Source organism: Gossypium hirsutum, chromosome D11 (genome assembly GCF_007990345.1).
Source record: "Gossypium hirsutum isolate 1008001.06 chromosome D11, Gossypium_hirsutum_v2.1, whole genome shotgun sequence".
NCBI classification, from domain to species: domain Eukaryota; kingdom Viridiplantae; phylum Streptophyta; class Magnoliopsida; order Malvales; family Malvaceae; genus Gossypium; species Gossypium hirsutum.
This window is the reverse complement of record NC_053447.1, coordinates 68,281,304-68,407,308: the sequence shown is the minus strand read 5'-3', so window position 1 is coordinate 68,407,308 and position 126,005 is coordinate 68,281,304. Positions and strand designations below refer to the sequence as shown.

The following is a 126,005-nucleotide window of genomic DNA, read 5'->3' as shown; positions in this document are numbered from 1 at the left end:
TAAAAAACATTGTTTTCAATGGGGCCAGGGTTATTTATGAAAATGTATTAAAAATAATTTAGGGAGAAATTATTGGGGGTTAAAAAAACTGAGCAGTTTCAACTTAAAAGGATTTTTTTCTACGTTAATTTCGAATTTGAAAATGAATAATTAAGGATAACTAATCACGTAATTATGCATGATTTTAATTGGTATGATAATAATGTTTTCATATTAATTTAGCTTTAAGTCTAAAAAAATTAGCCTCAACATTTACGACAGTTCTTGCATGCTAAATCTGTTAAATCATAATCAATTTGACAAAATGTGTAAATTATGAGAGCTAAATTTGTTATTATACCACTCGTATTTATGTAAAATTGATGAAAATTATTAATGTTGTGATTAATTGTCATTATTTGTTCACTTTCAAAATTGACAATAATTAAACTGTTCTGACTTTTTTGAGAGGGACCAATTTGCTCAATATTGAAATCAAGAGGGGCTAGAGAGGTCATTTTACCTATTATCCATAGTTAGTATTTTTCAGATCTGTCTATATTAGATTTTGAATTATTCAAATATCAACTAATCAGAGTGGCGCAGCGGAAGCGTGGTGGGCCCATAACCCACAGGTCCCAGGATCGAAACCTGGCTCTGATAACCAGAGAGGCTTCCTTTGAAATTTTTCATTTCAATTTTTTTCTGGGCCGGGCCGGTTCACAAATGTGGGCCAAGTGTAATGATTAGCTTTCTAATACACTCAACTCATGAAATAGTTCTACTTCTAATTTTAGTTCCTCCACTATAATTAAATTTATAATTTAATTCCTAATTTAATTTTTTTTATTTTTATAATATTATTATTTGGTCTGAATTGAGAACGTTAGTTGTTGTTATGGAAATGGTGTGATTTATAAATAAATAAATAAATAAAAACCCTTCAACATTCTACTAATATGTAATCTATTATTATATAAATATGGTCCATTAAATTACATGGTCTTAGATTATTTGACAAAATAACAAGTTCATGTTATTACTTTAATGGTAGAGAGTAACGGTGCTATGAATTTGGATTTTATAAAAATAGAGAAATTAAATTATTTAAAATATAAGTCTGAAAAAATTTATTCCAAAAAACTAGAAGGGTTAAATCTTAAATTCAATATAGTAGATGGATTAAAATCATAATTAAAGCCAAAAATTTTAAATTGTATAAATCATATGAGAAAAATAAAAATAAATTAACTAAATTAAGTTAATACTCAATGTTGAGACCTAAATACCATGTTAGAAGTTGGCCAGTTTGTACAACTATGTCTACAAGCTAACGTTGGGATTTAAGGCGGAATACGAGGTTGAGGTGATATCAACAGACAACGATTTTATCAAAGATAAATAAATGTTCAGTTGATATCAATTTCGAGTTTAAATGTTATTAAAATTAAAAGAATATGCATTACAATGGATCTAAAATGCATGATATTAAGGGATTGCACTATCTCTAAAGCAGTAATAGAACATAACAATGTCCCACATGAACTGTTCTAAATTAATGTCTTTTTGTAAAGCTTCATAATTACAACATAACAAATTATTGGCATTTCTGTACTTGGCAAAAAGATTGTCTGGAAAATTGAAGCATGATGATTTAAATCAATCCTTGTAATGAAAAATTGGTAGCCTGTTAGAACTAATGTTTTGTAATTTCATTTCCCTTACTACCAAGACATCAGAAAAAGTGATAGATACACAATATATGAATCTACTTATATCATTTTTATTTTGTTCCGATTCTTTTTAAAATATTTGTGTTTGTTATTGTGTCCGATATATATATATATATACTTATATACATATATCTATATGTATATTTGGATATAAATATAAAAGTATGATACTTTAAATATATATGTTTTTTAATAAAAAATGACACGCACAGTCATATATAACACTTCCTCTGAACTCACATAAAATAATATGAGATAAATATGTTTTTAGGAATATACAATAAGTACATTGACTTAATCGACCTTCCAAAAAATAAAAACTATAACATATATACATAATAGCCAAACTAACTTAAGTCGGATCAATTGGATCGATGAACCTACTTAATTGAAAAAAAAAAAACTAGAAATATTATATTATTGGATTTGGGTTTGGGGGAATGTTACAATTAAAAAAAACAATAAAGATTATTATTTTGATTGGATTTGGTTAGGTTTGAGTTTTGAATATTGGATATTGGATATATTTATATGGGCTTGGGAATATAATAATGGATTTGGGTTTTGAAAATAAATTTAAAAAATATATAAATTTAATATATGGATTAATATTTGATACATTAAAAGTATATATTTTTTATTCCACATATAGTTTACCAAATATTTTCCCTCGACCTTACTTGTGAAGTCTAAAAACTCCACAGATAGAGTACCAAACATCTTCTCTTAATATATTCATATAAAAATCGGTTAATTTCATTATAGATACAAAAATTGACAATCAATTGACGCAACATAATTTAATCATTCCTTCAGCTGAATCAAAACTAAAACTGAATCAATCGAATTGGATTAATCAAATTACCCTGATTCAGTGTATTAATGCAATTTTAACCACATTTTGCCGACCTTTACTCCATTTTTGTCAAAAATTCATTCCCCTAAATGCAAAGAGACAATGAAGTTAGGTATATATGTACTTCCTGCCCAAGTTGTAGTAATGGAGAAAAAGAGAAGAGGAAAATGGTAGCAATAAAAACAAATCTCCTGGTGAAACTTTTGGTGCGTTAATAGTAAAAATGTTCCTAGGTTAGATCGGGCCAATTGAGGTTTTGATTTACTCAAAATATCCATTTTATTATTTAAAAAATAATATTTTTATATTTATTTTTTATAAACAGTAAAATGAATTGGACCAAATTTACTCAGGACTAAAAAATATAAACTCAAACTTAACTCGAAATGAATTGAACTGATCGAGACAATCAATCTATGACCCGTGAACACTTTTAATTATAAAGCCTAGGGGAGGTTGTTTAGTGAGGTAGATGTTTCTCTAATTGTGTGCTAAACTTGCTAGACAAATGAGATGCAGCTTCAATTATTGCCATCTTTTGTCAACATTCATTCCCTTAATGCTAACTTACAAACATCATTGAGGAATTTGTAGTTTTGGTTATTATAAAATATCAATCAAACGTGAAATAAGGGGATAAATTATGGGAAAAAGAACCTTTGGTAAATTAGATAGTCAATCAAGTGAAGTGATATTTATAGTTTAAACTTGAAAAAAAAAAACCATAGGTAGCAAGACAATGTAGAACAAAGAAAATTTAGATGTTATATTATAGGAAGCTCTTAAAAAGTTTTCAATAATGGCGATCAGAATTCTAATCCAATTACAAAATTATATATCGGATTATTTGTTTAAGTGTGAAAGCATGTTTGAAATTTAGGAGTGAATGAATAAAAATATTAAACTCATTTAAAATATGGATTAGACTTGACCTTTAATATTTCGAATCCAATTCTTGCCTCGTTTGGCTCATTTTCTAGTTTGTAATATATTTATATATTATATAATTTGTATCGTATGAGAATTATTTATACTATACTTGTTATGATATTTCCCGTTACCGATCTGTGGACCGAGAGGAGGGATCGCGAGGCTAGCTCGCATGTCCCTTGGTGTTCACGGGTAGAGGTTGTGAAGTTAAACGAGTGGATCAATGAACACGTGTTAAGTTGAGGACAACATACGTGTTGGCATGCATGGAGGCTACCTAAAACGTCACTTCGATGAATAGTCTTATAAATACCGATTCTCCTCACCTTGAAGACACACAGTAAAATACTCAACAATACTATAGTGCAAATATTAAATATATATATATGTTAGGTTATTTAAGTTTCTAAACTCAATAAAAGAAAAAAATATATATTCATTTGTCCCAATAACAAAGACACAACTGATAATTTTTAGATTAATCTTTTAATCTTTGATGTCAATTATTTTAAATATTTTAATTAATTATTTTGTATAACATATGGTTAAAAACTTTTTTTTGAAAGTTTTATAATTAAATTTATTTGTTTTATTTTATTAATTTCGATTACTAAAATTCAAAATATGACAATTTTAATTAAAGAGAGCAAGTATAATAGTAGTAAATATATATTAAAATAAAAAAATATTTTTTTAAAAATAAAAAAAATATTTGGAGAGGTCTAAACATACTTAAATTAGCTATTTACAAAATTGATACTTTGTATAATTTAGTCTAACCTATGAGTATCTCTAGAGATCTTTTTTACCATTTTTTAAATGGTGATCATGATGATGTCTGTAATTTTGAGAGTGAATCACATAGGGTAATCTACCTAACATACAATCCCCACCACAAACATTTTTACATTTTCATAATTTAAAAAAATAAATAAATCACTAGTCGAAATTTAATATATGAACTTTAATTTAATGTAATTATATACATAAAATTTTGTTTATAGTTTAAACAAATACAAAAAAAAAATTAATTTCAATTTAACTGTTCACATTTAAAGAAATAAATATAAATTTATTTATCTATTAGATAAACATAAAAGAATTGTATAATGATAATTGTAAAAATTGAATCAAACAAAAATCTCACGTATAAAATTATATAAAATCAAAATTCATAGATTCATATATAATTTTGAAATTTATTTCAAACAAAAACACATGTAATTTAAGATGTAATAAAAAAATAAATATTAAAAAAATGGAACATGTGATGATATAAAATAAAGACTTACTTATAAGATTAAAACACTTGACAGATAATATATATCAAAAGTAACATCTAAAAGAAAACTAGTGTATAAATTTTAATGGGATGTAAGTTGATGTTATGTCACAAGGCATTAGATCTAACATATAGTCAAATAAAGAAGCATATATATATATATCACCTCAATAGGCTTCCCTTTCAATAATTTCAACAATTGCTGCGGTTTGATGTTGTTATTTGGAGACAAAGAAGGGACAAAACTACAACTAAACTTCACAAACATTTGCCCAACCCATCCCATTATCTCTTTGTTCTTTGGCTACTTCTATTTTTTTTTCCTTTCAAGTTGGGTTCTGGGTTAATAAAAAAAAAATTGTTGGTTGCCTTTTCTGCACTTGAATTTGATAAGTTGGTGAGTCAGGAGATTCTGACTAGACAAGCTTTTCACAATTTTTTTAATTCAATTTGGTTTGGTTTGATCAATTTTATTATTTAGTTAATGTAAGTTTTGGATTTTGAATTTGGTATTTGTTTCTATTTTGGTATTTCAGACTCGGATTCTGTCAAGATTTCTAAGTAATGACATGATATAATTTTAGGATATCATGTCTAAGGGAGAGCAATCGGTTTAATTGATTGGGACATAGGGTTAATGGGTTGGTTTTAAGGTTATTGGGTTGGGTTGGGTTAGTTGAGAGTTTTTTTTTTTGGAGGGTTTTACAAATTTATAGATGTAAAATATTTTTGTTTTAAAATATAAAAGCTTTGATTAGGGAGCTTGAGAATTAAATTGATAGAATTTGTAAATGTAAAGGGTTAGATTTATTGAATTATTTAGCATTATGATCAAATCGATAAAATATATAAGTATTGATGACTAAATGTATTATTATATTAGAAAAAGCTTCCTATAATCAATTTAACGACAAAAGACCAAAATAGAAACGAATTCAAACGTTAATACTTAAGTTGAAAATTTTAAAAATTAGATGACCAAAATCAAAATATAAACATAATTAAGTAACCATTTATATAATTAATAACTTGAGCGACAATTGATAGTAAGATGAAGAAAAGATACATGAACCAGGCAAAATAACGAATCAAGTCAAAATCATAAAGGGGAAAAATGATTTTAGTGTTGGCTAATTATAAATTTTCCGACAATATCTTTTTTAATAAAAATAAATCTCACAAAAAAAAGACTATCAAATTTGGGTATTGCATCATATTCATAGCATGATTTAAAAGGGACCACAAATTAAATTGATTTTCTAAATTTTATGATAAGATAACACTGTTCATGTTGTTTGATTTTATTTTTTAGATCGAATTTCATTTTCCGAACAAACCTTGCTCGATATTTATAAGAGTTTGAACAAAAATACTATATATACATGAAAAATGAACTATGAGAAAAAAAATTAGACTTATTTAACATGTGGATTAAACTTGAATTTTGACATTTAAAATTTGAATTTGACTCGACTTGTTATATAGTTATTTAATACATTATACAATTTTACTTTTATAAATTATAAAAGTTATATGATATGATATTTTAATATTAAAAAATATGTTAAGTTGCTTGTAGTTAAATTTTTAATAAAATAAAATATAAATTAAATTATTCAATATTAAATAAAAAATAGTTGTAAATAATAATATGGGTTTTGGTTCATTTAAATATATGGGCGATTCGAGTAAATTTTGGATATTTTAGGTATACTAATGCTATAAATAAGTTCGATTCAACCCCGTCCCAAGCTAGCTCATGAACATTTTTAATTGAACTATCCCTTAAAAATATATACAATTTTCTTTCTTGATAAATACAATATCGAGAGAGAGAAATGAACAATGACAAAATTCGAACTCATATCTTCAGCAACATCTGCAAATAGTAGGAATATATATTTTCAACAAATAACTACCATGATAAGGACTACTCTTTGGATAAAAATTCAATATCTTATTGTTTTAGGTTGATTGGGTGAAATTCTCTAAGAATCTAGAGGATTAAATTGAAAAAATATATATTAATTTGATAAAATAGAGATCGGTTATGTCTATAATTTCGTTATTAAATTTTGTTTGATTGTAGCTTTGGATTACAAATTGATATGCTCAATTTTAGGAATATTTGCTAAGCTTTATTAGGGTTTCTTTTTTTTCTTCTGATTTTATGGACTGCTAAACAAAGAAATAATATAAAAAAAATGATGAAATAACAACCCCACTTTCTCGAGAATGACAATGCTGTCACATTAGTCTTGTTTTCATCAAGGACTAGAACCCACACCATGTGCAAAACTATTACTAATATTATGACCTAAACCAGGATTGACTCAAATTAGGATTAAATGGAAAAACTGTACTTTTAGCCTTCTCAAAAGCTAATAATTTAATTTATGTCCTTTAACTCCTTGGTTAAACAAAAAAAATTACAATTTCAACCCTCCAAAATTAGTAAGTTAATACTTTACCTCCTTAAATGTTTACGATTTTATCTCAACCCTCAATACAATTTCTGGTTTCGTCCCTACAAATAACCTGAAATTATTTGAACTAAAGTGTCAAACAACCTTCAAAATAATCTGAATCCGAAATTAACCCTAACTCAAAATTATTCAAACCTAAAATAAATTAAAAAAAGTTAAAACCCGAAATAACCAACCTAATCAATCTTTTATGATAGCTAAAGTTATAAATGCATGCAACAAATTAAACAAGGGTTGGCCCATCAAGCAATGAAAGTGGAAAAAAACAATGGGTGATGGGGGAAACTATAGTTAGACAAGAGAGTAAAATGGTGGGACACAAAGATAATTGACTTCCCAGAAACTATGCTAACGGCATTCAGCACTAAACTATGATTTAAGTCATTTTCTTTCTCGTTAATTTCTTCCTTTTTATTGCTATTGCTTTTTAAGAAACCCTAAAATTTATAATTTCTTAGAACAAAGTTAGTTTAAGGTTTAGTCAAATTATTATAAAGTTTAGGGTTGAATATACGAAGGTTTGATTGTCATTGGGATAATGTTCGTTATGTTATATATGTAGTTAATATCAATGAAATTAATTTGTTTATGATTTTGATGTAAAAACAAGATAAAAGCAACACTGCTTTTGGCAGAATGTTAAAAAAGAGATAACTTGAGTGGATTGAGTCTTAGCTCGATTGGCATAGGTATTATTGTTAATGCAGAAGGACGTAGGTTCGAGTGTATTAAAATGCATTGTCCTCCTATTTATGAGTTGGGGACCCTTTGGTCTTAATTTTCCAAAATAAAGAGGCAAAACCTATCTTCAAGAGCAATGACACTTGAAACAAATCCAAGATAAAGTTTCAAAGACCCTTGTGACAAAGGTCTCTTCAATCATGTTCTTGCTACATAAAGGAGATCAAATATGTTCTTCAAGATCAAGCATAAAAGACTATTGGAGCAAACTCAGCTATTTAAGATAAGTCTTAAAGGTCATTGGATTAGAAGTCACTCCAATCCTATCCCGTCAATTCAAAGGAGGTCAAACTTGTTCCTCAAGATCAGGTCTCAATAACTCTTTAAGTGACTCTTGTTAATTTAATAGCAAGTCTCAAAGACCTATTGATCAATCCTCAAGCAAAGTCAAGAAAATAACTTTCTACACCTATTTTTAAGACCAAGTCTTGACGACCCTTGAAAGAGATGGTATTCATCTAAGATTGAGTCTAGATGATCTTTAGATTGAAGCTTCATGCAAGAAAAGAATAAAAAAAATTCTTTGTATTCAAGAAACACACATAGGTTGTAACTTTCAAGTTTAACTAAAATTTATTTTGTTTGCCTTTCACTTTTTAGGTTTTAGTTTTTAAGCAAATTTTGTGTATACAAATTTTGGACACACTTGGTGAGGCAATTTCTGCCATTCATCTCTTTTCTTCGAATTTTAAGTTCATCAAATTTTCAATGGCTCCCAAGAAAAGCCTTTCCAAAAATTCAAATTCAAATATCAAGTCTTTCTTAAAGTTTCAAGAAAAAATATCAGCAATAGCACTTCGCTAAAACTCATCATCAAAATTTGAAGTTGTGGCTGTGATGGCAACCAGTATTGTTTTCCTTAAAAAAACTCATCATCAGGGGTTCAAATCCCACTAAGGGCGAGACGCTCACGGTGCCTCTTGGTGGGTGACTGTATGTCCACATACGGTTGAGGCACTCCCCTCCACGAACCGTCTATGACTCTTCGTGGAGTGGGGGACAAAACCCTCCCCCAAGAGAAAATACCTTCTGTTGTTGAGGAACAAAGGTTGAATCCTCAAGGACGACACTTTAAAGACTTCTCCCGAAGGAGTCATTCCCTCATCAACTAATATAAATTTTATATATATGTATTATATTTCCTAAGTCATTTGGTGAAAATATGGTTGAAAATTTTATCAAACATTTTCAAAGACTTGCAATATACTAAAAAATGTGTTTTAAATGTATTTTAATTTATCTAAATGTTTTTGGGTTCATACCAAAGTGTTCTAAGGTTTTTCAAAAGTTTTTAAGGGAATTTGGTATGCAAGTCTAGAGACATTGCCTAATATATCTAGAGACATGTCTCGAGACATAAGCCAGTCTTTCTCTCGAAATAGCCTACCAACAAGTATATAATGGTTATTTTTCAGTCATGTCTTAATATATCTTGCCATGTCTTGAGACATATGTTGCAAGGACCGTTTTTAAGCTCGGAATTAATGCTTCCAACAACAAGAATTCATCCCCAAGGACCATAAACATCCACAAACTTGTTCCATGGTATAAATACACTTTAACAACACTTCAAGACTAAAGATAAATGTATCTAAGCATCAAGATCAAGAGAAAAGTATTCAAATCTTGTAGAGGTTTTATTGTTAGATCTTTTATCACTCTCATTTCATTTCATTGAAAGCTTAATTTTTGTAAACACATCTTGTAGAGGTCTCTTTGTTTACTCTCATTCATATCACCAATTGTAAATTAGGAGGGTTTTAGTTAAGCCATAAAACTAAGAAGGGTTCTAGTTTAGCCATAAAAGCTAAGGGGAAAGGTTCTATCTAAGCCTTAAGAAAAAGATAGTTTTGTAAAAGTTATACCTTCTCCTTGAAATATATTAATTCTAATTGTGAATTGGGAAATCCTTAATGGTGGAAAGCTAAGGTAGTGGAGATAAGCAATTCGGGCCAAACCATTATAGACCAAAATGTCCAAGCTTTTCTTTCATTTTCTTACCATTTAGAAAAGTTTGGAGATAGTTTTGTAAAAGTTATACCTTCTCCTTGAAATGTATTAATTATAATAGTTTGAGAAATCTTTAATGGTGGAAAGCTAAGGTAGAGGAGATAGGCAATTGGAGTCAAACCATTATAAACCGAAGTGTTCAAGCTTTTCTTTCATTTTCTTATCATTTAGAAAAGTTTCTAGAAATTTTTTAAAACACCAATTTACCCCTTATTCATATTTTCGAGCCTTACACATTTAATGCACAATAATTGAAAATGGCCAATCTATTTTCTTTAATGGTCCAAAGATTAGTAAAAACCATCTTCTAGATAATGTTATCGACAACCTAAATGAGGGAGTACAAACTAGAGAGAAGTCACAAAAAAAATAGGATATGGCTAGAGGTATGTGGAATATGACTTGTTTATAGGTGTATAATGGAAAATAAAACATTGTCATTTTACTAAGAATTTTTTTTAATAATTACCTTATATGAAGTTTTTATTTTCCTTTTTGGATGGGTTCATGACTTGGTTGAGTTAAAAAAATTTCGATGATTTTATTATATGCAATGATTACCCAAATATTATGTATTCTTACTCTCTTCATTAATGCAAAATCTAATTTAAAGGCTCATGATTCGTCTTTGTTGTTATCACTACCCTCATACCCTTACAATTAATGATGTTATTAATGAGAATATTGAATGTGAGAATCAAGAAAGACAAGTCTCACATGAAATTCTTGAGGACAATGAAACTGAAACTAAACACATTCCTACTATTGCAACACTTGTTATACCAGCTATTGATGAGAGTAGTATACCTATTATTGGTGATATTATACCGTCTACTAAGACACTTGATCCAAGTATTAATGAACTTAATAATGAAGACATTGTCACTTTAGTTAGCGATAAAGAAAGTTGACTAGAGAATATGTAAGGAAAGAAAAAGATCTATATGTGTCATCCTACTAAGGGGGAGCTTTCACTTTGGCCCCTTTTTTGACAAAAAGAGGGAAGAAGTATAGGAGGTGATGATTGGTGGCAGGGATAAAGCCCTTCTTTTTGGGGGGCATAATTGAATTATAAAAATTTAAAGGGGTTGAAGTATAATTTTATCATTATATTAACTTATTATTTCATAATTTTTAAAGGGATCAAATTGAAATTTTATCAGTTTAGAGGTCAAATTGTAATTTTACCCTTGTATTAACTTATGATTTCAGAATTTTAAAAAGATTAAGAGGAAATTTTACCATTGTGGAAGGGCCAAGCCTCCTACCTGCCTCCTATCAGCATCGTCCTTAATTCATGGTTGGGTTGGACATTTGAATTGTGATGATTAAGGTATGTATAACTACTTCTAGTACTTTGATTCTACTGCTAAACCTATGAATTTGGTTTATTGTTCATGTTGCTTTATTGTATTGGTTTTCTTATGGATGTTGGTTATTTCCCTCTAACGAGAAGTCACCTCTTTGGGCATTTCTAACAAAAAAGAGAAGATGCAAATATAGTCATGTATCAGACCTTTGATGAATTTTTGAGTTTATGATAGTCTACTATGCTACTGCTTTTCTGATATTTTATTACGGAGGTTAAGATTTTAAGTAGTTTTACTTGATGATTTGAAGATGCAACACTTAAGGAGGAGTTAATCTAATTTTGGTTATTTAAACTCATTTGATGAATTGTTATGATTTTCTAGTTTCCATTATTATTTGATGTATGAAGGTATAGAATAATAATTTGCTATACGCTTTGTCACACCCGGTTTCCTTTAAACCCGAAAATTAGGGATGATTTAGGGGTTAAATTGAAAGATATCATAAGCTAGCAGCCTCTTTTGGAAAATTAGGAAAAGTTAGAAACAAAATTGGACAAGGTTGAGAATAGATTATGGTTCAGTTGAATTTGAACCAGCCGGTCCTTTACTGGGGGACAAAATGATTGTCAATGGATGGTTCCTAAATGGTTGATGACTGTGAGAGAGGGGGTATACATATAGTCGAGGAAAAGACTTCGAGAGAGAGAATTCTTCTCATTTTTTTTTTTACCTTTTTCTCTTCTCCATCTTCTTCTTGGCTACTTTGAAGAAGAGATAGTTATGGGAAGCTCTGCGTGGAGCGATGATCATGAGTTTTGAATAGGAAGAGTTTTGATGCATTGTTGATATCATTTCCTTCTTGTGAGAAGTGCTTACAACCTCCGGTGGAAAGGTGTTTGAGAACATGAGGCTTCTTATGTGTGAGTCCACTTAGAAGTGTACAACACTAAGGTTGCTATAATTTTAGAATTAATTGGATTGTACTATTGACTTGCAATTGAATTAATTATTTAGGCAAAGTTCCCTAGACGTAGATTTGTTCATTGAACTCCGTAAACAACTCTTATGTGTTTATTGTTTTATACATTTGTTTGAAAGTGTCTTATGTTGTACTACAACACTCCAAACACCACCATGAACACTTTGGATAATCAGGACTCTAATCATAAAAAATTAAAAAATGAAAAATGTAGCATAGAATCATACTGGTAGCTAATATTGATTCCTTTATGTGCTTCATGGAAAAATGTTTTTTTTTTGCTTAATTGAATGAAAAACCCTCAAACTATTTCACTTTTTTGAGTTAAGTACCTAATTTTTTTTTGTCGAACTAGGTACCTAAAATACAATTATGTAACCATTATAGGCCCCTATCGTTATCTCTGTTTAAAAAAACCCTTTAACCAATCAAGAGTCGACACATGACATTTTTTTAAATTTTTTTCTTTTTCTTTTCTCCTTTCTCTCTTCTTCTTCCCACAATCTTGCATTGGTTTTTCTTTCTTTCTTTTCTTCTTTCCTCTTTTTCCTTTCACATTCTTTTTTCCATTTTTTCTTTTTTCTTTTCTCTTCTCCTATCTTTTTCTTTCCACAGTCCTGTAGATTTTCTTTCTCTTTCTCTTTTTTTTCGACTCTCTTTATTCTTTTTCTTCAACAGTGGCCGATTGATTTGTTAACCCGTAGTTTGGCTGTTGAGCATCCATAATCAGGATTTGAAAAATAGTGGGAAGAAGAAGGGGGGAAAACAAAGGAAAGAGAAATGAAATGAAAAAGAATATGAAAGGAAAAAGAAGTGAAAATATATGAAGAAAAAAAATAAGTAAATAATAAAATATGTCACATGTCATAATTTGATTGGTTTAAAATTTTTTTTAACGAAGGGTAACAGTTGGGGCTTATAATGATTATGGAATTATAATTTAGATACCTAACTAAAAAAAGGGTATAGTTGGAGGGCTTTTCATTGAAATAAGCCCTTCCTTTTTTAGGTTTAGTGGGTGACGTTCTCTAAGGATTAAATTGAAATATAATATCATCTTAGTAAAGATATGAATGTGATGAAATGGAGATCGGTCATTTCTATAATTTCCTTCTTAAGTTTTGTCTGATTGTAGCTTTGGATTACAAATTTCGTTATTAAAGATAACAGTTTAGTTATACTCGATTGCCAAAGTGGGACTTACAAAGAAAAATAAAATATTTAAGTAATGAAATAACAACCCACTTACACGATAATGACTCTGCCACATGAGTTGTGTCTTCATCAAACAATAAAACATACAAATATTTTCCTTTTTATATTAATCTTATAAACATAAATTAACTATACATAATTAAATACATTAAACCCTAAACTCGAATATAAAATATATCATTAAACCAATCATGTTAACTATATTTAAATATAAGTTTAATATATTATTTGATATTTGTGTTATTTTTTGTTCAGCGTGATACATATATTTGGCTAAAGTAATAAATTTTAGTATCTAAAAGTGATGGTGAAGTTTTTAGTATTTAATTTGAGTTTTAAGATTGATTTGATGAAAATTAATTACTAATATTATCAAGTTTGAATGTCTCATGATTTTTTCAATTGTAAATTTGTTTAATTTGTCAAATACTGTCTCATCAATATGATTTACTTTAGTTTCTATAGTTGATAATACAGTCTCATCAATGTTTCATCTAATAATATAATTAGCAATTAACTTTCATAAAAAATCAACTCTGAAACTCGACTTAAACATTGTTATAATAGACATTGATAATGGCGATTGAATGATCGCAAAATAAGGAAAAATAAGAACATACAGATTTTATGTAGAAACCCTTTCGAGGAAAAAAACCACAGGCAGAGAAGAAGAAATTCATTAATGTTGAAAAACGAATGATACACATCTATTTAAAGCTTGAAAAACTCTATTCTAATCAATGTCAAACAGAAAAAGTGCAATTCTATAGAGATTCTACTTGTGGAGCATGGTATATAAACTTTAACAATCTCTAACGCTATTACCTTCAAGTAGGTATCATTGGACAAAAAAGCACAAGTACCATACTAAAAAAAAGTAACAAACTTAAATACCAAATTACATATTAAACCCTAAATATATGCATAATATTTTTATTTCATATCTAAAAGTATCAAATTTGTTTTATTTTATACATGCAACAAAACAAGGGTCCATTCATAAAATAATAAAATAAAATCCTAGAATTGTTATAATTTTCTAGTTCATTATTATTTAAAATTTGTTATCTCGTTCATTAAATATTAAGTTGTAAGAAACCCTAGAATTTATAAGTTCTTAGAACAAAGTTAGTTTAGGTTGAGTCAAATTATAAAACAATGTTAGAAGATACGAAGTTTTGATTGTCATTGGGCTTCGTTTCCTAAGAAAAAGAGGTTGTCAATTAGTAGTTATGTTTTATAGTTAATAACAAACATCAATTAGAACAATTTGAGTTTAATTACATATTATCATGATTTTGATGTTCTTAGACAAGAAAACAACGGGATATTAATGTGGAAACAAGACAAAGAATTGCATTGTTTTTTGCTACATTAATGTAATGATTCTGTTATTGATTAATTTGTTTTTATTGCAAAACATCACTAAGATATTTTTAGGATATTTTGTTTTTCCAACTTTTACTATATAGTTTATTTTTCAAACTTATTTCCATAATTAATTGATTATCTACATAAAAAGTTGAATTTCAAAAAAGAAATTCTAAATCCATGTCAAACCAATTAAATGTGTTTGTATTTGAGTTCATGCACGGTGAATAAATCATATATCATCAATAATTTTAAATTTTAATAAAAATAAAAATAATTGAAAATTCTTTTAACAATTTATAGAATTATACACTATTATTATATCAAATAAAAATCCGCTAAATATGTTTTGGTTTATATCGGACACTCGTTTGACATAAATTTCAATTATGTTACCTTATTTTCACCCCAATCATGACGTAGATAGGGGCAGGCCAACAATAAATATATCTTTTAGTCCCTTTAAAGTTTATGAAATTATAAATTAGTATAATGATAAAATTACACTTAAATACTCCAAAAATTTATAATTTATTTATAATTCTCCTAAAATAATTTTCTGCCTTCACTCCTAACTTAATATTGTATAAAAAAACCTAAAAAAAATTTTCACATATATTTAAATATTCATCCAAATAAACCCTAAATTAGACATGTCTTGTCACCCAAATATTCCATATATTTAAAAGAAACAGGTGAGTCAAATAAAGTTGAAAATTTGTGATGCCTTAATTTTGGTAAGCTCCCCTTTTCAACAAAGACTACTGTTTATGTCCTTTTGTGATGTGTTGTTACACTGTTCCAAGAACAAACATAGACCTAACTCAAATTCTAACTGTCGTTTAATTAATTTTCTTCCTTTGGATTTTTATGAATATAAAAAGCTAACAATTAATCACACTATAGTGTTCTCTTGTTCATTGATGTAAAATGTTCTAACACAATGCAAATCATCCGGCTATTGTCTCCAATTAATGTCTTTTTATACTTGTTTCATTTTCTTCCATAGACAACCTCTAACCATAATCAACAAATGCAAATATAAAACATATTATTACTATATATATAAACACCAAATCTTAATTATGCTAACACGATATTGATTGAGTTTTAGCTAAATTGATACTATTGTAATTGTAGTAACAAGGAAAACGTGGGTTAGTACATGTTTAAGAGCATTTTCCTTTCCATTTAAAGATGGAGGAGCTGTTACGAGTAGAAGTAGACATTGTAAAAAAAGATTTTAATGATACTGGGCCTTTTAAATCTAGAATAATAATGACTATCAACTAAAAATCAACTCATCTGCAAACTTTCTTCATTTGTATTCAATTTGCTTTGAAAAATATATTTTTGTAAAAATTTTAGTTTATTAACCATGAGGTGTGATGTAACGGTTGTTTACCTCATCCCTTAACTACGTGGTCGAGGGTTCGACCTCCACTCATGGGAATGGAGCATATTTCATGACCAGATGTTTACTTTTTTGGAGAGCGCCTAAGACAAGAAGATTAGTCACCGCTACTAGTGTTGGATACCCTGGTTGCAATATAATAAATTGTAGTTTATTTTTATATATTTTTATTCACTTAAAAAAGGATATGTAAAATAAAATCTTTTATCTTTTTTTAAAAAGGGTTGATTTCATCAAAATCCCAAATTATCACCCATATTTTAAATTGGTCCCAAAATTTCATAAAGTTTTAATTGAATCTTAAAAATATCAGTACGTCTCAATTAGGTCATTTCATCAATCTAACCTTTAGTTTAGGCATTAAATATTAGTTCAAATCTAATATGGAGCATTTTTGTCTCTAAATAAATTAAATTGATTAATAAGATATAAACCAAGAAATTTCATCCTTTTAAAACTATTTTATAAAGGTATCATATTAGTATTATTTGATTTTAATTAATTTAAATTAATATGAGAGAAATAAAAAATAAAAGAGTTTAAGAAGTTATATTCTATAAGATCTCTCCTTTACTTGACTAACATACATTATAATAATGATTCACCTCCAAGTCATTCAACACAACTTCACAACTGCAAAAATCCAAATATTCAAAAATCAAAGTCAGAAGAAAGATTCTAAAGGCTAGAATCTTTCTCCAAAATCTTAAGAAATTTATGAAAAATAAGAACTCGAAGAAATCAAGAAGAACATTGCATAAATTCTAAAAGAAAAAATTACTCTCAACCTTGTTCAACCAACAGAAATAAGACTAATTGGTCCATCAATATCAACTCTAGAAGATTTTTGAAGCGTGATCCAAGATCAAGTCTCAAAAACCCAATAAAAAATAATGTATATCTTACCAAACGCCACTCTTTTATTTAATCTGGGACTTAACCATGCACGTTAACCTCACCTTCCGTTGATGGCAATATGACACTATTAAGAACAAGTGGACTAAATTCCTTTAGTCCTTACTCAACTTCCGCTAAAATGTTTATTAGCTCAAACTGTCATTGCACCTTCCAGCGTTAGCGATTGCAATAACACTTCCGTGTTTAGAACATTCAAACCCCCAAGATTAAACAATAAAAACAAGATTTAATAAGATAACATTTAACAAAGCATTCATTATACTTTCATACAGTAGAAAACATAGAGTAATCACCAGCGTTTTCAAAGAAATAATTATATACATATAAATAACATATTATTTAGTAATAGATCATCAGATAGCAGTCTCATTGTCTAATTCAGATCATACAAACCTTACGGTAGGCCTACGTTCAATTCGAACGGCGATTACAACCCTAAGGAAAAATTTTGATTTTCGGCCTACACGCCCTTGTGGATTCACACAGCCTAGGTGGCTGACCCATGTGGTCCACACGGCCAAGCACACGCCCGTCTGGGCATCTTAATATCACACACGGTCTATCACACGGCCATGTGCTTCAAATCATTGAGTTACACGGTCTAGCACACGGCCGCACACACGACCGTGCGACTCAAAACCCAAAATGTCACGTGTGACTCTAATTCCAAAATAGTGAGTTACATGGTTTGAACACACACCCATGTCCTTATCCCGTGTAACCCTAAATCTAAAATATTGAGTTACATGGTTTGTCACACGGTCGTGTGGCGTCAATAGCCAGGTTTTTCTACGTTCACAATTCGTAAAGAATCGGGTTTTCGTTACACACCTAGTACAATTTCTGCGTGGAAGCAACCGGAATGAATCATATACCTAAAAACGACAATCCAAAGGCCAAATTAAGCAATTATTCACAACAAAACGCTAGGATTAGCGTACAAACCCAAAATTGTGTCAAAAAGTTCGACATAGCACCCCGACTCAAAAATCACCCACTTACCTCGTACGTAACACCGGATTACAGAACTAGTACGTTGGAGGAACGTTTCTCACAAGACCTTCACCTAACAAAACCCCAATCACACAATTAACAAAAATTCAAACAGTCAATTGTAATTTCTAACCTCGAAGAAAAATAAAGAAATTTTGCACGAAGAAAAGAGAATAACGACAGAACTTATGCAATAACCTTTCAATCGAAACAATGAACAACGTAGAATTTCCAATTAAACCCGACAATAGTTTACGAAAGTAAGCAGAATGAAAAAAAAAAAGTAAAGTAAAAGAAAGAAAAATGAAAAAAAGAACGGTGAAGGGGAGAAGAAAAGAAGAAGAAAAAACGTTAAACGAGACTTTTAAAAACAACACACAAAAAAAAACTAACAGGCTTTTATCGAGTAACAAAAAAATATTCCTTAATGCATGCGCATAGGCTCGAGCATAAGACTTGAAAGTATATAAAAGCTTAACCACTAAACTAGCAGGCTCATTCTTAACAAAAATTAACACGAAAATAAACTTATGTCAAATGTTCAATAATAAGGGTCAAGTCAAACAAAATAACAAACTTTTCCAAAAGTGAGGTTTGAACTCCTAACCTCTAACACACAAACAAAACACGTAGCCACTAATACAAAGACTTAACTATATCAAAATTTAACAAATAGCACTCAAATTCTTGAACAAACAACACTCAAATTCTTAGGGTGTTACAACACCGCCACAAATTGGTGTGATTGGATGGATGGACTCTTGTAGTCCTATGTGGTGTGATTGGTTGGTCGGAGATGGTGTGTAGCGGATAGGGGTAGGACATGTTATGATATGATATGATATGATATGATATATGATATGATATGATATGATATGATATGATACGTTATGATATGATAAGATATGATCAGAATGAAACCCGATACGATATAAAATAATAAAAGATATGTTATGATTTGAATTCCAATAAGCTATGACATGTTCGTGTTCTGTTGTATATATATTTATACTAAAATTATGGGCCAAGTCACACACTAAGCTTAAAGCTCACACCTTGTCTACTTCATTTCAAGTGATCCCCGGACTTAGAATTGGACGGCAACTCTGGAGCTTGGATTTCACTCTTTCGGTTGAAGTATGAATTAGATTATCTTTTGTTATACGGACTTTTTATGGATTTTTCAGACATTTTTTACTTTTATTCTTGGTTGGGACTTTAACTTTGGTTTTGGTAATTGTTTAGTAATCATACTGTCTAAAATCGGAATGTTAATCAAAACGACATAATTAACAAAACACTATAGTTTATAAGTCAAGGGTTTAAAATGTTTCCACTACAAAGTTTTCAAAATTCAATATGATGTTTTATAACTCTATTGGTTAAGCTAAGAGTTTGTTTCAATTAAATTAATAAACAAGGTTTTTGTAGAAATGCTTTTACGCAGTATTCTAATTACCTACATTCTTAATAAAGTAAATAACTTTATACTCTGGAGATAAATTATGTTTTTACGTAACCCTTTGATGATGTTTTTACATAATGGTGTAACCGTCATAATCCGACTGTAACGTTTAGGCATGGTTTGGGGTGTTACCCTTTCAATCTTGCAAATCTTGTCGAGATAATTCAAAGATGAAAATTTTTGGCATCGAAAGCAAATCAAGTTCAAGACTTGGCCACTTTCTATCCTCAACAAAGATTGTGTACGTGATCAAATCTTAAGTAAACATTTGTAGGAGAAAATGTTGGACCAACCAAAATTCGTTCTATCATTATTATTTATCTTAAATTAAATTAAATTGACTAAAAATAGATCAACAAAAAAATCAAATACTTTAAGAACTTTTTTATAGATACATCATATTATATTAGGATTATATAATCTCTAATTAATTTAAACTAATATTAGATAAATAATACATAAAATAATTTAATCCTTGTAAATCACTCAAATGAAGAAGTTATATTTTACAAAATCTCACTTTTACTCAGTAGCTAACACTATGAAAGGCGATCACCTTTAAAGGGTGGGAGCTTTCTCCAAAATCACAAGAAATTTCTGAAAAATTGAAGAACTCAAGAAAATCATGAAGTACGTCGCAACGGGTTTGAAGAAAACTACTCACCCTTACCCTTACTCGTGCAAATCCATTACAGAAATCCCATAATAATTATTACTACCGTATGCTCTCAGAGTCAGTTTGGCATTGTTATTGTAGTTGAGAAGTGCTTTTAGAAAGCTCGGTTTGAAAAAAGTGCTATGAAAAGGAGTGATTTGTTAATTTGAAGTGTTTAACATTGCTGTCACAAATTATGATGGAAAGTTAAACCTTATGTTAGAAATTAAAAATAAATTAATTTAGATAATATTTAAATAATTTAATATAATTATACATAGAATATACAATTTAAATATTTTTAATAATTAATAAATTATTTATAATTTTAATTATATATGAACTATTTTAAAATTTTAAATATAATAATAAATAATATTTAAATAATTTCATATAATGACTTAAAATAGAACTTAATCCAAATTTTTAAATACATTTTAAATGATTAATACAAAATATTTTAATAATTTGCACTTCAAAACACGAGAGTTAAAAGCCAAAAAATCTAAAATTAACTTTTGTATTTGTGTTTTTAACCCCAAAAATCAAGTGATTGGCATTGCATTTGGTGTTAAAAACCCACTTTTTCACTTCTAAATGCAATGCCAAACCGGGTTTTAATTAGGTGGATCGACCCACCACCAGTTTGCATGTATAATTTTTTTATATACAAATTTAAATTCACACATGTACATGTACATCTGCATACACATATGCATACACATACACTACCACACGGATGTATCTATCAACTGAACTTTAATCTCAATGAATGAACTCATTTTAACCGATAATTTTACGGCTCTAATTTTACTAAAATATCCTTCTTACCTCCTTAAAACACCTATACAACTTCTCACTGTTTCACGATGAAGACCATTTTAGTCATTTCGAAGCACCAAAAAGGGAGTGGGCCCCACACAGTCCACGATCTCGTTAAGGTAAGCACAATGGATGCTCACCGAGAAATCGTTACTACGGTTTTCTTATTTTATTTTCTTTCCTTTTTATAAAAAAACAATCTCCACGTACACTGCACACGTGTTCGGACACGATCTGCCCGCACGTGTAACGGACTTCCACTCCTGTCGTCATTAAAAGGTTCCCTCCCTCGATAAACTCCAAATTTCTAAAACGGTTTTTCCACTAACAGACAAAATCCATGCATGTGCTTAAACCCACTTACACCCTTTTTTAATTTATATTTTATATTCATTACTTAATTCTTTCTTTTTCAAAAATATACATTTTTAATTTAAAATTAAACCCAAGATTAAATCCATCAATAAAATATTTTAATTTAACTATGAACTCATTAAATATTTGATTAAATTATCGATTTTTAATTCGTCGAACTAGAATTTTAATTTTTGAAAAAAAGGGCTTACAAAATAAATAAAAATTATTTTTTTATGGGGAAAAGCAAATAATGGTACGTTACAAATGAAAACTTGTTGGTTGACATGAACAGTAGTAGAACGTGTGCTATGTAACTGTTAAAAAATGGCTGATTTTTCTAATGAGACACTAATGTGTGCACGACCGTAACGTACCACTTTTCAAAGTATGTGCCGAAAATAAAATAATTTTTCTGTCCAAAACTAATTTAAAGTAAATTTAAAAGTATATAAAATATTAATTTTAAAAATAATTACGAATTTAGAATATGTAAAACTACATTTGTCTTAATCCGTTTTACGATTTGAACTTAATTCTGTTATCATCTCTGATCATTATAATTTAAGAAAAATAAAAAAAAATTACATCGTCTGTACATTGAACATATATAGAAATTTGTATAAATAATGGGGTGAATTTGTTATTTACTTTTTAAAGGAAAATAAAGAGTTATGTATTTGGTATTAGCATTTATGTATATTTATGGTGAATTCATTATTTACTTTTAAAAGGAAAATCATATAAATATAATCAAGCAATAGGTATTATTAGTATTTATTTCAATTGCTGACTCCCCGATGAATACATGATTCCCATGGTCAAACAAGCAAAACAAAACAAACCCATAATAATTATTACCACTTTTGAAACCAAAAGGGCAAAAAAAAAAACAAAAACAAAGTCTCCCTAAATACGTTACAACCTAATTTGCAATAGGCAATTTTCTTGTGACACTGCTTTCTCTTCCATGCATGATAAGTGTGACAGTTTCTCCATTTTCACAACAAGCTTTCCTTTTTCATATATACATCACTATTTCTTTTAGTTAGAATCATATAATAAAGATTAAAAATTGGGAGGTTTTATTTGGTAGTTATATTGTATAGTTTGGTTATGAATCATGTAATCATGAATGTAATTACACCTGTTCAAGAATTAGGTCACGACTCGAGCTTGATTCGGGTCGTTCAAATAACCCATTTTGTTATTTTTTTGGATAGATATAAATGTAACTTTTATCTTTGTAGAATTCATCTCTAAATTATATCATATTTACATTGATTAAACTTGTATCGGATATCTAACCTAAATACATACACTATTAATATATAAAAAATATAAATCTATATTTATTTTATCAATAAAAAGGTTTAGCTAGTTGAATATAAGATGGACCGTATGCATGATTCAATGTTGCTTTTGATAATAAGATGAAAGCCAATAGATGGGCAAAAGAAATTAATTAGTAAACATAAAAGATGCAATTTTTTTAAAAAAATGGAAGAAAAAATTGAGAAAACTATGAAAGCATAAAAGTGGGACAATGATTTCAATAGTCAAAAAGATTCAAAAAGGAGAAGAATTTATATAATAACTGATCATCTTTAATAGGTTAGCTAACGGAACATTGCCTTATTAAAAGTATACAAAAAAAAGATAATTAAAGCCACCTAAAAATCATGTCAAAAGCAATGAAAGAAAAGGGAAGTTGAATGACTCACCCCCACCAAATATCAAAGTAGCAAACATTAATTTATCATTATTTCTCATCACTTACACCCTCCTATGTTGCTTGGTTAGTAGGTATTGTATCCATAGATGTATTGTTATTATGTTGATACGTATTGGAATCAGTTTGTTTTTAGTATATTGAGATAATATTTTTTAAGGTATATAAGTGTGTTCTTTTATTATTTAAAATTACAGAGGATTCAAGGTAGAAGTAGGCATTCTTTCTATATTGATCAGTACATCGTATTCCTTAAAGTACACGTTGATACGATCGGTTCTGATGAAATTTTACATCAGAACAGAATCTAAAATTTATTGTTTCGGATTTACAACTGAAATGAAGCATTGATGCAGACAAGGCCACACATTTTGAGCTGTCAAATCTTTGATGATTCAATTGAATATATTTTCATACCACGATAAATTCGAGATTAAATTCTATCATATCAAGAGCATTTAAGTTTGTAAAATCCTTCCAATAAGTTCGCTTCCTAAAATTTTGTCGTGTATAATTAAATTAATCTTTAAATATAAATTAAAATATATCTATTTTTTTTTCATACAATGCTTAGAACTACTCATAGTCTCTCTCCAACCCATAAATAGGAGGATAATGCGCTTCAACACACTCGAATACACATCATCCAGCATTGCTCAATCGACAATCATTTTTTATCTTTTCAAAACATCTAAATCAAATAAGGAAATTTATTCATTAAAGAAAGAAAGAAATTGTGAATAGTGATTGGATTGATAATTAATTTTCTTTTGTTAAAAGAAAAGGTAGATTGATTAAACTATTTGATTCCCCTAATCCAAAAAGAATAGTATTGTTGATTGTGGAAAAACCAGTCAAGCACTTGATTTCATTATCACCAATCACTTTCTTAATCCATTAATTTATTATCTTCAAATCTATTGCATTTGAGAATAATAATTTATTTACAATTTTTTTTGAAAGCTCTAAGTGGTGGGAATCATTAATTTTTTTTCCATGCATGTTAGTAGGGTTTCTTTCTTTTTCTTTTTTGGTTTTTTTTTCTAAACATAATATTGCCACTTACTATTATTTTGTTGCTTACGAGTTCATTGCTTTTTTAAATTTGCATGCAAAAGCTACATCTCGTAAATGAGGAACAAAAGAAATGAAGTTTTGTTTTGTTTTGGTATTGCTTTTGTTGTGCCCAATTAAGATTTAAGATACTTTTACAAAGGTAAATTTAAAAAAATTCATCTACATATATATATATATTAATCCCAAAAGCATGGTACTCTAGTACATTATTTTAGAAAGGAGAGAAAATCTAAAGTTGTAACTTTAGATGACCTCTAATTTGCTTTTGTATTGATTCAAAATGAAATATAATATTGAAGTTGGAATGCTAAAATATTAGTCATGCTAGTAAATAATTTTCAATGCTAGTTGATATAATTAAGTTTAGGGTATAGACAGGGGTGAAGTCAGAAAATCTTTTTAGGGGGTCAAAACTAAATTATAGTTTTTATGATAGTAAAAATGTAATTTCGTCATTTTAAGAGGTTATATCTTTATCATTTTTAAAATATTAAATTAAAATTTTATTATTTTTAGGGGGTTAAAGTGTTATTTTACTTTTACTAATTTAAAATGTTAAAATTTTTATAGGGTCTAAATGAAAATTTTTCCATTTTAGAGGGGCCAAGGGCCTTGCCAGCCCCTAGCTATGCCCCTCGATATAGGTGAAGTCATTCGGTCCCCTTATTAAAGGAGAAAAAATTATTAATCATTTAATTTAAGCTTTTTAGTTATTCGAATAAATGAAAAAAATGGTATTTTTTATTGTTTCTAAAAATTAATTATATAAACTAAACCTTTTTAAAATAAAAAATTAACACCCTTCAAAATTTTGGAAATTTATCTCGTCTCCATGGACAATTCGTCCCTGCTTTAAGATTTGAACATAGTATCCCTTTCCAGGGGTGAGCAAACGATTAATTTAATCAGTTTGATTCTATTTTTCAACTTAACTCGGTTTAACTGACCTCATATACAAAATTGAACCAATTGACTTATATGAATAAACTAACCTAATTGAATTGATTTAACATTAGCTGCTTTGATCGGTTAACTGCCTTATTTAAAACAAATTTTAAAAGTTAAAGTATTAAGCCAATCGATTCAATTATGAAATTCAATAACTAATAATCAATCAATATAATTAAATAAACAAATCCTACAACTAATTTAACCACTAAAATTAACTGATTTAACCGACTTATACTTTCCACTATCCATACGCTTCTTAACCAAAAAGTAAATATATATTTATGTTACATAAAATGATTACATTTCTTAATCCAACCATGAATGTTTAACCCATTAATTAATTGAATTGCCATGAATGTTACATTTTTTAATTGAATTGTTCTTAAAAATGAGAAAAATGTAAATGGGTTCATTGTTAGAGTTACGTGATCAAAATTCTTGTTAAAAGAAATATAGTGGTAAAATTAAAGGATCATATGATATAAGTAGAATCCGTATAAAATTACACTTTGTCTATTTAACATTAATTAGAATAAGGTTTTTCAACTTTTAAATAAATGTAGTCGAAACTCCTATTGTATTATTCAGTTTTCAACATTAGTGAAATTCTTCTCCTCTGCTCATGGCTTTTTTCCCCAAAAAATTTTCCCGTAAAATCTGTATTTTTTATTTTTCTATTTCTTTTTACTTTGCAACCATTCTATATTACCATTATCGACGTTAATTTTAACGTGAAGAAAAAACTTTGACACAACAAAGATATATTATCAAATAAATAAATTTATATTAATCACATTACATTATTTTATAAATAAACAAACATTAAATTTTTTTTATATAAAATTTTAAAGATAAATACAGCCAGCATTGTTTTGTTAATACATCATATTAATTTATACAATTTTTATTTAATGCAATAATGTATAAATATACAATCAATAAATCACATAGTAAACCAAACATAAAATTTCATCATTTATTTAAAAAAATAAAGAATTAATAATAAGTTTAATAAGCAAAGAGGGAACTAACATCAAGGGAAGACACATTGTTTGAAATGGACAAATCTATGTCTGTGTTGGGAACCTCTCCTCTCATGCCTTATTGGGCATATCGTCACTATTTTTTTATGTTTTTGAAGTATTAACAAATTCCAATGTCCAATTTTATGTCAAAAAAAAAATTGTTGTTATCATGGAATCCTATATACTATTTTCTTGTATTTTTTTAATTTATAATAAAGTTTTAAATGTATATATATTTATATAAATTTTAACATATATAATCAAATTGATTAACCAGATATAATTTAACAACGATACTTCTAAACACGATTTACATGTGATAAGATTTAAAATCATTACAAATTATTATAAAACGTAAAACGAACATAATTTAGATTATTATACTCCTGAAACACAATTCACGTGCAGTAAGCTTTAAGTAAAATAAAATCTAGCCAAAACCCAAAATGTCAACTTAAATCATATAGCTAAGGTCTCATTGACCACGCTCATTCAAGTTAACAAAAAATGAGTTTTTTTTTTGGTCGATTGAATCTTAGCTCGATTGGCATGTACATTGTTCCTAATACAGGAGGACGTGAGTTTAAGTGTACTGAAGCACATTATTCTCCTATCTATGGGTTATGGAAGGGATATAAGTAATTTTAGGTATTATGTAAAAAAAATAGATACGATCAGAACTTATAATAAGATTATTAAAAAAATATTTCTTTTTAATTTAAAAAAAATTAAATTTAAAATAAAAGAATTTTAAATTAAAATGGTTGGAAAAAGGAAAGGTAAAAAAGAAGGGAGGAAATTAAAGGTAAGTGGGAGAGTTGGAAATTACGACTATGAAAAAACACTTTTTGAATAAAATTTTATTAAAAGCAAAAGTGTTTGACAAAAAGACAAATAGATTCTGGTTTTTGCTTCATTCCCCGATGTGAAACAAACACAACACCCCCCTTCATCATTTTTATCATTTTTCTCAATTTTTGTGTTTTCTATTTTCCTAATATTTTCTTTTCTTTTTTCTCATAAAATATTATACTTTTATTAATTTTTTTAACCTTTTCAATGATTTTAATATAAATTTTAATATTTTTTTAACAGCCTCGTTATAAGTTCCGATCATATATGTTTTTTTGACACAGTACTTAAAATTATTCATAGCCTTTTCCCAAACTATAAATAGGAGGATAATGTGTTTTAGTGCACTCGAACTCACGTCATCCTGTATTGGCAACAATACCCATGTCAATCGAACTAAGACTCAATCGATAAATTTTAACATTTTTTTACCCAATAGACTTGATTTTAATATTAAAAAATAAAAAAAAAATGAAATTTAACTTCTAAAAGTCATCATGTATCTCTTATTTGAGTTTCACCAACGGTCTCATTTAACTTCTAAAAACAAAATCAATCGAATAATAGTTAGATGGGTCAAATTTACATTCCATTCATATAAATAAATTTTAATTTTTAGGTAAATAACAGTTGAAGTCACTCAATTATGGTTTTTTTTCTTTTTTAAGTCACCCAATTATAAAACAATCATTCAATCATTTAGTTTTTTTATTTTTTTGTTCATCAATTGGTTATCGTAAAAATAAAAATACCCAAAAATTCAATATAGCTAACTGACAAAAAAATTAAATAATTAAGTGATCATTTTGTAACTTTCCATAATGTGAAGACAAAAAAATTATAATCGAGTAGCTATCAATATAATTTATCATTAAATTAATTAAATCAAGGAAAAAAAAAAACAAAACCAACATCAAAACCAAAACAACAAAAAAAGAGAGAGGGACACACTCCCAACACCCACACGAGCGGTTCTCCAGTTGCATGCAAAGCCCCAGCCTTTATTCTATTTTATTTATTTATTTCCCATTTTTGTAATAAAAAAAAATCAGTCCCCTTCAACCCCTTCCCCCTACCCCTGGACCCATTTTCCATTGCCTTTTTAAGCTCAAGAACTAAGACCATAAGGAAATGTAAAAAAAAAGTGAAACAAAATCAAGAACCGTGGCCTCTCTTCTCTTCTCTTCTTCCTTTTCTCCCTTTGATTTTCAACAGATCCCTTTTTTTTGTTTTCTCTTTTCTCAGACATTCATCTCTAATGGTTGAGGCTTGAAAAGTGATAAGCTTAGCTTCTTTGATCTTTGATCTTTGACCTTTGATCTTTGATCATCTGTTTTTTGTTTTGGGTTTTTGTTTTCTGGGTTTATCCTGGTTTTTTTTATATATATAACAATGAGTCCTCTAAATCTAAGCAATGACTTTAACTGCTACAATGGTGGAGAGGTTCAAGAGAGGAACTTTTTATCACTCCCTTCGATTTTTCCTCATCAAATAGGGAGAGATACCAAAAACTCTGAAATGGGGTTTCAGATTCCAACCTCTTTAATGGAACAAAGCAATAAAAGTTTGAGCTTTGATCCATTTCAAACCAGGGGAACCGATGGAGTTGTTGCTGCTGGTGATGGAAAATCTGGGTTTTTGGGTGTTGAAAAAAAGGGTCTTTCTTTGAATTTAAGTGTTGAAAATGAAAGTAATAAAACCCCCGGTGGTAGTGTCAAAAATGGACACACTAAGCTTTGTTCCAGAGGTCATTGGAGACCAGCTGAAGATGCTAGATTAAAAGAGCTTGTTACTCAATATGGTCCTCAAAATTGGAACTTGATAGCAGAACATCTTGAAGGAAGATCAGGTTTTTCATTGATCTTCGCTATAAAAGTTGTATCTTGTTAGTTTCACAAGTGTTTGATCTTATTCCTAAATGATATATCTTTTTTTGCAGGGAAAAGTTGTAGATTAAGATGGTTTAACCAGCTGGATCCAAGAATCAATAGGAGAGCTTTCAGTGAAGAAGAAGAAGAGAGACTCTTAACAGCACATAAAGTATATGGTAACAAATGGGCATTGATTGCTAGATTGTTCCCTGGTAGAACAGATAATGCAGTTAAAAACCATTGGCATGTGATAATGGCAAGGAAACATAGAGAGCAATCAAGCATTTACAGAAGGAGAAGACCATCATCATCAGCTTCTTTCCCTAAAGGATTGGATTTGACTGTTCGAAACAATGCTAGCAGTGACCAATCCACCATTTCATGCAGCAACTCAACCAGTACTGATCTAGCCCTTACTCCTTCATCAACTAAAAAAGTAGTACCACCCCATCAAATTTTCACCACTTTTAGTGGTGTTCATCAAAAGGGTATGTATGTTTTTTAATTTTTTTTTCCCCTTGAAATGATCACTTTTATTTTCATTTTTTTACATATGAAAGAAAATGATTTGCAGGTGAAAAAGTGAAAGTGGGGAGCAGTGGAAATGGTGATTTTGGCAAGTATGGATCCCAACAAAGACCAATGGGAGTGGTTATGGGTGTGGACCAATATGCTAACTCATCAGATTCTAACTCAGAAATTTCGGCAACTGAGTCAGTGGGAACGAATAGGACCAACAACTCCCAAACTGCAATTGGAGATGACAAGATCAACATGCACTTCATTGATTTCCTTGGAGTTGGAGCTTCTTAAAACACCCACCATTAGTTCTTTTTTTTTTCTTAATTACTTTTTGTGTTTTTTTTTCTTTTTGTTAAACTTGAAAGTAGAGAAATCCAGCTGAAAACAGAAGAGGGAAAAAGGAGCAAATTGAGTCCATTGGGCAAAAACAAAAAATGTTATGCTTCTGCAGTTGGTTCATCATTTTTATAATTTTTGTATATACAGTTTAGTCCCATATATATACATCTTTATATATAATATATATAAATAGTTTTTAAGAGAATGAAAAATAGAGAAGAAGATGACCGATTACTTAAATTATGGATATTGCTATTATTACAATCATGAATTTCTTTTTCACAATTTTACTATCGTGTGTATATATATATGGAAATCATTTATTTAAATTATGTGTATATTTAAAAATAAAATTTAATAAATAATTAAACATGTATAAATAGAACACAATGCGGGTGATAAAATTAGATAATAGTATAGATATACAGAACATTATGTATGCGTAAACAATTTTTATGTAAAAAATTCATATAAAATAATAATGAGACCTTACTTGATGATTTAAGTTCAAATCTCATTATCTAAGACTTGTTTGGAGCCATTTTTAAAGCTCCCATCTAGTACCGGGTGATACGGAATCAAATAATGTCGTCCCCCTTTCCCTCCCTTGAGATTTTAACGATAAAAAGGGAACAAATCACATCAATTGCATATTTTTTGTAAATTTAAATTTTGTTTTATAATTTTTTGTATAAAGGTATGAAAATACAAAAAAAACCCTATAATAATATTTATTAATCATTTAAGATTCGGGGTTTTAATATTTTCTCTAATTGAGTTTGTGTCGAGTTAATTCGTGACACTAACTCAGTCATGTACTTAAATAATAGTATAGATATATAAAGTTAACTGCATCAAACATCTCCAAACTATTGATCAAATTCTAAATCAATCCTTGACTTTTAAAATATTCTAATTTAATCCTTAAACTAAAGTATCATTCCAATTAAGTTCTTTTGTTAATCTAGTCTCTAATTTTGGCATTAAATGGTAGCTTTGATCTAAAGTATTTAAAAATATTTATTGATTTATATGTGTTTAAAAATTAAATCATGTTAGATGGACATTCACATTTGATGTTAAAATTATAATTGAAAAAAATATTTTAATTTAAGGATTCAATTAAATGTTTCAAAGTTTATGAATTAATTTAAAATTTGATTCGAGGACGTCTAATACAAATTGTTATAGTTTATAAGTAAAATTATAAAAGTTAGAAACATAAGCATATGTTTGATTTTTACCATAATATCAATATATTAATGGCTTAATACATCACTTGATGTTCGAGTTTGGCACTTTTTTTAACGAGGTATTTTGGTACCCAAAAGTAACAGTGTCAACTTAGTATTTAATTCAAATTTTAAGGTTGAACTGGTGAAAGTTAATTGCAAATATTAGTTAGTTTTAATTTTTCATGTTTTTAATAAATAAATTTAGTGTTAATTTTGAATTTATTTACTTTGTGTTTAATTTGTTAAATACAGATTTTGTTAAGGTTTTAAAGTTGATTTAATAAAAGCTAATTGCTGATATTATTAGTTATTATGATTTTTCATCAAATTAACTCTAAAACCCAAATTAAAGACTAAAAGTTAACACAATTATCTTTGAGTACCAAACTGTATAACTTTGTCAAATACAAGTACCACATTGGACCAAGAAAACGCAAATACCACGTTTGAAAAAAATCAAACTCGAGTAAAAAATAATATATTAAACCTATATTATTATATTGTCATCAAAATTGTTAAAGATGTAGGGGTAATCTTTTATTTAAGGCTTAACACATAAATTGGTACTTAAATTATACCATTTTTTCCATTTTGATATCTAAACATTTTTTTGACATAAGTGGTACTTAAACTACTTTTTTTTCTTCCAAGTTGTTACTTTTGTTATATTATCTGATAGTCAGATTGTTAAGTCCGTTTTTTAAAAAATATATATTTAACCCACAAATTAGTACCCAAACTATAGTCTTTTTCTAAGTTGATACCTAAACCCTTTGTTTTTTTGTCACAAGTGGGACCTAATCTAATCTTCAACCACCCATTTTACACAAAAATATTATATTCGTTAAGAAAATTCCAGCTAATAACAAGCTACCACATCATATAAACTTTTAAACATAATTTTTAAATTATTTTATTTTCATTTTTTATTTTTTTCTCTTTTTTTCTCTCTTCTTTCTTTATAATATTTGGCAATGCCAACGATACTCAAAATTCTCCCTCCCAAAATCGAGACTGACAATAAATTCTATTTTTGTACTTCATCGCCTACTTAACCTGACAGGACCTAAAAAGTTCGTGTTTTCAGAATTAGACTGAATCAGCTGATTGGATCGGGAACTAGCCAAGGTATTTGTTTCTAGGATAAGAGTTGAACCAATTGACCAACGAACTGATATAAACCGATTCAATCAAGCTAAAAAATCGATTGAATCAAATTTCTCTATTTTCTCTATTTGTAATTTTTATGAACTTTTTAATAATTCATTAGATTGAATTGGATGAACTGAACGAACCAAACAACTCGAAAATTGGTGGCCTAATCGATTCGATCATCAGTCCAATTCTAAAATGTTAATCAAAACCATGAAATCAAAATGTTCACACTTGTAGAACAATCTCAAAGTGAGAGTAAGAAGAAATATATATATACATAATGTAAAAGAAATATACATACATACACATAGAATAATATTTTTTAGTCTCTTTTTTGCTGCACGATAATTTTTAATTGATTATCTTTTTTAAAATACGCTTAATAATTTGACTAACGGTTGAATTAATAGAGTTATCAACTTGGGAAGAAAAGTAATGTAGATACTTATGATGAAAAAAATGTTTATGCTCATCTTGCTACGAAATTTTTGAGGGATAGAAACTGTGTGTAGAGTCATGATTAAAAAGATTTTATCTTGGTAGATGACCCTATCTCAGAGGACATATGAACTCGTTAGGTGTAAGTATAACACCTGCTTGTTTCGAATTAATTTTTTGATGTATATTTTTGTTTATGACAGAACAGTCAAAAGGAAGAAAAAAACATCCAAAGTTTGTGTCATGTCTCTAGGTTGAATGAATTGAATCTACCCATTTTCAATAACAGTACTTTGTCGATTTGATTTTCTTTGACCATGTTTTACACAAGCTCTTATTCCTACCGACTAGCAATTACTTCCATCAATTTTCTTTTCTTTTCCTTTCCTTTCTTTTCCCTTTAGCCAATCAGGTTGAGATGTGTGGTTAATTAAGGCAGGACCACATTGATGAAACATCAAACACTATTTCATGGCTACACCAAAATGGGGTCTACGAATCTGACATGCCTCAATATTTCTATTATATGGATAAAATTATTTCATACATTCACTTTACAATTATTCTTTTAACTTTTATAAAAAAAATTAAAAAACCCTCATATATCATTAATTGCTATTTAAATTTTTTAATTTTATTTGTAAATTTAAAAACCCCACCTCAATTATATCGATTGAGTTTTAACTCAATTAGGATGGACATTGTTTTCAATATAGAAGGACTTGAATTCAAGCACGCTGAAATGCATTATTCTAGTCATTGTGCTAAAAAAAGCAGATATGATTAGAACCCATCATTAAATTTTATAAAATAAACTAAATATTTTTACCAAATGAGTTAAACTTGGAAATTTTTTAGATATGATTTAAGTTAAGGGCATTTAAGTTTATTAATTTTTAATAAATAACGCACTTCAAAATTTAATTTTATATTTAAAGATTTAAATTATTTTTTTAAAATAAATAAAAACCAACTACTCACTTAGAAGATATTTTATTTTTAAACTTTAACTTATTTTAAAATAATAAAAAATATTTCTTTTCACATAGTAAATGTGATGAATTATATTTTGGGTCTGAATATGAAATTTTAAAAATGGGCTAGATTTTGGTCCTTGCATCAAACTAAATCCACCAAATGGGCTTTAACCAAGTGGGCTTTTGCCTCCCTATGCAAGGGTCTATCAAAACCAATATTAAAAATTAAAATCTATACTACCCTTCTATTCTATTACTAAATTGATATTAAAAATATTAAAGTAATATTAAATTAAAAATTAGCCCTATAACTAAATGCATTCACATAAAACATTTACACATTTTCATGCAAGTAGTAATATTAAGTACTTTTTAGTATTATTTGATAGGTTTTGCTTCCAACACACACACACACAAAAATTGATTTTCATTATTACTTGATACCTTCACCTTTTATTATTATTTGATGCTTGATATATATATATATATATAATAATGCTTATTTTGCACAATTGTGTATATTTATTATCACTTTTTGATATATTATGCCTATTAACTAATAATTATTTATATTAGTGCATTTAAATGTGGATTATCAGTATTGACAAATTTTGACATATCTATGAAATAGAGTGCTAAAGCAATATTTTCTTCGAAATATTAAATCATATTCAAATGAAAATCGAACTGCTGGTGGCTGTTGGATTAGCTAAGAAAATGAAGGGTTTTTGCTTCTCTTTCTAACTTTAAATTGGGAATGCTAACCTCCTTTGTTTGCTTGTAAGTACTCCTCTTTAACATGGAAACTGAGAGGGCTGGCAAAGGACCTGACAACGTACTATGGAAGATTTAGGACTAACTTGTAAATTTTGTAAAAAATTTAAGGATTTTTTTGTAATTTTATAAAAAAACAAAGGCCCAATTTGAAAATGTTGTAAAACTAGGGAATTTATTATGTTTTTTAATTTTTGCTTTTTATAATTTTTATAATAAATAACATTTAATTGTAATATAATATATTTAAAATTAAAATAAAAATAGGCCTAAAAGTTTTATTGTCCACAAAATAGCTTAAACTCAAATTAATGTCATTCAACCTTAGCAACCAAAGCCCAAATTTAAATAATGTCCAAAATTTTACTTGTAAAATCAAAGTGATTTATCCCAAAACAATCATTCATCCCAAATGCAAAAATAATCAAATTTGTTACAATCTAAATTAATGAACTCTAATGAAATTTGATGTCTACAACAACTTTATGAAAAAAAGAAGAAGCTATAGTTGAGTGACTTACAAAAATACTAAGTAATTAATGAGTTCCTTTGTTAATGGACGCCTTGTTTAAATACATCACCAAACGTCCTTTTGTTAATCCAGTGATCTAGAAAGTCTACTTCTGTTTAACCTCTTGTTTCTCTCAGAATGATTCTGGTCATTCATCCCTGCAAACGAACTAATCTCTCCCTCCAAGAAGATCTTGTCCACCTGTCTTTGTGAACAGGCCACCCACTCTTTAAGGTGCTTGCTTTTCTGGCGCGAACGCTCCTACTATGAATTTGCCCTTTAGGTCATCGAACCCGACCTAAACATAACAACCTTGTACCACGTCAACACTTCCAAGCACAAGACCTTCACTATATATACCCTTCAACACGATGAAGAAGGGATTGACCCTTGAGAATATACAACAACCTAATAGCCCTCAACCTTCTCATTTGTTCTCTCAACTTCTTTCCACCTTACTTGGCATACCTGTTCTGGCTCTTCTCCCTTATTGATACCCTCATCAACAGACTCGAATTATGATGTGTGTACAAGTACCGCACTTTTATACACGGGGAGGTTAGGGAATAAGAATACCCTTCAAGTATGAAGGAAATGAAAAGAAGAAGATGAAGAAGAGTTAAGAGAACAATTAATATCCCAGGTTGCTTTTATCATGTTATCTTTTTTATATACAAATGAAGGCTTACAAGAATTTTAAACTAGCTAACAAACTCTAATTAACAACTACAACATACTTAATATTTTCTTCTTTAAGTTTTCATATATAAATCTCTCTTTCTCAAAACAAGCATTGTCCTCAAAGATGAAAACATTATAATTTATTTGCAAACCGCATAAAAGTACGTTCAAGTGGGTGTGTAAACTAAGCTACTAGTCATACATCTTGTTGGAGGTAAGAGTATTTGTAGGATTTGACATAAAATGATGTCACTTCCTGATTTTTGTTTGATTTTAGGACTATAATCCTTGTGTGGTGGTTTGCAAATTATAACTTTGCAAAGTCTAACATCTGCAACTTTCTTTGCTCCAATTTTGTAGCAATAGTAATTTCATAAAAGAAACCTTCCATCTCAATGATCCCAAATGGCAACAATTTTGCATGTTTGCACATATGGTAAAAATCATATTCTTTTTTAAACCATAGAGCAAACCTTTGAGCTTTTTCACATCAAAGTTTGTATTGCTTTTGTTTCAATAAATTTATCTAATAATTATATGTTTTAAAATATTTGAAGAATTAAGAGAAGAGTTTGGTAGTAAATTTCAATTTCTTGAACAAACTTTGGGGAGTTGAGTGAGGGGCATTAAAGGCGAGTATATAGGGTGATAATAGATTTCTAGTGTAATATTTTTATGGTTGATTCTTGAAGTTGGGCAACTGCAAAAGCATCTTGAAGAGTTTTAAGCTTGACATCTCGACAAATTTTTGTATAGTATTCTCAAGCACATTCAAGAGCCAGTTGGTTGCATACTCTTCATGTAAATGTACCACTCATAACAACAAAGTAAAATATATATGATATTCAGCAACAATACCTGTTTACTTGAGATTTAGCATCTTTATCATATTTGTTGACGATTAAAGCTTAAGAGATCTTGTTTGCTAATACCTTTTTCTTGTTAACATCTTGCCTGTGTAACGTTGTCGTTGTTTCCTTCAATGATTCTTTGATGGATTCATCAAACTTAAAGTTTAATAACCCGACAGTTTCAACCATGGAAGGTGCCAAGTTCGGAGCTCTGATACCAATTTATGCATGTACAAGTACCGCACTCTTATATAAAAAAAAGTTAGGGGAAAAGAACAACCCTCTTAAGTAAGAAGTAAAAAGGAAAATAGGAAGAAAATGAATAAGAAAATGAAAAGTTAAAAGAAAAGAAAGTTCAGAAGAAACATTGGTATTCTTAATTGCTTTTATTATGTTTAGTTATCTTCTTTATATACAGATGAAGGTTTACAAGACTCTACAACTAGCTAACATATGCTAACAACTCCAGCAAGCTTAACATTCATTTCTTTAGTTTCACACACACACACAAACTGTTACCTTTTCTCCACTAATTTTTCTTTTTCACCTTTTATTTATTCTAATTAGAAATAAGTTTTATAGATTCGACAACATAACTTCATCGCCCACACATATAATTCTCAACCATCATAATTTCTCATTGAAGAAAAGTAAAATATTAGGTTAAACACTTAAAAAAATGCATTCCCTAAACTTTGTGGATGACAAATTGATCTCTAGATTAGAGAATCAACATTATATATGATTTGAGGGAAACAATGCACGATGCATGAATTAGAGTGTTAAACCCTAATTTAAAATGTGAAGGGTAAAAAGTCTTTTACTTTTTAACGTGGGGAACAACAATTTATGATTATGATAGCCCACAAAAAGCTCTCTAATCGGTGGAAATTATAGAGAATCACATCAAAGTTTCGAGAGTGCACGAACAATACATGATGGAGGAGAATGTTAATGTTAAGATTATTGTGTCATATTTTTTTGAAATCGATGTTGTGAATGGCAACTTAAACTAGGTCTAGGTTAACTACAAATTTAAATTAGATTTTCATTGTACACTGAGAGATCTACCATGTGCATCACTTAATTATCATATTTTATTGGAGAATAAAAGGATCATATGTACTTATGCTACAACCAATGAATGACAAAATCAGATGAAACCCCCACTCTTTTTTTTCTTGTTTTCTTCGTGGTACCTTGAGAAACAAAACCACTAATTTCTTTTCTCAATTTTGTGTAATTAAATTAATTATCTTTCTTGTTTGTTTCACACATGGTTTTTAATACAAGTTGGGTTTAGATGAATATTACCATATCAGGTAAGTTACACCAGCTTTTCTTTTATTTTAAAATTTTGGTTAAAATATTTGATAGGTCTTTGTACTTCTTTTAAATTTAGAATTTAGTTTCTCTATTTTCTAAATTTCAAGATTTAAGTCCAACGGTTAATATTGTTAAGATTATTTTGTTAAATTTAGGTTCATTACAACGTCATTTTTTCAATTATATTGCTACTAACCGAGTGTTTCTTTATATATATTTTAAATTACCACACCAAAAAATTTAACCAAAAAAAAATTATCACTGCTAATAATTAGATCTGGATTTTGAAATCTGGAAAGTAGAGGGATTAAATTCTAAATTTGGAAAGAGTACAAGGACCTATAACATATTTTAACCTAAAATTACTGGATTATAACACATTTACGATGTGAGTGAATAAATATATTTATGATGATCAAATTAATTTTGATTGAAGTGGTAAAGTTAAATATTTAAAATTCATTATGTCATGTTGGTTGAGTCTTGACTCGATTGGCACTATGTTAACAAAATTTTTATGGTTGAAAGATGAAGCATAACACATTTGAAGATTATTATACGTAAAAGAATACAAACCCAAGAAAATAATAATGATATATAAAAATAAGATTAACCATATTTGTAGAAAAATCCAAGAAAAATTGAAGAAGGCATTTACAAAACACCCATTGGATTCCCCGAAGTAAGTTGACGAATTGTTTCCTTTGTCAGCAAAAAAATAAAATAAAATAAAAAGAATCTAAAATGAAACAAAGAAAGGGCAAAATTTCATAAATTCACATGCCAGCCAATAATAATTGATATTTAACTGGGGAAATTTCACATGGGGGAGAATTTCTTAGTAAATGTGCCCTATATATTACGATTTTCTCGAGAAATTAAAATAAAAAATGGAACATCCGTCTGCTTCAGATTGGTTATATTGGTCGGTGTTGAAAGGCCAACTTGCTTTGCATTAATCATTTCTTTTGCTTTGGATTTTGGATTTCTTTTATTTTATTTTCATTTTTTTCACTTTCCAGTTGATGGGGGAATCCACGTACTGCCCATGCAATTTCTTTTTCACTACTTCCTAAGAATATTGCTGAAAATTAAATGGGTTTTCTAGGTTACATTAAACCTTACTTTCCTGGAAAATCTTATGAAAGAACAACTGTAATTTTTTGGTTCTTTTCTGGAATGTTGCACCTGGCTTTATTACTGTTATTATTACTTATTACCAACCAAACATAACCATCCTTGTTGCAACTTGCAACCATTTATTTTATTTTCTTATTATTTTTCTAAGATGGTGATGCATTTTAGTTTTTATATTCCGTTGATGCTTCACCTCTCTTTTAAAGTTTATATTCAGAGTTCGTAAATTTTAATTTAGCCCCTAAAATAGTAAAATCAATAAAAAATATAATTTCATTTCAGCCCCTCCTTGAAATTTTCTAGTTTCATCCCTATCTTTAAAGTTTGAATGCGATATGTTTTACTATTGCATCCAACACTTGTTAATAAAATAAAACATAAAAACGTTAATTATGGTATAAAAGTTAAAATATTATGATAATTAATATGTTATAAGTGACGAATTTGTATATGTTACTATTTTCCATAAGTATAGATGTATAAGGGGCTTTACTTTTTAGCTCTAACCACATTCATTTGAAAAAGGGAGCCATGAAAAATTGCACTTATGGTCGTAGAAATTTTTCTCAGTTAGACTTATTTATGTGTCGAATTGTATTTCATAAATAAATCTACTTTCAGTTCTTACATATAAAATTAGTTCGAATCAAAATTTTCAATTCAAGTTATTAATTAAATTAAAGTTGATGTGAGATTTTAGAATATATATATATATAAGAGGTAAGGAGTAGAGGAATTGCCCAAGGATGGAATTTGAGACTAATCTCAACTGAAGACTTAAACATAAATCCTTTATAGCTCAATTGGTTTACTTGAATGCCATAAAAACCAGCAGGATTCTATTTATTTGTTCTTTTTATCAAATGCGATATGAAGGGAAGGGGATGAAGATTAAGATGATAGTGATTGAACCCATATAATTAAAGCATCAAATAAGAACCTTAGCCATAGGACTAACATGTAAACATTTGATTTTGCATTGTCAAACAATAGCTAGGAGCCAGGTGGAGAATATATATATATATATCTCCCATGTTTTCATTACTGTTTGTTGGTTTAGCAAAGGTTTGTGTAGATTTATGTAAATATTGAGGTTGACTAAAGTTCCTATAAAAACAAGAGAAATTATAACCAACCAAAATGAACAAAAATAATAATATTTAGGGTAAGAGATATAAATAAGAACAAAACAGATAGGGCAATTAGGGGGGGGGTCTTGTAACTCTTTGTTGCTTAGCATGCCATGTTTATCATAAGTTTCTCCCACTAGTTTCCAACTTTATTTCCTCCTCAACTTGTTCTTGAAACCTGTAATAATCAAGCACATATAAATTCTTTTATGTGATTGCCAAATATCTCACTTTTACTTTGTGCTTGATAGGGTAAAAACACATGAAATGAATAGATATAGGGTGAAAACATTAATTTACCACCCTACCATGTAAGTCCTTAGCCTATGGCATTAGAATTAATTTCATCATGCTTTTTTTTATGGTAACAAAATAATCATTTACTTAATGTTGAGACCTAAACAACATGATATAATTAAAACTACACACACTTTTTTAAATTCCCATCATAATGTTCTAAAAGGGTGTCTATATAATAAAGAAAAAGTTCAAATACACCATAAATCCCTGTACTTTTTGAAAATTTGAATTTACTCTTTTTACTTCTCACATTTCAAAATTCAGGTACAATTGTTAATAGTGTTAACATTATTTTGTTAAATTTAAGTTCATTACAACGTCATTTTTTTAGTTACATGGCTATCGAATGAGTATTTTTTAAATATTTCACAATGTCACACCAACAAATTTAACAAAAAGAGTAATAGTGTTAACGATTAAACCTGAATTTTGAAACCCAAAAAATAAAAAGACTAAATTCCTAGAAATAAAAGTATAGGGACTAAATTCCAAATTTGTAAAGAGTGGAGGGACTTGTGAGACATTTTAACCTAGAGAAAAAAATAAATTATGTTCCAAATGAACTTACAAGGAAATAGCTTTCACCATGGAGCAAACTCTCAAGCAAAAAACCAAAGTCATTCATGGGAAGAGGCAAACCAGAAGAGTGGACCAACATTACATCTTCACCAAACATAGCTTTAATGTCAAGTGGACCCCTTGGAACTTCTGTTGGGACTCCATTGATGAACACTGTGATGAACCCTGAAACAAATCCCAGTAAGCTTTTAACTCAGCATTCAATACCTGCTGCAGATGTTTAATATTTGAACAAAGTGTAAAAAAGAAAAAAGAAAAAAAAGTAACACTTTAGGTTTCTTCAATCATTAGTTTCCCCCATGTATATAATCTCTATTGCAAAGCCAATAGAAAGGTTCTATATGAAAAGAAATAAAATTATAATAATAAAGCAACATATAGCATATTTATGGGGTACAGTGCATAATTCTATTTTAAAACAATATGAACACATTGTTACATCACAAGAAAGTTACTGTTTCAGATACTTTTTCATTATTCATGAATTGGGTTTTAAAAAAAAATTGCATTAAAAGAAATGAAATTTACTGAACCATGCAATTTACCAGATTGATACTGCAAATTTGAAGTTTCTGAAGGGCATAAAACTGATGTAATGTTTGAGCTTTCTCCATTTCCTTGAAACCCCATTTGAGAGGACATTGAGAGAAGATTTCCCATTCCATCATCATTCATAACACCATATGAAGAAGAAGGACCAATTAGGAAAGAAGCAAAGTTTGGAGGAGAATTTGCAAACCCCATGGAAACCTCATTATTTTCATACTGAATTGCACCGCCGCCACCGCCGTTACCGAGTATTTGTGATTGGTTATTCCTTTGTTCCCGTGCACCGGCAGCTAACAGCTGTTGTCGTTGCCGGCGACGAGACCTCGAACGTCGGTTTTGGAACCAGTAAAAGACATTAGCATCACCAACAGACCCGAATTTCTCAAGCAGCTTCCTTATTCTCACAGTTTCATCTTTAGGAGGGTTAACCATGCCACTATTGAAGATGGACTCTAGTATGAGGATTTGTTCTGGTTTTGGTGTCCACCTTGACCTTACTGGTTCACTTCTCTCTGAACCATGGCTCGGACCATTAGGGTCCGGAGCTTGATCTTCCATTACTTTGAAATGAAGAAAATAATAGTGCACAGAAATGAAAATAGTTCCTTCAAGCTGAAACCTAGGTTTAAGAATATAGGACAAAAAAATACCAAAGCACATGAATACACAGTCTAGAATATATTAGAGAGGGTGAATTTATATATAAGACCCTGATGGAATGTTGTTTTCTAAAGTTACCATATCACCCTTATCTTGTTTGGACATCATAGACTTGAAATTACTTCTTTGCCTATCAAAGCTACTCTAAGCTTTATATCAATAAATGTTGGGCGGAGTCAGCAGGGGTGATACAGATGAAGCCAAAAAATATTTTGGGATTGAAAATTAAGTTTTTGATAAGAGTTAAAATGTTGTTTTAATATTTTTATAATTTTTTAAATGATTAGATCAAAATTTTATCATTTTTAGGGAGTCGAAGTGTAAATTTACTATTACTAATTTATAATTTTATACATTTTAAAGTGTAAAAATGTGTTTTTTTTTCTATTTTAGGGGGCCATGGCCCTGTTTGCCACCTCTCTCACGTCCCCTGACTAGTGAGGCATTATACTCTTAAAAAGAGAACTTAGGTTTGAACTTTAAAGATGACATTGTTGGGAGGGACATCCACGAATCCTAAAAGGATTAGTCTTTATAAATAATAAAACGAACATGAAAGATACTTTAGTTGCAAAAACAAATATATATATATATGCAGTAGTTAGAGTTTATTTCGATTGGCGGAGATCTATTATTATTTTTCATTAATTATTATGCAATACATGTTTAATCAAATTTTACATTTAATGTATGGGTCTTACTCGTTTAAATAATATTGATCAATATTTTGGATATTAACAAAAGAAAAAGTAGATACAAATGTGGAATATATTTAAAACACGTGTATTCCTACAACACATATAACTTAGACCTAATAAATTAAAAAAAAAACAATGAATTAAAATTTAGGAGGGAGGTTTTTTTTTAATAAATCAAATTCAAATCCAAATTATCGTAATTTAAAAACTCAACTAAAAAATTATAAAATTAAAACATTATACTCAAATTAAAAATAGATGAGATAATCAACCTTAAAAAATGAACTCCAAAAATTCCTAAATTCTTCCCTTATCCTTAAAAAAACTCAATATTTGGTAGCTAAGCTAGCCTTCCTTGGTTTAAGGAATTTGTATCCTATTATTCATACTTTACCATATGCTTTTCATACTTGAAAAAAGAAGGTGAAAAGACCTAGTGTTTGGTGGATTTAGACATTTTGTCTATCATATATTATTTTGGATCAACATTGAAACATAATTAGGTAGCGGTCAAGAGAAATGCCAAATGTTACACATTTCCCCCCCTTTTTGATGAGTAGTAATTATGTCACCCAATTAGATTCCAATAAAAAACCTAAGCTAAATATTGACCATATTATATACCCAATATTGGCTATTATTATTATTGTACCTAACCTCTTCTTAATTTCTTGTCTTCAAAATAATTTCATTTTTAAATACAACTTATAATGCAAAACCTAGTTTAACAATATTGAATACAACTTTAGATTATTTCTAAGTCCCGTGTACTATTAATGAATAATAGCACGGCACATCATCAATAAGTTAAACAAAAAATATGGAGGGCTGGTAAATAAATACTAATAATTTTATTTAAACATTAATTGTAGTTATCATAAATAAATATTAACAGCTCTTGGATTTAGGATCACAACTTTAAGGGTTTAGGGTCTCAAATTTTAGCATTTATTTATAATTAATTATTATTTAATTATGTTTAAATAAAGTTATTAGTATTTATTTATAAGTCTTACACTATTTATGATGTATCAATATTCTCCCTTTTTTTTAAAAGTAGTTATGTTTGATTTTTTTATAGTATAATAATAAATTTAGCTTTTAATGTTTACTGCTTTTATCACTTAGTCCCTAATTCAATTTTTCGTTTTTGGATCATTTTGATTTATGACTCTCAACTTTTAAAATTTAGTCGAATTAATTTCATTTGTTTACGTTTTAAATTTTGAAGGTTGAGAGTCAAAATGATTTTGTTTTAAAAAAGGACCAAAGTGATAGAAAAGGTAAATATTAAGAGCTAAATGTGTTATTGCTTCATTCTTTCTTATTACATTTATTCTAAAGATTGATCATTCGTTTACCCTCCTGGTTAAACATAAAAATTATAATTTAACTCCTCCTAAAAATTAATTATCCAATTGAATCCCTTTTAGCTTTCTGGGTAAATAGAAAATTGAAATTTTAGCTTCTCTCAAATTCAATAATTTAAATTAAGCCCTTCCACTTTTGGTCCCTCCCAAAAACCAGTAATTCAATCAGAGCCATTTTAACATCAATCCAAATACAAAAAAAATGTAGAAAATAGAGGTCAAAATGGTAAAAGAAAGAAGAAGGAAAAGGGGGCTGAAATAGGAAAACTAGGGTTTGGGCAATAATGGCAAAGTGCATGTGAAGGAATGCATGGAAAGGTGGGAAGAGACAACTTCTTTTCCATATTTCTTTACAACAAAATAAATAAATCTCACTCAATTGATAGTCAACAAAGGGTGGAATTAATTATTTTTATTTTATTTTTTTAACCAAAGTAAACTTTCAGAAAATAAAAAGAACAGTGGAAATATGAAGAGAGATGTCAGTAATTCAATGCTAAACCATTTACTTTTTTCATTATAATTTTCTCTTAATTCTCTTTCTCTTCTCATTCTGTCTCCACATTTGAGCTCCCCCATCTTTTTATATCTATTTTAAATATATATATTCAAACACCTTCTGATCGTATTTGCTATTTTGATACAATATATAAAACTACTTTTTACTAAATAACACGTCCTCCTACATTAACAATAATACTCGTGCCAATCGACCTAATACTCAATTTACTGAATTTATATTTTAATCTTCCAAAAATTTATTACTCATTTTTACTCCTTGAATTTTTTATTTTTTTTGAATTTACCCTTATTTTAATTATTAAAAAACTGAAATGTCAAAGATAAGCAAACCAAATTCCACCGCTTCAGTTTATCTATTTCTGACTTTTTTTAATACTTTTTTAAAGTTATTTTCGCTAATTTAAAATATTAAAAATTAACTATAAATTAAAGAAAAAAAATCCAATATTACGATTCAAATCAATTTTCAATTTAATGAAATTTAATTTCTAAATTAAATCAGTAAAAAAAATCCTATAATTTTTATTAGCAGATCAGAGACTAAATTTCAAGAGATTGAAGAAATACAAAGGGCAGAATTAAAATGTTTTTCCCTTAATTTTCAAGCATTTGTAATTTGTATATAGGTGGTGATGGCCCAACGGGTGGTTTTGGGTCGGATTTAAGTTTATATTTTTCGAACTTTGGATTAGTTTGATCCGATCAATTTTATTATTTATAAATAATAAAAATATAAAAAAATTTATATTAATATTGTTATGAAATAAATAATAAATAGAATAAAAGAACAAGAACTAGTAGATCAGAAAAAGAGAGCATACAAATTTTATTAATCAATAGGAATGTTTACAATGTACATCAAACTTATATTAATAATAAAGTATTTAGAACAAATATTTATATATCTTAAATTTATTATTTTTTAGAATAATAAAATGAGTTTTTAGAGCGGGACGAACTTTTTTAGAACGGAGCTTCGGTCCGACCCAATTCGATCTATATGTATTTTAACTTTTTTTCTAAGTAAATAAATTTAGATATATACAGTATATATGAGTGTAAAATGATTGATGCAAAGGTTTCGATAGAATGGAAAATTGTACGTTCGTTTTTTATTTAAAGATGGTAAAATAATTTTACCTTTATGAAGCTCTTTTGTTCATAAATACTCCACTCTACAAAATTCCCTATATACATAATTACACCTTTGACGTAAAAAGTCGTATTGCACGACAAAAAGGCATTTTCAACAGTGCCTGCCATCCGTACAATTTTAATGCTATTAATTAATAACATAATCTTATATAAACTTCTAATTATTTAAGAAAATTATTAAAAAAAATTTACAATATATTTATATATATTAGAAAACTTGTCGTGTTTGCCGAAATTACTGGTTTAGAATATAAATGTGTGTATGAAAATAACATACAATAAATAATGAAATGTATGGTTTGAAACTAATTAATCATAATATACGATATTTAAACACATAAATATATTAGATAAACAATATTAAATGCACTATAATTATTTATCATGGTTTTGTCAACAATTGTGAGTTAGCGCCGGGTTGAATTATAACACCAACTCAATTAACAATATTATTAATATATAAAAGTAATGGAGATAATAACTTGTGCATATTAAAATGAAAATTTATAAATTAGAATAAAATGAAGCTTTAGTTGAATGGTAAAATTAAGATTTTGCTATCTCAGTTAGTGTGGGTTCAAATCCTACTGTATGCATATTTTAATTTGTTTTTGTTAAAATGAAAAGACTAAAATAACTATTGTCAAATAGTATAACTTATTTTAATTACGAAAGGGCATTTTTAAAATTTTCTAACCGAGTTGGTGACCCAAATGGAGGTGACACCAACTTAGTAAAACAATTAATAATGGTAAGGATAGATATACAACTACTGGAGATAATAACTTTTGTATATTAAAATAAAAAGGTATAAAATATATTAAAATAAAGACTTGGTTAAGTGGTAAATTTATACTTTACTAATTTAATTGGGGTGGGTTCAAATCTCATCATATGCATATTTTAATTTGTTTTTGTTAAAATGAAAAGACTAAAATGACCTCAAATAGAATAAATTATTTTAATTATGAAGGGCATTTTTGTAATTTCCTAATTGATTTGGTGACCCGATCGAGGGTGACACCAACATAGTAAAACACTTAATAAATAGTAAGTATATACAACTAGTGGAGATAATAATGTGCGCATATTAAAATAAAAAATGTATAAAATATATTAAAATAAAATTTTGGTTGAGTGATAAATTTAAAGGTTTTTAGATCCAATTGGTGTGGGTTCAAATCTCATCATATGCATATTTTAATTTGTTTTTGTTAAAATGAAAGACTAAAATACCCTCAAACAGTATAACTTATTTTAATTACGAAATAACATTTTTATAATTTCCTGATCGAGTTGGTGACTTGGTTGAGGATGACACCAACTTAGTAAAATACTTAACAAATAGTATATGTATACAACTAATGGAGATAATAACTTGTGCATATTAAAAAACACGATTATAAAATATATTAAAACGAAGCTTTGGTTAAATGGTAAATTTAAAGTTTTATTAAATTAATTGGCATGTATTCAAATCTTATCATATGCTAATTTTAATTGGTTTTTGTTAAAATGAATATTTAAAATACCCTCAAATGGTACAACTTATTTTAATTACAGAAAAACATTCTCATAATTTCCTAACTGAGTTGGTGACCTAATTGAGGGTGACACCAGCTTAGTAAAACTCAAAAAGAATTAATTTTTAAGTAGTAAAACGAACATGAAAGACTACGGGCAAAGTTAAAAAGTTTTCTTAGAAGGACCAAAAGTAAATTATAAATGTTTGAAGGACTAAAATGTAAGTTTATTACTTTTTTTTATAATCTCTAAAAAGATTTTTAAGAGATTTATCAATTTTCTAGGACCAAAACTAATACTTATCTTTCTTTCAACTCTGTAAAAGATACTTGATTATAAAAAAAAAATTAAAGTTATTAAGAAAACTTGAAAAGCAAAAAGGACTAAAGTTTAATAAGCAAATTAAAAAGAAAACCTTAATGCATGTGCCCCCAAAGCATAACAAATGTTGGTTGGTGTCCCCTAAACATTATTTTCAACTTTCTCTCTAAAAAATGTAATAGAAAAAATATGGAAATACTTAAACTAACAAAAATAAATTGATAAATTCGGTATACAATATCAACATTATTAAGTAGTGATTGGTATGATGAAAGATAGTCACTTTCCTGAAAACTTAATCAGTTGGAAAATGGTGTCAATATTTAGTATATCAAATTTTATTTACTTTCCTTAGAATCTAACTTTCCCTTGAGAATTATTTTCCCATGAACGCGACAATGGTGATTCCCATGATAAATGGTGGGAAAGTTACTTTCCATTTCCCATGTAGATTAGAAAGTTAAAAAAACTTTAAGACTATTTTATATTAGTTTAGGGTATTAGTCTACTAAAAAAACGTAAAATAAAAAATAAGCTATTACCTCCTTCCTCCTCTTAATTTTCTCCATTACTTAACGAATTCTTTGCAAGTAAGCTTTTTTTCCGCTACAAATTTGATTTAGCACTTGTATTTGTATGAAATGTTTATTATCTTTTTATAGAATATGGATAGAATTGTTCCATTTAAATCGTATAGGAACTGTGAGTTGGACCATCTATGATTTTACGTTCCTATGATTTAATTATTTGTATTTTTGCTCAGAGCAATACCCGAAATCAATTATTTTTTTATATTCCTAAGGTAAGCCTTAAGCTAAAACAAAATGTGATTTTAAATTTATTTTTTAATTTCCAAAACAAGTTTTATATATGCATTATTATATTTAGAAAACATAAGCAAGACAGATTTAAAATAATATTGCTTTTAATTAAAATCAAAATTTTAAAAATTATCCATTAAATTCTATTATTAAATATGTAGTCCAAATATCTGTTAAGAATAAAGTTTATTATAAATATTATCTTTTATGTAATAAGGGTAAATTCATAAATTATCATTATATTCTCAATAAGTACTTGGTGAACCAAATGTGATAATATAACTTTTCTAAGATTTTAGTTAATACATTCTCATGTATATCAAACATCGTAAAGTAACTTTTTTAGAAACGTATTTCAAGAAATCATATTTTATTAAAATCGTAACATGTGAAAGCATCAAACACTGTCATGTAATTGATTGCGAGATTTTGTATCTGTATTCATCTTTCAATGTTATGTTCTTAGATTTTTCAATTTAAAAACTATACATATTTTTAATTTTAATGATTTTTGAATACTAGTAAATGTTAAACCCACCATTCAACTAAGTAAATAAAGAATGGTGATTTGATGGATGATTTGAACAAGGTTAACTCGTTTTCGTACAACGACAACAACAATAATAAATAAATAAATAAATGTAGATGTTGCATGGAAGTGAGAAAGGCAGGGGGGTTTGGTAGGTTGCTAAGTTAGCGAGAAAGGGAGGGGGGATTGTAGGCTTTTGGACTTTTACTACAAATGGAAATTTGCCTACTATTTTCACTGTGTTAAGGAATCTTCACTGTGCTGTCACAGTCAGCCTGCTTTTTTTTATATTATATATTCTTTTTTCTTACCATGATTTATAATTATATAGTTTTTATTTTTCGATAGAGTAAGCTCAATGATTAATTTTTCGTGTTTGATAGACCGAATAAGAAATAAATACTAGTCACAAGTTTTAAACTTACTTCATATTCGGGGTAAGGATCGAACACTCAACCACTAATCAAGGTAGAAAAGACTCTTACTATCTCACCTAACTCCCGTGATTATTTTGTCCATAGAAATCTGAAAATGTAGTGCATGAATTCAGCGAGTAAATTGCGTCATTGGTTTTGAAATATTGTTACCAATTATTTCTTTTTTATTTTTTAAAAAATAAATTTTAAGGGGTGTTTCGTTCGTTTAATGTAACATTACAGCTTGTAAAGTTATATTTCAAAATAAGTTTATGATATTTAAATTTCAACATTCCAGTCATCTCATAATATTACATTACGACCATCCCGTAATATAGGATATAATCTCATTACAGCTCATTATCTTAGATTAAGGGTGTAATCTTGAATTCTGGATCAAATTGCCCTTTTTTTTTATTACTCTAATCAATTTAGGTTTTTTCTTAAATAAAGTTTAAAATTAATTAAAAACAAAAAATATATATATTTTTCTTAATAGTGAATTAGCAGATATCATTTTGCAAGTATAATCATTATATTTATTAATGGTTATAAGTATAGTTATGATTGATGTTGCAATCACTTTTTATGAATTATTATAATTATGATTTATAAATTTATTTCAACACAGTATATTTACTTATTAATATATAAATTGTAATGAAAAGTAAGAATTTTAATAATTTATCATAATTTTATGGAAATTGACACTAAAAAGTGTTAAAGGAACTAAACTTGTTAAAAGAAAACAAATTATATAAGAAGGACAATTAAGTAAAATGTGTTTCTAGGTAATCTTACATTCCAGACAAATGAACCAAACAATGTAATCTCACGCCCTACCTATAATCTTATATTACCGTACTCCTATTACATAACGTAATTTAAGATTTAGTGGACCAATCGTCTCTTTACACTCGTCATCGCTTTTAAATTTCATAAAAATCAAGCTAAACTAAACTTAATATTACTGGTAAAAGCTGAGGTCTTGGGTCTTTGTGGATTCAAGTTTGAGTTTCACTATATGTGGTGCAGGTAGGGGTGTAGACAAGGAGACAATCAATAACCTTGGCCACCCAAAATGGTAAATTTATCTTGAAGCCCCTTCAAAAATTAAAAAATTATAAATTAATATAATGATAAAATTACTCTTTGGTCCCTCAAATTTTATAATTCATATTTATTTCCTTAAATAATTTTCTATCTTCGTCCTGGTGTAGGTGTGAGTCTCTAGTCTCACCATGTGTTTTTATCATACATGAGTTTTAGTTGGTGAGTTGTTCGATCTTAACCCAAATTATTTTAAATTATTAACCTGATTGTAATTGTTCAAACATATATTTAAAATTGTATTATAATCAATTATATTTATACTTGTAAACTCCAAAAAAGAAAAAAAGTTGAGAGATAGCTCTAACATGGACCATATTGGTATTTTGACTTGCTAAAACACAGAAAATACCAAATATATATGTTAGATCTTGAAAGTTTTAAAAAAAAAATCAAAAAAGCATATTGTATTTAAAATTACAACACAAAAATACCAATGACTTGAAAGTTTAAAACAAGAATCTCTCAAATTTTGGGAGGAAGATAGGACCACTAAATTGTTGTTAACAATTTTGTCTCTTCAAACTACTTGTTTGTTTTTCTTTGTCAACTGTAAGAAATTGGAATTGGACCACTAACTCCCTCCCCCCCCCCCCAAAAAAAAAAAATTAAGCCCCACGAGATTAAGGATTTAATAATCCCCATTTTACTATGGTTTTATACAATTTGGACCACTAACTCTCATGATAATCAAGAGAATGAGGTTTTAGATTTGGGTTGTTTAGGTTTAAGTTTTATTTTAAGTAAATCTTGTATAAGTTGAAAAAGATTTTTTTAGTAGGAGGAGCAAATTATTATACACATTATTAGTAAGTAATTTTTTTCGATTCGATCTTACAATGCGGGCACGAGGGCAAACATTTTTAACCAATGGCTCGAATATTAAGATTGGTCTTGAATTTAGGATGTAATTAAATTAAATATAATATTAAATATTTAAATTTTACTTTAATTTGTAGTAATTAAATTTAGAATATTTTATAATTATAATTGAGAAAATTGAATAAAATTACTCATAATCCCATGACACTTAAATCAAAATATTAAGATTTAATAAACAATTAAATTGGTTTAAATTCAATGATTAATTTATTAAAATATTGATAATATAAAAAAGACATGGAAACTTTAAAAAAGGTATAAAACCAATAATTATTGGTGCAAAATTTCCCCACGCTTCATTACATGAATTTTTTAAAAATGCTGTGGGGGCACTTTGGTGTGTTGAAGATGAATTGCAAGATTTTAGACCAATAATCAGTGTCAATCTAGTTTTCGTTAGCCATTAATGAAAGTGATATGATGATATATATATATATAGGGGTTGGTCTATGGATTGAAGCTAAGGACATTTCATATTAGAGGGGGGAGATGTTCCATTCAACTTGCACAGTTGCAAAAGGCATTGATGAGTGTCAAAAAAGAGTGTACAAACAACATGGATTGTGGCTTTTCATTTGTCCCTCCAACCTCTATTGTCTTGCTAACATTATTTTCTTTTAGGTTTCTAAACCCTCACCCTTGGCTTAGGGTGTTTTTTCCTCTCTCTTTTCTCTCCTTTTATGTATGGTCATAATGATTTCTGCCAAAAAAATGAAAATAAAAACAGTAATGTTAGACATAGAAGTCTATATTGATATATATATATATAAAACTTTTAATCAAGATTTGTTAGGATGAAAAAGAAACTTCACATAGTATTTATACATAGTGGAACTTGAATCGAGATATTTAAAATTCTATAACATTAATCTTTTAGTGTTATTTAAACTGAATCAGATCGATCAATTGAATTGAGAATCGACTAATATACTAATTCGGGATATAATGGTTGAACCGATCTCTGATCAAATCGCTCCAATTCGGTAAAAAAGAAGAAGAAACCAAACAAAAAAAATGATGGTTGAACAGGTTTTATAAATTTTTATAATATTATTAAATTTTTTTGAGTTTTTAATTAACTTAATCACCAATCCAATCATTAAAACATTAACATTTGCGAACAATACCCTGTATTGCCAATAATCTTCATTGCTATTGTCTATGATAGCGAGAAAATACATGTCAAATTTCACAATCTAATTTTATCTAATTACATCCTTAATTAGACTAGCGTCTAATGTTACGTTTGTTGTATGCAATTTTACGTATTTAATATTTAAATAATTTTTAAAATATTATATTTTTAGTTGCAGTAATTAGTGTAAAATAATATTTTTATTTTAATCCTTAAATATAATTAAATATATTAACTTAACAATTCAAATATTTTAATAGAAATTTTCAAATAATAATTGAAGTTTTAACATATTCAACATACAATATATTTTTTTTTGGACAAACATACAATATAGTTTTACTTTATGTAATTAAGACAAGTAACATTATTCAAAATAATAACTAATTAACATAATTAAATTTAATATTAATTAATGGATAATTAATAAGCTTAGAATTCTAATAACTCTATTTTGAAATTAATACAACTCTTTTTAACTAATAATTATAATTTAAATTCTAATTGTTTTTAAATGTGTAATTATCACAACTTATATTAAATTCTAATTATTTTTAAACAAATAATTTTAAATTAAATATTATAATTATTTTTATATGTAAAATTAATAATATGATGGAAAATAAAGGGTATTCTCGCCAGTTCAAAAGCTTTTCCAAACTCGTGCTTATATATATATATTATAGATTAAGAAATAATGAAGGTTAAAATTTTCTATTAGTCCTTATACCTTGTGAGAGATACGAATTTAGTATATATACTTTAATTTGATCAAATTTAGTCTTTGTATGTTTCAAATCGGTCAATTTTAGTCATTGTACATTTTGAATCTTAAAATTTTAGTTCTGACCCAAACGATAGTAATTAAATCAGTATGCTTAAATTATGCCATTAGTCTTATACTATACATAAAGTTAATAGATTTAGTCCATGTTCTCCAGTATATTCATTCTTAGTCTCTATACTTTTTAAAATTTAAAATTCTAGTCTTGACACAAACTATAGTCAGTAAATCCATTAAATGGCTTTTTTTGTGTGAATAATATATAGAAATAACAAGCTGACATGACATTGTACATATGATAATATATTTGTCGCATACGATTTTGGAAATAACATAACTTAATGAATTTAACAGCTACCTTTTGGTCAAAGCAAAAACTACAAAATTCAAAAAGTACAAAGGCTACAAATGACCAAATTAAAATGCTAAGACTGAATCTATAATTTACACATGACACAGGGAGTAACAATAGAATTTAACCAATAATTAATGAGTGAATTTTGTCAATTAGCAATTGGGCTTTTGGGCAATTAGGCTTGATTTTGTAAACATTTTTTTGAAACTAAATTGGGTCCTAATATTATTGGAACCCATATGGGGTTGAAAATCATTAATGGACTTGCAACGAAATTTTTGTCTTTCTTCAATTAAGATGTCACCCTCTTATACTTTTTTTTAGGAAAATCCCATAAAAGGCTAAAATGTATGAACTAAGTAAATATCATCCGATGCCAATCGATGAATGAAATCCGGATAGTTCAAGTCATAATCAAGATTGCCGTTTTCATCCATTAACTAATGTGCGAGAGAATGGGCGACACCATTAGCTGGCCTGAGTTAAAAGTAAAACTAAAACTAGCACACAACTCATAAAAGTCTAAGATCTCCCCAACAATTCAACCTTAGAAAGATAAATCTAGAGTCCAACTATTGAATTTGTTAGCAATAAAGCACAATTTGACTTTAGAAAAACCCTTTCAAGGGCTTTCTAAATAGCGCAGGACAAAGGCACCAACAACCATACTGAAGAAGCTAACAAGCATCATCTCTTCATGATCAAGAAAAATAACGCCATAGGTAGCAGTTTTCGACTCTTCATTCCATGCCACGTCAATATTAATTTTTAAGTCTTATAAATGAAGAAGATTAGCATTGAAAATGCTTTCCTCTTGTATGCAGTTCGACCCAATTCAACTCTAAAATAGTTGAGGCATAGTGTATCTCTCAAACACCTTATTATGCTAAAAGAAAAGATCACTTTTTGTTTCATCTATCTATACTATTATAATATGTTTGGATGAGTTGGTGTTGGTGACACCTATAAATAGTATTTTGAGGGCATCTGTACTTTTCTATATTTTAATAAATTTAGAAAAAAACTACATACACATAATTTGAATCACGAGATTTGAACCCAAAACATCATAATATTCACAATTCCAACTTTAACATTTCAATCAAAGCCACATTTGGTTTTCATTTCAATTTTTTTTTTATAAATTTCATTACATAAATATTTTCACCCACGTTATGGATGTGTCATAATGTAATATTGTTTAGAGGAGATTGGACTCGCTCTGGGAGAAGTCTTCGAAGTGTCATCCGGTGAGAGTTGACGAACCCCTCAATAGTAGAGGTATTGTGCCTAGGGTGTAGACGGCTCTCTAGCCTTTGTGGAGTCAAGGAGACAAAACTTGGGGATAAAACCGAGCACAAACACTCCGAGCACAATACCTCTGCTATTAAAGGATCTATTAGTTCACTGCAAACAACATTTCAAAAACTTCTCTTAAAATAGCTTCGATCTCTCCTCAACAAATAATATAATAAAGTCCTAACAGTAATATATATATTTGCATATAGTGATGTAAATTTATTATATAAATGATAACAAGAAAGGACTAGAAGCTCAAAGCTTTTCATTCATGACAAATTGGCATGACATCCATGATAGTTTGGTAAGCTTAGCTACTACTCCCACACGCCACGGGCAGCACAAATCTTGTGCCCTTTTCTCATTAAACCCAGCCCCTCCTCCTCCCTCACACACACTTCGTATATTCATATTGTGTTTATTTATTTTATTTTCATAATTAAATGTGTCAAAATCTTAAATACAAATACGTTATTTATCATCAAATTTGACATGTCACACATAATAAACCAAGACTCAAAACCCCATAGTGTGAAACAAAGCCACTCCCCCCGCCCCCCTTCACACCAACCAGCCCTTTCCCATTTTCACCCACCAACTATAACGCCCTTTATAGCAGCTCTCTTTTGTATTTATTTTTTTATAGGTTAAAATATGTTGTTAGTCCCTATATTTTGATAAAATTGATATTTTAATCCTTGTATTTTTTATTTTTTGTTTAAAAATCTAAGTTCAATCATTAAGATTGTAAGTATTTTTGTCAAAATTTGTTAACTTGGTATTTTGAATGGGTTATTCTCATATGACATAGCATATGATTGACATAAAATAAACATGATAAGTTAACAAATTTTGATATAAACTACCAACAATGGTAATGACTGGACTAGGACTTTTAAATTGAAAAAGTATGAGGATTGAACATGGTATCTTTTAAAGTGTAGGGACTAAATTTCAAATTCTATACAAGTATAGGGACTAAAACATATTTTAATCTTTTAAATTATTATTATTATTTTTTGAACCCAAAAGATTAAAAAGAAAGGCACAAAAGGAATCCCTCTTGGCAACCCCATTCACGAGACCAACGTGCCTTTCCTATTCCATTTTATTTCACATATAAACCAACAAAAAACTCATCACCTTTCCTCATTTGCTCTCTTTCAAACCTAACCCTAAGTAGCCCCCCTCTCGAGATGGCCGACCCGCAATGCCACGGCTTGTCCGAAACTTGTAGGAAGGGAGCCGGCAAACGCACCACCATGCCAGTCGAGGCCAAGCCGGTGGTGGTGTCGGAAGTTGCCCCAATCCCAACAGCGCCGTGCGGTGCATGCAAGTTCTTAAGGAGGAAGTGCGTTAGTGGGTGCATATTTGCACCCCACTTTGGCTCGGACCAGGGTGCAGCCAAGTTTGCCGCCGTTCACAAGGTTTTTGGTGCTAGCAACGTTTCCAAGCTCTTGCTTCACATCCCGATGAACCGACGACACGATGCGGTGGTCACAATATCGTATGAAGCTCAAGCCAGGCTATCAGACCCGGTTTATGGTTGTGTTTCAACCATACTTTCTTTACAACAACAGGTTAATTAATCTATACATATGCACTACCACATAATTTAATTTCTTCCAAATTTTCTTTTCTTTTTCATAAATGGAAACCAAATGTCGTTGGCTAAGTTGTTTGCTTGCGAGCAACATCTTTCTTTTCCTTCATCTTGTTTGAAAAGTAACCATGTGAAAATCGAAACTTCACGTTTTTCTCGCATGTTATTTAAATTCGGGTGAGTGTTAAAATATGGATACGTGTTCAATATAAATATATTTAAATTTTATAATTTTTTTATTATCTCAATATCTATCAATCATGTTTGTAATATAATTATTCAAAAAGAAAAAAGAAAAAACACAATAACATTGTGAGAAACAAGAAAACATTTACTCCCAAATATAGAATTTAAGCTATTTAAGGCCTTATCTTGACCAGACAATATAGATTCCATACCAATTTAAGATAGAAGATTTAGTACACCATAGTGAAATATATTCTTCCTTTTATCATTACAATAATATTAAATTTTTTATCGAGGTTAACTTAATTGGGTAATGACAAAAATATTCTTATTTTACAAAGTAAATTATATCTCTACTATTATTAAACCCTCTTATCAAGTTTGGTGTCACGAGTCAATCGAACACTAACTCAATTAGATAATTATGAAAATATTTTTACTTGACACAATAAACTATATTATTTTGAGGGCGTTTTTATTATTTTATGTCTTTTTTATATAGAAAAATAAAAATATAAATACACATAATAGGATTTAAATTCAAACTTTATTGTTCAACCAAAACCTTATTCATATAATTTTTTTATAAATATACCTAATTTTTATCCACGTACAATAATTTAGTAGTATTATAAAATAATTACTTCTTTTCATTAAATTCAAGATTTAAAGTTATTTACACTTTAAATATGATTAGGGTAATATATTTTTTAAATTTATATTACCATAAGATATACACCAAAAGATTGCTGCAATAATGTCTTACGAAAATATTGCTAAGCTAAATATTTTACTAAAATATTCTTTATGGTTGCAAAAAATACGAAATTTAAAATTAATATTATTATTGCAATTTGTTTTTGCAGGTAGCATCGCTGCAAGCCGAGCTAGTGATGGTGCAAAACCAGCTGATTAACAGCCGCTTCGCGATGGCGAACGCCCTGCAAAGCTCGCAGCAGCAACAGCACCATCACCAGCACCACCATCAACAACAACAACAGCAACACTTAGCATTGTTGCAACCAGCATACTCAAACAATTCATCAGCATCCAATAACCTCATAAACATGAGCAACTTTGCCTCCAATTTTGACCTTGTGGCTGAAACAACCACTGCACCTAATTCTTCTCAAAGCATGGACCATCTTCAGCTCTCGAGGCCGTGTCACGACGACGAAGACGACGAACAAGATAGCCGGATTCCGCCCGTTTTCGTCAATCCAATTATTCATCGTACATAATCTTTAGGGTATCTATATATCTTTCTCTCTTCTTTTTTTCCTCTAAAATTTATAAAACTTATGAGTTTATTACTAATTATAGACATATATATGCCTTGGAGTTTCTTTTCTGCAATATTTTTGTGTTGATCTTATAATACCATATATTCCTCAACCATAAAATGAACATATATGATATATATATATATATATATATTAATTAAGCTTAATTATCTAATTCGTTTATTCTATGTAGAGGTGTTGATGGGTGAAGTCGGACTAAATTTGAGTTGGGTTTAAGTATAATATTAATACATTTTATATTTGTTCAAGCCCGACTTTATCCAAAACATGAACCTAAAATTTTCTCAAGCCTCTCCATATTTGTCAATAACTAACTCAAACCCAATTTGAGTCTGCCCAGGTTATTTTTTAATTTTTTTTAAAAACATTTATATTATTTTTAATTTAATATTTAATAATTTTTTTCATTTATTAAAATGTTATATACAAGCAACTTAGCATTTTATTAATGTTTAAATTATAGTATTATACATTACTATAAATTTAATTTTTATGTGTTATAAATTATATGATATATAAAAATAACATAATATGATATATTACGAACTTAAAAAAGGAGATGAATTGAGCTGAAGTTCAAATATTCAAGGCTCGAGCTAACCTAAGCCCAACTTATATTTTAAATTGATACAAATTTTTTGTTCAAACTCATTTTACAGACTTATATTTTTACCAAAATCTTTAAATACTTTAAGCCAGACTTCGAGCTTGAACACATAATCTGACTTTTGAATAGGTATAATTCTATACCATGTTTCAGATTTATCTAATACTTATATTCAACGCATATTTAAATATAATAGTCTAAAAATATAAAATCACATATCACCTCGTCTTCAAATGCATACCTTTCATGTCTAACTATTCTTTTTACCTTTTTCCTCTTAATATTTACCCACAACCTCAAAATTGGTTGAAGTCAATTTGGGATGGCCCAGGGACTGGTACGAATGGACTCGAGTAAGAGATATGTAAAATTTTCAGATCATTTTATGGTACGAACTGACTAATAAACACCTAGTTAAACAATACAAAAGTGAATGTATCACCCAAATATTTTTAATTGCATGAAGGATTAGAGAGCAATTACTATTTTAAGAACGATGAAACTTTTGCAACTTATTAATCAATAAATTACTAAGTAATTTTACTTTCCATTGAACTAGTAGTTTGTTTCGCTAAGTTATTGATAGTTTGAGGTAAATATTGTTTTTTTTTTTTTTAAGGTTTGGGAGGAAGTAGACTAGAACTCAACTATGGCAAAATCATGTTTCAAGTAAGGATCGGCTCAATAAGGCCATCTATATACTATATTTAAGTGGGCTGATAATCTTTGACCTATGGGTTCCAGCTTCAACCTTGTCTAATTTCTTGAATCCAAAATATATATATCTAAGTTCACGAAACTATTAATAAGTTTATATTTTGATCATTCAACTTTAAAAAGTTACAAAAGAGTCACTAAACAAGTCAAAAGCTTTCATTTAAATCACTCGGTTCTTATGTCCTTTTTTTTTTAAGTTTGACCGGCGAGCTCCAAGAAATAATTTGACGAGCAGTATGGTGGAATAGTACCTATCGTAAGTAGAAGAACATAACTTACATCCAAGCTGATTTAATAGCCAGTGCCAGAGGTCAGAGAATAAAATTATTTGGATTTTGATTCATAAATTTGTAATGTTCAAAGTTGTAGAAGATGAGAGAAAAGAGAGCTTTCAATTGGTGCAGACGTGTGAACAAAGAAGGCCATACAATGACAATTTTAACAGCCCAGTTACTTAAATGAAAACCTTCAAATGGTTTCATGGTTATTTTGTAACTTTTTGATAGGTGGGAGATTCAACGCTATGTGCATATTATATTGTGATAGTTCTGTAGTACCTTGGGAGCCAAGAACATATCACCAGCTCAAATACCCTGTGGGTACGAGTGTATTTTGGTGTAGTTGGTGGAGTCGATGCATTTATGCCTAATTAGTACTTTGGTGCATATATTGGTGTGTTAGCAGATTGATTTATGTATCTTTCCTCAAATCTGAAATGCGACTAGAACAAAAATAACAAAACATGATTATTCGATATATTTATAAAACAAGATACAAATACCCTAAGGGTGCATCAGTACTTTGATATATGTACAAAGAAAATGAATTATGATAAATCTGTGAAAAATGACATATAATGCTAGTTAAAACACCCTGAAGGTGAATTATATGGTTTGAAATAGAATGTGACTTGACAAAATTAGATGATTTATTGATATTATGACTAGCAATATGAACTATTTAACGACATTGGAATATGATATGATATGAACTATTATATGGAGAGGACCTAATTGAAGAAAAAGGGAAAGAGAAGGCCAAGGAGTGAAGGAAGAAGAAAATACATCATCTCAACTTTTTTGTTGTAAGCACTACAAGATTTTTAAATTATTTTTATTTAAATGTTTATATTGTGATATGGAATTACTTAAAATAGAAATGTTAAATATATATAATTTTAAATAGATAATAAAAGTGGATTAAATTATGAATTATGATATTTGTAAAGAAAATTATAGATGGAGAATTACGGATGCTGTGGTAAAAGTATATGTGTGAAAAATGTGTGATATTTGTGATTTGTGAAATGGGGACTAAATTGTAGATGATGGAGAAATGTGAAATCTTTTCCAAAATACTTATGTAAAGTACTTAAATGTATGAAATTCAACTTTAATGCCTAAGTAGACATAATTTAGAATTATTAGGATATTAGTGGCATGCCATTAAGGGACCTTAGCACGTTCTCCGATTATTAGCACATTAGTGCTTTCTGTTTAGCACATTTGTGCTCTCTGTATAGCACTTTAGTGCTCTTTGTTCAATAGTGCATAATAATGCACCTCTGTATTTGTTCCGTATATTCGATGTGTTCTACAAAGTCTACTCTGGGCTAAGAATATGAGTTCTGAATAAAAGTGAATCACTAATGTGTTGAGGTAAGTTTGATAACTTAAAAAAAGTAAGTTAAATTTTATTAAAGTAAGGTATAGTTGAAGAAACTTGCATGTGTGTAAATATGTATTTATTGAATAAGTTTAAAATATTATGTTATTATTCATTTACCTATTTATTCTTGTAGTGCTTACTAAGCCTTCACTGGCTTAACACGTTTATTTTAACACATAGGTACAGATAGACTCGAAGAGATAGAGTTGATCTAGGAGATCTCTCATCTCATCACATCCTCAAGAGCTTCAAGAGTAGGTACCATATTTTGAATTAAAATGACATGTACATAGGTAGATCAAATGTGTGCCCATGTGTTAGGGACTAAAATACAAACTCTTGAAAACTCTATCTATTTTGGTTTTGCTTGAAGTATTTTGATTCTATATGAAATGAATTATTGAAACTATAAGTATGTTTGCAAATTGGTTTGTTAATGTGATAATTGTGATCGATTTGGAGTTGTTTTTAAGTATTTTAAATGCATCTTGAATTGGTCTCAAGTGTTGAGTTGAATCCAATATATTGCACGAAGTTTTAGTGAACTTTTAAACTGATTTTTGCCAAATTTTACCCAAGGTATCGATACCTTTTGTTTCGGTATCAATATTTTTTTCCATGTTTGAGTAGAAATAGTGTTAAAATCATTTCTAAACATAATCTAACATTCAATAATGACCCATACGTATATATTTTAATAAATTTTTTTGTTAAATAAGTTAAAATACTATGTATAAATGTTTAAATTAAATAGTGTCTAATCAAAATCATTTTGGCACCAAACGTAATAGTCTTATACTGGGTCCATACGATCGGACCGGGTATAGGGGCGTTACAAACGAATTGTAAGTATTCTTATTCCTCAAAATGATCAAGATAAGTTGATTTAGTTTCGTGAAAAATTTGGGATTTATTCAGTCAAGAGTGTTACATAGCCCTTATTAAGTCTCCAAATGTTGATATGTTGAACCGAAAGTTGTACAAAAGAATTTGGCGTTTACAATGTCCAACAAAAATCAAGATTCTAGTGTGGAAGTTTGTTCAAAATTTCGTTCCAAATTTTGAGAACTTGCATTTTCGAAGAACGATAGTTGATAATCGCTGTTTGCGTTGCCGTGATCAGAGTGAATCTAACATCCATATAGTTCGCGATTGTTGTTTAGCTAAGCAAGTATGGATGAGTTTAAACTATCATTGGCCAAATTCAATTGCAGATTTCAGTTTTAATGAGTGGTTAAACTGGCTCCTTGAAAATTCAGGTAGTGGCAGCAGAGAAGAAATTGCAATTTCAATATGGGCTATTTGGTACTCTCGAAATAAATTTGTTCATGAGAAAATGACACAGACAACGGACGAAGTAGTTACCTTCATTAAGGGTTTCAGCATGGAACATCGAGAGTTGTCATCAATCTTCAACATCCCAAACCCAGGGGTATGATCTGCTGGAATCCCCCTCCAATGGGTTGGGTAAAGTTAAATGTGGTGTCCGGTTTCTCGATTGCAAGACAGAAAGCGGTATCGGGTTCCATTATCAAAAACGAAGAGGGTAATATTTTGGGTTCAGGGTTTCGAGTTCATCACCTTGTAGGGACAGTAGCTTTGGCTGAAGCTATCGCACTGTTGCATGGTGTTCAGTTTGCGTCAGAGATGGGCTCACGATACGTTATTGCTGAAAGTGACTCCAGATTGGTCATTAACAACATCAACTCAAAAGAGGACGACTACTCAGAAACTCGGCCGCTTACCTGGGATGTGAAAGCTTCGACTAGGAACTTCTCGGAGTGTCGTTTCCAGTTTGTCGCGCGCGAGGGAAGCTCTGTCGCTCATGCAATGGCGGAGGAGGGTTTGCCTATAAGACTGTTTTTGGGTTGAAGATGCTCCGGTGAAAGCTTCTGATTTAGCAGCCTCCGATCGTCGCTCCCACCGGCCACCATAGACAACCGCCATTTGGTTTCTTCTCTGTGGGCATTTGAAACAAGTCTGTTTAGGAAATTTTTAGATTTCTCCTTTTTAAGATATTTTGTTGTTTTTCTTGGTTTTATTTGCCTGTGTTTTGTTTTGAACCAGGGTTAATTAGTATCCAATTATTAACAAAATTTTTTAGTTTATTTTGTAAAATAAAGGGATAAATACAAAAATTATACATCAATTTTAATTTAATGCATTTATATACATTAAACTTTAATTTTCGTTAAATAATATTAATTTACAATAAAAATCAAAAAAATTATTTAATATACTATATTAGCAAAATTAGGGGTCATTGTATTTTCACTTTACTAATTAAATAAGTTAACAACTTAATTTTATCCAATTTACTAATTATTTATATTTAAAAAATACTTATCAAATATAACATTGAAAATTATTGAAAAAAAAGCAAAATATATTTAAATAAATACACATGAACAATCCTTTTAAAACACAATAATTTCTTATTTGGACATAAAAAGGCTAAATAATTATTGAAATAAAAAAACAAATGAAACAATTAAAAAAAATAAAGAACTTGGAAAAATGTATAGAAATTTAATGAGGTGTTATGTAAAAAGTATTGGTGTAATATAGAAGAGTTAATTGATTCAACAAAAAAAATGTTTCCAACAAGATTTGAACTAAAGTACTAAAGGAAATGAATAAGCATATTAACCAACTAATTAATTAACATATTATTAAAATACTGTTATTATCTTAATTATATTATCTATGTTCTAACAATTTATCGGATATATTCCATACACGTGTCAAATTAGAAAAAATAATACAACAATTCTGTAAAAAAAATCTGGTGTTTACTCCAAATAAATAAGGAAAATAATGATTTGAATGTTTCAAAATTCAATTTTAAACCGAAAAAATCGAAATTTAGGGGCAAAAAAGGATCTTTTTCGACGAAAACTGCGGCAAACCACCTTCAGCTGTTTGTCAGCGCGTAGATCTCGAAAAGTTATTCGAAATCAAAAAAAATTGTCTCAATCGGACAACCGAGCCAAAAGTTATGGCCTTTCAAAGTTTTCCAAGCTAAAAAATATAAACTGATGCCACGTCAGCAAATCACGCTTACGTGGACGCGATTTCCTGGCGCGTACCCTGACATCGCGCTGACGTGGACGCGATTTCGCGAAAAATGAACCATTCCGGTAAATAATTAGATAATTGGCCCATTTTGATAATTTAAAAAAAAAACTTTTTTTTTATCATTTGCCCTTTGGAAACAATTACATTAGAAGTCAAAATGTATTGAAATTTAATGAGGTGTTATGTAAAAAGCATTGGACCCACTTCACCAAATCACCCAACAAACACCTCCTACACTTCATCAAATGATTATATAAATAAATTTTATCAGAGAATTTAAAAATAATATATATTATTGAGGAATATGGGTAAACTTAAAATATCAATAATAAAATTTAAAAAAAATATTTTTTAAACAATTTCATTATAAATTTTGATCATATCTGTTCTCTTTTATATAATATTTAAAACTACTCATAACATCTCCTAACTCATAAATAGAAGAATAATAATGAGTTTCAGCACACTTTAACTCATATACTCTTACATTGATAATAATAACCATGCCGATTGAGTCTATCATTAGATTAAGAGATTGTTGGCGATATATTTTTTAATTTTAAATATTAATAATTAATTATAAATATGAAAACATCAATATTTAATATAGCTTTCGGCCACCAACCCCTGTATATTGCTTCTCTGATTCCAAGCCACATATATATATACACTCACCAACCCACCCACCCACCTTCGAACATGATATCATTTATGAACAATAAACAAACCTAAAAAATAGTCCTCTCAATTTTGATTTTAAGTAAATTGGTCCCTTTAAAAAATCAGAACAATTTAATCCTTTTAATTCCGAAAGTAAGCAACCAAGGACAATTAATCATGGCATTAATATTTTTCTTCAAATTGTACATAATTTTAGTTATTATAGTAATAAATTTAGCACTCAAAGTTTACACATTCTATCAAGGTTGTCACTATTTAACAAATTTAGCCCACAGCATTCATGTAAATGTGTAAATATTGAGGTTAAATTTGTTGAATTTTTTAGAATTAAGACCAAATTAACAAATTATGTAAATATCGAGAGCTAAATTTGTTGTTATACTGATCAAAATTATGTAGAATTGACGGAAGATATTAATGCCATGATTAATTGTTTTTAGCTGCTCACTTTCAAAATTGACTGGATTAAATTGTTTCAATTTTTTTAGAGGGATCAATTTGTTCAGTTTCGAAATTGAGAAGGGATTAGAGAGGTCTTTTTACCAAAAAAACAATGGACAGAATTGAATTTAAAAAATAATCACCTAAAAAGTAATTGAATTATGATATAAATATTTATAATAAAAATTAAATATAAAACGTATACATAAATTTATCATAATATTTAATACAATAAAATTAATAATTCCACAATCATGACAATATTTCTTAAAGTAAAATTTTAAATTAAAAAATAAATAAATTTTGCAAATTTATGATTTTTTTTTTGCAAAATTCTTTACTGACGTGGTTTCAAGACCTTTATTTGAGGTTAAATTTGCTATTAGTCCCTATATTATGTATAAATTATGAGTTTAGTCTATATATTCTAATTTAGTCCATTTTGCTATTTATCCTAATCCAAACAACGGTAATTAAATTTATTAGGTTAAATTCTACTATTAATTTCGTACTATACATAAGTTGTGGATTTAATCCTATTCTTCAATTTGATTATTTTTAATCCCTATACAAATTTTGAAGTTTTATTCATAACTTAAACAATAGTTATTAAACTCGTAAATTAAAATGACGTGACTTTTCTATCAATAACAAGCTAATACGGCAATGCACATGTAATAATTTATTTATCGTGCAAGTAAAATTTAAGGTAACAAATTTAATAATTATTATTTATATCAAATCTAAAAAAATTTTAACTAAAAATAATTAAATTAGAGTTCGTGACCCAATACTTGTTGGAAGCATGACTTTCCAACCATCTCATATGTGGTCCCCTCCCTAATAGTGTGTTGATAAAAAGGTTAAAATATGTTATAGGTTTATATACTCTTTATAAATTTAGAATTTAATCTATATACTTTTACTTTTTTAGAATTTAGTCCTTCTATTTTTTAAATTTCAAAATTTAAGTTCAATTGTCAACACTATTAATTTTTATGTTAAATTCATTGGTATGATATTTTGAAATAAGGAAATAAACTTACTTGACAGCAATATAACTAAAAGAATGACATTGTAATAAACTTGAATTTAACAAATTAATTTCAATAGTGTTAATAGTTAGACCTAAATTTTGAAATCTGAAAATTATAGAGACTAAATTCCTAAAAGTAAAAGTGAAGGGACTAAATTAGAAATCTACGAAGTGTACAATGACTTATGACATATTTTAACCGTATATGGATTACATCTGCAACTTAGTAATAATGTAGGGACTAATAGAAGAATTTAACCATTATTTAACCGTCGGTAGGTAGCTACTACTTTGGCTATAAATAAGTAATTCCTTTCTCTCACAAATCGTGCGGTATCTTTCCTTCTTCCACTGAATCTCCTCTTTTCCCTATATTTTATCTCTCCGGTTCCATCTCCGTTCTCTACGGTACTGTCCGGTTCCTGCTTTCCTTACAGTCGCCACTGTTTTCACATTTACTATGTATCCATTAATGAACTGCCTCTCTTTTTGAGTTTTTTTTTTCTTTCAAAAACTTTATAAATATATATGTTTTTCATTGAGATCTATCGTTAAAGCGTCATCATTTCAACTGTAAACCTTGTTTTCTTTTCTGGGTTTTCATTATCATTACTTAAAATTCCTTCCTTTAACTTGTTCTTGTAAAGCATTGATCAGTGTTCATAATTGTAGTGTTTAATTATTGATTTCTTGATATAGATCTAATGTGAATTGAGCATTATCTTATCTTAAAACATTTAGATCTGCATTTTGTTTGGTAATTTACATTAGTTAGTAGGCTAAAACTTCAATTCACATGAACTTTTGATCTGATTCAATGTTGTTTATCATTTATATTTGATTTTTATGTAATGAAGCTGAATTTTGGTATTTTTTTTTTCAGAAATGGCTTCCCACATTGTTGGCTATCCCCGTATGGGACCAAAGAGAGAGCTTAAGTTTGCTTTGGAATCATTTTGGGATAAGAAGAGCAGTGCTGAAGATTTGCAGAAGGTTGCAGCTGATCTCAGGTCAGCTATTTGGAAACAAATGGCTGATGCTGGGATCAAGTACATTCCTAGCAACACTTTCTCTTACTATGACCAGGTGCTTGATGCCACCTCGATGCTCGGTGCTGTTCCACCGAGATATGGTTGGAACGGTGGTGAGATCAGATTCGATACTTACTTCTCCATGGCTAGGGGAAATGCCTCTGTGCCTGCTATGGAAATGACCAAGTGGTTTGACACTAACTAGTAAGTTGCCATTCATGGTCATGGTTTATTATAGCTTTATCGAGAATACGAGGTTTTATCTCGTACTAATACCGATGTTTCGTGCGATGTATTGTTTTCAGTCACTTCATTGTTCCTGAATTGGGACCCGATGTTAACTTCTCTTATGCATCTCACAAGGCAGTTGATGAATACAAGGAAGCTAAGTCGGTATGTTGTTTCAACATGATTTTTCCATGTACTACAACAATGTAGAGTTTTGGACCGTCATGTATATTACCTATGTTAAGGTCCTATAAGTATAGAACATACGGTTAAATTGGTCGTGGTTCAGGAATTGGTTAGAACATACTTTATTCAATGCAATAGCTTAACATACAGTTAACTTGGATTGGTTTCGTACGTTTTATACATCGTATTTTATGTTTTTATGCTTGATACAAAACTTGGATGCTGAATTTCTGTACCTCGTGCAGCATGGAGTCGACACTGTCCCGGTCCTTGTTGGTCCTGTTTCATACTTGTTGCTGTCTAAACCAGCAAAGGGTGTTGAGAAGACCTTTTCTCTTCTCTCTCTCCTCCCCAAAATCCTCCCTATCTACAAGTAAGACTTGGTTTGTTTGTTTGTCCGTGTTTTTAATATAACTTCTCGAATTTGCTGTTATAACATTGAAACGTCTCTACAGGGAAGTTATATCGGAGCTTAAGGCAGCTGGTGCTTCCTGGATTCAGTTCGATGAACCCACACTTGTTTTGGATCTTGACTCTCACCAATTGCAAGCATTTACTGCTGCTTATGCTGATTTGGAATCTGCTCTCTCTGGGTTGAATGTTTTGATCGAGACCTACTTTGCTGATCTTACCACTGAGGCATACAAGACCCTTGTTGGATTGAAGGGTGTTACCGCTTATGGTTTGGATTTGGTTCGTGGAACCCAGACCATTGATTTGGTCAAGGCTGGCTTCCCCGAAGGAAAATACCTCTTTGCTGGAGTTGTCGATGGAAGGAACATTTGGGCCAATGATCTTGCTTCTTCTCTTAGCACCTTGCAGCAGCTCGAAGATATTGTGGGCAAAGGTATTCTACTTGCATTTTACAGTTTCTAATTACATGGTGAATATTGCAGTTTACTGATGTTTGCCGATTTTCTGATGTGCAGACAAGCTTGTGGTGTCTACCTCCTGCTCGCTTCTCCACACTGCCGTTGATCTAGTAAACGAGACTAAGCTAGATGATGAAATCAAATCCTGGCTCGCATTCGCTGCCCAGAAAGTTGTTGAAGTCAATGCACTTGCCAAGGCATTGGCTGGTCAGAAGGATGAGGTATCTCCTTATATATTTGTTTGCTTTTGCTTTCTCGAGATTTGGATGACACTGTTTCACTTGCTAGTTATTTATCTATTTTTAGGCCTTCTTCGCTGCCAATGCTGCCGCTCAGGCTTCTAGGAAATCCTCCCCGAGAGTGACCAATGAGGCTGTTCAAAAGGCTGTAAGTGTTCAAATACACTAAAATTCTGATTATGTCTTTCAAGTGACTCCTGTAATTGTGAAAAATATTTCTTCACTTACCGTGTTTTACCATTCTTTCGTTCCCAGGCTGCTGCTTTGAAGGGCTCTGACCACCGCCGTGCAACAAATGTTAGTGCTAGACTCGATGCCCAGCAGAAAAAGCTTAACTTACCGGTCCTTCCCACCACAACCATTGGATCCTTCCCTCAAACCTTGGAACTCAGGAGAGTTCGTCGTGAATTCAAGGCTAACAAGTGGGTGAATCTCGAAATTTTTCTACAGATGTTGCGTAGATGTTGATTTTTATCTTCTTTTAACTACTGCTCTGTTATCCCTTCAGGATCTCTGAGGACAATTACATTAAAGCCATTAAGGAGGAAATTAAGAAGGTTGTTGACCTTCAAGAAGAGCTCGACATTGATGTCCTGGTTCACGGAGAGCCTGAGGTGAGCTTTTGTTTTTGTTTCAGCCTTTTGTATTGTACCAGAGACATCTATGTTTAGTCGTTGGTAAGCATCCTAACAATAACTTACAATTTTGCAGAGAAACGATATGGTTGAGTATTTCGGTGAGCAGTTGTCTGGTTTTGCTTTCACTGTTAACGGGTGGGTCCAATCTTACGGATCTCGCTGTGTTAAGCCACCAATCATCTATGGTGATGTTAGCCGTCCCAAGCCAATGACTGTTTTCTGGTCATCAACTGCTCAAAGCATGACTCAACGCCCAATGAAGGGAATGCTTACTGGCCCTGTTACCATTCTTAACTGGTCCTTTGTTAGAAATGATCAGCCCAGGTATGACTGAGAAAAGTTAACAGGCAAAAATATGGTTGGAAATATTGCATTTCCACCCGCATTTCATTTAAGTTTCGTTGTGAACATAGTTTGATATTTTACGATTGCAACATTTCCAGATTCGAGACTTGCTACCAAATTGCCTTGGCCATCAAGGATGAAGTGGAGGATCTTGAGAAGGCCGGTATCAACGTTATCCAAATTGACGAAGCTGCTTTGAGAGAAGGGTTGCCTCTTCGAAATTCCGAGCACGCCTTTTACTTGAAATGGGCTGTCCACTCCTTTAGGATCACTAACTGTGGTGTCCAGGACACTACTCAGGTTTGTATATCACCTTACTCGTTTCACTTCTCGTACTCTCTATTATCGCACCATTAATCCTCATCGGTAAAATCGGGACAGATCCACACCCACATGTGCTACTCCAACTTCAATGACATTATCCACTCTATCATCGACATGGATGCCGATGTGATCACCATCGAGAACTCACGTTCCGATGAGAAACTCCTGTCTGTCTTCCGCGAAGGGGTGAAGTATGGAGCCGGAATTGGCCCTGGTGTTTATGATATCCACTCTCCAAGAATACCATCGACCGAAGAGATCGCCGATAGGATCAACAAGATGCTTGCGGTGCTCGAGACCAACATCTTGTGGGTTAACCCTGACTGTGGACTCAAGACTCGCAAGTATGCAGAGGTGAAACCGGCACTCAACAACATGGTTGCTGCCGCTAAGTTGCTCCGAACCCAACTTGCTAGTGCCAAGTGAAAGAGGGCTTTATGAAAGATTGGAAATGTCCATGAATGATTAAGAAAAATCTCTCAATTGTTTCAATTACTTTGTTTTCTTGATGAAATATTTGTTAGCAAATAATATGGCCTTCAAGGCCAATTGATTTTCTCAAAGTACTCGTATCCAAATACATGAAAAAAGGTACAAAAATTCAATTATCCTCATTAAATACATATCTGTATCTGATATTTTAGACATCATGATTTTATTGGAAAAATGCTAATGATTCAATTAGATAAGGAATATAACCATTAGCTGTTGTATTCATGAAATGGTAGATGATCTAGTAATCTTCCTGTGGTTCTTCATCATCTTCGGGACCTTCTGCTCCGACTTCTTCATAATCTTTCTCGAGAGCGGAGAGATCTTCGCGTGCTTCAGAGAATTCACCTTCCTCCATTCCTTCACCTATGTACCAATGAACGAAAGCTCTCTTTGCATACATGAGATCAAACTTATGATCAATTCGGGCGAAAACCTCTGCCACCGCTGTGTTATTGCTGATCATACACACCGCACGTCTTACCTCAGCGAGATCACCCCCGGGTACCACCGTTGGTGGCTGATAGTTGATGCCACACTTGAAACCAGTAGGGCACCTAAAACAAAACGGCAAAATCAATACGAATTCATTTGATGGAAATGTAAAATTTTGAAACGCCAACTAACCAGTCTACAAACTGAACCGCCCGCCTAGTTTTAATGTTGCGAACAGCAGCATTTACGTCCTTTGGTACGACATCTCCACGGTACATCAAACAGCACGCCATGTATTTTCCGTGCCTCGGATCACATTTAGCCATCATGCTTCCCGGTTCAAAAACACCACTGGTAATCTGGGCAACTGATAGGTTTTCGTGGTAAGCCTTTGCAACCGAGATCACCGGGGCATACGAGGAGAGCATGAAATGGATACGAGGATATGGCACAAGGTTCGTCTGAAACTCAGTAATGTCAACGTTTATGGCACCATCAAACCTCAACGAAGACGTCAAAGACGAAATGATTTGTGATATTAAGCGGTTCAAGTTCTTGTAAGTCGGCCTTTCAATGTCTAACGATCGCCTGCAGATATCGTATATAGCTTCGTTGTCGAGAAGCACCACAACATCTGTGTGTTCAAGGAGAGAATGAGTTGAGAGAACACTATTGTATGGTTCAACAACTGCTGTAGAAACCTGCACAAATTAGGGTAATTTGTTCTTATAAGTGACAACATAAAATATAGTTCAAGCTAAACCTTTTCAAGCTTTGGGTTATTCATCCAAATCCAAATGTTTGCCCGATGCTTGAGAATATTTGAACAAAAAATATTAGATACGAGAAATGAACTTAAAAAAAAAAAGAAATATTTAAAAAATATATATCCAAACTTCAATTCCATAATATATTATGTCATTTATATCATATGATAATATAATATAAATATTTAAAAATATGATAAGTGGTATATTTTTAAAATTTTAATAAATATATATTACTAAATATTAAATGAAAATTAACAATTTTATAAACAAAATAGTAAAAATTAATATGAGCAAATTTGAATGTGTTTAGATTAATCATTTATGAATGTGGATAGGGTTAAAAAAATTCAAGTTTATATGAGGTTAGAATAGATCTTTGGGTTAAGCTTGGACAAAAATTTATTTGTCCTCGAGCTAATCCATCCCAACTTTAATTTAAATTTAATTAAAACATATAAATATTAATATAAAATAATATATTTTATTATTTTTTAAACAATAATTTGGCCCTTTTGGCTTTAGGAGGATCGAGCTAAGCCAAACTTGAGCGTGGGCTTGAAAATTTTTTAAATCAAGCTTTGACTCGTCTTAATCCATGGACAACTCTAGATCAAATAAGGTATGGGTAAATATGAATGGCGTATAAATAGTGTCGATAACATAGATAAACTTAGTCATAATTGACTCGACTTGACCCATGGACACATCTTATATAATTTCAGCACAGAGAAAAACATCTACTAGGGACGGCAATGGGTAGTGAGGATTTGTATATTTTCATACACCTACTCCGAAATATGACAGATTCAAATAATATTCAAATTCAGATATTCTAATTACTTTTGGCAAATATGGGTATTAACTCTCGTATATTCATTATTTAAATATATTTTACTTTTGTCGCTTTTTTTTTTTTTTACTTTAACAAACGGATTCGGATATAATAAACAAATTTGTATTTGGATATTACCTGAGGAGAAGGATAGATTGTGAAGCCAAGTTTAGGCTTTTTCCCATATTCAACGGACAAGCGCTCCAAAAGCAGCGAGCCTAAACCGGAACCAGTTCCACCGCCCACGGCATTAAACATCAAAAACCCTTGCAATCCAGTGCAGTTATCAGCCAGTTTTCTAACTCGGTCAAGGCAAACTTCCACAATGTCCCTACCAGCTGAACCATACAGTAGAACATTAAATCAACACCCATTTCAACTCATTAATCCAAAAGCTAACAAAATTTGCACAAAATAGGTTCATGGTTTAAAATGTTACCTGTGTAGTGTCCTCTAGCAAAGTTATTAGCAGCATCTTCCTTGCCGGAAATAAGTTGTTGCGGATGGAACAGTTGCCGGTAAGTCCCGGCCCGAACTTCGTCCATGACGGTCGGCTCTAGGTCGATGAATAAAGCTCTCGGCACGTATTTTCCGGATCCAGTCTCGCTAAAGAAGGTGCTGAAGGCATCATGGTTACCACCTGCATTGCCCTCGCTGCATGCAAAACACACAAATGAGTTTTATTCTATGTTTGTAAATTCACTCAGTGGGCAGAGAGTTGTAAGAAGATTGAGATGATCAGAGTGTGGATACCAGAAAAGGATTTGGGAGGAGGAAGTTGAGAGTGCTAGGGGAAGGAGTCAGTTTTTCCAAAGTGGTGACTTACGAGAGGTATAAATATAATCATCCACTTCAATTCAACCCAAATATTCCATTTTCATCAAATTGAAGAAAAAAAAAATTTTGCCCCTTCTATTAGTACCAAAATTTCAAGGCCTAATTATGCCTTCAATCCCTGAACACTTTGAATATTTTGAAATTTAATCCCTCTTCTTTGATTCAAAGAATTTAATCCCTCTACTTGTATAATTTAAACATTAAAGGTTAATTAATAACATCATTAATACAACATATTCAAATTTAAGTGTTATCAATTCAATTTAAATGTTTAAATCATATAAATAAAGAGACCAAATTTTTAAAATTAAAAATAAAAAAAATAAATTTCAAAAATCTGAAAAGTACAAGTCACTTGTACATAATTAAACCAAATCCTAAAGAATCAAAGAAAAAACACACCACCATGAAAGGAAAACCCAGATCCCAAAAACCTTTTAACAGAAAAAGCAAAAAAAAAAAAATCTGAATTCAACACTTAAAACACATAAGAAAATCATGATCATGGTTATTGATCATTGCATGATACATGCAAAACATACATAAAAGAGATGATCATAAATCATGATGATGATGATACATGCACTCACCTAGGCATCATCCCATCAGGCTGAATGCCATGTTCAAGGCAGTAAAGCTCCCAACATGAATTCCCAACCTGAATTCCAGCTTGTCCTATATGAACACTAATCACCTCCCTCATTTTTTTCCCTTCCTTTAATTTCTAAACACAAAATTCAAACAGACCCTTTTCCTCTCTTCCTCAATACCTTTTTTTCCCTTTACAATTTATGAAGGAAAATAGGGTTGAAACATAAAAGAAAGAAAAGAGAAGAAGAAAATGAACAAATGAATGAGCATCAAAGAAAAAAAAATTGAACAACCGCAAAATAATGAAGAGTTAGTTAAGGTCCAGCCAACTGTATGGCAAGCTCATTTTTTTCTCATTTTTCTTTTTATATATATTTTTTTCATGGTTAATAGTAAAATATCGGAGTTATATTCAGTGACGGATATTGGCATTAAATTTAGAAGAGTTTGATTAAAAATTTTCAAAATTTTAGGAGTATAATTAATGTTTTCAGAACTTTTAAGGGCTTAATGATATTTTCTAAAAATTTTGGCTTCATTGAAAAAAAGTTTCAAAAATTTCAAGGGCTTGATAAAAATTTCCAAAAAGTTTAAGGCCTAATTAAAATTTTTAAAAACTTTGAAGGGCTAATGATGAATTTCTAAATGTTTTGGAGGCCAGGCCCCTAACTCTTGTATAAGTATATGCCTCTGGTTATAGTAGTGTAAAATTAAATTAGCTTCGTGAGTATTTTGAAGTCTGAAAAGTAAATGGGATAAAAGTATCATGGAGGTCTTTATACTAGGAGTTAGATTGCATTTTGTCACTTTTATTCAAAAAAAAGGGCAAAATAGTCCATATATGTTAGATGAAAGAGCAAGTTGGTCTTACTGTTAAAAATTTCATCCATTTTTACTATTAAAAACTGGTCTTTATATGTTAGCATGAGGTACACGTGTAGTTGTCTAGTTATTTCGTCACTCACGCTAGTTTTTAACTGTAAAAATGGATGAAAATTTTTATAGAAATGATCAATTTGCTTTTTAATCGAATGTTTATGAACTAATTTGTCTATTATTTCTAGTAAAAGTGGCAAAATGCAATCTAACTCTTAGTATGAAGGCCTCTATGATAATTTTACCCCATTTACTTTTCAGACTTGAAAATTTAAGTCCAATTGTTAACATTATTAAATTATTTTAATAAATTTGTTAGTGTGACATTTTGAAATAAAAAAATACTCACTTAATAGCATGTAATTAAAAAAATGACACTGTAACAAACTTGAATTTAACCAAAAAAATTAACTGTATTAATAGTTATACCTGAATTTTGAAATCTAAAAAGTAAAGGGATTAAATTCCTAGAAATAAACAAAAACTAAATTACAAATTTTTGAAGAGTATAGGGACTTTTTGCATATTTAACCTTTCTATTATGGATAAACATTTTGCCCATAAATTTAGCAACTTTTCTTGACTTAATTTCTATTTCCAATATTATGATATTATGTCACATCATTTTTACTTTAAAAAATTATAATTTTTATAAAAATAGGTGATAACTCAACAAAATATTATATTATTATTTCATCACAAGAATTAAAATTAAAAAAAAAACTTATCGGGTTTAAGAATTAACGTTGCATTATCCCCTTTATTAAAAAAAATTTTAATTATTTAAAACTAAATTAAATTTTTTTAAATATAAAATTAAATATTTTATTTACATATAAATAAATGGTTAATTGCATCCAAATTATAGTGTAAATTTTAAAATTACTCTCCAAATTGATGCAAAATATATGTATCACATCAATCAAGTCATTTTATCTATCTAACTATCAATTCCGACGTGAATCTTATTTATGAAACATATTTATACTTATTTCATATATAATATAGTTTCTTTTAAATTTAAATCACAATGTCTATTTTCTTAACATATAAGATTTAATTTACCCACAAATACGTTCTGTAAATTATAAAATATTATTTTTATCGACGTATTTTTGTTCAATTTTTAAATTTGATTATATGTCTTTAAAATTTATACTCTCCCTTTTCCATTAAATTGGTTACATTTTAAATTTGAAATATATATATTTATAAAATTTAAGTAATTCAAATATTTAAAATAATCTAAGTTAAAATTAGAGAAGTTTGAACTAAAAAAATTATCAACTATCATCTTTTACAAAGTTAGTGATAATAATAAAAATGTAAAACATCCTCGCAGCAACACACCTAGCTAGCTAAGTGGTGCACAACATAATTATCGGTACGATTAACATATGAAAAAAGAAATAGAGTATTATGATTTATGAGCATCCGAAATATGAATGCCTAGTAAGGGTAAGTTAGTGTCACTTGAACATAATTTGTTGATTATGATCATAAAGTGATAATCTCTTTTAATCTTATTGATAAACCTCATGAGTATATATAATATTTATACAGCAATAGTCATGTAGGGATAGAAAAGATATATAATATAATCTTAAAAAATAATATCCCATAATAATATCCTAACAGATCGTCCATTATCACAAGAAGCCCCTAACGAAATCGAGAGCTATAATGGAAGTCCTTACCTCTACTTAAGTTTTAGTCTCTCTAATGATTATGCAAAGTTTAAGTTGAGAGGTGTTCAACTTTACGTTCAAAAAGCGTGACAAAAGTTTTAACTTTTTATCAAAATTTTTAACTTATATCAATATTAAAATTAAAATTACGGGTTTTTATATAAAAAAATATTGAAAAATTAATTAATTATAAAAATAAGTTGAGGAAAATTTATTTACGAAAATGGGTTGTTTGCTATCGTATAAACTGGTGTCACTTGACACACCGACGACACCACCCAACTTTTTGGGCAATTATCAGCTAATCATTACATTTTTTTAAAAAAATTATTGGTATCGACACTGTGCCAGACGACACCAGTATGTATTTTTTAAACGTCATGAATCTACAAACAAAAATCTAAAGAGCTTTCTTTTTTAATCTCCGATATTGACAATAAGATCAACTTGGATATAATGTATGTTTTTCTACTTGTTAATAGGTATTAATTCATCGTATTGATCGTCAAATCATCGCTTAGAGCTCGTTAGTTGGACTTAAAAACTTAACATCCTAGTAAAGGTGTCTATGGGTCGAGTTAGGTCCAACTAAAATCTTAGGCTCGGGCTCAGTTCGGTTCAAATAAAAATGTTAAAACTCGGACTCGGCCCGAATTTTTATATTATTATTTTTAAAAAATACAATACATCAACAATACTAAAAATATTAAAATAAATTAAAAAATTTTATGTACACTTAAATAACACTAAGAAAGGTGCAACTTAATAAGCAAATGCCTCTAAAATAATAATAAAAATAACAATAAAACAAGAGTTATACAATATTCAAATAATAACAACAAAATAGTAGCAACATAATAGTGAAATGAAAACAAAATAGTGAGAAAACAATAAGAAAATAACAACAAAACAGTAAAAAACAATAACAAAAATAATAATTTTTTTGCAAATTCGGGTCGAGCTCAAGCAAAAAAAATCTTACCCAAGGCCCAGCCCGTTCTCTAAACGGGTCTTAATTTTGACATAAGTTAATTTTTTGGGTTTACATTTTTATAAAAATTCCCTCACTTTTCAGGTGAACATTCGGGTGACTCAACCTATGGATAAGTTTACATCCTAGTGACTTAAAAAAAATTATGAATAATTATTTTGTAACTTTTTTTTTTAATTGAATAATAAAAAAAAATACAACTTACTAATAACATGAATATGAATATAAAAAATAATAATATAAATATATAATAAATATTGGGAAACAGCGAAAACAACACGGTGTTATTTTTAAGTTTACCCACGGTCAAGCATTTAGACCCACACGGCGAAGGCACGGCTCCCAACCCCAGCCATCATCAATGTTCATCTCATAAATATATTTTAAATTTTCATTATTAAGAAATTAAAGCTTTTAAAATCACCAGACTTTTGTAATTTGTACACCGTCTCCTCCTTTTCTCCGGAATCTAATATATAATTTAAAAGAAAAAAGAAAAGAAATTGTTTCTTCTTTTCTGGGTTTCAATTCGCCCATTTTCTTCCGGTTCTTCTTGTTTTGAATTTTTCCTTTGTTTTATAAATCGAATTCGAAGATGGGTTCTTGTTCCTTTCTTCTTTTGTTGTTCTATATAACTGTTATCTGTTCAATACGCTGCGTTTTGGGTTCTCCGATTTGCTCCCATGAAGCTGATGTGTTCATTGAAAACCTTCGATTTCAATGCTCTCCTTCGTTATCTCCAATCCCCCCTCTCGAGGTACGTTCTTTTTTCCTCAAAATTTGGTGGGAATTTTTTTTTAGGTTGGTTTTTATGAAAAAAATGGATTCTGAGTTTTTTTTTTCTTTTTTAGATTCTTGGCATATATGAGCTTGTCTTATCATGTTTAAAAAAAGAAGAAGAAATTTTGGGGGGTTTCTTTTTTGCCTGAAATATTGGAGTATGATCATGATTTTTTTAAAAATTTTTAATTGTATCAGGGTAATGGTTTATGGGTTATTTTCTGTTAAATGATAGAGAAAGAACTAGAAATGGAATTATAAAATTTATTAGCCATGATTAAGGGCTTTGATTATTTATTTTCTTGTAGAAGATTTTGAATTTATATAATATTTATGTATTTGAAAAGCTGAGCACCTAGAATTTTAGACTATTATGGCTATGTCAAAGTAATAGATATTCAGCTTAAGTGTTATATACTATGACTTAAGCCTTATTCAATTCGGCTCGACCACGCCACATTGTTAAAGATCGCATCCGTTTCTTAAATCTCTGAACTTGTTTGCTTAAATGGCATATCAGTAGCTCTTTGGCACCGGCATTAGGTTCATTAGGTTGTGGTTAGAAAAGAATCTATATGGCCTGGTTACTTGGAATGTGAACTTTCTTCATAAATGCCAGAAAATGTTGTAACTTAGTATGCTTTTTGATTTTCTATAAGAAACTGTAATCTTTGTACCTTAGGTTAAGGTACCATTTCAATGGGTTTAAGAATCGTAAGAGTCGATAAGTTAGGCTTCTTTCTTCATCAAATTCTGTTTTAGAACATATATGCTACGATGTCCATAGCTCGAAAGTTAAATCATGGCATATCCATCATTTCTGCTTTCAGACATAATAGTAGGAAATAAAGCAAATAATGTTTCTTTCATGGGCACTGTTTGCGATATCTTCATGAAAATGAGTGCCCGTTCAAGCATGTATCTTCCAATTTTCTTAAGTTAAACCTTTGCAACCAGTGTTTAATTGTAGGTCTAATGTATGCATCCATCGCATTATGTTTCTTAACTTGAAATGCTTTGTTGTATGCTCGTGTGTGTTATGACCTTGTAGTTAGCTACATCCCCTGTGCAACTGGAAGTAGTTTGCTTTACTTTCTGTATTTAAAGACAAACATTCTGATAATATTTACATATATGTATATTCATTTTGTTCTCAGGTGGATGGAAACTTCCTGGAGAGAGCATTGACTTCAAAACAGAGAAATGGTTATGTTTCCGTGCTCTTTTATGCTTCTTGGTGCCCATTTTCACGAAGATTGCGTCCGAAATTTGACATTATCGGTTCCATGTTTCCTCAGTTGGAGCATCTGGCAGTTGAAGAGTCTTCAGCTTCACCAAGGTGTGTAGCTACTTATCTTGCTTCCGAATGTACTACAAAGCCTGTGAAGTAGTTTCATATCAATTATATATTTTTGCTGTTGTTTGATCCAATTGGTGTGGGGATATGATCCTCCAAGAACTCTCCAAAAACGTAAGAAAACTTAGAAAATTTGATCATACCCGTATCTAACAGTCCGATACTTCCCTAATAATGTGTCCTTAACTGATGCCAGAACCAGTTCTTCTTTTGTGAAGAATCTCCGTGAAGGTGACATTGCTTCATTTTTATTAGTGCATGATAGGGAATTATCGATCAAATAAACTATTCTTTTGCTGCTCCTCCTAATCTAATTACAAACTTCATAGCTAATATCTTTGACATATGTTGTTTGTATCACAGTATATTTTCAAGATACGGAATTCATAGCTTGCCATCAATTCTAATTGTCAACCAGACATCAAGGGTACAATATCGTGGTCCAAAAGATCTCCCTTCAATAGAACAATTTTACGAGAAAATAACAGGTAATTGCTCTCCTATGCCAACGATATCGAGTAATATAAGTCTGCCCTGGATTGTGCTAGCTACTTGTATCAAAGCCTAGCTAGCAAGTCAAAAGTAATTACATGTTTCTTAACACGAGTTTTCGTTTTTTCAGGATTTGAACCATTTCAATACATTGCTGAGCACGAACTGGTTACATCCAGAGACCACAATAACCATATGAAGCAGTCATGGAACGAGCCATTCTCAATGGAGATAGTGAAAAGGGAGCCCTACTTAGTGTTTTCAGTTTTGTTTCTTTGTATGAAACTACTTCTATCAATATTCCCTATAGTACTGTCACATCTCGAAACATTCTGGGTTTCATATGCTCCGCACTTGAACTTAGAAATATTTGGCGAGACGAATCAGTTGTTTGCACGAGCCCTTCACATGGTCGATGTGAGGAGAGCTTGGACCAAACTAAGGCTATGCAAAACCCGGAATTTTCATCAAGGTGCAGAAAGCGCCCGTGTTTGGGCTTCTTCACTGGCTTCGGTCTCTTTAGGCAAATCTTCTTCGGGTAGATCCTCATCCTCACCTTAGGTTGTTGGAATTTTATCTAACTGAGCTTAAACGTAGAGAAGGGATTCAATGATCAGATAGTGTGTTACGAACCGCTGCGATGCCTTGGGATGACTAGTCACACGCACGCTTGCACACGCACACACACACAAAACCTAATGCTTGTTTGAGTTGTGGGTTTAATTTTTGGGAGGAAACCAACTAGTTAGCATGTAGGTAACATCTGAGAATCAGCTTTTTGTTTTGAAATTGTGTGTATATATATTTGTTATTTGGAGGAACATCTATTACTTTACACATTAGTGGAATGTAAGCTTTTACCCGAAACATCCATTTGTTTCAATAACATTCAATTTAACTCTATGGATCCTTTATATTGGAATCATTTTTCTCTTTCTAGAATAATATATATATTTAAATATCATTCTTTGGATGTAAGAAATTGAACTAGTTTATACAATTTGAAGTAATATGCAAATATATGAAAAGTTGAGTGTGAATAGTCTAAAATTTAGATAAAATTTTGCAGTACAAAACCTTTTTGGTGAACTGACACCAAATAATTTGATTTATCATTTAAAAACATATGGGGCATGGCTCAAGTAATTTCCCTGTGAAAAAATTCGATTAGTATGAGTATTGTTGTTAATGTAGGAGAACGTGGGTTTGAATTCTTTGGAGTGTATTTTCTTCCTATTTATAGGTTGGGAAATAGTTATAGGTACTTTCTAAGCATAGTGAGAAATAAGGTAAATTATATTAGTAGTCATCTAGCTATTAATATTTTTTTTGTCATTCAATTTAATTATTAACAATTTTTTTTTCAATTATTCAATTATAAAAAGTTACAAAAATGGTTACTTAATTATTCTATCTTGTTTTTTTCTTTCACTGGTTAGTTAATGGTGGTAGTTTTTACCATTGGCATAATATTGACTTTAATTCTCAACATTTGTATATTGTGTTAGAATTGAATCAAGTTGGTTGAATTGGTCAAAATTAATAAAATTTAAAAATCACTAATAGAATTTAAAAATCACAACAAAAAAAGTTGACAATTAAATTGATATTATATTTTTTAAAATATTTAATTGTTTATTTAATTATGTTTAAATAAAAAATTAGCGGTCTGATTTAAAAGGGATAATATAATTTTTTGTTTTTAAACTTGACAATTAGGTCCACTTTAGTACTTGTATTTTTTTTATCTACTTTGGTACTTAAATTTGACAACTAAATTTATTTTGGTCCTTGAACTTTAAAAATATAAAAGTTTAATAGTGTAATGTTTTGAGATTGTGTTACAATATCACTTGAAAATTTTTATATATATATTTAGGTGATGACGTGGTACAACCTTAAAGTGTTACATTCCGTATTTTGAATCGATCAGATCATTGATTCTTAATTTAATTGGTTTGACTGATTTAATTGCTAGATCAACAATGATTAAAATTTTATAAAATTAAAAGAAATATAAAAAATAATTTTAATTGGTTTATATAATTAATAAATTAATCAATTTTTTTGGACTTAATTAATTATGAATAAAAAAGATTATGTTAAATCACTCAAAATCTAATTTTATATTTAAAGTATAAGTTTCCAAACAAAAAGTAAAATTATGAATAAAGCGATTGAGTATGTGACTCCGTTGCTAAAATTTTATAATATTATTAGTTAGGATTTAAATATTTTATTTTAATTAAAATGTTGGCATGAATTTTTTTAAAAATTATTAACACCATTATAATTCTATGTTAAATTCAAATTCATTACAATGTCATTTTTTGTCATATGACTATCAAATGAGTAAGTTTTTAAAAAATTTCAATATGTCATGCTAACGAATTTAATAGAAAAATATTAACGGTAATAAAATTGGACTTAAATTTTTAAATTTGAAAATAGAATGATTAAATTATTAAAAATAAAAGTATAAAAATTAAATTCCAAATATACAAAGGGTATAAGGATATATGGCATATTAATTAAGTAAACAACACCATTAGTCGCTAAACTATGGGTAACTTTTCAATTGGTCAATTAACTAAAAAAATTATAATTTTATTATTGAACTATTCAAAATTTTTTATTTAAGTCGCTGAAGACAACCGGTATGCTAGATCAATACTCATCGATGAGTAAAAGAACGTAACTTAAATTCAAGTCAATCTAACAATCAATGTCGAAAATTAGAGAAAAAAATTTGTTTCTATTTTTGTTTGCAAATTCATTACGTCCAATGTTGTTTCATGAAAAAAAAAACCTAAACAGTAGAAGAGAAGGGAAAAAAAACTTTTGATTGAACAAAGAAAGTCGTATAGTATTAATTTTAATAACCTAATGGCTTAAATAAAAACTTGAGAATAGTTCAATAACCAAATTCTAATTTTTTTATTAGCAACTAAAAGTGTAATTAACCAATTTAATTCTATAATTTAGAGTAGGATTAGAATTGGGTATTTCTATTTTTAAAAAGTTATTTAGATTTTGAAATATAAAAATTAGATTTCAATTTTTTTTATTTTATCCCTAAAATTTAAAATTTAAAATTATAAAATTAATTTTAAATAGATAATTATTTATTAAATTATTAAATCAAAACAAAGATGATGAAAATTTAAATCCTACCATCTTGGCGGTGGCCTCACTCTGTCATCACTAAAAATTTCCACAGGAAAAGAAACTCCTATGTAAAATCCTCCCATTAGATTTTATCCATCAATCCTCCCATTTGATCACAGATTTTTCTTTTTGCTGTTTATTTTTCCATTTCGCAGGATGATTCACTTTGAAATCGATGCTGATAATGACTGGGTTTTCCTCCCTGATAAAGGATTACCGGAAACCAAACAAGATTCCGAAACAAATAACCATGGAGGAAGACGAACAAATCCTGCTACAAAACCCCTTTTTCTCGCAGATTATTTCGACCCAAAACAATCAGCAAACGAAAACATCATCGCATCAGTTGAAGCTGCTGCTGCTGATGACGACGACAAAGGAGTGAAAACACAAGAATTTTCAGCATGCCATGAACCTGTCGATTCCCCGAAGTCCAATTCTAGGGACGTTGTTACCCAAATTGATTTAATGGGTACGTCTAATTTTGATGAAAAAATTAGGATTTTGGAGGAAAACGAGAACAAAGGAGAAGAAGATATGATCTGGGGGGAAACCAAGAACAAAGAAGAAGGGAATTCTGATTGTTTTAGTTTCTGGAAACGAAATTTAAATGTTGTTGGAGGGATTTGTTCATTTGGTTTTGCTGCTGTGGCTACGTTTTTCATACTTACATTGGGAAGTCAACAAGGAAAGAGACAGCAAGGAGATGATCAAAAGAAGTTTTTGCAGTATGATGAGCAGGTATGAGAAAATTTTAGTAATTATGGTTTTGCAGTAACATTTTATGGATTTTTAGTTTGTTTTATTGTTTTTCTTTTAATAAAGTTTATTTATGAAGTAGGTAAATAACTAGAGGGGAGTAAAGTAGTAATGATTTTTGTTTAGATTCTTGGAAAATTTTTAGTTTTGATTATTGTGATAAATCTTGAAACCATTTTGGGTTGGATTTTGATATTTTGTCATAGTTGTGTTAGTGTTTTATTTTGACTTCTGATTAGTCTACGGAACGCAAATGGTTCCGATAAAAAAAAAAGTTTAAATGGCAGATTTTTTGACAAAGAAACAAAAAAAATATTTTCACTAATTTATATATAAATTTAGTTTGAAAATTAAAAGATATTAATGTTGATATATTTTATATTCAAAATTTTAGATTAATAGTTAAATCAATTTGATTGATTTAATTAAAAATAATTCAAATTTATAATAAAGAAAAAGAAAAATCAGTTAACAAAATTAATTGTTTTATATCAGTTTGCGAATCTATATTTCTATAAATTTTCAATTTAATCAATCCAATTTTAAAATTCATAATTAATTTTTTTTAAATTAATTTGGACACAAGATGGGTATTAAATATCTATAAATGCTTTTGGCTTTCCTAGAAAAAAAAGTATGAAAATTAAATTCCAAATATACAAAGAGTATAAAGATTCATATCATATTAATTGGGTAAACAATACCATTAGTCACTAAACTATGGGTAATTTTTCATTTTGGTCAATTAACTAAAAGAAATTACTATTTGGTCACTAATCTATTCAAAAATTTTCATTTAAGTTGTTGAAGACGATTGGTACGGTAGATCAATACTCGTCACGAGTAGAAGAACATAACTTAGATTCAAGTCAATCTGACAATCGGTCTCAAAGATAAGAGAAAAAAATTGTTTGAATTTTTTTTTGCAAATTCGTTAGGTCCAAAATTGTTCCATAAAAAAAACTTGAATGGTAGAAGATAAAAGGACTTTGATTAAACAGAGAAAGCCATATAATATCAATTTTAACAGCCTAATGACTTAAATAAAAATTTGAAAATAGTTCAGTAATCAAATCCAAATTTCTTTTTATTAGTAACTAATAGGGTAGTTTACCTAATTTAATTCTATAATTTAGATGGGTATTTTTATTTTTAAAAAATTATTTAGATTTCGAAATATAAAAATTAGACTTCAGTTGTTTTTTTTATTTTATCTCTAAAATTTTAAATTTAAAAATATATAATTAACTTTTAAATAGATAATTATCCTTAATAGTTAATCATTTATTAAATTATTAAATAGAAATGAAAATTTAAATCCTACCATCTTGGCGGTGGCGTTTCACTCTGTCATCCCTAAAAATTTCCACAGAAAATAAACTATGTAAAATCCCCCCATTAGATTTTATCCATGAATCAAAAACCAAATTCTCCCATTTGGTCACAGATTTTTCTTTTTGCAGTTTAATTTTCCATTTCCCAGAATGATTCACCTTGAAATTGATGCTGATAATGACTCGATTTTCCTACCTGATAATGGATTACCGAAAACCAAACAAGATTCCAAAACAAATATCCATGGAGGAAGGCCAACAAATCCTGCTACAAAACCCCTTTTTCTCTTAGATTATTTCGACATAAAACAATCAGCAGAGGAAAAAATCAAAGAACCTGTTATCGGATCAGTTGAAGCTGCTGCTGATGATAACAATGGAGTGAAAACACAAGAATTTTCAGCATGTCATGAACTTGTCGATTCCCCGAAGTACAGTTCCAGGGACGTTACCCAAATTGATTCAATGGATAAGTTTAATTTCGATGAAAAACTCAGGGCTTTGGAGGGAAACGAGAACAAAGAAGAAGATGATATGATTTTGGGGGAAAACAAGAACAAAGAAGAAGAGAATTCTAAGTTGAAATGTGTTTGATTAAAATGTTTCTTTTAACCAGTAGTTGAAAGTTTATCCTCATCTTGGATATCCCAAGATGGAGAGTTTTTCCATTTTATTTTTAAAAAATAATTTTATATATATTTTTAAATTATTTTTATTAATTTATACTTAAATATTTATTTGAATCACATAATTATAGTTTTTAATCTTAAGAATCGAAAAATTAATGGAATTGAATATATTTTAGTAAAAATCAAACTTAGGTCAATTTGACATATTCAGAGTTGATAATTTTTTTAACGGGTTGGTATTATTTTTGGATCAAATTGAAATTTTATCTTTCGATTTTAGCAAAAGCTCGTACACTTAAAGATATTTAGTTCGCAAAATAAGTACATCTTATCAGATCAGATCATGTGCAATATGCGTCACCTGTATTAATAGGTTCTAAATTTGAACCTTTACCACTTATATAATCAAGTGATAATATATTTATGTCATAAAGTCTAATTCGAATCGAATAATTACGATACTTTTATCTAATAGAACCAAATGTATTTAAATAAAAATCAAATCAAATTTAATAAAATCGAACCAATATCTAAAGTTGAGTAGGATCTCACCTGTTTGAATTAGTTTCAATGAAATGGACATGTTTCAATATATGTTCCCATATCTTTGCCACATAAACCGTTCCTCTATTGAATTTCACTACAATTATTATCAACCATCCAAATCCCTAACATTGTTTATCAATCCAATTTCTCACTCAAAAATCCCCCATTTTTTTTCACCATTCACTCACTATTTTTCTCTCAGAATTAAAAAAGAAAGCTGTCAGATCCACCATAATTAACTTACATGATGAACCATTTCAATCTTAGTAAAACGTTCTATCCATTGATGTTGTTGTTGTTTTTTCTTTTGTCAAACATCCCGTTGTCAATTTCCGAAATAAAGAACACTTGGATTTTGGATGATTATCGATCAATGATCTTATTCGAAAATTTTGGGTTCGGTAAACACGGCCATATATCAATTTGGGTGACCAATGTTTCGTGGATGTCGAGAGTTGAGAATGTGAAATTCAACCCTTCTTCAATGGGTTTTTTCATCGCGGATGTACCTTCGTTCCGAAGGATCTGGAACGAATCCTTGCACGATAAAACCTATTGTGTTTTATCGAGAAAGCATGCGGAGATCATATTAAGGTTTGATCACATCGGACCGGACTCGACTTATCGTGGTTCGACCGATATTGATGAGCCGAACGAGTATAATTTGGTGTTCGGGAACTGTCAACCGGAGCTCAAAGTGTCAATGCATGTACATACAGAGATGTATAATATTAAAGAAGGCGAAAAGGATTTCTTGTCTGTCGGGAAAGCGCCATTGCCGAAGCTTTATTTTTTGTTGTTTCTAATATACGCTGCGTTTGTCATTGCGTGGGTCATTGCTTGTAAGAATCAAAGGCCTAGGGTTGAAAAGATACATTTGATAATGGGTGCATTGCTCGTTTGCAAGTGCCTAAAAATGATATGTGCCTCCGAAGATGCAATTTATGTACAAAAAACCGGCACTCCTCATGGTTGGGATGTCGCGTTTTACGCGTTCGGGTTTTTCAAAGGCATCATGTTGTTCACCGTCATTATACTAATCGGTACGGGTTGGTCCATACTGAAACCCTACCTCCAAGAACGCGAAAAACAGGTCTTGAAAGTAGTGATCCCATTACAAGTCCTCGAAAACATCGTTTACGTCATAATAAACGAAACCGGCCCCGCGACAAGAGATTGGTTAACATGGAACCAATTGTTCTTACTAATCGACATCGCGTGTTGTTGCGTCGTGTTTTTCCCAATCATCTGGTCGATCCGAAGCCTAAAAGAGGCATCAAAGAGGGACGAGAAAGCGGCAAAAAACCTAGAGAAACTAACCCTCTTCAAGCAATTCTACATAGTGGTGATAGTTTACTTGTACTTCACACGAATCGTGGTGTCCGCCATCGGGGCTTTCTTGAACTACCGGTTCGTGTGGTTGGTTCCGGTGCTGGAAGAAGGCGCGAGCTTGGTTTTTTACGGATTTATTTTCTATAATTTCCAGCCAACGGAAACGAATCCGTATTTGGTGATTGATGACGAGGAAGAAGAAAATGCAGCTGCTCAAATGGAAGAAAATGATGATGATGATCCATTTGAATTATAGTGTGTTTTATTTTGAGATTAATTGTAATAATCTTGATTTAAAAGTAATTAGGTTTTAGTTTTGTACGTTGGAAAGAAAAAGCTTCAACATCAAATTTCAGGGTTTTGTTTGTAATCTAATATGTATAGAGAATTTGGAATTTTATGAATACGAAATTCGTTGGTATAATGATTTTTGAAGGATAGAGTACTTATTAAATCTTATCATTTATTCTCATTTTCCAATCTATTTGTTTGCCTTTGATTACATTTCAGTCACTTATATTTGAAATGTTAGTTACGTTATTGTTTTGTTACGAAATAGTCACTTTGCAGTTAAGCTCTATTACCTCTTGAACGGCAATCCTACATGGCAGTCCAAATCGAGTTGGTATCACAAATAAACTCAACACTAACACATGATTGATGGCAACATTATAATAAAAATTTGTTGTGCATTTAGTATTGTTAATCTAACGTTTTTATGTGTTTAAATTTTGTTTATTCACAATTGATCTAATTTTTTTTATTTTTTAATATCATGCATATTTCATGTGTTATTATGATTAATTAGTTTCAAACCATATTTTTCATTATTTATTGTATGTTATTTTTAAACACATATCTGTATTTTAAATCTGTGATTTCTACGCATATATGTGTGTGATAAGATTAGAGGTGCTCATGGGCCGGTTTGGGCCTAAGCATGATATTAATATACTTTATCTTGCCCAAGCCTGGCCTGGTCTGAAATATGGGTTTAAAATTTTGTCCAAACCTGCTCATATTTGAAAAAGAATAATCGAAACTCATTTTAGGCCCGCTCATAAAAAATTATATTATATTGTTTTAATATTTAATAATTTTATGCATTTTTTATTTATTGAATTTTTTTATATAGTGATCTTAACATTATTTTAAAGTTTATTATTAGAGTAGTATTTTATATTTAGTATAAGTTTATGTTGTTAATGTGTTATAAATTATATAATATATAAATATAATATAATATAATATAATATAATATATTATAAACTTAAAAATAGGTTGGATTGAACTCGGACCTTAAAAGGTTCGAGCCCCAGCTCATCTCATATTTTAAACAGGTGTAAATTTTTTTGTCTAAACTCATTTTTTAAACCTAATATTTTCATTTGAATCCTCCCAAATTTCGAGTTTGGAGGATTAACCCGATAGAGAATAGGATTTCCAATAACATAAATTTTATTATAAAACTTCCAAATCAAAACAAACAAGAAGGAAAAAGTAAATAAAACTTTGAATTTTTTTTGCTTATCGGCTACAATTATCAACGGAGCTTAAATTACAAACTTTATTGCTACCACCTTCATGTTTGTTCCTATATGTCTTCCTACTTTCACCATCATCACCACCACCACATGTAATCGCTATTTCACATCCCAAACATGAAAACAACTTCGTTCCCTCTTTCTTCTTCCTCTCTTTGCTCGTTATTCTTTTACTGTACCGCGGCGCCACTATGGATCCCGCTGGAGATTCCACCGACAACCTTCTCTCCATCTCTTTTTCCCTCTCTTTCTTCGTCCATTCCGTTATTTGTGTCGCTTCTTTTGATTGTGTTTGTTGTGGAACTTGCGGTTTATACAACCCTTTCGCAATCGCCGCCGCCACCACCGAAGCTGAAGGACCCACGTCGGAGTTACAAAGGGAACTGCCATTCACTATGCTACCGCTGTTTCCTTTAACGACGGAGCCATTAACAATCGAGCCGCTGTTATAATCTTCTGTTGTTGTCAACTTGTGGGAAACTTCCATGTTGAGTATCCCTTGGGACCGTCCGGATGGTCGGCTGATTGGAAGCGCGAGTGTTCTGGTAACCGCCGACGGGGAATCGAAAATGTCGTTTAAGGGTACGTTAACGTAACCGATGGTAGCATCCTTGTCCCATGCAGCAGCGTAAACCTCGACGGAAATAACGGCGTCATCCTTGTCGACTTTGAACATGAATTTTTCGTTCCATATCGGGTCGGTTCCACCGCTTTGGTCTACTTTGGTGGTGCACTTGTTTTCTTGTTGGACCCAAACGACGGCGTAAGTCTTCATGTTATTGGAAGCAGAGAATAAGTCTTGGGCGGAGATGAGGTTGATCTCGAGAAGCCTGGAAGGTGTCGGAGGCGACGGAGCCATCTCTTGTCGGCGGCGGCGGAGAGATGGAGATGTTGAGTAAGGAACCTCTAAGCCGCGAGAGAGCTAACGAGGACGACAATTCTGTGGAGAAACGTTGTGGGGGTAAAGTCTTTGGGAAGCAATTGCGGAAGGAACATTAATGGCGGTTGATTTATATGGAGAAATTGTAGAATAATTGGTTAAAATTCAATGGTTTTTCACCATTTTCGTATGTTTTTTCTCCAACAGGTTTGGTTAATTTGTTAGAAAATACAAGTAAATTAGTACGATGCAAGTCGTTCATAGTTAATTTGTTAAAATTCAAGGTTTTTTCAATTAATTATTTTTTAAATTTATTTTTTAAAAAAATATATATGAGTATTAATCAGGTATATTTCAACTATGTTGTTCCGACTTTTTCATTTTTATTAATATTCGATCCATTTAAAGAAAAAAAATTAAAATATGACTATCGAAAATTTTATTCGACCTATGCAATTTTAGGGTTCATCTTTTGTTATGCTTGCATACACAAATATATTTTATTTGGCCAGGCTTTTAAACCAAGATAGTCGATACCTGAGGACGTGATGCTTTTTTCTTGATATTGATAAGTTGTTATATATGATTTTGGGTTTATCAATGTTTTTAGATATTTTTTATATATATAGTTTTATTTTTAATTTTTTGATAATTTTATATACATTTAAATATTTATTTATATTTATAATTTTTTAAAATTTTTAATAAATTATATATTGTTTTGATAAAAAATAAGTTATATATTATATAAACATGCAATCATTCATATAAATATAAATTTAAATGTAAATATAAGTTTTAAAGTTATTAACTAGTTTAATAATCATTCATATAAATAACTAGTTTTAAAGTTGAAACAGACCCGTATAATCAAAACGCATCAAAATTTTAATTAAAAAAGTGTATAAATTATTTAATACCGATTTAAGACCGGAACAATATATACCGATCTATACAATTTGCACTAACTACCATGCTTCAAACCCTATTTCTTGAACCATATTAACTCATCAGTTTACATAGGATGATATATAAGAAAACTTGCCAAAAGGACGTGATTGGAATGCATGAATTCCTTTAGAAAGGATATCTTTAAACATAAAATTGCCAATTTATCGTATTTTATATCATATTTTGCCTTCGAGTTTTTATTTTTTCTTACCTGATATAGACAAATAATTATATTAATCCTTTTATATATTTTCCTTTTATATATTACATAGACAAATAATTATATTAATCTAATGTAAATATATATATGTATGCATTTTTTTTACTATTATAATAGTAGTTAAAACTCTTATCAATACTCGTTTAACACGAATTCAAACAATATTACCTCCACCCCACTCTTAATATTATATAAAAAAATTAATAGCAAATATAATTAACATACCCAATAATATAAAAAAACATTAATAGCAAGCAGGTGGAAAGAAGGTTTAGAAAGACTTGAAAGCATGGGCCTCAATCAAAACACATTGGATTCCATGGGATTTGTCTCCTTTTTCTCTTTTCTTTCATAGCTTTTTCATTAATTTCAATTATTTGTACGGCTCCACATTGTGCAGAGCACCCCAAGTGTCATCATCCCAACTTTGTCTCCATTCAGAAATTTGTGTCAAACAGTAAACATGGAGGCACCATTTCCCACCAATCAACATTACTTTTTATTTAATTATACTACTTGCTGGGTCGATGGATCCACATCTGTGTTTCATCTTGTTGGAATCATTCTCATTTTAGTCCTCCTCCTTCACGAATCAAACACTTTTTGCCTTGATTTCAGTTTGAACCAACAATGGCCGAAGCAATTGCTTTCGACATTGCCGCAGAGCTCATTATTAAGTTGAGCTCTCGTGCTCTCTCTCAAGTTGGGCTGTGGTGGAATCTCAAAAATGACATCCACGACCTCAAACGCACTGTCTGTCAAATCAATGCTGTGCTTCTTGACGCAGAAGAGAAATCGGTGGCCGACAATCTCGTCAAAGTTTGGCTTGAAGAGCTGAAAGATGTACTTTATGATGCCGACGACTTGCTCGATGATTTCTCTACTGAAGCTTTGCGGAAAGATGTATCGGGTGGGAACAAGCTGACGAAAGAGGTACGCCTTTTCTTCTCAAGCTCAAATCAATTTGCTTATGGTCTCAAAATGGGTCGGAAAATGAAGGCCATTAAGGCGAGATTAGCTTCAATTGAAAGGGAGGCCAACACTTTTGGCTTCATTCCGCGTGATCGCCCCGCGGAAACCTCTTTCATGACTAAAAGGAGGCAGCAAACGCACTCTTTTGAGCGTGAAGATGACATAATAGGGAGGGATGATGATAAAGCAGCTCTTCTAAAACTCGTGTTGGAGTTTCAAAGTGAAGAGAATGTTTATATCATTCCAATTGTGGGGTTTGGAGGGTTAGGGAAGACTGCTTTGGCCCAACTTGTCTATAACCATGAAATGGTCAAAAATCATTTTGACTTAACGATGTTTGCGTGTGTTTCAGATGATTTTGATGTGAAAGTTATTGTAGCAAACATTATCAAATCTGTGACTAATCAAGCACCTGATCAAAATCTTGAAATGGATCAATTGCAAAAACAACTTCGAGATAAAATTGATGGGAAAAAATATTTGCTTGTTTTGGATGACATTTGGAATGAGGACCCAGAAAAGTGGTCTAGGCTAAAGAAGTTATTGAAGGGTGGGGCTAAAGGGAGTAGGATAATAGTAACTACTCGATCTCTAAGGGTAGCGGAGATAACTAATAAATGTCAATCCCATGTTTTGAAATTGAAAGGCTTGTCTGATGATGATGCTTGGTCTTTGTTCAAAAAGATAGCATTTGAGCAAGGATATGCAGACTCAACAAATTCAGCCTTTGTGGAAGTAGGGAGACAGATTTCGGAAAGGTGTGGTGGGGTTCCCTTAGCCATAAGGACGATAGGTGGTACATTATCTTTGAAGAAAACTGCAAATGAGTGGCATTCTTTCAAAGAAAATGAACTTGCTAAAATATCACAAATTGAAGGAGAAATTCTACCTATACTGAAATTGAGTTATGACCATCTCCCGTCTCATTTGAAGCATTGCTTTGCTTATTGCCGATTGTATCCAAAAGATTACAGAATTGAAGTACAAGCGCTTGTTCAATTTTGGATTGCACAGGGTTTCATAAAGCAATTGAATCAAAGTCAATCTCTCGAGGAGATCGGGTTTGGGTATTTTAAAGATTTAGTTGAAAGAAGTTTCTTCCAAGAAGTAGGAGAAAGATATTCGGGGGAAGGACTAACATGTAAAATGCATGATTTAATGCATGATCTAGCTGAATCAGTAGCAGGGACGGAGAGTAGTATTGTAGATTCTAATGAAATTGCAAGCAAGGTTGGTGAAAAATGTCGCCACATATCAATTGATCCTTCATTAATTCCTTTGTTTAAGGGAAAGAAGTTGCGAACTTTGTTACATTTTCCAAACAAAATAATTGAAGATTTCAGCTATGAAACTTGGGATTTGATAATTTCAAATTGCAGATGCATGCGTGTATTGAAATTGGATTGTTTATATGTTACGATGATTCCACGCTCCATTTATAAGTTGAAACATTTGAGGTACCTTGATCTTTCTCATAATCTCGGTCTTAAGATTCTCCCAAAGAGTATTTGCAAGATTCAGAATTTGCTAGCGCTGAAACTTGACTTTTGTACTGGGCTTAAAGAATTGCCAAAGAAGATTGAAAAGTTGGTGAATCTTACCCATCTTTCTTGTGGTTATTGTAACGATTTAACTCATATGCCACGTGGAATAGGGAAGCTGACTTCACTTGAGACGTTAAGCATGTTTGTAGTGGATACAGATGGGCCCCATGGCGGTGCAGATCTAAGTGAATTGAGACTGCTTAACAACCTAAGGGGAAAGCTAATAATAACAAATTTGGGATTCGTAAAAAATGCAAAAGAGAAGTTTAAGGCTGCTAATTTGAAGGAGAAGCAACATTTGAGCTCGTTGGTTTTACTAGGGGGCGGTCGTAACGATGATGATGAGAAGTCACTTGAAGACCTCCAGCCCCATCCTAATCTCAAGCAGCTTCAAATTGAAGGATGGAGGGGTGATGCCAAGTTTCCGAGTTGGCTTTCTTTGCTCACAAATCTCGTCAGAATTTGCATAAGTGGTAGTAATTTCAAACATCTCCCGTCCTTTGCGCGACTTCCTTGTCTTAAAAGGCTGCATATAATTAATTGTACTAAGCTGGAGTACATGGATGATAATAGCCCAAAAGGAAGTCAAGGAGAACCACAATCATTCTTCCCATCACTTAAGCATCTGTCGCTCGGGGACTGTCCGAATATGAAGAGTTGGTGGAGGACGACAAAACCAATCGATGATGATTCCAACGAGGACGACACAACAGTTATGGGAACATCAACCATGGCATTTCCTTGTCTTTCCTCTTTAGAAATTAGAAATTGCCCTTTGACATCAATGCCGTTGTATCCTTCACTCGATGATAAGCTAGAGTTGAGGAATACTAGTTCAAGGCTGTTAAAGCAGACCATGAAGATGAACATCACTAGTACGACCCCATCAACTTCAACCTCTTCTCTTCCTCTCTCCAGATTGAAATCTTTCCATGTACACAACATTGAGGGGTTGGACACTCACACGCTAGATGAGTGCCTGCAACATCTCACTGGGCTTAAAACTTTAGAAATAAGGGATTGCAAGGAGGTTGATTTAGAGGGCATGCAATGGGAACCCCTTAAGAATCTCTCTCATTTGGAGATATATAATATTCCAAAGCTGGTGTCTCTCCCCATTGGGCTTCAACATCTTGTTCAATTGAAAACATTAAAAATTCGTAACTGCAATGGATTGAGGTCACTGCTTCCTGTGTTCCAACATCTCACTTTCCTTGAAGAGTTTGAAGTAAAGGACTGCAAGGAGCTGGAGTTATCTGGAGCTGGCATCTAAATATTCCAAGATCATACAAGCCTACGCTTTCTATGGCTGCAAAATATTCCAAAGTGTCGGCATCTTCCGGAGTGGCTTCAACATCTAACAAATCTGCAAGGGCTTTATCTCGTTAATTTGCCCAATTTAACATCTCTTCCAGACGAGATGCGTTGCCTAACCAGTTTGGAGTATTTAGAAATACAAGAAATTCCTCAGTTGGAGGAAAGATGTCGGAAGGACATTGGCGCTGATTGGCATAAGATTGCTCACATCCCCAACATTGGGTTGATTCAGGCTGGTCCGTCCTTGTTATTTATTTATTTTTATGACCTTATCGTTTTTTGAAGAAAAATAAGTGGTATATAGAATCTCCAAGTCAGGGGTCTGATGCCATTTTTCATTGAAGTTGGATGCTGTTAATTTCCTTGTTAAAATCCCTTTGTTTTCATCCTACTTTTTGCTTATCATCTTTCATAATATATTTGCTGATTAAGGCATTGGAGAAAGGCATTAGTCAACTTCAATCACATTTTATATGCATAAAAAGAGGTGCTAATTTATCTATTTGCTTTTTACTTTTAAATCATAATAATAACTTGACAATTGTTTCTAATAATTTAATTCTAAAAAATCATTGATGTGGAGAGAGAGGCCTATGAAGCCTTTAAAATGTTTGTACTATATGCTCTGCTTTCTTTATTTAAGTACTTACCTATCATATCTTTATATATATTTATGTTTTCTCTTAATATATGCCAACTGATTACTATCTTAGATGGTACCTGTGCTATTGACAGGCTTTTGGAGGTATTCAAATTCATAATATTCATTGATGCAGGGCACTCTTTTAGCTGTTTGGAATTTCAGTCAAATTTATTATTGAAGGTCCAAACAGGAAAAAAAGGAAGATGCTTCAGAATATTTGGTGGTGAGGTTGAAGTTGATAAAATGTTTCATTATTTATATATCAACAGCACTATACTAAACACACATATGTGCAAATATAAGGCTGATAATAATGGGATTTGTAACATATTCTATGTTGGCATTTATAATTTTCAGGTTCATTGATGCTTTTGGAAGAGTCGTTGTTCAAGCATGTCAATTGCCAGACATATTGCATTTGAAAATTTATTATTCCACTTTACATGGAGCTTATTAAGAGCTTGATTCATAGTGGGAAAACCATCTGAGTGTTGAATGTGAATTTTCACTTGCATAGCTGAAATGAGTCGGGAGAAAATTTACTTAATTAAGTGAGATTGCATCAATTGTTTGAGGGTTTAAGCTTAAATCATTTCTTTGTACTATGAAGTTCATAGTGGATTTATCTTTGGGCAAAGCCCCGCAGACGTAGGACGAGTTCCGAACTGTGTAAACATCTTAATTGTACTCTTTATTTTCCTTGTTGCATTATATGTACCAACTCAGGAAAAAACACATTTTTAATGTTCCAAACAGTATTCAAATGCAGGGATGCACAATTGATTATGAGACAATTATTGTTTTAGACGGTATTCCAAGACTATGTTCAATTATGATGCTTGGATTAGGGCTCTTCCAAAAGATGTCGATGTCCTGGCTGTATATACATGACTTGTGTGTTGATGCTTATGTTGCCACACATCAAATTACAAGTTGAATAACACCTTATAAAGGCCTATCATGGCACAAGCCAATATTACAAGCTGAAGCTTTGACTCTTGTTACGTTCTGTCCCGAGTAAATTTTTTTTAAGAGAAATTTATTAATTCATTCAATGAATAAATGAAAAATTCAAGGAAAAAAATAACAAACACTCATATGCGCTAAAGAACAAGCTCCATCAGCATAATAAAAGCTTCAGCTTTAGCATCAATAGAATATTATAACACGTTGACAATCGGCTCTGTCACAACTTAAGCACAAAATATTAGAAGCGATTGCAAACACTTAATACAATAAAAAAATTAACCCCAGATGGTCCAAAGCAGCGAGCATAAATCGGAAAAAGAACCAAGCGGGCAAAATACAAAAAAAATCCTATTTTTTTAAAATTTACCAAAATGGGCCCGGTATTTTATTATTTACCGGAATGGGCCATTTTCCCCGAAATCGCGTCCATGTCAGCGCGCTTTGCTGACGTGGACACAAATCGCACCTACGATGATGTAATTTTCTGACACATCAGCAAAACGCGCTGACGTGGACGCGATTTTAGGGAAAATGGCCCATTCCGGTAAATAATAAAATACTGAGCCTATTTCGATAAATTTTTAAAAAATAGGGCTTTTATGTGTAATTTGCCCTTTTTTTGGTATTTTACCCCTAATAATACATATTAATGTATTACTGTAATATGTAGCTCAAATTATGTATTGTAGTTAATATTCATAATATTGTAGCTCAAATTGTCAATCCGTCTATACTATTGTACTAATAATATATATTAATGTAATATTGAAGAGTTAATTGATTAAAAAAATAAATGCAACAAGTACAAAAAAGATTCAAAATTATTACTAACAAGATTTGAACCAAGGTACTAAGGGAAAAAAGCAAGCATCTTAACCAACTAAGTTAAACTAATTAATTGACATATTATAAAAATATTGTTATTATCTTAATTATATTATTTACATTCTAATGATTTATTGGACCTATTCCATACACGTGTCAAATCAGAAAAGATAATACAACAATTCTGTAAAAAAAATCCAATGTTTACTTCAAATAAATAAGGAAAATAATGATTTGAATGTTTCAAAATTCAATTTTAAACTGAAAAAATTAAAATTTAGAGGCAAAAAAGGATTTTTTCGATGAAAACTGCGGCAAACCGTCTTCGGCTATTTGTCAGCGCGTAGATCTTGAAAAGTTATTCAAAATAAAAAAATCATCTCAATTGAACAACCGAGCCAAAAGTTATGGCCTTTCAAAGTTTTCCAAGCTAAAAAACATAAACTGTTCATGAATTATTGCTTCCACGTCAGCAAATCGCGCTTACGTGGACGCGATTTGTTGCCACGTAAGTAATCGCGCTGACGTGGACGCGATTTCAGGAAAAATGGCCCATTCCAGTAAATAATAAATTACCGGGCCCATTTCGGTAAATTTTAAAAAAATAAGACTTTTATGTGTAATTTGCCCGAACCAAGCATCCATCAAACTAGAAAAGACAACAACTAAACTAACCCTAAAATTATTTGCAAAAGCAAAACTAAATGCATAATCAAAACTAAAAAGCGCACTATAAGAGTAGAAAAAACTTATAAAAGTGAATACTTATTAAACAATGAAAAAATAAATAAGAAAACATATAAAACTTAAGATAACACGAGTCATGAAATCATTTATTATTTTGAAACTCTCAAAACAGAAACATATTAAGAAGTCAACGACGAGTTACCTACTTTCTTAAAGAAACTGTCGGTGGTCGATGGTGTTTCAAATGATGATAGCCACCGTCATCTATCCATCACAACTTATGAAGACAACAAAAATATCCACAAATAGATTTGTAAACTGAAAAGGGTGAAGACGCATAGAGTGAATAAGAAGAAGAAAGAAAAGTAGGGTTTATGGGTAGAAAAAAAGGCAGGGCGGTAGCTAACCTGTTCTAACCCTGAATAATTTTTGAAACTATACAGATCAAATCGAATCATAATTATATGTTTGTGTATTTAAATCAAATTGGATTGCATTAAAAAATAATTTATCTAAGGTTACATTAAATTAATGAAAATTTGAAAAAGAAAAAAAAATTTCCCAAGAAACATTACATGGAAATGTAACTTTTTTAACCTCTAAAATTGTATTGCTAAGTGGACCTTAATCGAAGATGCAAGAATTGAAGAAATAAGGTTTAAATTCTGCTATAAAAATTCTGAAAAAAAATTATCCTTAACGTATCAAAAAATAATTTCTATTAATCACACAATTATCTAGAAATCGCAAACATTTAGATTTTGTTCACATATTAATTGCCTTTTTTTTCTATTTCCCCCTTTTTACTATAACAAAATTAAAATCCCCGAAGTCCTGTATTTTTTTTGTAAGTTTAGAATTTAGTTTGCATATTTTTATTTTTAAGAATTTAGTTCCTATACTTTTTAAATTTTAAAATTTAAGTCTAACTGTTAACACTGTTAAAATTATTTTATTAAATTCTAGTTCATTAAAATGTCATATTCTATGTTACATGGCTACTAAGTAAGTAATTTTTTTTATTTCAAACAGTTACATTAACAAATTCAACAACAACAAAAATTTAACAATACTAACAATTAGATCTGAAATTTGAACTCTGAAAAGTAAAAGAATTAACTTCCTATAAATACAAGTATAGAGATTAAATTTCAAATTTATGATCAGTGCTGAGTACAAGGACATATAACATATTTTAACCTAAAAAGAGTAACCTACTTTTGTAATCACCCGATTAAGAATATATTTAAAAATAAAATATCTTAAATAAACAAACCAAAATCATCCCACTCGCAATAAACAATTTTATGTGTATGAAAATAATTAAATAGATATGAGCAAATGTTCGTGATGGGTATAAGTAATGATTTTTCCTTCAATTCCAATAAAATACATTCCCATGGTGCTGACATAAACCCAATATCTCTCCACATGTGTCCAAAACGAAATTAAATTTTATTTTGTAGGCAATAGTAGCCGAGCTAAATTTTCTTTTACTCGGAATTAAATTATATATTTTTATAATAGTATATCTTTATAATTTTTAAAGAGTTAAATTAAATTTTTATAATTTTCTTAGAGGACCAAATTATAATTTTATCATTATTAATTTAAAATTTTATAAATTATAAAAGGTCTAAATTAAAATTTACCATTTTAAGAGCCTCTACTAAGTTTCACCGGTGATAGACAACTTGTCAAGAATGACCATCCAAGCTATAACAAAATGTTTTGGGATATGCGGTTGTTTTACCAATATAACCCAAAAAAAATATTATATTTACAAAAATAACTCAAGTTTAAAAATAATTACCAAAATAACCTAAAATGAACAGTACCCACTCTTTTTTTGCACCAATGATTGGCTAATCATTGTGTCAGACTTAAAAAAATTATTTTTTGGGGTTCTGGCCTGTCAATGGCCGGAACCCATGTATTTTTTTAAAAAAAATTGTGTAATACTGAAATACGGATATACAAAAAAGAAAAAAAAACAAAAAAAAAATTTCGGGTGCTGGCCTGTCAATGGCCGGCACCCAGTACACAGTACAATTTTTTTTTCGTGTCAGAATCAGATAAAAAAATACGAAAAAAATTTTAAAAAAATTTTTGGGTGCTGGCATATCAATGGCCGGCACCCAGTACACAGTATAAAGAAAAAAAATTTATTTTTTTCCGTGTCAGAATCAGATAAAAAAATACGAAAAAAATTTTAAAAAAAAATTTGGGTGCTGGCCTGTCAATGGCCGGCACCCAGTACGCAGTACAAAGAAAAAATATTTTTTATTTTTTTTCGTGTTAAAATCAGATAAAAAAATACAAAAAAATAAAAAAAATTTGGGTGCTAGCCTGTCAATGGCTGGCACCCAGTACACAGTACAAAGAAAAAAAAATTTATTTTTTTTCGTGTCAGAATCAAATAAAAAATACGAAAAAATAAAAAAAAAATTTGGGTGTTGGCCTGTCAATGGCCGGCACCCAGTACACAGTACAAAGAAAATTTTTTTTTATTTTTTTCGTGTCAGAATAAGATAAAAAAATACGAAAAAAATAAATAAATAATTTTTTTTGGTGCTGGCCAGTCAATGGCCGGCACCCAGTATACAGTACAAAGAAAAAAAAATTTTCGTGTCAGAATCAGATAAAAAATACGAAAAAAAATTAAATTTTTTTTTCTTTGTACTGCGTACTGGGTGCTGGCCATTGACAGGCCAGCACCCAAAATTTTTTTTTATTTTTTTCGTATTTTTTTATCTGATTCTGACACGAAAAAAATAATTTTTTTTTCTTTGTACTGTGTACTGGGTGCCGGCCATTGACAGGCCAGCACCCAAAATTTTTTTATTTTTTTCGTATTTTTGTATCTGATTCTAACACGAAAAAAAATAAAAAAATTTTTTCTTTGTACTGTGTACTGGGTGCCGGCCATTGACAGGCCAGCACCCAAATTTTTTTTTTATTTTTTTCGTATTTTTTATCTGATTCTGACACGAAAAAAAATAAAAAAATTTTTTCTTTGTACTGTGTACTGGGTGCCGGCCATTGACAGGCCAGCACCCAAAAATTTTTTAAATTTTTTCGTATTTTTTATCTGATTCTGACACGAAAAAAAATAAAATTTTTTTTGTACTGTGTACTGGGTGCCGGCCATTGACAGGCCAGCACCCAAATTTTTTTTTTGTTTTTTTTTCTTTTTGGTATATCTGTATTTCAGTATTACACAATTTTTTTAAAAAAATACATGGGTTCCGACCATTGACAGGCCAGAACCCAAAAAAATAATTTTTTTAAGTCTGACACAATGATTACAATGATTAGCCAATCATTGGTGCAAAAAAAGACTGGGTACTGTTCATTTTAGGTTATTTTGGTGATTGTTTTTAAACTTGAGTTATTTTTGTAAATATAATATTTTTTTGGGTTATTTGGGTAAAACAGCTGGGATATGCCAAATCAACCTCTTACATTTTACTTTGATATATTGCATAGACAAACAATTATATTAATCCAATGTAAAAATATATATGTATGCATTTTTTTACATGTGTGCAGTTGACTCAGAATTAAAATTTCATGTATATATATATATGACCCACAATACAAGTTTCATGTGGAAATTATACCACATCAAAATTCATGTATCAAATTATTCATTGAACTAAAATTCATATATAAATTTAATTTTTTTTCCTAATAATAAATAAATCAAAAGCTTCGATCCTTTCTTAATAAATATATGTATATTTAAAAGAAAAATAAAATGCTACTACTATTAATAACAAATATGTCTTGACTTGCAAGGAACGGTAATTAAAATCCTTGTCAATACCTATTTGATACGGATTCAAACAATATTACCTTCATCCTTACTCTTTATATAAAAAAAATTAATAGCAAATATAATTAACATACCCATTAATATAAAAACCATTAATAATAAGAATATACTAAAGTAGTAATGGACAGTAACTATTTTCGTAATATATAATTGTACACATGTTGAGTAAGGAACCTCTAAGCCGCGAGAGAGCTAACGAGGACGACAATTCTGTGGAAGAAACGTTGTGGGGGTAAAGTCTTTGGGAAGCAATTGCGGAAGGAACATTAATGGCGGTTGATTTATATGGAGAAATTGTAGAATAATTTGTTAAAATTCAATGGTTTTTCACCATTTTCGTATGATTTTCTCCAACAGGTTTGGTTAATTTGTTAGAAAATACAAGTAAATTAGTACGATGCAAGTCGTTCATAGTTAATTTGTTAAAATTCAAGGTTTTTTCAATTAATTATTTTTTAAATTTATTTTTAAAAAATATATATGAGTATTAATCAGGTATATTTCAACTATGTTGTTCCGACTTTTTCATTTTTATTAATATTCGATCCATTTAAAGAAAAAAATTAAAATATGACTATCGAAATTTTATTCGACCTATGCAATTTTAGGGTTCATCTTTTGTTATGCTTGCATACACAAATATATTTTATTTGGCCAGGCTTTTAAACCAAGATAGTCGATACCTGAGGACGTGATGCTTTTTTCTTGATATTGATAAGTTGTTATATATGATTTTGGGTTTATCAATGTTTTTAGATATTTTTTATATATATAGTTTTATTTTTAATTTTTGATAATTTTATATACATTTAAATATTTATTTATATTTATAATTTTTTAAAATTTTTAATAAATTATATATTGTTTTGATAAAAATAAGTTATATATTATATAAACATGCAATCATTCATATAAATATAAATTTAAATGTAAATATAAGTTTTAAAGTTATTAACTAGTTTAATAATCATTCATATAAATAACTAGTTTTAAAGTTGAAACAGACCCGTATAATCAAAACGCATCAAAATTTTAATTAAAAAAGTGTATAAATTATTTAATACCGATTTAAGACCGGAACAATATATACCGATCTATACAATCTGCACTAACTACCATGCTTCAAACCCTATTTCTTGAACCATATTAACTCATCAGTTTACATAGGATGATATATAAGAAAACTTGCCAAAAGGACGTGATTGGAATGCATGAATTCCTTTAGAAAGGATATCTTTAAACATAAAATTGCCAATTTATCGTATTTTATATCATATTTTGCCTTCGAGTTTTCATTTTTTCTTACTTGATATAGATGCACGAAATATGATATGAATACACCAATTATCCATCCACAACCAATAAGAAGATTGTATTTTATTGTATTTTTACATTATTTATAATAAATCCTACCAATTTCTTAGTTGCCATTTTCTTCTTGCAATCCACTGAAAGCTTGCTGCAACATTGAAACAAGTAAGAATAAGTGAATATTATAAATATGGTACTCGGACTCCCGACGAGTGTCGAATACGGACATATGAACACACGGATATTGGACGATCGTATCCGTTATCCGTACTTGAATGTGTTAGACACAAGTGGTTTAGAGAAAAATAAAGAATCGAAATAACATACACCATTGTATCCCTACACTCGTATATGAAGATGAGTCGGATATAAGTGTTTTGATAAAAATGAAGAGTCGGAATAACAGGAAAGTGCGGATGATCACCTGAAAGCATGACAAGGTGTACTGCACATCACTTGATGAAATTTGGTGGTGAAGAACAATTCTCATCCTGAATGACAAAAGAGTGACCATCGTTAGTCTAGTAACCCGAACTTTATGTTCTCTAATGTGTCCGTATTTAAGATTAACCTCATGTAAATTGATCGTGTACCAATGTCTGACACTTATCTTTGAGTCCAAGAAACATAGACCTAATTCCGGGAAGGGCATATATACATACATCCCGTAATTCTTTATTCTTGTACATTCATCGAAATAAGCACGATGGTACAGACTTACTTGGTTTGAGTTATGCATTCAAGTTAAAACGAACCAGGATAAATCGAAAAGCAACATCCTGGGTGAATTTAATGGAGTACACTGACCTGGATGGGCCCTCAAGCAGCACAAATACACCACGTTCCACTAAATGCTTGTATAGTTTCTCCCCCGAGATTTTTGATCCCTCCACTATGTCGAAAAATATCTGGTAACGTACAAGTAATTAGAAGATTATCAGCTTGGTAACCCGTTAAGAACTTGACGAACCGAACCACGATTCGAATATTGGTTTTATAACTAGGATACTCACAATATTAGTTTCCACTGCAGCAACATTCACTCTTAGACCTTTAATTTGATTTAGTCCCTCTGAAACCATAAAAAACCAGAGCATAAAGTCGAATTTTATAGGTAAGCTCGAGAACAAGCACCCGATCAGAAAGCTATGACTGTTGTTCTTGACTGTAAAGTTCAATGTATATAATCAAGTAAACTGATAGTTTTACCTGCTAACACCTTTGCGTTCTTGTGATCACCTTCAAGCTTTATGAGATTCTCTTGCAACGCAACCAATGCAGCAGCACAAATGACACCGACCTGTCTCATCCCACCCCCTAAGGTTTTCCGAAGTCTTCTAGCCTAAAAAAGCAAGAAAACAAATTTTAACGATAAATTTTCATAGATTGCAGAGATTTTTAGCTGCAGAACTTCGATTTTACCTTGGTAATAAAGGTTTCGGAACCAACAATGACTGATCCAACTGGAGCACCAATACCTTTCGATAGACATACCTACCACAGAATTGCAAGATGAGATAAATTGTCTAAAGCTGTCATCTATAGATCAAGCTGAAATAACCAACAATGTTGATACAAAGAGCATACCGAGACTGAATCGGCAGCTTGTACGAGCCTATCAACAGGAATTCCAAGTGCCTAGCAGACGAACCCTTCCATTAGTACATCTGTTTTAATTATTTTTGATTAAAAGCTCTAAGAGTTACCCACCACAGATGCATTGAAAATACGAGCCCCATCGATGTGAAGCTTCAAACCATGCTTCTTAGCTAGCTCACCAACGCTGTCTATGTACTCCACAGGCAAGCATCGACCCCCGGTGCTGCATAATGTAGAAGAAAACTTAACCATACTACAATCAATGAGCGATAAAACCGAGAGGGAAGTAATTGAAAAGGGAGAAACGAATCATTTAAGAACTTAAACTGACATCAGTTTCTTCAGATAACACTAACTATGCAAAAACCGGAGCAGTCATGAGAAACGTAAAAGGAACGTATAATGCATATCTTCAAAAACCATCCCCGATTCTCCCTCATCCAATAAAACATTCTAAAACAAAATGGTTTAAGTGCATATCACAATGATTTCTTACTTCCCGTGTGAATTCTCCAGGCAAATCAGTCTTGTAGTCGGGTACACAAGCTCTCCTCTTGGGTCTCTAATGGCATCTTCGATCAAATCGATGTCCATCGTTCCATCCTCATTGTTCTTCACTGGCCTCGGATGTACACCTCCGATTGTCGCTATACCACCGTTCTCATAGATATGTATATGGGAATTATTTCCGAGAATGACTTCACTTCCCCTTACATCACAATGAACCAAAACACTAATCAGGTTACCCATGGTGCCTGACGGGACAAATAGACCGGCTTCCTTGCCCATCATCTTCGCCACTTCTGATTGTAACTTAACGGCGGTTGGATCAGCTCCGAAGACATCATCATCAACTTCAGCAGTAGCCATTGCAGCCCTCATTGCTTCAGTCGGTTTAGTGACTGTATCAGACCGAAGATCAACTGTTCTTGTCGCCATTTTCACTGAAATCAATCCCGGGAGAAAAAAACAGTTCAAAACAATCTAATACTCATCTCTCCAAACTGATTAACACGAAGCAAAATCGATCCTTAACCCTATACTCGAAGAATTTATCCAAAAACTACAATTCTTTTCTTTCCACCGAAGCTATACTCGAAACTGTTTTAACTAGGAATTTCATAATTCATACCACGCCAATTTCCAATAACTCGAAGATACTGTTACGGAATTCGAACCCAAAAACCTTATTCAATAAAGTCCTAATTTCATGAAAGAATCCATTAAAGAATATGAACAAGCATTCATGTACTAATAGCGCATATAAAAAAAGTTAAAAGAGAGAAAGATTAAAGGCCATGGTTTTACCTGTTTCAAGCTCTTCTTTTTGTTTGCCTCAAAAAACCCAGAAAAACCCAAAATTTTCTCTCTGGTTTTTTTCTCAAAAAACTCAAACAATTGAGAACTTCCTTACTTTCTGCAAAAGAAAAATCATTTTAACAAAAAAAAATACAGTAGATAAACTACAAGCAAAAGAGAATTTTTTTTTTCAAGAATTGTGATATCGTAGCTTAAATTCCACAAACCTTCATCTTTTATAGCCAAAAAATCAACCAAATTACTCTAAACAACAGAAAAGAAATTTCAAGAAAAACCAACTTAAAATGAAATATTAATATAATCAACTGGTCAATTGGGCATCTTTTTTTTTTTCAGAATTCAGATTGTTTATACTTTTTAAATTGACATTAAAAAAAAAAAAAGGAAAATTTTACCTAAAGAGTTCTGCACAACAATCTGAAAATTCAACAACCCCAAGTTTAAATTTTCATATATATATTGAAAGTGTGTGCATGTGTATGAACACACCAAAACTCACCTACTTTACATTTGGATGAACTCAACTACGGTATTCATAGTCATGCAAAGACCTTAGAAAAGTTGATCAGAAAATCATCTAGATGATTCATATAATTATTTTTTAAAATATGATATTCAATCTCTGCATATATTACACATATATAACGGTGAGTGGGTCTTTGTTCCTTTGTTTGATGTCTGATTTGCATGAAAGAATCTAGCATTATGAATTAGTGGGCCAATTAATCTTTTGTCAAAATATAATATTCAATCTCTGCATATATTACTCATATATAAAGGTGAGTGGGTCTTTGTTCCTTTGTTTGATGTCTGATTTGCATGAAAGAATCTAGCATTATGAATTAGTGGACCAATTAATCTTTTGTCTTTAAGGAAAGATATGAGACATGTATTTTAAACAAATAAAAGGTTAAATTATAATTTTAGTCCTTTGTGTTGTACTCAATTCAAGAATTTAAATTATATATTTAAATCCTATTTAATTTTTATAATTAAATTTGGTATATAATATGATTCTCCCGTTGTAATTAAAATCACCAAAATCATTAAGAAACTTCATTAATTAGCTTATACCAAAAACCCTTGGAACCGATCAATTTGATTAAATAAATCACTAAAAATTCATAAAAATTAAAAATTACAATTGATTTTTTAATCCGATTCAATCACTCCATATCATTAGTAAATCAACTAATCTGATGCCTCTCTTCGAACCGAAACCCTGATCAATTTTCAATCCGATTCAAACATTCATGCTATTAGACTTGAATAGACAGCTCAACTCTTGGACGGGTCAATTATATAACCAAAAACATACGATTTACACGTGTCAAGCCCTTGGAACTCTCAACACAAATCAAAATCAAAATCAAAAACTCAATTAAAGCCTGAATTGAATCCTTAAAGCAAAACAGATCTACCAACAAAAATGATGCTACAATGGTGGAAGCAAAACCATGTTTTTCCATTTTAATTTTCAACCTTGTAATAATTTTGTACCTTATTAGACAAAATTGGAGAGCTAAAATTTAACAGAGTATGAAACAAGCTCCTAAACTATGACCTGATAAACAGTTCCTCAATCCAAACTCGAAACTCAGTTAAACTCAGCAGTTCCTCGATCCGAACTTGAAACTCTGTTAAACTCGTTACCTATAGTATGATGCCATAACGTATAGCGAAACTGCTGATGCGGTTGTCACTATGAGTTCCTGTACATAGAAAGTTCATTACTCGGTATGTTTATTTTTTTACCTTTTTTTCATATATTTGGAGGATATCGTATCCTCGTACCCATGTCAGACCATGTGTTAGATATCAGTTTGATGTTGTTACCTGGTTATTGTAGAGAACAGCAGGTATATAACTGCCAATGTACTCAATCAAGTTCAAAATACCCGTGTATGCCTGCAAGAATATTCGAGCAGAATGTCATCAACGAGACTACAAAGAGGAGAAACTCATATAATCGAAAAGGAAATATCTAATTATGGACTCCGAGTTGTAAGGTTTTCATTTGTCAAGTTTAGCGAAGTTGAACAACATCTCGTACCAGAGAGGACAACGCAATACAACCGAAAACTAGTGCAAGTGAACGGAGAAGCCTTTTTCCCATTCGCAGGCCTCGCCCATCATCTTCCCCTTCTTCCTGTAATTGACAAATTGAAGAAACGGGACGTTATGATAGAAGTCAGTACGAGTTCCTCATTATATGATATCATGAACATACAAGACAAGGACTTAAGCTCTTTCAGTACAAACTCACTGTAAATGTTGGTGATACGGGTGGTTCAAAAGCTTTCAACTTCTCAAAAATGCGATAAACAAATGCAAAAGCCAAAAACTGCAAAGGTTTATATTCAGCATTGCGCTTGATAACAATCCAAGCTGTCTGCAAAGAAACGAGTAAAATGAGGTGAAAGAAAATTTGATGCTTTAGAAACAGAAAAAACACATCCACTACCTTTACTATATATATATATAGCTATATATGAACATGCTAAAACGATGGAATGAAGATGCCGGGGATCCATCAAACTTACAAATACAGCAGAAATTGCCATGTTGATGCGCGTATCTTGAACAGTAGACTTTGAGAACCTGAAATGCATTGTAATTCCATGCAAGAGAATATATGACTACCAAACTACAAAATACCACTAAAGGAACCATAACAAGTATTTCCATAAGACCGAACCAAAGCGATTCAAGTTTTCCGTAACTTATCAAAAAAAGAAAAAACTGAACTTCACAAAGTTATCCTGCATGTATTAATGTGGGATGAGTATTTTTAAAATGAGCAGTTGTCACCAACAAACCATGGGTGTTAAACCATGTTATTTGGACTTGGTATGAGTGTTCGATATGGATGTATATTACACGGGCATGTTAAATCCTTTTTCAAATTTTTCCAACTATTTGAAGGGTCACATCCTATACCTATGTTCAGATATGCTTCCGACACAGGTTTCAGACATGGATAGACCATTAAGGAATGAAATAGCGGAACAAGACAGTTTAATACAGAAATATTCTACTTATAAGTAGTTACGAAACCTTGGCCCCCATGATACAATCGGCTGCTTATCTGCGTATTTCACGTCCTTTGAAACCTGAAAAAAAAAGTGATAAGCTTAAGACGAACACAAGGTACATCATTCAATACTCAATGCACATAATTCCATATCAATCAACCCAACACTTTTGTTACCCAAAAAAAGGCACTGCCCCTAATATATATTAAGGATCCTCAACAATGTACCTTAAACGAACCATATGTCACACCCTTCTTCCGATTCATTAATTGTGCCATCATGAGTTTGTCATATGCTTTCTCCAGCTGGAAATAAAATATAAACATACAGTAAGTACCCCCATAAGTAAGCAAAACTTCTATATCTAGATTTTTGTAATGGAAATTCAATATATAATGAGCTGGACATTCTTTTTTAACAATATTCGAGTTTTAACAGTCGTAACCTACAAGTGCAGCAGTAGCCTCATCGCCTCTCTTATCAGCCTCCTTTCGTTTTCTTGTATATACTTGCTTGGCCTTTTCAAATCCCTCGACAGGGCTCACACCAAGGACCTGAAAACATACAAGCATTTGAAATACTCACCAATCCAGTCACCAATAACTCGGTACTTTGATCTCCAAATGAACAAACTGGCAAAGAGTTCAAAGTACCTCATACGGGTTCAAGTCACTATCCGGATTAGAACTTCCTGCTGCAGATGAAGCGGCACAAATCACGATTCTATTCTTCGGAAAAGAAAATCTCCTGGGAAACCTGATCAATTCAAGAACTTGCTGCTTAGCACAAACATTCAAAGCACGAAAAACCAAAACTAGCTAAAAATTTAATTACCACAAGCAGGAAATGATGTTCTATGTTACGAGGACTCGAGTGTTAAATACGGGTATATATCTAAACATGGTTATCTTCAACTTTTTGAAGTTTTACCATGCATTATATCGATATTCATGACCAGATATGCATTGGATAGAGGTGTCACTTCAGGAAAAATGAATAGTCCCAGCAACATTAATGACCTTATATTATATAGTTTTCAGATGGGTATTCAGTTTAAAATCCACAAAAATAAAAACACAATTGAAACAAATGAAGTACGGTTTAAAATATTCATCTTTTTAGCCTCTTTAAGCTGCCATTATTATCCCAAAAGCTTCATAAAAAAAACCCAGCTTATTCCATATGAAGATTAATACCATCCTTTAACCTAAATTCAGCTAAATTCCACTCATATCCTATACAAATTCAACATCAAAATCACAGCTTTCTCTTTTTTTCCCTTTCTTTTCCTTCACTTTCCTCTGTTTTCTCAGAAACCCAAACACCAATAAGTGGGAAAAAAGCCAAAAGAAACCGAAAAGAAATGGATAAAAAGGAAGTATGAACATTACCCGAGATAGGAAGATGATAGCTTTGAGATTGAAGAGTTGGGGATAGAATTAAGTGGTGAAATTCTGGGTTTTGGGCAGTGAAAAACATTGGAGATTGTCAATGCCATTGGGTTTTGATTTTCTTTTCCAACAAATAAAGATTGTTATTTTTCTATTTGTTTTGCAAGCTTTTACAGAGGGTTTTGTAGGGTTCTTTGTTTTACCCAATCCCTCAATTTGGTCTGAAGTTGAGCCAGGCAGCGCTAATTGTATATGTTTGAGGGGTAAATTCACACAAAAATGAAAAGTATAAGGTCCATTTATAGAATTTGACCATAATTAAACACTCGGTCCTAAACCATGTCTATATTCCCACTTTACCTACTTAATTTCTTTAGTAGTGCGATTAAACTTGGGTTAAAATTAAATTAATAGATTCAATCGATCTAATTTAATTAATTAGTTGGTGATTGAATTTAGTTCGATCAAAAGTTAAATAATGATTTTTTGAAATTTTAATTACCAGTTAATTAGGTTTAAAATTAGATAATTAATCGAATTAACTAAACTTAATAATTAATATTATGTGTTAATTTTAATACTTATATAGTGTTTTTAATTATGTAGCGTTTCAAGACATAAAATTTTGGTTAATTCAATTAACTTTCAAGAAAAAAAACATATTTCAGTTAATTTCAATATATTTTTTTATATGTTTTATATGTTTTATATTTTAACCAAAAGACAAAAACATATAAATTTTAATTATTTCAGTTAACTGACCGAATTAATCGAAATATTTCGATTTTTTTTAATTTCGATTTGATTAACGGTTAAATTATTATACACCCCTAATTAGTAGGCCCTTATCGGCAAAGTTTGCATATTTAATTTTTTAATACAAATTTTTTTTAATACAAAATGTTTAGTTTTAACGTTAAATTTTACAATTTTATCAACGAACCCAATATGATATTCCTTGCTTTATTTTTTATTATAAGTGATATTTAAACTATCAATTTTATCCTAATTTATCCAAAAACAATACCATTTGATAACGTGACCTATCATCTATTCTTATTAAACGTTATACTGAAAAATATGGAAATTAGAATATAATTTAAAGGTTAAAGCTTTGAAGTTGAACTTGAAGCTAAGCTTGGTATTAAAAAATCCAAATGCTCAAATTAGAGTTCAATTTTATAGGAATTGTTCAAATAAAGATCAAATCTTTTAAAGCAGATATATAAGGATCAAATTTTTATGAAAGTACCAAAATAAAGGCTTTTCATGCATTGAACTCCGATTCGTTAAAAAAATTAAATGAATATAGATATGTTTAAATCCTGATGTATTAATTCTATAAAAAAAATCCCTTATTTAAGCATTTTCGAAAATTTTAACCCTTATTTGATAATTATGAAAGGTTTAACCCTCATTTAAATACATTTAAAAAAGTTTGGTCATTATTTGAGTATATTTGAAAAAAAATTATCCTCTTATTTAACCGATTAAAAATATTTAACCCTTACATGAAAAGCCGTAAAAAATTCAACCCCGTACTTTGATTTATGGGCTTGTAATGGGCTCTTCAAAGTTTAATTTTTACAAAAAAACTAAATTACATCTATAATTCATGAAAAAAATGCACCAATAAACAACTCCAATTTTTTATTTTTGGATTTATATTTTATTTATTGAAGATAAATAAATTTAAATTGAAATTAATTTGTTTTCATTAAAAATAAAATTATCAATATTTATTTTAAAAAATTACACCAAAAGAATAATAATTTATACTATTTATTAAGCCCTTGACTGAGTTGGTGTCACCGTCAACCGGGTCAAGAAATTACGAAAATATCTTTATGTAATTTAAAAAGTTATATTATCCAAGGGTATTATAGTCTTTTCATTTTAATAAAAACCAATTAAAAACTATGCATATAATAAGATTTGAACCCATACCAATTTGATTATTAAAATTTTAAATTCACCACTCAATCAAAACTTTATTTTAATGTATTTTATACATTTTTGTTTTAATATGCACAATTTATTATCTCTATCTGTAAATAACTATGGTGCATTTAGTATTGTTTATTTGAAGAATTTATGTGTGTAAATTTGTTTTACTCATAATTTAGTCTATTTTTTAAAATTTAATAACGTGCATATTTTATGTGTTATTATGATCAAATAGTTTCAAACTATATATTTCATTAATTATTGTATACTACTTTTAAACAAACATCAATTTATAATTTATAATTTTCATACTTATACGCGTGTTATAGAATTTCTAGTAGTAATAATGATTCATATTGTTATAATATTGTACTAATTAATTTGGCTTCAATTCATGTTATGAAATCTTTTTTACTTAGTAACTTAAAATTCAAGTGATTTGCGTTGAATTAACTACAAAATTCACCTCCTTTTTTGTTAGTTATAATAGGAGGAAAAAGCCCTAATAGTAACGCAACTAATGCGACTCGAACTTAGATCACACTTGAGGTGGTAAACACCTTGATCATCAGGCCAACACACGGGTTCAAAATTTTCCTTTAAAGTACATTATTTTTTGCATTTACATATTTAAATATTTTTTATTAAAAGTAATACTTAAATTATCAATTTTGTTTTATTTTACTCTAAATATACGACATTCAATAAATGTTGCATGCATCATATTTTTATTGGTTGATATCATATTTCGAGAATAAAATTAGATGAAATTGATAATTTGAATATCACTTTTAAAATGAAAAATGTGAAATAACTCAAGAGCTAGTTTTGCATTTAACCCTAAATATATATAGGTTAACATTATCAATAAATTTTAATTTCATTATTTATCAAATTTTCATAAGATATAGGCATGGACTTAATACACTTAGGGTGCTCAAATGGTCGATTCGGTAATTAATTGAATCGAAATACTATAAACCGAATTACATTAATATGAAAAATCTTTAATCGTTAACCAAATTGAATTTTTTTCAAATACATTAACTAAACCAAAATATTTCGATTAATTCGGTCAGTCAACCGAATTAACCGAACTTTGTATGGTTTTGTCTTTTGATTAAAATAAATATAAAACATATAAAAGAATACATTGTAATGTTGATTTTCTTTTTTTTTATTAATAGTTCAAAAAAATATATTAATTGATAATCGAAATTTCAAAAATTCATTAACCGACCTCCAACCAAATTAAAGTCAGTCATCGACCGATTAATCGATTTGATCAGTTAATTCGGTTTTAACATTAACACCGTAAACGCACTTACCTTGAACTACAATGTTTTCCTAGTTGACAGATAGTGATCAACAAAGTTAAGTTAAAATAGGTGGTTGCAGCAGCGATGGTGGCGCAAATAGTGGACCAGCCTAACGGTGTTTGTGGCTACGGAACTGGCGGCGGTCGAGCCTCGTTACGAGGCACTGCTAAAAGCGAGGAGGATCGTTGGACCTAGGAGCTGGGGGGCCTGGATTGATTTCTCTTAGAATTTTCAGCACATTGATTTCGGATGAAGAACTCGGAACTGCCTCTTCGCTGGCGGCATGGATTCCCTGGCAACTACTCGACAGCAAGACGAAACCGACGATGATCAGCGGCAACAATGTCGTCACCAAAGGCTTGGTATGTTCCATTTGTCTGGTTTTATATTTATGATAATTTTCCAGGTTTTCAAGGCACTTATATATCACCTTTATCTTATGTATAGCTCTTATTTTTCGGTCTATATTTACTCTAATTCGTCGCAAAAACAAAGGTTAAGCGATGTTGGCGTGAGCTGTGTTAAAGTTAGAATCATAAATAAATAAATAAAAACCTTTACAAGTTTGATAAAAAGAAAATTATAGAAAATTACTAGGCTAAATTTGCTGAATGTCTGGAAAAAAAAAAGTTGGTTGGCAAAAAAGTCGATTTTTTTTTAAATTTAGGGAAATAGGTCATTTTTAGAGAGTGTGTGTAAAAACACGTCCAATTGGGCGCGCTTTCCCTGACATGTCAACGGAAAATTAAGTTTACCTAGCTGGACGCGCTTTCACACACTATCTTAAGAAAACAACTTATTTTATCGATTAATATTTTTTTAACATATTTGACTAATTTAGCCAAATTACTAAATATTAAATAAGAGCAAACATATTTTCATAAAATTTAAAAAATAATAATAAGGACGTACTAAATTTGTTTGAATAAATCATATATATGGAAAGGATTTATTTACACTTACTTAAAATTTAAGTGGTTTTACACCATTTTATAATTTTTAATATTATTTATATTTTAACAATCTAATCGTCATATTTTATGCTCCATTCATATACTAGATGTTGTGCATATCGACTTGTGTAGTGCTATAGCTAACAAATTATTAAGTATCCCGCTTGGGGAGTACATTCGCAAGAATGAAACTTAAAGGAATTAACGGGGGGGCTGCACAAGTGGTGGAGTATGTGGTTTAATTTTATACAAAGTGAAGAATCTTACCAGGGTTTGATATGCCACGAATCCTCTTAAAAGAGAAGCGTGTCTTCGGGAACATGGATATAGGTGATGTATGACTGTCGTCAACTTGTGCCGTAAGGTGTGTAAATGTATAGTACAAATAGTATAGAATTACAACTAGTAAAATGAGAATGAATGTGATTGATTATTGCTTAATTGTTTACTACTGTTTTAACAAATGTATTTATGCACAATTACTGAAATACTGTTACTAACTGAATGAGTAACAGCTTACTAACAATGCTAACAACCTAACAAATTCATTTTACAGGTGATGTACTCTAACAAGGTGTTGGGTTCAGTCCCGCAATAAGCGCAACCCTCAAGTTTAGTTGTTACCGTTCAGTTTGGAACCCTGAGCAAACTGCCGGTGATAAATCGGAGGAAGGTGAGGATGATTGTCAAGTTTGGGATAAATTAAAATTTTCTAACTATTAAATATATATATTAATATAGACATTATTTTAAATCGATGTGATAAAAATATCAAATCGATTCAAAAAAGTTACATGCTTGATGAGTACAAAATATCTTAATAAATTCAACGATTTATTCGTTAAAATATTAATCGTATAAAAGGATATGAAATTGTGTAAAACCAGTGTAAAACAAATATTTTGTTATATTAGAAAGATTCTTTAAAAAACAAAATTGTTTAAATTTAAATTTTTTATTGTTTACAAAAATAAAATGTTATATTTTTTTAAAGTATTTATAAAAAAATATAACTTTAAATTCAACTAATTTATTACAAATGAATTGCGTTAGTTAAATACAATCATTTCCGATCCTTTAATAAAAATTGGTTTAATTGTGAAATTAGCCTCTAAACTATATAGTATTTGGCACTTATGTATTTTTTTTTTTGGTTAAAAGTGTTACTTAAATTATCAATATTGTCCCGTTTTACTTTAAATGTGGAAGTATCATGTTTTTATTGACTGATATGGTATTTTGAGAGTAAAATGAGACAGAAATTAATAATTTAAGTATCACTTTTAAATTGGGAAAAGTAATATATTTAACTTGAGGACCAATTTTGCATTTAAACCTAAAAAAAGGGATAAGCGATATTAGTAGTCACCTAATGTGTTTTTTTTTAGCCACCCAAATATGAAAATTTTTAAAATTGCCACTCAACTATTTAATTTTGTCTTTTTTGGTCACTAGCAAGGGTAGGGGTGAGTAAAACTCGATTTGATTCAACAAAATCGAAAAAATTTGAATTTCGAGTTAATCGAATTGATTTATTCGAATTATTCGAGTCAACTCGAATAACTCAATTCGAGTTTCGAGTTCAAGTCGAGTTGAATTTCACAATTTGAATAACTTGAATAATTCGAATAACAGATTGGTGTAAATACCCTTTTGGTCTCTGTCAACTTTGAAAATAAGCAAATTGGTCTCTCTCACAACAAAAAATACAAAAAAATTAATTAAAATACTTTTTAAAAAATTCAAAATTTATATTTTAAAAAAATTCTAAAAAAATATATAAAAAAGGACATTGGCTTGTTATCTATATGATATCATAATCTAGTTACAATTAATCCAAATATAAATAGAAGGTGAAATTTGATAATATGTTTGTTAAATACATCTGCATTAACAAATGCTAATTTAAATAAAACATATAAAATAATTTTTTAGAAAATCCAATTTAAATGTGGAGTGAATATATAACACATTACTTATTACTTCAATAAATTCTAATTATTATCACCAACATGATTTTAAGCAATTTTTCATCAAAATACATTATTGTGATTTGTGTCAACCTATGCATGCATGCTACTACATACAAGGCAATGTAGAGGGTTGAAATTTTGTTAAGTTAAATTTGATTAAAGCTTGGCTGAATCTTATGGTGGGCGTTCTTCTTCTTCAATTATTGGTGGTTGTCGTTCGAAGCTTGTATAGGTGCTTCCAATGACGGCACCAACTGGATTCGGTAAGTGGATATGGAATTAAATGGCTTTTTTTTATCACAATGATATTTCAAACCATGTAAAGTATGTAAAAAAATATGTAAAGTACAAAACATATATATTACTTGAATCAATTCTATTTATCTATCATCACCTTGGTTTGTTACATTATAATACCCAATTTTAGCCCGGACTCACATATGGAAACATAATCTTCGAGGATATGTAATCTTAGATATGATATGCAATCTTAGATATGATATGTAATCTTAGAAGATATGATCTTAGAGATTTAATTTGTAGATACCATTTAATCTTAGACGTTGATGTAATTGATCTGTACCGATTGACAGTTTTTTTAAAGGTGGCTTACTATTTTCTTTCGATTATTTTTTACTTATTTACGATTATAAAAAAAGGGAGAAGGTAATACCACTGCGAATTTTATTTATTTATTTTATTTAGCCCCTCCGCCTTTTAATGTTTTTGTAATTAAGTTTTTTTTCTTAATTTACCCTTTTTTTTTATTTCAATTGGGTCTAAGTTGAACGGCGTCGTTTTAGAGGAGAAGGGAAAATTTCCCTTCCAGCCCTTCTATGTAATTCGCGCGTTCAAATTAATACTTTTACTTTTATTTATTTGCGGATTTACCCCAATTTTTTTATTGCAACTCAATTTAGTTTTTCTTTTCTTTTTTTTTGTTCTTTTCATTTATTTTATTAATTAATAACGTAGTCATTATTTTTATTTTTATTTTTTTAAATCTATACATGTATATTTTTATGCACATATTTTTTTAACTTATATTTTTCTCACATTTATTTATATATATATGTACGTATCTATATATATATATTTTTAATGTACTCATTAATTAATTGTTTTTTATCTATATATATTCTTTTTATATGTACGTGTATATATTTATTTTTAACGAATATTTTTCCTATATTTTTTTAAATGAATATTTTTATCTTTATATGTATATATTTATGATTTTTAAAATGATTAAATACTCACTTTTCCTTTTAAAACACACCCCTTTTTTATTATTTTATATATGTACGTATAATTATATTTTTCTTTATTTTCATAAGTATATTATGTATTATATATATGTATAAATTCTATAACCCAAAATTTTATTTGTAAATTATATTTATATTTTTAATCTTCATAACTTCCATGTGTATATTATATGTCTTCTGATCTTTATTTATTTTGTTTGTTTTTCCTCATTCATCGTATAATTATGTTTACATCTAATATTTTGCATGTCATGGATTATTGCTTTTTATTTCGCCCATTCATTTGTTTATATTATTTTTATGTCATTGATATATTTATCATTGTTGTATTTATCATCATAACATTTGTACATATAATATAACGTTACATCATCATTTACTCAAATTTAAAATAGAAAATTTCCAAGATTGAGATAACGCTCGTATTTAGGATTTTCAAGGAAATTGAGCCTTAACGTATTGGGTTCCGATTTTCTTCGTTAAATCTAACGGTCGAGCATTTCTCTTTAATTAAAAGTAATAATTCATTATTGGGAATTCAACACGTTGTGTCCTAACGTATTGGATGTGACGCATTGATTTCTCAAAATAAAGATTTTTTTTAAAAAATAATAAAGGAAATATTCCGAGTTTGGGATTTTAAAGGAATTGTGCCCTAACGTATTGGGTGTGATTTCTTAAATCTTGGATAAGTGGATGTTCTTTTAAAGTAAAGGAAATATTCCGAGTTTGGGATTTTAGAGGAATCGTGCCCTAACGTATTGGGTGTGATTTCTTAAATCTTGGATAAGTGGATTTTCTTTTAAAGTTTTATTGCACAAGTATTTTGGCCCAATTCATTTTTGGGGGAAAATTAGAATGTTGTGCCGTAACGCATTGGGTGTGGTATCTTCTTTCTCTGAAATAATAAGGGTCTTAATACGTAGCCTTTTAAGTTTTGCTAAGGATTACGTTTTTCCAAATTCTTGACCTTAAGACATTAATTAATTAACTAGGTACCAAATTTTGGGCCTAATAAGGGTGCTAATCCTTCCTCATACGTAACCGACTCCCGGACCCGTTTTTCTAAAATTCGTAGACCAAAGTCGTTTTTAGGTGATCCAATCACACCTCAATAAAAGAGTGGTGGCGACTCCCAATTTTTATTTTTTTAGGTCGACAACCTAAAATTTTTGTTTTTTCAAAAAAATAGTTTTGACATACATCATTTACTATTCCCGCAACAACATAATATCAAATACGACTCCATTCTACATGTAAAATTTAGAGTTTTCGAAGTATAAAGCATAAAGTTGAGTTGACTTGGAACTACCATAATTGCACAGCGTTATCAACCTGGAGTTGGTTGTTTTTCACTATAGACTTCCAAGAAGTTGTAATCACATACATTGAACTATTGCCCATAACCCACTTATTAAAGTTGATTTTGATTTCGTCCATTGATGGTTCCAACAACGAGCTTTAATGACATCTTTTTTGGTCTTCAAATGCTTAACCTCGGATTCATTGAGGAACTCATGGGATTTGAGTTGTGAGAACGGTATTAAGAATCGACTTGCTTGAGGGTTTACGTCAGAGAAGAATAGTTTCTTTTGGATCACCAAAACACAATCCGATCCACCCAATTTTTCAACGATATGTTGTTTCAAGCTTTGGGGCAACAAAGGAGGTGGATAAGAGACAATGGGTCTCTTGTTCTTGCTATTTTGATGCTTCCTTTTCAATTTGTTCTTCTTCTGCATGGAGTTTCGTTGTTGCGATTTCTCTTGATCGACTCTAGTAACCTCTAACAAATAATCGAAAGCACTCCATTTAGGATCGACGTTCGTGTCCTTGAAATCTTCTAACCGAAGGAGTTCCATCATCTTTTTTTCTCAACTGATACGCCACAAGTATAAAGAGAGTTGAGTTTGGTGAAAAGTACGGATTAATCCTACAAAAACATGAATATATAGAGAGTGTGAGCTTCTTTACTTCCAAGTCAAGTAACTCAAACGATATCTTCGAAATATATATTATCACCAACGGTAACTAAGCCTCACTCTGTTCATATTTCCGACAGATTCCCTGTTTGAATTATTTTCTTCCTCTCTCTAAATCTTTGAAAGAACATATTGAAATTTCCCGGGTATCTATTGTATATATACTTCAAGAAAACCGGAACCTTTTTTTTTTTAATTATTTGTTTGGATTTCCTGTTTGGTTTTGGTTCTGGTTCTGTCAATTTCCATAGAAAAAATCGAGTTTTTGTCATAGGTTTCTGGATACATATTTGTCAGTTTTTGGGAAAATAGGTTAAAGCATTTTCCTGTGGTTCTTTTGATTGTAATAGTTTCTTGGATTTGTGTTGGGAATCTTGGTCGTTTGATGAAATGCCTGAATCAGACATTGTATTTCTATTTCTTTCTTAAAACTAATCATAAGGTTTTGGTTTTTTTTGGATAAAATGTTTTCTATATTTCCGGTGGGTGATGCAACTTGTAAGAGGTGAAGTGGGAACAAAATTTAAGCTTGTTAAAAGAGGTTTACTTGATTATAAATCTTACTCTATTCAAGTTAGAACATGAGGGTGATTTCTCAGATCCTTACATGTCAACTTGGCTGCATCATTCCCATGACATTGCCGATAGTTCGGAGAAACCTGTTGTGCGTCGAGAATCAGCAGCCTGTGGCCAATTGTAGCAACCTTTACTTGGCTCTGAGTGTGGTAACTTCCTGTTTCAAATTGGTGCTTATTTCTCCTTATAGTTGCTATTTTTCGTTTTCATTGTTGGTGTTTCTCTGATTTTTGTTGAACTATTAATCAATGACTGTCATTGGAGTCCCACAATACTCCCCCACTGCCCGCAGGGACTGGTTTGGCTTTAGCAGTTCCATCTCAGATGTATTCGAATGCGACTGAGCATTGGGGGCTATTAGGATAGTTCTATAGAGTTGGATTACGATTAGGATTAGGATTAGGATTAGGATTAATTAAAATCCTATTTCTATTTAAATTCAATAATCCTATTTCTATTTGTATTTGGATTAATTAAATATTTTTCAAAAAAAAACACCGAACTCTACACGAACTGTTCAGCTCTCATGTCTATATATTTATGCTTCCACCCTGATAGCTATATGATTATCTGAAACAAAAATGGAGCTTCTTAGTTCTGAAGATTTCAAGAACACAAAGATTGAACCTGAATGGACAGCTATGGATTATTTGTTAGAAGTTGTGAGAGTCGAACAGGAAAAAATGCAAGAACAAATCTTCATGAAGGAGAAGAAGAATGGCCAACTGAAAAGGAAACGTCGAATCCAAGAAGATAGTAACAAGAACAAGAGACCCATTACCTCTTATCCATCTAAGCCACTGTTGCCTGAAGGCTTGAAACGACATATTGTTGAAAACATGGGCGGATCAAATTGTGTTCTGGTGATTCAGAAACAACTGTTTTTCTCCGATGTGAACCCTCAAGCGAGTCGATTGTTGATACCGTTTTCGCAAGTTGAATCCCATGAGTTCCTCAACGAATCCGAGGTTGAGCGTTTGAAGAAAAAAGAAGCCATTAAAGCTTGCTTGGTGGAACCATCAATGGAGGAAACTGAAATCAATTTTAAATGGTGGGATATGCGCAAAAATTCAATGTATGTCATTACGACATCTTGGAATTCTATTGTAAAGAACAACCGACTCAAAGTTGAAGATGTTGTTCAACTTTGGTCGTTCCGAGTCAACTCAACTTTATACTTTGCACTTCAAAAACTCTAAGATGATTTAACCCAAAAAAATGTATAATTAAAGTTATGGAGTAGTTTAGGATCATACTCGATTATGTTTAAGGTTAAATATTAGTATTACTTGAATCAAAAACAATGTAAAAATATGATGTTATCTTCGTCCCTTTGCCAATTAGCAACAGTAACTAAATCTCTCTCTTTCAAAGGACTTACGTATATTTGCTTATCATGTAGAGAAGCATAAAATATTGCAGACACAAAGGCCCTTTTTTACTTTTTATCTTGCTTATTACTCTCACTTTAACTAAAATTAAATCAATGGTAGCGTAAATAAACTGAATAATTTATCTCGATACCATTTAAATCAACTGCCAACACCATAAATTTGTAACACTAAAACTTGTATGAACTAATTAGGTTACCTTTAGGAGTGAGCAAAACTCGATTTGATTTGAAAAAATTGAAAAAAAAATAATTTTCGAGTTACTCAATTCAAGTTTCGAGATTGAGTCGAGTTGAATTTCACAATTCAAATAACTTGAATAATTCAAATAACAGATTTGTGTAAATACTCTTTTGGTCCCTTCCAACTTTGAAAATACGCAAATTGGTCTCTTTCACAACAAAAATTACAAAAAAATAATTAAAATAATTTTCAAAAATTCAAAATAATTTTTAAAAAATTCAAAATTTATATTTTTAAAAAATTATAAAAATTCCAAAATATATATTAAAAAGTTAAAATTTAAAAAAAATTCTAAAATAATAATTGTGGGACCTAATTAATTATTCAAATTTATCATACTCAATTATCTTTTTTTTTATTGTTTTGCTTTGAAAAAAATTTCAAATATATATGGTTTCAAAAATTTATGTGCTCTAACATAGAATTAGTTATACTATAACAATATTTTTATTTAATATGTTTAATTTTTTAAAATTTAACTCGAACAATTTCACTCGATTCGACTCAAATTTCATTTCACTCGATTCGATTTGGAAAAAATTTTCAATTGAGTTAGGATAATAAAATAGGACTTGTGAACTTGATTAACTCGAAATTTTTTCACTCGATTCAACTCGATTCAATCGAACACTCACCCCTAAGTAGGGGTGTAGCTAGGGGGCTGGCAGGGCCCTGAACCCCCTAAAATGGAAAATTTTTCATTTAGGCCCTTTAAAATTTCTTAGTAAAGGTGAAAAATGACGTTGGCCCTCTAAAAATGATAAAAATTTGATTCAATCCTTTAAAATTTATAAATATATAGACTATTAAAATGGTGAAATTGTATTTTTATTATCGTAAAAATTACAATTTAATTTCGGCCCCTAAAAGAATTTTCTAGCTTCGCTCTTGGTCACTAGCTAGCTAACGAAAATTGAAAACACTCACTCAAAAATCTAAAATAGTTGAGTGGGGAAAAAAATAATTAAGTGATCATTTTGTAATTTTTTATAGTTGGGCGGTAAAAAATAAAATTATTACAAAATAATAATAATAAGTTAACAATATCAAATTTTAATTTCATTATTTATCAAATTTTGATAAGATACAAGCATGGATTTAATACACTTATCTTAAACTACAATATTTTCCTAGTTCACAGATAGTAACAAAGCTAAGTTAAAAATAGGTGGTTGCAGCGGCGGTGATGGCGCAAATAGTATCTCAGCCTGACGGTGTTTGTGGCTGCGGAGCTGGCGTAGGCACCATCGTTGGAGGAGGTGGAGCCTTGTAATTAGGCGGCGCTCTGAATCTGTAGTGAGGAGGAACGTTGAACCTTGGAGCTGGGGGCCTTGAATTGATTTCTTTTAGCCTTTTCGAAACATTGTTCAAAAATCTCGAAATAACCGCTTCGGATGAAGAACTCGAAACTGCCACTTCGACGGCGGCATGGATTAGCCGGCAGTTACTTGAAAGCAAGATGAAACTGACGATGATCGGCGGCAACAATGTCGCCACAAAATACTTGGCATGATCCATTTGCCTGGTTTTATATTTATAATCATTTTTAAGGTTTCAATGGCATTTATATATCGATAGCGGTAATTGATTGTAAAAGGTAAAACATGTACACCATCATTAAATTATTAGTAAATTTATGTTTTAATCACTTAATCTTAAAAAATTACAAAATAGTCACTAAATTGTTCGAAAGTTTTTATTTAAATTATTGAGCTGTTAAGTTTTTTTTTTTTGTTGAAGAAGTTTGGCTGTCAAGCTCCGACAAATAATTCAACGATCGGTATGGTAAATCAGTACCAATCAATGAGTAAAATAGCATACCTTAGAATCTAAGTTAATCTGATGATCAGTGTCAGAGATTAGAAAAGAAAGTTATTTTAATTTTGATTTACAGATTCATGACGTTTAAAGTTATTTCATTGAAAAAATGAACTATAGAAGAGAGGGGAAAGAAAACTTCCGATAGCGTGGATATTGTAAATAGAAAAAATCATATAACAATAATTTTATTAGTTAATGACTTAAATATTCAATATTCAAAGTTAAGTATTTTTTTAATTTCATTTATATATCACTTCTCTATTATTCATATATATTAATTTATATAATGTGAAAATTAAGTATATAATAAGATAGCATCAATATTAAAAAAATATGAGAAATTCATTTACACCAATATAATTTAAGTAGTTTTATATATATTTTTACAATTAATATTTTAATAATTTAATTTTTAAATTTATTAATATAATTATACTTGTCGTCCACCTAAATTTCCAGACCAATTCAATATCTCAATCACATTGATAAAAAAATATTGTATATATTAATATTTATTGAACAACTGAAAATTTTTAAATAAGACAAATAGTTAAAAAAATTTAATGTCAAATTTGACATGCACGATCTATATGAATAAAATATATAATACGTAATTAAATTATTAAAATATTAATAGTATAAAAATATACGAAAAGATCGATATAAGTGAACTCCTCTCCTTAAAAATATATGTTAAGTTTTATCTTTACAACTTTAATAAAAATAAAAATATATAAAACTGTTAAATGTTGTTTTTGAACATTGATCTCATTATAGGTTCTTTAACATATCCACTCTTTTTGATACAATATTTAAAACTACCTATAGCCCCTCCCCTACTTTTAAATAGGAGAGTAATACAGTTCAGCGTACTAGAGTCTACGTCATTCTGCACAAACAACAATACAGATATCAATCGAACTAGGACTCGATCGGCATAAAGCTGCTAAATATTAAATAAATTTTATAAGGTTGAAATTGATTTTTTAATCGGTACAATATGGTCGGTCTTCTTATCTATTGATTTTTTTTTTTACAAAAGTTGAGATAATTACAATGCTTGGTCTAATGGTCAGCCTCACTATAAATTCAGCCTTTAGTATTCCAACAGTGTGGTAGGTAGGAGGCGGTTGCTTATTAATTTTATTTAAAATATGTAACAATTTTTTTTTTGTATTTTTTATAAATTTGAAATTTAATTTTTATTTTTTTAATTTTTAATATTTTAAAATTTATAACCGTTAACATTGTTAAAATTATTTTATTAAATTTTATTACGGTATT

The 126,005-nt window shown here is 30.0% G+C and overlaps 14 protein-coding genes and 1 non-coding gene across 22 annotated transcripts; 9 read left to right on the top strand and 6 right to left on the bottom strand.

Annotated features, from left to right (window-relative positions):
- The first annotated feature begins 570 nt into the window (after positions 1 to 570).
- Positions 571 to 642, top strand: TRNAM-CAU (transfer RNA methionine (anticodon CAU)). Its single transcript has one exon. It is a non-coding gene; the product is annotated as a tRNA-Met (tRNA).
- Positions 643 to 28,227: 27,585 nt separating this feature from the next.
- On the top strand, positions 28,228 to 30,067 carry LOC107962899 (transcription factor MYB54). The gene is made up of 3 exons (XM_016899455.2): positions 28,228 to 29,002; positions 29,093 to 29,512; positions 29,599 to 30,067. The coding sequence occupies exons 1-3, from the start codon at positions 28,546 to 28,548 to the stop codon at positions 29,835 to 29,837; spliced, it is 1,116 nt and encodes a 371-aa protein (XP_016754944.2). The 5' UTR covers positions 28,228 to 28,545; the 3' UTR covers positions 29,838 to 30,067.
- A 9,862-nt stretch (positions 30,068 to 39,929) lies between these two features.
- Positions 39,930 to 42,209, bottom strand: LOC121203131 (WUSCHEL-related homeobox 11). The gene is made up of 3 exons (XM_041105011.1): positions 41,525 to 42,209; positions 40,969 to 41,144; positions 39,930 to 40,278 (listed from the first exon to the last, which is right to left on the bottom strand). The coding sequence occupies exons 1-3, from the start codon at positions 42,186 to 42,188 to the stop codon at positions 40,261 to 40,263; spliced, it is 858 nt and encodes a 285-aa protein (XP_040960945.1). The 5' UTR covers positions 42,189 to 42,209; the 3' UTR covers positions 39,930 to 40,260.
- Positions 42,210 to 56,106: 13,897 nt separating this feature from the next.
- On the top strand, positions 56,107 to 60,067 carry LOC107962916 (LOB domain-containing protein 20). 3 transcript variants are annotated; one of them, XM_041105010.1, is made up of 3 exons: positions 56,107 to 56,689; positions 57,765 to 58,147; positions 59,724 to 60,067. In XM_041105010.1, the coding sequence occupies exons 1-2, from the start codon at positions 56,306 to 56,308 to the stop codon at positions 58,137 to 58,139; spliced, it is 759 nt and encodes a 252-aa protein (XP_040960944.1). In that variant the 5' UTR covers positions 56,107 to 56,305; the 3' UTR covers positions 58,140 to 58,147; positions 59,724 to 60,067. The 3 variants fall into 3 exon arrangements, with proteins under 3 accessions (XP_040960944.1, XP_040960943.1, XP_016754974.2); XM_041105009.1 differs by lacking the exon at positions 59,724 to 60,067 and adding an exon at positions 59,429 to 59,444; XM_016899485.2 differs by lacking the exon at positions 59,724 to 60,067 and having other exon boundaries at positions 57,765 to 58,254.
- Positions 60,068 to 62,201: 2,134 nt separating this feature from the next.
- LOC121223483 (uncharacterized) lies at positions 62,202 to 63,184 on the top strand. Its single transcript, XM_041105008.1, has one exon. It carries the CDS (start codon positions 62,629 to 62,631, stop codon positions 63,064 to 63,066), a length of 438 nt encoding a protein of 145 aa, XP_040960942.1. The 5' UTR covers positions 62,202 to 62,628; the 3' UTR covers positions 63,067 to 63,184.
- Positions 63,185 to 66,748: 3,564 nt separating this feature from the next.
- LOC121223481 (5-methyltetrahydropteroyltriglutamate--homocysteine methyltransferase) lies at positions 66,749 to 70,856 on the top strand. The gene is made up of 12 exons (XM_041105005.1): positions 66,749 to 66,838; positions 67,314 to 67,665; positions 67,767 to 67,854; positions 68,121 to 68,248; positions 68,331 to 68,722; positions 68,805 to 68,968; positions 69,054 to 69,134; positions 69,242 to 69,408; positions 69,495 to 69,600; positions 69,698 to 69,948; positions 70,068 to 70,269; positions 70,351 to 70,856. The coding sequence occupies exons 2-12, from the start codon at positions 67,316 to 67,318 to the stop codon at positions 70,717 to 70,719; spliced, it is 2,298 nt and encodes a 765-aa protein (XP_040960939.1). The 5' UTR covers positions 66,749 to 66,838; positions 67,314 to 67,315; the 3' UTR covers positions 70,720 to 70,856.
- A 15-nt stretch (positions 70,857 to 70,871) lies between these two features.
- Positions 70,872 to 74,513, bottom strand: LOC121223482 (tubulin alpha-5 chain). The gene is made up of 5 exons (XM_041105007.1): positions 74,250 to 74,513; positions 73,262 to 73,476; positions 72,961 to 73,160; positions 71,413 to 71,921; positions 70,872 to 71,342 (listed from the first exon to the last, which is right to left on the bottom strand). Exons 1-5 carry the CDS (start codon positions 74,360 to 74,362, stop codon positions 71,027 to 71,029), a joined length of 1,353 nt encoding a protein of 450 aa, XP_040960941.1. The 5' UTR covers positions 74,363 to 74,513; the 3' UTR covers positions 70,872 to 71,026.
- Positions 74,514 to 78,074: 3,561 nt separating this feature from the next.
- On the top strand, positions 78,075 to 81,359 carry LOC121223480 (5'-adenylylsulfate reductase-like 5). Its single transcript, XM_041105004.1, has 4 exons — positions 78,075 to 78,562; positions 79,743 to 79,924; positions 80,306 to 80,430; positions 80,565 to 81,359. The coding sequence occupies exons 1-4, from the start codon at positions 78,401 to 78,403 to the stop codon at positions 80,993 to 80,995; spliced, it is 900 nt and encodes a 299-aa protein (XP_040960938.1). The 5' UTR covers positions 78,075 to 78,400; the 3' UTR covers positions 80,996 to 81,359.
- Positions 81,360 to 87,087: 5,728 nt separating this feature from the next.
- Positions 87,088 to 88,620, top strand: LOC121223479 (protein CANDIDATE G-PROTEIN COUPLED RECEPTOR 7). The gene has a single exon (XM_041105003.1). The coding sequence runs from the start codon at positions 87,115 to 87,117 to the stop codon at positions 88,456 to 88,458; it is 1,344 nt and encodes a 447-aa protein (XP_040960937.1). The 5' UTR covers positions 87,088 to 87,114; the 3' UTR covers positions 88,459 to 88,620.
- A 1,026-nt stretch (positions 88,621 to 89,646) lies between these two features.
- LOC107904284 (uncharacterized) lies at positions 89,647 to 90,767 on the bottom strand. Its single transcript, XM_016830609.2, has one exon. It carries the CDS (start codon positions 90,603 to 90,605, stop codon positions 89,730 to 89,732), a length of 876 nt encoding a protein of 291 aa, XP_016686098.2. The 5' UTR covers positions 90,606 to 90,767; the 3' UTR covers positions 89,647 to 89,729.
- Positions 90,768 to 92,163: 1,396 nt separating this feature from the next.
- LOC121223476 (putative disease resistance protein RGA3) lies at positions 92,164 to 97,062 on the top strand. 4 transcript variants are annotated; one of them, XM_041104994.1, is made up of 3 exons: positions 92,164 to 95,866; positions 96,407 to 96,496; positions 96,631 to 97,062. In XM_041104994.1, exon 1 carries the CDS (start codon positions 92,428 to 92,430, stop codon positions 95,584 to 95,586), a length of 3,159 nt encoding a protein of 1,052 aa, XP_040960928.1. In that variant the 5' UTR covers positions 92,164 to 92,427; the 3' UTR covers positions 95,587 to 95,866; positions 96,407 to 96,496; positions 96,631 to 97,062. The 4 variants fall into 4 exon arrangements, with proteins under 4 accessions (XP_040960928.1, XP_040960931.1, XP_040960929.1 ...); XM_041104997.1 differs by having other exon boundaries at positions 96,407 to 96,501; XM_041104995.1 differs by having other exon boundaries at positions 92,164 to 96,496.
- Positions 97,063 to 103,827: 6,765 nt separating this feature from the next.
- On the bottom strand, positions 103,828 to 107,490 carry LOC121223477 (probable low-specificity L-threonine aldolase 1). Of its 3 annotated transcripts, XM_041105000.1 has the most exons (12): positions 107,322 to 107,430; positions 107,218 to 107,239; positions 106,811 to 106,919; positions 105,999 to 106,446; positions 105,614 to 105,725; positions 105,491 to 105,541; positions 105,326 to 105,397; positions 105,113 to 105,245; positions 104,917 to 104,975; positions 104,711 to 104,811; positions 104,328 to 104,394; positions 103,828 to 104,051 (listed from the first exon to the last, which is right to left on the bottom strand). In XM_041105000.1, exons 4-12 carry the CDS (start codon positions 106,439 to 106,441, stop codon positions 104,013 to 104,015), a joined length of 1,077 nt encoding a protein of 358 aa, XP_040960934.1. In that variant the 5' UTR covers positions 106,442 to 106,446; positions 106,811 to 106,919; positions 107,218 to 107,239; positions 107,322 to 107,430; the 3' UTR covers positions 103,828 to 104,012. The 3 variants fall into 3 exon arrangements, with proteins under 3 accessions (XP_040960934.1, XP_040960932.1, XP_040960935.1); XM_041104998.1 differs by lacking the exon at positions 107,218 to 107,239 and having other exon boundaries at positions 107,322 to 107,490; XM_041105001.1 differs by lacking the exons at positions 107,218 to 107,239; positions 107,322 to 107,430 and adding an exon at positions 107,029 to 107,139.
- Positions 107,491 to 108,266: 776 nt separating this feature from the next.
- LOC121223478 (uncharacterized) lies at positions 108,267 to 111,523 on the bottom strand. The gene is made up of 10 exons (XM_041105002.1): positions 111,249 to 111,523; positions 110,511 to 110,613; positions 110,307 to 110,411; positions 110,085 to 110,162; positions 109,880 to 109,935; positions 109,366 to 109,423; positions 109,089 to 109,214; positions 108,876 to 108,971; positions 108,659 to 108,730; positions 108,267 to 108,534 (listed from the first exon to the last, which is right to left on the bottom strand). Exons 1-10 carry the CDS (start codon positions 111,353 to 111,355, stop codon positions 108,472 to 108,474), a joined length of 864 nt encoding a protein of 287 aa, XP_040960936.1. The 5' UTR covers positions 111,356 to 111,523; the 3' UTR covers positions 108,267 to 108,471.
- An 8,538-nt stretch (positions 111,524 to 120,061) lies between these two features.
- LOC121223475 (B3 domain-containing protein At5g38500-like) lies at positions 120,062 to 120,765 on the bottom strand. Its single transcript, XM_041104993.1, has one exon. The coding sequence runs from the start codon at positions 120,571 to 120,573 to the stop codon at positions 120,088 to 120,090; it is 486 nt and encodes a 161-aa protein (XP_040960927.1). The 5' UTR covers positions 120,574 to 120,765; the 3' UTR covers positions 120,062 to 120,087.
- A 1,077-nt stretch (positions 120,766 to 121,842) lies between these two features.
- LOC121223474 (B3 domain-containing protein At2g24670) lies at positions 121,843 to 122,636 on the top strand. The gene has a single exon (XM_041104992.1). The coding sequence runs from the start codon at positions 121,848 to 121,850 to the stop codon at positions 122,463 to 122,465; it is 618 nt and encodes a 205-aa protein (XP_040960926.1). The 5' UTR covers positions 121,843 to 121,847; the 3' UTR covers positions 122,466 to 122,636.
- Positions 122,637 to 126,005: the final 3,369 nt, after the last annotated feature.

Bases quoted from the DNA above. Each gene is read 5' to 3' on its own strand.
- LOC121223480 (XM_041105004.1), top strand. From the start codon at position 78,401: ATGGGTTCTTGTTCCTTTCTTCTTTTGTTGTTCTATATAACTGTTATC. The intron at 78,563-79,742 runs GTACGTTCTTTT...TTTTGTTCTCAG, and splicing joins CTCCAATCCCCCCTCTCGAG to GTGGATGGAAACTTCCTGGA. The intron at 79,925-80,305 runs GTGTGTAGCTAC...TTTGTATCACAG, and splicing joins GAGTCTTCAGCTTCACCAAG to TATATTTTCAAGATACGGAA.
- LOC121223478 (XM_041105002.1), bottom strand. From the start codon at position 111,355: ATGGCATTGACAATCTCCAATGTTTTTCACTGCCCAAAACCCAGAATT. The intron at 109,936-110,084 runs GTACATTGTTGA...TTTTTTTTTCAG, and splicing joins TGACATATGGTTCGTTTAAG to GTTTCAAAGGACGTGAAATA. The intron at 108,731-108,875 runs GTACGAGATGTT...ATATTCTTGCAG, and splicing joins GTATTGCGTTGTCCTCTCTG to GCATACACGGGTATTTTGAA.
- LOC121223476 (XM_041104994.1), top strand. From the start codon at position 92,428: ATGGCCGAAGCAATTGCTTTCGACATTGCCGCAGAGCTCATTATTAAG.
- LOC107904284 (XM_016830609.2), bottom strand. From the start codon at position 90,605: ATGGCTCCGTCGCCTCCGACACCTTCCAGGCTTCTCGAGATCAACCTC.
- LOC121223479 (XM_041105003.1), top strand. From the start codon at position 87,115: ATGATGAACCATTTCAATCTTAGTAAAACGTTCTATCCATTGATGTTG.
- LOC121223477 (XM_041104998.1), bottom strand. From the start codon at position 106,441: ATGGCGACAAGAACAGTTGATCTTCGGTCTGATACAGTCACTAAACCG. The intron at 105,542-105,613 runs GTGGGTAACTCT...TTCGTCTGCTAG, and splicing joins GTATTTTCAATGCATCTGTG to GCACTTGGAATTCCTGTTGA. The intron at 104,052-104,327 runs GTGATCATCCGC...TCAATGTTGCAG, and splicing joins ACACCTTGTCATGCTTTCAG to CAAGCTTTCAGTGGATTGCA.
- LOC107962899 (XM_016899455.2), top strand. From the start codon at position 28,546: ATGAGTCCTCTAAATCTAAGCAATGACTTTAACTGCTACAATGGTGGA. The intron at 29,003-29,092 runs GTTTTTCATTGA...CTTTTTTTGCAG, and splicing joins ACATCTTGAAGGAAGATCAG to GGAAAAGTTGTAGATTAAGA. The intron at 29,513-29,598 runs GTATGTATGTTT...AATGATTTGCAG, and splicing joins TAGTGGTGTTCATCAAAAGG to GTGAAAAAGTGAAAGTGGGG.
- LOC121223481 (XM_041105005.1), top strand. From the start codon at position 67,316: ATGGCTTCCCACATTGTTGGCTATCCCCGTATGGGACCAAAGAGAGAG. The intron at 68,723-68,804 runs GTATTCTACTTG...TCTGATGTGCAG, and splicing joins CGAAGATATTGTGGGCAAAG to ACAAGCTTGTGGTGTCTACC. The intron at 69,409-69,494 runs GTGGGTGAATCT...TTATCCCTTCAG, and splicing joins CGTGAATTCAAGGCTAACAA to GATCTCTGAGGACAATTACA.
- LOC121203131 (XM_041105011.1), bottom strand. From the start codon at position 42,188: ATGTGCTTTGGTATTTTTTTGTCCTATATTCTTAAACCTAGGTTTCAG. The intron at 41,145-41,524 runs GTAAATTGCATG...GATTTGTTTCAG, and splicing joins AAATTTGCAGTATCAATCTG to GGTTCATCACAGTGTTCATC.
- LOC121223483 (XM_041105008.1), top strand. From the start codon at position 62,629: ATGATCTGCTGGAATCCCCCTCCAATGGGTTGGGTAAAGTTAAATGTG.
- LOC107962916 (XM_041105010.1), top strand. From the start codon at position 56,306: ATGGCCGACCCGCAATGCCACGGCTTGTCCGAAACTTGTAGGAAGGGA. The intron at 56,690-57,764 runs GTTAATTAATCT...TTGTTTTTGCAG, and splicing joins TACTTTCTTTACAACAACAG to GTAGCATCGCTGCAAGCCGA.
- LOC121223482 (XM_041105007.1), bottom strand. From the start codon at position 74,362: ATGAGGGAGGTGATTAGTGTTCATATAGGACAAGCTGGAATTCAGGTT. The intron at 73,477-74,249 runs GTGAGTGCATGT...TTTTGCATGCAG, and splicing joins CCTGATGGGATGATGCCTAG to CGAGGGCAATGCAGGTGGTA. The intron at 73,161-73,261 runs GTAACATTTTAA...TGTATGGTTCAG, and splicing joins TGCTAGAGGACACTACACAG to CTGGTAGGGACATTGTGGAA.
- LOC121223474 (XM_041104992.1), top strand. From the start codon at position 121,848: ATGGAGCTTCTTAGTTCTGAAGATTTCAAGAACACAAAGATTGAACCT.
- LOC121223475 (XM_041104993.1), bottom strand. From the start codon at position 120,573: ATGATGGAACTCCTTCGGTTAGAAGATTTCAAGGACACGAACGTCGAT.